This window comes from Zea mays, chromosome 5 (genome assembly GCF_902167145.1).
Source record: "Zea mays cultivar B73 chromosome 5, Zm-B73-REFERENCE-NAM-5.0, whole genome shotgun sequence".
NCBI lineage: Eukaryota > Viridiplantae > Streptophyta > Magnoliopsida > Poales > Poaceae > Zea > Zea mays.
This window is the reverse complement of record NC_050100.1, coordinates 149,969-294,147: the sequence shown is the minus strand read 5'-3', so window position 1 is coordinate 294,147 and position 144,179 is coordinate 149,969. Positions and strand designations below refer to the sequence as shown.

At 48.1% G+C, this 144,179-nt stretch overlaps 1 protein-coding gene across 1 annotated transcript; it reads left to right on the top strand.

The window, feature by feature from the left end:
- The first annotated feature begins 5,493 nt into the window (after positions 1-5,493).
- On the top strand, positions 5,494-7,835 carry LOC100191501 (type II intron maturase family protein). Its single transcript, NM_001136933.1, has one exon. The coding sequence runs from the start codon at positions 5,511-5,513 to the stop codon at positions 7,731-7,733; it is 2,223 nt and encodes a 740-aa protein (NP_001130405.1). The 5' UTR covers positions 5,494-5,510; the 3' UTR covers positions 7,734-7,835.
- Positions 7,836-144,179: the final 136,344 nt, after the last annotated feature.

Sequence of the window (144,179 nt, the reverse complement as noted above, 5' to 3'; positions counted from 1 at the left end):
TGCAAGTTTTTTTAATAAGAGTCAAATTTAGCTTGACAGGCCAGCAAGTTTATGGCCTCCTTTTGAACGGCTCTATCTATACAGGGAACTATCTATCCAGTGAACGTTGTTGTCCAAGATGCATATCAAAGCATACGTATAAAGATTTGTATAAAGCAAATCCTCGTGGTTAAGGGTTAGTTTAGGAGCCCCAAAACTGGAGAGGATTAAAAAGATTAAAATCCCATTCTTATTCAAAATTAATAAGAAAGAGATTTTATCCCTTAATCTCCTCCAATTTTTTTTCTCCCAAACTAATCCTAAGGGCTTGTTTAAGAGCAAAGATGCCGGAAGAGATTTTAGCACTTTCAGTTTCCTCTAGTATCCTTGTTTCCAAACAAGCATTAACGGTATGTTTGGTTGCTCGCTCAACCTTATGTTTGAGATGACGCGGAACGATCATTGAAACTAATGCTTTATATAGTTAGTAGAAGATGTGTTTTGGAAAAAAAAGAAAAAAAAAGCTATTATCACGTGCCTTGGAACTGGAGGATTTTCAGTGGCTAGCAAGTTACATATAAAGCTGACAGTTGATCTATGGAGTAATCCTCCCATTTGGCCATGCCATTAGACTAACGTAACATTAGGCCATGCCATTTTGGGGGCAAAACCATTGGGCCGTCCACTGTCAAAGCCCAACATAACGCTACATTCTCCCCACTGGCCGCGGGCCGCACCCGGGGCTCTGGCGTTCGGCATCCCTCCCCGCCGCAACTCAGCCGCGCCGCCGTTGCCGTGCACGGAGAATTTTGCAACATGGCACGCCCATCGCGGCAATTGTATTCGTGGCATTATAATCCTAGAGTATTTGAACATTTAGCATCAGGCTCTGGTAATGGTCATTAGCTTTTGTCACTTTCTTCCAGTGCCCTCGCGCCGTTTCTTACCTGGGCGCCGTTACTCCCTCTGTGGTCGCCGTTACTCCCCGAGGCGAGCGTTCTCTTATGTGTTCTTCGACTGGCCGTCATCTTCCTCGCTCCTTCCTCCCCCGGATCTGTTCCTCTCGCAGTGCGGTGCCTTCCTCCCATCGCCCTACCCCCTTGACCAGGCTCCGCACCTGCGCTATTGTGGTCCATTGCCGCCCCGACCACGCTGGTGAGATCTATTACTTCGCTAACCCTAGGGTTTGCAGAGTTGGAGGCTGGCATGGAACCTGCCGCGGAGCTATGTTCCCAGAAGCTGTCCGCGGCCGTTGATGCCGCCCGTGACACAATGAAAGCTTCATCTACCGCCTGTATGGTTGCTGGTGATTATTGCGCCACATTTTCCTTAGGTAACGATGTGGTTTCTACTCTTGATGTTCTTGAATCCGCTGTGGCGGCGGAAAAAATTGCTATGAGTTCTTACAGCCAGGCGAGTGCAGCCGTCGATTGTGCTAAGGAGACTATTGCCAAATATTCTGAGGTTTGTATTCTCAAACTAATCTTGTGCCAGGCAATGATTGAGATTGTTTAGTCCTCTCATTGAAATGCGAAGTGACATTGCTGCTATTTACCTGATGCCCGACAATGATTGAGTTGCACACTGCTATTTACCTTATGCCCGGCAATGATTGAGTTGCACAAAAAATTTACCTGATGCTTGTGCTCATGTGAGATGATGTACTAGCCCTGTGATGTTTTCTTTGAAAAAAGTGAACGGTATACTACACTTGTTCTTCTTATGTTAAAAAATAACTGAGGGCTATGGCTGTTTAGAGAGGGCTAAGGATGATTCAGCCTGTTTGATGATGTGCCATGTTTGCAAAATTCTCCAGTTGAGTTGAGACTGAAAGTTGCCCTATGATGATTTCTTTGAAAAGAGTGAACTGTATACTACACTGATAATTTACGGAGGGCTATAGGTTCCCAGGTTGGTTCAGTTCCAGAAGCTGGTAGGTTTCCAGGTTGGTTCAGTTCACTTGTTAGTTCCAGAACTTGGTCATATGAGATTCCCATAGTGTGATGTTAATTTTTTTGGCTGACCATGATCAGCCCTATGATGTTTTCAATCTGAGGGCATAAGAAACTGGATAGTTCCTGAATCAACTAGTTTCCTAGGTTGGTTCAGTTCACTAGTTATTTCCAGAACATGATCATATGACTGGCAATAGTCTGATGTTAATTTTTTTGGCTGACCATGATCAACCCTATGATGTTTTCAAACTGAGGGCATAAGAAACTGGATAGTTCCTGAATCAACTAGTTTCCTAGGTTGGTTCAGTTCACTAGTTATTTCCAGAACATGATCATATGACTGGCAATAGTCTGATGTTAATTTTTTTTAGGTTAACCAAAAACTTGCGCAAGCACTCAGATATTCTCTGTCTCTAATGAGTGATGCAGCTAAGAAACTTCAAGATACTGCCTCTTTGTGCTACACAGATGAAGATGTTGTCGACGGTTTCAAGCTGACTCAAGTGGCTCGTTCCTTGGACGAGTTAGCTGAAACGCTAGAAGTTACTGCAATTGACTGTCAGGTCTCGATGATGGATCCAACAACTATATTAGAAGCTGGCTATGGTAGCGAAGATAGTGTGGTGTGGGAGGACGTATTCCGTGACCGAGAAATAATGAATCAGCCATTGGAAGCGGAGACACTAGCTGAGCACTGTGCTAAGTGGGGGCTGAATTACAATGAGATCAGGGATAGATCTGTGTAACATCTTCTAGTGTAGTGCTTTTTGTAACACTAGGTATTTCTTGAATGCTGCTGAAATAGTGTTCGAAGACTTCTCTCCTATAAGCTCTTGCAGCTGGATACATGTACTCAGACCCACCAAACTGCTTTATGTAGTTTTGTATGAGATGCCTAAAACACTCCCTTTTCTCGGCATAAGGGAAGACATTGTTCATAGCATTTTTCAGACCTTTGCAAGCATCTGAACACAAAGCTAGCAAAGGTAGATCCCCCACAACCTTCTGCAACTGGTTAAAAAACCATGTCCAGTTTTCTGTATTTTCTGCCTCAAAAAATCCATAGGCTACTGGATACATCCAATTGTGGCCATCGACACCTATTGCACAACAAAGGTGACCATTCCACCTACCATTCAGAGCTGTCGAGTCAACACTAAGGTATGGTCGGCACCCACCCTTGAAACCAGAAATGCATGGACCGAGCGCACAAAAAAACCGAGTGAAGAAAGGACGCCCCTCATCCATTTTAACATCAAGCTCGATGACACTATCCGGTGATTTTTCCATTACTGCTGCTCTCCAACGCCATAGAAGCTGAAAGCTCTCCTCCCAACTTCCAAACAATTCCTTCAAAGCTTTCTCTTTCCCATGCCAAACTGTGTCATATGCAATTGTACAACCAAAAGTGTCCTGCAATGTGGTTTGTAGCTCCTTAGCTCCCATATGAGGCTTCTTCATCAATAATGGAAGCGCACGTGCCGCAACCCAAGCTCCTGTCGGTGTAGTGGTCTTACGTCTACCACTAGACGTACAAGTATGTTTGTCATTCAATACAATTACCTGAAAATTAGTTAAAGTGTCATGAGCATGAAACCACGAATGCAAAGGTAGATATAAAGCAAATATACAGTACAATTAGCTATATTCTCAGCTTACTTGAATTGTTGGCGCCCCTTTCCTCTCCGGTCTAGCATGAATGCTCCAAGGGCAATCTGGCCCTTTACAATACCCTCTGAATCTAGTCTTATTGGTAGCCTCTATTCCAAGCTCAAATTCTTTATTAATGGCGTATTGTCTTATTGCAAGTCTGAAGTGGTGCATTGTTGCATATAGGCTACCAGGCTCCATAACTGGATTGTTCATATCATATATTGTCCTATTTTCATCAAGCACTGAATCAGTACAAGGAATTCCTGCTCCCAATTCATCTTCACATGTGTTGGTATTTCCAAAACGGCAACCACTTGAATGATCTTCCCTTCTATCACCTTGATTGTCTAACCCAAGCTGAAAATATAGACCTTGTTCACTAGTCACATCATTTCTGCCTTCTTCATTGTTGGTTTCTTCTACAAGTATTGAATCCCAATCGACATCATGCATTGCATGACCACTCCCCTATTCACCAAACATAGTTTTAATATACAATTTATCTACTAAATTGTCTATAATTCATTAAAACCACTAACCTCTGTATGCTCTGTGGGAACACAAGTCAATGCCCACTCATTTTCTTCGCTCATGCAGGTAGTCGTTTCGTCGTTCATAGGATCATTCATATTACTCTGCACACAAAATAAATGTTAAATGGGTGCTCGGCTCCATGTCACTCAACAAACACTATAATGGCAGCTAGTCGCCTAGTTCACTGCACACAAAAATACGCCTAGCTCGGCTCTAGTTCACTACACACAAAACATACGCTAAACAGGCCACCTACTTTACTGCATATCAACAGTTACCTCAGCTGGGCGCGCAGGGTCCGGTGACTCGCTTGCTGGACGAACGCCGCTCGGGACAGATCCATGGCGCTCGAGCCTCATTTGAAGCTCGCGACGAACGGATTCCAGGGTGGAACACAGGAGCAGAATCCGGCTAATGGAAGGGCGACAGGAGAGAAAATGGAAGACCGAGGGGACGCTGGCAGTGAGCTGCGTGTCTCAGAAATGAGGGAGGAAGACGAAGGCGACGGAACGAAACTGGAAGACGACGGCGCCCAGGTAAGAAAACGGCAGAGGGACGGCGCCCAGGTAAGAAACGGCGCGAGGGCAAAACGGGAAATTGACAAGAGCTAATGACCATTACCAGAGCCCGATGCTAAATGTTCAAATACTCTAGGATTATAATGCCACGAATACAATTGCCGGGTTGGGCGTGCCATGTTTCTGAAGCCCGCCCTTGGCAGTGTCATGGTTGCAAAATTCTCCCGTGCACGCACCAGCGCCACCACTCGGCGCTTACCCATCAAACATTCAAACCTAGGGATGGCAACGGGGAATTCCCCGTCGGGTTTTAGCTCCCCAAACCCGTCCCCGCGACAAAAAAATTTCCCCGCGGGGATCCCCACGAACGCTTGCGGGGGACATTTCTTCCCCATCCCCGTTCCCCGCGGGGATAAATCCCCGTCGGGGATCCCCATCCCCGCTTAAATTATAATTAAATTGTACTTCATTTGTTATTAATGTAAAATATTGTCACTTATACACATTGTTAAATGTAAAATTCATTATGTGCACATTAAAATCAATGTATTTGTACAACGGGTGATCTCTTGACAAGGTAATTCTTTACTTTTATCATTAACTATTACATGAAAACATTGTCACATGTAAGTTTAACGGGTCCCCGCGGGGAACGGGGATGGGGAATGCTTCCCCATCCCCGTCCCCGTTTACCCGTCGGGGGAGAACTTTTCCCCATTTACATCCCCGTGGGGGAAGAAACTTCCCCATCCCCATCCCCTAATAGAGGAATTCCCCGCGGGGAATCGGGGATCGGGTCCCCATTGCCATCTCTATTCAAACCCCACGACGCCGCCGGCCACGGCCACCGCTAGGGTTTTAGCCTCCTCCGATGCAGCCGCCTCGCCGCGCGCTTGTCACATCCCTCCTCCGCCTCCGCTCCTTCTCCTCCATTGCCTATCCTCATCCCTACCCACCCGCGCCCCTGCGACGCCACCAGTTCGTCGCCGACCCCACCACCTCCACAAACCGTGGTATCGTCGGGGGCATCGGCGGCGTCGGTTCCGGGAACGGGAACCTCTTGGACCCGACGCAGCTCCTCCGCGATGACCCGGTGGCAATCACCGCTTCCCTTTGGGTATCCTCCTTCCGCGCCGCCGCCTCCACCTCCAGCTCTTGTACCCCCACACCGCCGCAGCCACTCACCCCCTTCCTCTCTCGCCTGGAGCTGTGGGTGCTCGCCTACCAGAAGGCGTACGCTGACGAGACCGGCTCCTATCTGCCGCGCTCCTCCATCCCGGCCTCCACGCTCGCCTCCCTCCTAACGCTCCGCAACGCCGTACTCGACGGCCGCTTCCGCTTCGGCAACCGCCTCACCCCCATCCTCCAGTCCCCGCGCGCCGCCAACGCGCCGGACCCTGCCACCCTCTCCAAGCGCAAGCTCCGCGCCCTCCTTACAACCCCCGGCCCATCGCCCTTCCAGGACCGCGTCGTGCAGGAGCTGCTCCTACTCCTGCTCGAGCCCGTCTACGAAGCCAGGTTCTCGCCAAAGTCCTTCGCCTTCCGCCCAGGTCGATCCCCGCATGCCGCGATTCGCACCATCCGCCGCAGCTTTGCTCCGTACCTCTGGTATATCAAGGGCGACCTCTCCCCACTCCTGCACTCGCCTGATCCTGCTCTCGTGGTCGGTGCGCTTATCCGTGATGTGCGTGATAAAAAAGTGGTTGATTTGATCCGTTCGGCCCTGCTCACCTCGGTGGTGACCGCAAGCGATGATGCTGCAGTAAAGAAGAAGAAGACCAAGAGGAAATACCAGAAGAAGAAGGTGCTGCCAGAGGGGGAGCCGAAGCCTGACCCTTACTGGCTGCAGACGTTTTTTGGGTTTGCACCAGAGGAAGCACAGACACAGCCTGATTGGGGCCATTGTGGGGTGCTGAGCCCGTTGCTTGCCAATGTGTGCCTGGATGAGTTTGATAAGTGGATGGAAGAGAGGATTAAGGAGTTTTACAAGCCATCCAAGTCCGATGTTGTGGGAGGGGATGATGGTATTGAGCAGGGCAATACATCATGGCCAGAGTTTGTTCCCACGACTGGCCCTGACAAGACAAGGAAGGTGGACTACATTCGATACGGCGGGCATTTCTTGATTGGTGTGAGGGGGCCAAGAGCGGATGTGGCGGTGCTCCGGAAGCAGCTAGTTGAGTTTTGTGATCAGCGATTCAGGATCAAACTTGATAACGAGAGCCTCCCTATTGAGCACATCACAAAAGGAGTCATGTTCCTTGACCATGTGCTGTGCCGTCGAGTTGTGTACCCAACACTGCGTTACACTGCTACAGGAGGCAAGATCATTAGTGAGAAGGGAGTTGGTACACTGCTCTCAGTGACAGCTAGTCTGAAGCAGTGCATCAAACAATTCCGGAAGCTTGAGTTTTTGAAAGGAGACCGCGAACCAGATCCACAACCATGCTTCCGTATGTTCCACGCCACACAATCTCACACAAATTCTCAGATGAATAAGCTTTTGCTGACGATGGCAGAGTGGTATCGCTACGCTGATAACCGCAAGAAGGTTGTCAACTTCTGCTCTTACATTATAAGGGGGTCACTGGCAAAGTTATATGCTGCCAAGTACAAGTTGCGGTCAAGGGCAAAGGTCTATAAGATCGCGTCAAGAAATCTTAGTCGGCCATTGAAGGATAAGAAAGGCCAGTCGCCAGAGTATCACAATTTGCTGAGAATGGGCCTTGTTGATTCAATTGATGGTCTTCAGTATACAAGGATGTCGATGGTTCCTGATCCTGATTACACGCCGTTACCATTTGGATGGCGGCCAGATCATGAGAAGATTTTGCTGGAGTACATAAAGCTCACAGATCAACAGACATTGAAAGAGCAGAGAAACTGCACCAGGGAGGACGGGCTTATAACACCACAGGACAATATTTCGATGCTTGTATGGGGCTACAAGAAAAATGCTGTTTTACTTCCTTCAAAAGTGAGTGATGCCCAAGGATCCACAGAGGACCTTGGTTCAGATACCGATGAATTGAATGAAAAAGAGCTAGGAAATGAGGGTAACCAAAGTTTCCAAAAGCTTGCTGAAATGTCATGAGTTTTGGCAAACTCTGTAGTGTTCCCAAGGGGTATTTGACTTGTTGACTGGATGGTTGGTTTGTGACTTTGAAAACACAAAACCATCTGCTAGTTCTTTGTTGACTGCTTTGTGCTGGGCGGAGGACGGCGTCAGCGAACCGGGATGTGGCAAGGGACGGGGGGAGGGCGGCGGCCGTGGAAGCTGGGCGACCTGCTTGAGAGCCGAGACTGGGAGTGTGTTATATTACCACTGAGTGCTGCCGTATGGAGTAGTACGGAGTATTATATTACCAAAGCTTTACGTAGCGGACGAATCGATGCCATCCACCGCTCTCTCTTTCCAGCCGTCCATAAAGCCAGGAAAGCGCCAAACGCACTCCGCCGTGAGGACGGATGCTTTGAAGTTTTAAGACTGTTTCTAGTAGCGTCTTCTAATAAAAAAATATTCCTCGTTCACATCAAAAATTTCGTCTCCTATATCCTTCCTGTCTTCAAGAATATCCTCTAAAATTCATTCTATATATCTCATCCTCTCTAATATACCAACTTAATTAACAAAATATATTATTTTACTAAACAACAACCACTAACTAAACAGAGGTTTAGCTTCGATATGTCAGCATCAACTATCAGGTACCATAAACGCTAAACTGTAAATAGTGGGTCATCTTTTGTTTAGCGTGTAATCGAGATTGGATTATACCGGATTAAACAACATAAACCGTCTAAACGGTTAGTTACTGAGTAGCATTTAAACGGTGTTTAAACTGTCTAAACAACCGTTTAGGATACCAGTCATGAATTAGCAATTAGTAAAAAAATAAATAAAACACAAACCATGAACCATCGTTTTCAATTGACAGCGATAGCAGGTTCTAGACACCGGCTCAGGACTTCGTCAAACACTAATCGCGCGTCGTGCTCAAAGGCTCCAGCAGGTGGCCCAGATGTAACACCCAAAGTTCTTAATTTGAAGATTAAATAAAAAGATCACCAATAATTTATTTAAATTGGAGTGCTTTCTATGTGGATTACACATTTATATTATTTTTCTAAACTAAATATTTGGGTAAATATAAAATTATGTTTGTGCACCGCATGTTTTGGAGCATTGTTTTTTATTGTTGGAATTCAAATTTGAATTTAAATTATTTGGTTGGAATTTGGATTTGAATCTGAAAATGAAAATGAAAAAGAAGAGGGGCTGCTCGAGAAGTTGGCCGCTGCTTCACCCGCACGCGCCGCTGCGGCAGGATTGCTAGCGCGGATACGGCAGAGTCATGCCGAGCGCGCCGGGCAGCGAGACTCCGGCCGGCGGGCGTTGGTTGGAGATGTGCTGCTGGCGAAGACGGCTGCTGGCGCTGCTCGAGGAAGAAGACCGCGGCGGTCGACCGTGATCTGGTACGAGCAGGAAATCCCTTCGAGGAAGCAGCGACGTTTTCTTCGATTTGGGAAAAAAAAGAAGGAACTAGTCCCACATGTCAGGACCTGAGTCCCATCTGTCAGATATCTAACGGACAGAATGGGTCCGTAGGCTGATTTCTGAGCACAACACAACGGTGGAAGGGGAAATCTAAGGAGAGAATTGAGGTAGGGGTAGAACTAAGCAAAATGTACAGACTAATAGGAGAAGTGTAAAAAACCCTTGAGAAATATGGCACTGTTTTTCTCGGGTGGGGACATGAAGGACCTGAAGCTTCGGGTGACTGAGGGGATCTAGAAAGAGCAGACGAACCCGGATGGAGCCTGCATTCCTAACCTGTGCAGCTGAGCAAGGGAGACGATTGAAAAAAGAAAGAAAGAAAATATTGTGCTATGTGGCTTGCTTTTTTTCAAAATTGTCATGTTATCTTCTGATTATAGTCTCTGCTGTTCAAATGTTGTACCAGTAAAATTGTAGGGTGTGAAATGTTCTTGTAAAGTGATTCAATTACAAGTTGCATGTGTTATGTTCTTGTGCCGTTTGAGTTCTGTTGTGAAGGTATATATTGGGCTCAAGAAGTGCGTAATGCTCATGTTCATTTGATAGACCGAATGTTATAGCGAAGAAATTGGGACTAACCAAACTGGATCCATTTTCTAAAATGGTTATTGGCGACTATGGCAAAATTCTGTTTCCAATCAACTATGCTGTTAAAATAATGGTGGCAATATACAGGGGCGGATATTGGGCCTAGGCCACCTGGGCCGATATTTTGGCCCAAAAGAAAACCTAATGGATCTAACACAAAAGCCTGCTAGGAACAGTTTCGGTATTCTATTCCATGTCAACTGAATGGGTCTTAAGGGGCCGTTAATTTTTTCCAGAACGGAGGTATGGGACAATTTCTAGCCGGTTTGTTTCTCTAATTTATATAAGTTTTGATCAGCTAGAATGATTCCTAGTCCAATCTTGGATAAACGAACAAAGCCTAAGTGAGAATAATTCCGGCCTCCATTCCTGGAGAGAAACAAACGGGGCCTTTTTCATAAGTGGGCACACGATTTTATGGAAACCTAGACCCTAAATCCTATCCCTAAACCCTAAACCTAAACATCGACATTAAAGGATTTTAGTGTCGAAACCATGGTAAAATGAATATTGAGTCTCCCAACCATATCAACTTTGCTGACATAGTAGAATTTTAGTGTCCAAACCATAGTACACATTTTGGTCCCCGAAGGCCGGTAAGGCTATTTTTGGCCTCCCGTGAATAGCAAAGTCTCCCAACCATGTCAGCAAAGTTGATATGATTGGGAGACTCAAATTTCATTTTACCATGGTTTCGACACTAAAATCCTTTAGTGTCGATGTTTAGGTTTAGGGTTTAGGGATAGGATTTAGGGTCTAGGTTTCCATAAAATCGTGTGCTATAGCTCACGGGTGGCAAAAAAATGCCATAACGGCCTCCCCGGTCTAAAACGAAGGTGGCAGGTCGGATACATAAAATTGGCTGTTTGGCCACGGAAATGTGTGATATAGCTCGTGGGAGGCCAAGAACCGCTTTAAGGTGCTCCGGGGACAAAAACACGTGTGGCGGAACACGGACATAAAAATGGTCGCTGGGCCATGAAAACGTGTGCTATAGCTCACGGGAGGCCAAAACATCCTTACCAGTCTCAATGGTCAAATCATGGGTGGCGGATGGGAGGCACGAAATCGCTGTTCAACGACAAAAACATGTGTCACGGGAGGCCAAAATAGCCTTACGGGCCTCAGGGGACTAAAACGTGTACTTTGGTTTGGACACTAAAATTCTACCATGCCTGCAAGCTTACTATGGTTTGGAGACTCAAACTTCATTTTACTATGGCTTGGACACTAAAACCTTTTAGTGTCGGTGTTTAAGGTTAGGGTTTAGAGATTGGATTCGGGGTCTAGGTTACCATAAAAACGTGTGCTATAGCTCACTTGTGGCAAAAAATGTCATAACAGCCTCTCCGGTCTAAAACGTAGGTGGCAGGTCGGATACATGAAATTGGCTCTTTGGCCACGGAAACGTGTGCTACAGCTCGTGGGTGGCCAATAACGACTTTAAGGTGCTCTGGGGACCAAAACGCGGGTGGTGGAACACGTACATAAAAATGGTCGCTCGACCATGAAAACATGTGCTATAGCTTACGGGAGGCCATAAACAACCTTTGCAGTCTCAGTGGCCAAATCATGGGTGGCGGACGGGAGGCTTGAAATCGTTGTTTGACGATGAAAACTTGTGTCACGGGAGGACAAAAATAGCCTTACCGGCCTCCGACGACCAAAATGTGAACTATGGTTTGGACACTAAAATTCTACTATGTCAGCAAAGTTGATATGGTTGGGAGACTCAAATTTCATTTTACCATGGTTTCGACACTAAAATCCTTTAGTGTCGATGTTTAGGTTTAGGGTTTAGGGATAGGATTTAGGGTCTAGGTTTCCATAAAATCGTGTGCTATAGCTCACAGGTGGCAAAAAATGCCATAACGGCCTGCCCGGTCTAAAACGAAGGTGGCAGGTCGGATAAATAAAATTGGCTGTTTGGCCACGGAAATGTGTGATATAGCTCGCGGGAGGCCAAGAACCCCTTTAAGGTGCTCCGGGGACAAAAACACGTGTGGCGGAACGCGGACATAAAAATGGTCGCTGGGCCATGAAAACGTGTGCTATAGCTCACGGGAGGCCAAAACAGCCTTACTAGTCTCAATGGTCAAATCATGGGTGGCGGACGGGAGGCACGAAATCGCTGTTCGACGACAAAAACATGTGTCATGGGAGGCCCTAAAACCTAAATACTAAACCCTAAAGCTCGTGGGAGGCCAAGAACAACTTTAAGGTGCTTTGGGGACCAAAACGCGGGTGGTGGAACACGTACTTAAAAATAGTCGCTCGACCATGAAAACGTGTGCTATAGCTTACGGGAGGCCATAAACAACCTTAGCAGTCTCAGTGGCCAAATCATGGGTGGCGGACGGGAGGCATGAAATCGTGTTTGACGATGAAAACATGTGTCACGGGAGGCCAAAAATAGCCTTACCGGCCTCCGGGGACCAAAATGTGTACTATGGTTTGGACACTAAAATTCTACTATGTCAGCAAAGTTGATATGGTTGGGAGACTCAAATTTCATTTTACCATGGTTTCGACACTAAAATTCTTTAGTTTCGATGTTTAGGTTTAGGGTTTAGGGATAGGATTTAGGGTCTAGGTTTCCATAAAATCGTGTGCTATAGCTCATGGGTGGCAAAAAATGCCATAACGGCCTCCCCGGTCTAAAACGAAGGTGGCTGGTCGGATACATAAAATTGGTTGTTTGGCCACGGAAATGTGTGATATAGCTCGCGGGAGGCCAAGAACCGCTTTAAGGTGCTCCGGAGACAAAAACACGTGTGGCAGAACGCGGACATAAAAATGGTCGCTGGGCCATGAAAACGTGTGATATATCTCACGGGAGGCCAAAACAGCCTTACCAGTCTCAATGGTCAAATCATGGGTGGCGGACGGGAGGCACGAAATCGCTGTTCGGCGACAAAAACATGTGTCACGGGAGGCCCTAAAACCTAAACCCTAAACCCTACAGCTCGTGGGAGGCCAAGAACAACTTTAAGGTGCTCTGGGGACCAAAACGCGGGTGGTGGAACACGTACTTAAAAATGGTCGCTTGACCATGAAAACGTGTGCTATAGCTTATGGGAGGCCATAAACACCCTGTGCAGTCTCAGTGGCCAAATCATGGGTGGCGGACGGGAGGCATGAAATCGTTGTTTGACGATGAAAACATGTGTCACGGGAGGCCAAAAATAGCCTTACCGGCCTCCGGGGACCAAAATGTGAACTATGGTTTGGACACTAAAATTCTACTATGTCAGCAAAGTTGATATGGTTGGGAGACTCAAATTTCATTTTACCATGGTTTCGACACTAAAATCCTTTAGTGTCGATGTTTAGGTTTAGGGATAGGATTTAGGGTCTAGGTTTCCATAAAATCGTGTGCTATAGCTCACGGGTGGCAAAAAAATGCCATAACGGCCTCCCCGGTCTAAAACGAAGGTGGCAGGTCGGATACATAAAATTGGCTGTTTGGCCACGAAAATGTGTGATATAGCTCGCGGGAGGCCAAGAACCGCTTTAAGGTGCTCCGGGGACAAAAACACGTGTGGCGGAACGCGGACATAAAAATGGTCGCTGGGCCATGAAAACGTGTGCTACAGCTCACGGGAGGCCAAAACAGCCTTACCAGTCTCAGTGGTCAAATCATGGGTCGCGGACGGGAGGCACGAAATCGCTGTTCGACGACAAAAACATGTGTCACGGGAGGCCCTAAAACCTAAATCCTAAACCCTAAACCCTACAGCTCGTGGGAGGCCAAGAACAACTTTAAGGTGCTTTGGGGACCAAAACGCGGGTGGTGGAACACGTACTTAAAAATAGTCGCTCGACCATGAAAACGTGTGCTATAGCTTACGGGAGGCCATAATCAACCCTAGCAGTCTCAGTGGCCAAATCATGGGTGGCGGACGGGAGGCATGAAATCGTGTTTGACGATGAAAACATGTGTCACGGGAGGCCAAAAATAGCCTTACCGGAAAATTCTACTATGTCAGCAAAGTAGATATGGTTGGGAGACTCAAATTTCATTTTACCATGGTTTCGACACTAAAATCCTTTAGTGTCGATGTTTAGGTTTAGGGATAGGATTTAGGGTCTAGGTTTCCATAAAATCGTGTGCTATAGCTCACGGGTGGCAAAAAAATGCCATAACGGCCTCCCCGGTCTAAAACGAAGGTGGCAGGTCGGATACATAAAATTGGCTGTTTGGCCACGGAAATGTGTGATATAGCTCGCGGGAGGCCAAGAACAGCTTTAAGGTGCTCCGGGGACAAAAACACGTGTGGCGGAACGCGGACATAAAAATGGTCGCTGGGCCATGAAAACGTGTGCTACAGCTCACGGGAGGCCAAAACAGCCTTACCAGTCTCAGTGGTCAAATCATGGGTGGCGGACGGGAGGCACGAAATCGCTGTTCGACGACAAAAACATGTGTCACGGGAGGCCCTAAAACCTAAATCCTAAACCCTAAACCCTACAGCTCGTGGGAGGCCAAGAACAACTTTAAGGTGCTTTGGGGACCAAAACGCGGGTGGTGGAACACGTACTTAAAAATAGTCGCTCGACCATGAAAACATGTGCTATAGTTTACGGGAGGCCATAATCAACCCTAGCAGTCTCAGTGGCCAAATCATGGGTGGCGGACGGGAGGCATGAAATCGTGTTTGACGATGAAAACATGTGTCACGGGAGGCCAAAAATAGCCTTACCGGCCTCCGGGGACCAAAATGTGAACTATGGTTTGGACACTAAAATTCTACTATGTCAGCAAAGTTGATATGGTTGGGAGACTCAAATTTCATTTTACCATGGTTTCGACACTAAAATCCTTTAGTGTCGATGTTTAGGTTTAGGGATAGGATTTAGGGTCTAGGTTTCCATAAAATCGTGTGCTATAGCTCACGGGTGGCAAAAAAAATGCCATAACGGCCTCCCCGGTCTAAAACGAAGGTGGCAGGTCGGATACATAAAATTGGCTGTTTGGCCACGGAAATGTGTGATATAGCTCGCGGGAGGCCAAGAACCGCTTTAAGGTGCTCCGGGGACAAAAACACGTGTGGCGGAACGCGGACATAAAAATGGTCGCTGGGCCATAAAAACGTGTGCTACAGCTCACGGGAGGCCAAAACAGCCTTACCAGTCTCAGTGGTCAAATCATGGGTGGCGGACGGGAGGCACGAAATCGCTGTTCGACGACAAAAACATGTGTCACGGGAGGCCCTAAAACCTAAATCCTAAACCCTAAACCCTACAGCTCGTGGGAGGCCAAGAACAACTTTAAGGTGCTTTGGGGACCAAAACGCGGGTGGTGGAACACGTACTTAAAAATAGTCGCTCGACCATGAAAACATGTGTTATAGCTTACGGGAGGCCATAATCAACCCTAGCAGTCTCAGTGGCCAAATCATGGGTGGCGGACGGGAGGCATGAAATCGTGTTTGACGATGAAAACATGTGTCACGGGAGGCCAAAAATAGCCTTACCGGCCTCCGGGGACCAAAATGTGAACTATGGTTTGGACACTAAAATTCTACTATGTCAGCAAAGTTGATATGGTTGGGAGACTCAAATTTCATTTTACCATGGTTTCGACACTAAAATCCTTTAGTGTCGATGTTTAGGTTTAGGGATAGGATTTAGGGTCTAGGTTTCCATAAAATCGTGTGCTATAGCTCACGGGTGGCAAAAAAAATGCCATAACGGCCTCCCCGGTCTAAAACGAAGGTGGCAGGTCGGATACATAAAATTGGCTGTTTGGCCACGGAAATGTGTGATATAGCTCGCGGGAGGCCAAGAACCGCTTTAAGGTGCTCCGGGGACAAAAACACGTGTGGCGGAACGCGGACATAAAAATGGTCGCTGGGCCATGAAAACGTGTGCTACAGCTCACGGGAGGCCAAAACAGCCTTACCAGTCTCAGTGGTCAAATCATGGGTGGCGGACGGGAGGCACGAAATCGATGTTCGACGACAAAAACATGTGTCACGGGAGGCCCTAAAACCTAAATCCTAAACCCTAAACCCTACAGCTCGTCGGAGGCCAAGAACAACTTTAAGGTGCTTTGGGGACCAAAACGCGGGTGGTGGAACACGTACTTAAAAATAGTCGCTCGACCATGAAAACGTGTGCTATAGCTTACGGGAGGCCATAATCAACCCAAGCAGTCTCAGTGGCCAAATCATGGGTGGCGGACGGGAGGCATGAAATCGTGTTTGACGATGAAAACATGTGTCACGGGAGGCCAAAAATAGCCTTACCGGCCTCCGGGGACCAAAATGTGTACTATGGTTTGGACACTAAAATTCTACTATGTCAGCAAAGTTGATATGGTTGGGAGACTCAATATTCATTTTACCATGGTTTCGACACTATAATTCTTTAGTTTCGATGTTTAGGTTTAGGGTTTAGGGATAGGATTTAGGGTCTAGGTTTCCATAAAATCGTGTGCTATAGCTCACGGGTGGCAAAAAATGCCATAACGGCCTCCCCGGTCTAAAATGAAGGTGGCTGGTCGGATACATAAAATTGGTTGTTTGGCCACGGAAATGTGTGATATAGCTCGCGGGAGGCCAAGAACCGCTTTAAGGTGCTCCGGAGACAAAAACACGTGTGGCGGAACGCGGACATAAAAATGGTCGCTGGGCCATGAAAACGTGTGATATAGCTCACGGGAGGCCAAAACAGCCATACCAGTCTCAATGGTCAAATCTTGGGTGGCGGACGGGAGGCACGAAATCGCTGTTCGGCGACAAAAACATGTGTCACGGGAGGCCCTAAAACCTAAACCCTAAACCCTACAGCTCGTGGGAGGCCAAGAACAACTTATGGGTGCTCTGGGGACCAAAACGCGAGTGGTGGAACACGTACTTAAAAATGGTCGCTCGACCATGAAAACGTGTGCTATAGCTTATGGGAGGCCATAAACACCCTTTGCAGCCTCAGTGGCCAAATCATGGGTGGCGGACGGGAGGCATGAAATCGTTGTTTGACGATGAAAACATGTGTCACGGGAGGCCAAAAATAGCCTTACCGGCCTCCGGGGACCAAAATGTGAACTATGGTTTGGACACTAAAATTCTACTATGTCAGCAAAGTAGATATGGTTGGGAGACTCAAATTTCATTTTACCATGGTTTCGACACTAAAATCCTTTAGTGTCGATGTTTAGGTTTAGGGATAGGATTTAGGGTCTAGGTTTCCATAAAATCGTGTGCTATAGCTCACGGGTGGCAAAAAATGCCATAACGGCCTCCCCGGTCTAAAACGAAGGTGGCAGGTCGGATACATAAAATTGGCTGTTTGGCCACAGAAATGTGTGATATAGCTCGCGGGAGGCCAAGAACCGCTTTAAGGTGCTCCGGGGACAAAAACACGTGTGGCGGAACGCGAACATAAAAATGGTCGCTGGGCCATGAAAACGTGTGCTACAGCTCACGGGAGGCCAAAACAGCCTTACCAGTCTCAGTGGTCAAATCATGGGTGGCGGACGGGAGGCACGAAATCGCTGTTCGACGACAAAAACATGTGTCACGGGAGGCCCTAAAACCTAAATCCTAAACCCTAAAACCTACAGCTCGTGGGAGGCCAAGAACAACTTTAAGGTGCTTTGGGGACCAAAACGCGGGTGGTGGAACACGTACTTAAAAATAGTCGCTCGACCATGAAAATGTGTGCTATAGCTTACGGGAGGCCATAATCAACCCTAGCAGTCTCAGTGGCCAAATCATGGGTGGCGGACGGGAGGCATGAAATCGTGTTTGACGATGAAAACATGTGTCACGGGAGGCCAAAAATAGCCTTACCGGCCTCCGGGGACCAAAATGTGAACTATGGTTTGGACACTAAAATTCTACTATGTCAGCAAAGTAGATATGGTTGGGAGACTCAAATTTCATTTTACCATGGTTTCGACACTAAAATCCTTTAGTGTCGATGTTTAGGTTTAGGGATAGGATTTAGGGTCTAGGTTTCCATAAAATCGTGTGCTATAGCTCACGGGTGGCAAAAAAATGCCATAACGACCTCCCCGGTCTAAAACGAAGGTGGCAGGTCGGATACATAAAATTGGCTGTTTGGCCACGGAAATGTGTGATATAGCTCGCGGGAGGCCAAGAACCGCTTTAAGGTGCTCCGGGGACAAAAACACGTGTGGCGGAACGTGGACATAAAAATGGTCGCTGGGCCATGAAAACGTGTGCTACAGCTCACGGGAGGCCAAAACAGCCTTACCAGTCTCAGTGGTCAAATCATGGGTGGCGGACGGGAGGCACGAAATCGCTGTTCGACGACAAAAACATGTGTCACGGGAGGCCCTAAAACCTAAATCCTAAACCCTAAACCCTACAGCTCGTGGGAGGCCAAGAACAACTTTAAGGTGCTTTGGGGACCAAAACGCGGGTGGTGGAACACGTACTTAAAAATAGTCGCTCAACCATGAAAATGTGTGCTATAGCTTACGGGAGGCCATAATCAACCCTAGCAGTCTCAGTGGCCAAATCATGGGTGGCGGACGGGAGGCATGAAATCGTGTTTGACGATGAAAACATGTGTCACGGGAGGCCAAAAATAGCCTTACCGGCCTCCGGGGACCAAAATGTGTACTATGGTTTGGACACTAAAATTCTACTATGTCAGCAAAGTTGATATGGTTGGGAGACTCAATATTCATTTTACCATGGTTTCGACACTAAAATTCTTTAGTTTCGATGTTTAGGTTTAGGGTTTAGGGATAGGATTTAGGGTCTAGGTTTCCATAAAATCGTGTGCTATAGCTCACGGGTGGCAAAAAATGCCATAACGGCCTCCCCGGTCTAAAACGAAGGTGGCTGGTCGGATACATAAAATTGGTTGTTTGGCCACGGAAATGTGTGATATAGCTCGCGGGAGGCCAAGAACCGCTTTAAGGTGCTCCGGAGACAAAAACACGTGTGGCGGAACGCGGACATAAAAATGGTCGCTGGGCCATGAAAACGTGTGATATAGCTCACGGGAGGCCAAAACAGCCTTACCAGTCTCAATGGTCAAATCATGGGTGGCGGACGGGAGGCACGAAATCGCTGTTCGGCGACAAAAACATGTGTCACGGGAGGCCCTAAAACCTAAACCCTAAACCCTACAGCTCGTGGGAGGCCAAAGACAACTTTAAGGTGCTCTGGGGACCAAAACGCGAGTGGTGGAACAGGTACTTAAAAATGGTCGCTCGACCATGAAAACGTGTGCTATAGCTTATGGGAGGCCATAAACACCCTTTGCAGTCTCAGTGGCCAAATCATGGGTGGCGGACGGGAGGCATGAAATCGTTGTTTGACGATGAAAACATGTGTCACGGGAGGCCAAAAATAGCCTTACCGGCCTCCGGGGACCAAAATGTGAACTATGGTTTGGACACTAAAATTCTACTATGTCAGCAAAGTAGATATGGTTGGGAGACTCAAATTTCATTTTACCATGGTTTCGACACTAAAATCCTTTAGTGTCGATGTTTAGGTTTAGGGATAGGATTTAGGGTCTAGGTTTCCATAAAATCGTGTGCTATAGCTCACGGGTGGCAAAAAAATGCCATAACGGCCTCCCCGGTCTAAAACGAAGGTGGCAGGTCGGATACATAAAATTGGCTGTTTGGCCACGGAAATGTGTGATATAGCTCGCGGGAGGCCAAGAACCGCTTTAAGGTGCTCCGGGGACAAAAACACGTGTGGCGGAACGTGGACATAAAAATGGTCGCTGGGCCATGAAAACGTGTGCTACAGCTCACGGGAGGCCAAAACAGCCTTACCAGTCTCAGTGGTCAAATCATGGGTGGCGGACGGGAGGCACGAAATCGCTGTTCGACGACAAAAACATGTGTCGCGGGAGGCCCTAAAACCTAAATCCTAAACCCTAAACCCTACAGCTCGTGGGAGGCCAAGAACAACTTTAAGGTGCTTTGGGGACCAAAACGCGGGTGGTGGAACACGTACTTAAAAATAGTCGCTCGACCATGAAAACGTGTGCTATAGCTTACGGGAGGCCATAATCAACCCTAGCAGTCTCAGTGGCCAAATCATGGGTGGCGGACGGGAGGCATGAAATCGTGTTTGACGATGAAAACATGTGTCACGGGAGGCCAAAAATAGCCTTACCGGCCTCCGGGGACCAAAATGTGTACTATGGTTTGGACACTAAAATTCTACTATGTCAGCAAAGTTGATATGGTTGGGAGACTCAATATTCATTTTACCATGGTTACGACACTAAAATTCTTTAGTTTCGATGTTTAGGTTTAGGGTTTAGGGATAGGATTTAGGGTCTAGGTTTCCATAAAATCGTGTGCTATAGCTCACGGGTGGCAAAAAATGCCATAACGGCCTCCCCGGTCTAAAACGAAGGTGGCTGGTCGGATACATAAAATTGGTTGTTTGGCCACGGAAATGTGTGATATAGCTCGCGGGAGGCCAAGAACCGCTTTAAGGTGCTCCGGGGACAAAAACACGTGTGGCGGAACGTGGACATAAAAATGGTCGCTGGGCCATGAAAACGTGTGCTACAGCTCACGGGAGGCCAAAACAGCCTTACCAGTCTCAGTGGTCAAATCATGGGTGGCGGACGGGAGGCACGAAATCGCTGTTCGACGACAAAAACATGTGTCACGGGAGGCCCTAAAACCTAAATCCTAAACCCTAAACCCTACAGCTCGTGGGAGGCCAAGAACAACTTTAAGGTGCTTTGGGGACCAAAACGCGGGTGGTGGAACACGTACTTAAAAATAGTCGCTCAACCATGAAAATGTGTGCTATAGCTTACGGGAGGCCATAATCAACCCTAGCAGTCTCAGTGGCCAAATCATGGGTGGCGGACGGGAGGCATGAAATCGTGTTTGACGATGAAAACATGTGTCACGGGAGGCCAAAAATAGCCTTACCGGCCTCCGGGGACCAAAATGTGTACTATGGTTTGGACACTAAAATTCTACTATGTCAGCAAAGTTGATATGGTTGGGAGACTCAATATTCATTTTACCATGGTTTCGACACTAAAATTCTTTAGTTTCGATGTTTAGGTTTAGGGTTTAGGGATAGGATTTAGGGTCTAGGTTTCCATAAAATCGTGTGCTATAGCTCACGGGTGGCAAAAAATGCCATAACGGCCTCCCCGGTCTAAAACGAAGGTGGCTGGTCGGATACATAAAATTGGTTGTTTGGCCACGGAAATGTGTGATATAGCTCGCGGGAGGCCAAGAACCGCTTTAAGGTGCTCCGGAGACAAAAACACGTGTGGCGGAACGCGGACATAAAAATGGTCGCTGGGCCATGAAAACGTGTGATATAGCTCACGAGAGGCCAAAACAGCCTTACCAGTCTCAATGGTCAAATCATGGGTGGCGGACGGGAGGCACGGAATCGCTGTTCGGCGACAAAAACATGTGTCACGGGAGGCCCTAAAACCTAAACCCTAAACCCTACAGCTCGTGGGAGGCCAAGAACAACTTTAAGGTGCTCTGGGGACTAAAACGCGAGTGGTGGAACAGGTACTTAAAAATGGTCGCTCGACCATGAAAACGTGTGCTATAGCTTATGTGAGGCCATAAACACCCTTTGCAGTCTCAGTGGCCAAATCATGGGTGGCGGACGGGAGGCATGAAATCGTTGTTTGACGATGAAAACATGTGTCACGGGAGGCCAAAAATAGCCTTACCGGCCTCCGGGGACCAAAATGTGAACTATGGTTTGGACACTAAAATTCTACTATGTCAGCAAAGTTGATATGGTTGGGAGACTCAAATTTCATTTTACCATGGTTTCGACACTAAAATCCTTTAGTGTCGATGTTTAGGTTTAGGGATAGGATTTAGGGTCTAGGTTTCCATAAAATCGTGTGCTATAGCTCACGGGTGGCAAAAAAATGCCATAACAGCCTCCCCGGTCTAAAACGAAGGTGGCAGGTCGGATACATAAAATTGGCTGTTTGGCCACGGAAATGTGTGATATAGCTCGCGGGAGGCCAAGAACCGCTTTAAGGTGCTCCGGGGACAAAAACACGTGTGGCGGAACGTGGACATAAAAATGGTCGCTGGGCCATGAAAACGTGTGCTACAGCTCACGGGAGGCCAAAACAGCCTTACCAGTCTCAGTGGTCAAATCATGGGTGGCGGACGGGAGGCACGAAATCGCTGTTCGACGACAAAAACATGTGTCGCGGGAGGCCCTAAAACCTAAATCCTAAACCCTAAACCCTACAGCTCGTGGGAGGCCAAGAACAACTTTAAGGTGCTTTGGGGACCAAAACGCGGGTGGTGGAACACGTACTTAAAAATAGTCGCTCGACCATGAAAACGTGTGCTATAGCTTACGGGAGGCCATAATCAACCCTAGCAGTCTCAGTGGCCAAATCATGGGTGGCGGACGGGAGGCATGAAATCGTGTTTGACGATGAAAACATGTGTCACGGGAGGCCAAAAATAGCCTTACCGGCCTCCGGGGACCAAAATGTGTACTATGGTTTGGACACTAAAATTCTACTATGTCAGCAAAGTTGATATGGTTGGGAGACTCAATATTCATTTTACCATGGTTTCGACACTAAAATTCTTTAGTTTTGATGTTTAGGTTTAGGGTTTAGGGATAGGATTTAGGGTCTAGGTTTCCATAAAATCGTGTGCTATAGCTCACGGGTGGCAAAAAATGCCATAACGGCCTCCCCGGTCTAAAACGAAGGTGGCTGGTCGGATACATAAAATTGGTTGTTTGGCCACGGAAATGTGTGATATAGCTCGCGGGAGGCCAAGAACCGCTTTAAGGTGCTCCGGGGACAAAAACACGTGTGGCGGAACGTGGACATAAAAATGGTCGCTGGGCCATGAAAACGTGTGCTACAGCTCACGGGAGGCCAAAACAGCCTTACCAGTCTCAGTGGTCAAATCATGGGTGGCGGACGGGAGGCACGAAATCGCTGTTCGACGACAAAAACATGTGTCACGGGAGGCCCTAAAACCTAAATCCTAAACCCTAAACCCTACAGCTCGTGGGAGGCCAAGAACAACTTTAAGGTGCTTTGGGGACCAAAACGCGGGTGGTGGAACACGTACTTAAAAATAGTCGCTCAACCATGAAAATGTGTGCTATAGCTTACGGGAGGCCATAATCAACCCTAGCAGTCTCAGTGGCCAAATCATGGGTGGCGGACGGGAGGCATGAAATCGTGTTTGACGATGAAAACATGTGTCACGGGAGGCCAAAAATAGCCTTACCGGCCTCCGGGGACCAAAATGTGTACTATGGTTTGGACACTAAAATTCTACTATGTCAGCAAAGTTGATATGGTTGGGAGACTCAATATTCATTTTACCATGGTTTCGACACTATAATTCTTTAGTTTCGATGTTTAGGTTTAGGGTTTAGGGATAGGATTTAGGGTCTAGGTTTCCATAAAATCGTGTGCTATAGCTCACGGGTGGCAAAAAATGCCATAACGGCCTCCCCGGTCTAAAATGAAGGTGGCTGGTCGGATACATAAAATTGGTTGTTTGGCCACGGAAATGTGTGATATAGCTCGCGGGAGGCCAAGAACCGCTTTAAGGTGCTCCGGAGACAAAAACACGTGTGGCGGAACGCGGACATAAAAATGGTCGCTGGGCCATGAAAACGTGTGATATAGCTCACGGGAGGCCAAAACAGCCATACCAGTCTCAATGGTCAAATCTTGGGTGGCGGACGGGAGGCACGAAATCGCTGTTCGGCGACAAAAACATGTGTCACGGGAGGCCCTAAAACCTAAACCCTAAACCCCACAGCTCGTGGGAGGCCAAGAACAACTTATGGGTGCTCTGGGGACCAAAACGCGAGTGGTGGAACACGTACTTAAAAATGGTCGCTCGACCATGAAAACGTGTGCTATAGCTTATGGGAGGCCATAAACACCCTTTGCAGCCTCAGTGGCCAAATCATGGGTGGCGGACGGGAGGCATGAAATCGTTGTTTGACGATGAAAACATGTGTCACGGGAGGCCAAAAATAGCCTTACCGGCCTCCGGGGACCAAAATGTGAACTATGGTTTGGACACTAAAATTCTACTATGTCAGCAAAGTAGATATGGTTGGGAGACTCAAATTTCATTTTACCATGGTTTCGACACTAAAATCCTTTAGTGTCGATGTTTAGGTTTAGGGATAGGATTTAGGGTCTAGGTTTCCATAAAATCGTGTGCTATAGCTCACGGGTGGCAAAAAATGCCATAACGGCCTCCCCGGTCTAAAACGAAGGTGGCAGGTCGGATACATAAAATTGGCTGTTTGGCCACAGAAATGTGTGATATAGCTCGCGGGAGGCCAAGAACCGCTTTAAGGTGCTCCGGGGACAAAAACACGTGTGGCGGAACGCGAACATAAAAATGGTCGCTGGGCCATGAAAACGTGTGCTACAGCTCACGGGAGGCCAAAACAGCCTTACCAGTCTCAGTGGTCAAATCATGGGTGGCGGACGGGAGGCACGAAATCGCTGTTCGACGACAAAAACATGTGTCACGGGAGGCCCTAAAACCTAAATCCTAAACCCTAAAACCTACAGCTCGTGGGAGGCCAAGAACAACTTTAAGGTGCTTTGGGGACCAAAACGCGGGTGGTGGAACACGTACTTAAAAATAGTCGCTCGACCATGAAAATGTGTGCTATAGCTTACGGGAGGCCATAATCAACCCTAGCAGTCTCAGTGGCCAAATCATGGGTGGCGGACGGGAGGCATGAAATCGTGTTTGACGATGAAAAACATGTGTCACGGGAGGCCAAAAATAGCCTTACCGGCCTCCGGGGACCAAAATGTGAACTATGGTTTGGACACTAAAATTCTACTATGTCAGCAAAGTAGATATGGTTGGGAGACTCAATATTCATTTTACCATGGTTTCGACACTAAAATCCTTTAGTGTCGATGTTTAGGTTTAGGGATAGGATTTAGGGTCTAGGTTTCCATAAAATCGTGTGCTATAGCTCACGGGTGGCAAAAAAATGCCATAACGGACCTCCCCGGTCTAAAACGAAGGTGGCAGGTCGGATACATAAAATTGGCTGTTTGGCCACGGAAATGTGTGATATAGCTCGCGGGAGGCCAAGAACCGCTTTAAGGTGCTCCGGGGACAAAAACACGTGTGGCGGAACGTGGACATAAAAATGGTCGCTAGGCCATGAAAACGTGTGCTACAGCTCACGGGAGGCCAAAACAGCCTTACCAGTCTCAGTGGTCAAATCATGGGTGGCGGACGGGAGGCACGAAATCGCTGTTCGACGACAAAAACATGTGTCACGGGAGGCCCTAAAACCTAAATCCTAAACCCTAAACCCTACAGCTCGTGGGAGGCCAAGAACAACTTTAAGGTGCTTTGGGGACCAAAACGCGGGTGGTGGAACACGTACTTAAAAATAGTCGCTCAACCATGAAAATGTGTGCTATAGCTTACGGGAGGCCATAATCAACCCTAGCAGTCTCAGTGGCCAAATCATGGGTGGCGGACGGGAGGCATGAAATCGTGTTTGACGATGAAAACATGTGTCACGGGAGGCCAAAAATAGCCTTACCGGCCTCCGGGGACCAAAATGTGTACTATGGTTTGGACACTAAAATTCTACTATGTCAGCAAAGTTGATATGGTTGGGAGACTCAATATTCATTTTACCATGGTTTCGACACTAAAATTCTTTAGTTTCGATGTTTAGGTTTAGGGTTTAGGGATAGGATTTAGGGTCTAGGTTTCCATAAAATCGTGTGCTATAGCTCACGGGTGGCAAAAAATGCCATAACGGCCTCCCCGGTCTAAAACGAAGGTGGCTGGTCGGATACATAAAATTGGTTGTTTGGCCACGGAAATGTGTGATATAGCTCGCGGGAGGCCAAGAACCGCTTTAAGGTGCTCCGGAGACAAAAACACGTGTGGCGGAACGCGGACATAAAAATGGTCGCTGGGCCATGAAAACGTGTGATATAGCTCACGGGACGCCAAAACAGCCTTACCAGTCTCAATGGTCAAATCATGGGTGGCGGACGGGAGGCACGAAATCGCTGTTCGGCGACAAAAACATGTGTCACGGGAGGCCCTAAAACCTAAACCCTAAACCCTACAGCTCGTGGGAGGCCAAGAACAACTTTAAGGTGCTCTGGGGACCAAAACGCGAGTGGTGGAACAGGTACTTAAAAATGGTCGCTCGACCATGAAAACGTGTGCTATAGCTTATGGGAGGCCATAAACACCCTTTGCAGTCTCAGTGGCCAAATCATGGGTGGCGGACGGGAGGCATGAAATCGTTGTTTGACGATGAAAACATGTGTCACGGGAGGCCAAAAATAGCCTTACCGGCCTCCGGGGACCAAAATGTGAACTATGGTTTGGACACTAAAATTCTACTATGTCAGCAAAGTTAGATATGGTTGGGAGACTCAAATTTCATTTTACCATGGTTTCGACACTAAAATCCTTTAGTGTCGATGTTTAGGTTTAGGGATAGGATTTAGGGTCTAGGTTTCCATAAAATCGTGTGCTATAGCTCACGGGTGGCAAAAAAATGCCATAACGGCCTCCCCGGTCTAAAACGAAGGTGGCAGGTCGGATACATAAAATTGGCTGTTTGGCCACGGAAATGTGTGATATAGCTCGCGGGAGGCCAAGAACCGCTTTAAGGTGCTCCGGGGACAAAAACACGTGTGGCGGAACGTGGACATAAAAATGGTCGCTGGGCCATGAAAACGTGTGCTACAGCTCACGGGAGGCCAAAACAGCCTTACCAGTCTCAGTGGTCAAATCATGGGTGGCGGACGGGAGGCACGAAATCGCTGTTCGACGACAAAAACATGTGTCGCGGGAGGCCCTAAAACCTAAATCCTAAACCCTAAACCCTACAGCTCGTGGGAGGCCAAGAACAACTTTAAGGTGCTTTGGGGACCAAAACGCGGGTGGTGGAACACGTACTTAAAAATAGTCGCTCGACCATGAAAACTGTGTGCTATAGCTTACGGGAGGCCATAATCAACCCTAGCAGTCTCAGTGGCCAAATCATGGGTGGCGGACGGGAGGCATGAAATCGTGTTTGACGATGAAAACATGTGTCACGGGAGGCCAAAAATAGCCTTACCGGCCTCCGGGGACCAAAATGTGTACTATGGTTTGGACACTAAAATTCTACTATGTCAGCAAAGTTGATATGGTTGGGAGACTCAATATTCATTTTACCATGGTTTCGACACTAAAATTCTTTAGTTTCGATGTTTAGGTTTAGGGTTTAGGGATAGGATTTAGGGTCTAGGTTTCCATAAAATCGTGTGCTATAGCTCACGGGTGGCAAAAAATGCCATAACGGCCTCCCCGGTCTAAAACGAAGGTGGCTGGTCGGATACATAAAATTGGTTGTTTGGCCACGGAAATGTGTGATATAGCTCGCGGGAGGCCAAGAACCGCTTTAAGGTGCTCCGGGAGACAAAAACACGTGTGGCGGAACGCTGGACATAAAAATGGTCGCTGGGCCATGAAAACGTGTGATATAGCTCACGGGAGGCCAAAACAGCCTTACCAGTCTCAGTGGTCAAATCATGGGTGGCGGACGGGAGGCACGAAATCGCTGTTCGGACGACAAAAACATGTGTCACGGGAGGCCCTAAACCTAAATCCTAAACCCTAAACCCTACAGCTCGTGGGAGGCCAAGAACAACTTTAAGGTGCTCTGGGGACCTAAAACGCGAGGTGGTGGAACAGGTACTTAAAAATAGGTCGCTCAGACCATGAAAACTGTGTGCTATAGCTTATGGGAGGCCATAATCAACCCTTAGCAGTCTCAGTGGCCAAATCATGGGTGGCGGACGGGAGGCATGAAATCGTTGTTTGACGATGAAAACATGTGTCACGGGAGGCCAAAAATAGCCTTACCGGCCTCCGGGGACCAAAATGTGTAACTATGGTTTGGACACTAAAATTCTACTATGTCAGCAAAGTTGATATGGTTGGGAGACTCAATATTCATTTTACCATGGTTTCGACACTAAAATTCCTTTAGTGTCGATGTTTAGGTTTAGGGTTTAGGGATAGGATTTAGGGTCTAGGTTTCCATAAAATCGTGTGCTATAGCTCACGGGTGGCAAAAAAATGCCATAACGGCCTCCCCGGTCTAAAACGAAGGTGGCATGGTCGGATACATAAAATTGGCTGTTTGGCCACGGAAATGTGTGATATAGCTCGCGGGAGGCCAAGAACCGCTTTAAGGTGCTCCGGGGACAAAAACACGTGTGGCGGAACGTGGACATAAAAATGGTCGCTGGGCCATGAAAACGTGTGCTACAGCTCACGGGAGGCCAAAACAGCCTTACCAGTCTCAAGTGGTCAAATCATGGGTGGCGGACGGGAGGCACGAAATCGCTGTTCGGACGACAAAAACATGTGTCAGCGGGAGGCCCTAAAACCTAAATCCTAAACCCTAAACCCTACAGCTCGTGGGAGGCCAAGAACAACTTTAAGGTGCTTTGGGGACCAAAACGCGGGTGGTGGAACACGGTACTTAAAAATAGTCGCTCGACCATGAAAACGTGTGCTATAGCTTACGGGAGGCCATAATCAACCCTAGCAGTCTCAGTGGCCAAATCATGGGTGGCGGACGGGAGGCATGAAATCGTGTTTGACGATGAAAACATGTGTCACGGGAGGCCAAAAATAGCCTTACCGGCCTCCGGGGACCAAAATGTGTACTATGGTTTGGACACTAAAATTCTACTATGTCAGCAAAGTTGATATGGTTGGGAGACTCAATATTCATTTTACCATGGTTTCGACACTAAAATTCTTTAGTTTCGATGTTTAGGTTTAGGGTTTAGGGATAGGATTTAGGGTCTAGGTTTCCATAAAATCGTGTGCTATAGCTCACGGGTGGCAAAAAATGCCATAACGGCCTCCCCGGTCTAAAACGAAGGTGGCTGGTCGGATACATAAAATTGGTTGTTTGGCCACGGAAATGTGTGATATAGCTCGCGGGAGGCCAAGAACCGCTTTAAGGATGCTCCGGGGACAAAAACACGTGTGGCGGAACGTGGACATAAAAATGGTCGCTGGGCCATGAAAACGTGTGCTACAGCTCACGGGAGGCCAAAACAGCCTTACCAGTCTCAGTGGTCAAATCATGGGTGGCGGACGGGAGGCACGAAATCGCTGTTCGACGACAAAAACATGTGTCACGGGAGGCCCTAAAACCTAAATCCTAAACCCTAAACCCTACAGCTCGTGGGAGGCCAAGAACAACTTTAAGGTGCTTTGGGGACCAAAACGCGGGTGGTGGAACACGTACTTAAAAATAGTCGCTCAACCATGAAAATGTGTGCTATAGCTTACGGGAGGCCATAATCAACCCTAGCAGTCTCAGTGGCCAAATCATGGGTGGCGGACGGGAGGCATGAAATCGTGTTTGACGATGAAAACATGTGTCACGGGAGGCCAAAAATAGCCTTACCGGCCTCCGGGGACCAAAATGTGTACTATGGTTTGGACACTAAAATTCTACTATGTCAGCAAAGTTGATATGGTTGGGAGACTCAATATTCATTTTACCATGGTTTCGACACTAAAATTCTTTAGTTTCGATGTTTAGGTTTAGGGTTTAGGGATAGGATTTAGGGTCTAGGTTTCCATAAAATCGTGTGCTATAGCTCACGGGTGGCAAAAAATGCCATAACGGCCTCCCCGGTCTAAAACGAAGGTGGCTGGTCGGATACATAAAATTGGTTGTTTGGCCACGGAAATGTGTGATATAGCTCGCGGGAGGCCAAGAACCGCTTTAAGGTGCTCCGGAGACAAAAACACGTGTGGCGGAACGCGGACATAAAAATGGTCGCTGGGCCATGAAAACGTGTGATATAGCTCACGGGAGGCCAAAACAGCCTTACCAGTCTCAATGGTCAAATCATGGGTGGCGGACGGGAGGCACGAAATCGCTGTTCGGACGACAAAAACATGTGTCACGGGAGGCCCTAAAACCTAAACCCTAAACCCTACAGCTCGTGGGAGGCCAAGAACAACTTTAAGGTGCTCTGGGGACTAAAACGCGAGTGGTGGAACAGGTACTTAAAAATGGTCGCTCGACCATGAAAACGTGTGCTATAGCTTATGTGAGGCCATAAACACCCTTTGCAGTCTCAGTGGCCAAATCATGGGTGGCGGACGGGAGGCATGAAATCGTTGTTTGACGATGAAAACATGTGTCACGGGAGGCCAAAAATAGCCTTACCGGCCTCCGGGGACCAAAATGTGAACTATGGTTTGGACACTAAAATTCTACTATGTCAGCAAAGTTGATATGGTTGGGAGACTCAAATTTCATTTTACCATGGTTTCGACACTAAAATCCTTTAGTGTCGATGTTTAGGTTAGGTTTAGGGATAGGATTTAGGGTCTAGGTTTCCATAAAATCGTGTGCTATAGCTCACGGGTGGCAAAAAAATGCCATAACGGCCTCCCCGGTCTAAAACGAAGGTGGCAGGTCGGATACATAAAATTGGCTGTTTGGCCACGGAAATGTGTGATATAGCTCGCGGGAGGCCAAGAACCGCTTTAAGGTGCTCCGGGGACAAAAACACGTGTGGCGGAACGTGGACATAAAAATGGTCGCTGGGCCATGAAAACGTGTGCTACAGCTCACGGGAGGCCAAAACAGCCTTACCAGTCTCAGTGGTCAAATCATGGGTGGCGGACGGGAGGCACGAAATCGCTGTTCGACGACAAAAACATGTGTCGCGGGAGGCCCTAAAACCTAAATCCTAAACCCTAAACCCTACAGCTCGTGGGAGGCCAAGAACAACTTTAAGGTGCTTTGGGGACCAAAACGCGGGTGGTGGAACACGTACTTAAAAATAGTCGCTCGACCATGAAAACGTGTGCTATAGCTTACGGGAGGCCATAATCAACCCTAGCAGTCTCAGTGGCCAAATCATGGGTGGCGGACGGGAGGCATGAAATCGTGTTTGACGATGAAAACATGTGTCACGGGAGGCCAAAAATAGCCTTACCGGCCTCCGGGGACCAAAATGTGTACTATGGTTTGGACACTAAAATTCTACTATGTCAGCAAAGTTGATATGGTTGGGAGACTCAATATTCATTTTACCATGGTTTCGACACTAAAATTCTTTAGTTTCGATGTTTAGGTTTAGGGTTTAGGGATAGGATTTAGGGTCTAGGTTTCCATAAAATCGTGTGCTATAGCTCACGGGTGGCAAAAAATGCCATAACGGCCTCCCCGGTCTAAAACGAAGGTGGCTGGTCGGATACATAAAATTGGTTGTTTGGCCACGGAAATGTGTGATATAGCTCGCGGGAGGCCAAGAACCGCTTTAAGGTGCTCCGGAGACAAAAACACGTGTGGCGGAACGCGGACATAAAAATGGTCGCTGGGCCATGAAAACGTGTGATATAGCTCACGGGAGGCCAAAACAGCCTTACCAGTCTCAATGGTCAAATCATGGGTGGCGGACGGGAGGCACGAAATCGCTGTTCGGCGACAAAAACATGTGTCACGGGAGGCCCTAAAACCTAAACCCTAAACCCTACAGCTCGTGGGAGGCCAAGAACAACTTTAAGGTGCTCTGGGGACTAAAACGCGAGTGGTGGAACAGGTACTTAAAAATGGTCGCTCGACCATGAAAACGTGTGCTATAGCTTATGTGAGGCCATAAACAACCCTTTGCAGTCTCAGTGGCCAAATCATGGGTGGCGGACGGGAGGCATGAAAGTCGTTGTTTGACGATGAAAACATGTGTCACGGGAGGCCAAAAATAGCCTTACCGGCCTCCGGGGACCAAAATGTGAACTATGGTTTGGACACTAAAATTCTACTATGTCAGCAAAGTTGATATGGTTGGGAGACTCAATATTCATTTTACCATGGTTTCGACACTAAAATCCTTTAGTGTCGATGTTAGGTTAGGTTTAGGGATAGGATTTAGGGTCTAGGTTTCCATAAAATCGTGTGCTATAGCTCACGGGTGGCAAAAAAATGCCATAACGGCCTCCCCGGTCTAAAACGAAGGTGGCAGGTCGGATACATAAAATTGGCTGTTTGGCCACGGAAATGTGTGATATAGCTCGCGGGAGGCCAAGAACCGCTTTAAGGTGCTCCGGGGACAAAAACACGTGTGGCGGAACGTGGACATAAAAATGGTCGCTGGGCCATGAAAACGTGTGCTACAGCTCACGGGAGGCCAAAACAGCCTTACCAGTCTCAGTGGTCAAATCATGGGTGGCGGACGGGAGGCACGAAATCGCTGTTCGACGACAAAAACATGTGTCGCGGGAGGCCCTAAAACCTAAATCCTAAACCCTAAACCCTACAGCTCGTGGGAGGCCAAGAACAACTTTAAGGTGCTTTGGGGACCAAAACGCGGGTGGTGGAACACGTACTTAAAAATAGTCGCTCGACCATGAAAACGTGTGCTATAGCTTACGGGAGGCCATAATCAACCCTAGCAGTCTCAGTGGCCAAATCATGGGTGGCGGACGGGAGGCATGAAATCGTGTTTGACGATGAAAACATGTGTCACGGGAGGCCAAAAATAGCCTTACCGGCCTCCGGGGACCAAAATGTGTACTATGGTTTGGACACTAAAATTCTACTATGTCAGCAAAGTTGATATGGTTGGGAGACTCAATATTCATTTTACCATGGTTTCGACACTAAAATTCTTTAGTTTCGATGTTTAGGTTTAGGGTTTAGGGATAGGATTTAGGGTCTAGGTTTCCATAAAATCGTGTGCTATAGCTCACGGGTGGCAAAAAATGCCATAACGGCCTCCCCGGTCTAAAACGAAGGTGGCTGGTCGGATACATAAAATTGGTTGTTTGGCCACGGAAATGTGTGATATAGCTCGCGGGAGGCCAAGAACCGCTTTAAGATGCTCCGGGGACAAAAACACGTGTGGCGGAACGTGGACATAAAAATGGTCGCTGGGCCATGAAAACGTGTGCTACAGCTCACGGGAGGCCAAAACAGCCTTACCAGTCTCAGTGGTCAAATCATGGGTGGCGGACGGGAGGCACGAAATCGCTGTTCGACGACAAAAACATGTGTCACGGGAGGCCCTAAAACCTAAATCCTAAACCCTAAACCCTACAGCTCGTGGGAGGCCAAGAACAACTTTAAGGTGCTTTGGGGACCAAAACGCGGGTGGTGGAACACGTACTTAAAAATAGTCGCTCAACCATGAAAATGTGTGCTATAGCTTACGGGAGGCCATAATCAACCCTAGCAGTCTCAGTGGCCAAATCATGGGTGGCGGACGGGAGGCATGAAATCGTGTTTGACGATGAAAACATGTGTCACGGGAGGCCAAAAATAGCCTTACCGGCCTCCGGGGACCAAAATGTGTACTATGGTTTGGACACTAAAATTCTACTATGTCAGCAAAGTTGATATGGTTGGGAGACTCAATATTCATTTTACCATGGTTTCGACACTAAAATTCTTTAGTTTCGATGTTTAGGTTTAGGGTTTAGGGATAGGATTTAGGGTCTAGGTTTCCATAAAATCGTGTGCTATAGCTCACGGGTGGCAAAAAATGCCATAATGGCCTCCCCGGTCTAAAACGAAGGTGGCTGGTCGGATACATAAAATTGGTTGTTTGGCCACGGAAATGTGTGATATAGCTCGCGGGAGGCCAAGAACCGCTTTAAGGTGCTCCGGAGACAAAAACACGTGTGGCGGAACGCGGACATAAAAATGGTCGCTGGGCCATGAAAACGTGTGATATAGCTCACGGGAGGCCAAAACAGCCTTACCAGTCTCAATGGTCAAATCATGGGTGGCGGACGGGAGGCACGAAATCGCTGTTCGGCGACAAAAACATGTGTCACGGGAGGCCCTAAAACCTAAACCCTAAACCCTACAGCTCGTGGGAGGCCAAGAACAACTTTAAGGTGCTCTGGGGACTAAAACGCGAGTGGTGGAACAGGTACTTAAAAATGGTCGCTCGACCATGAAAACGTGTGCTATAGCTTATGGGAGGCCATAAACACCCTTTGCAGTCTCAGTGGCCAAATCATGGGTGGCGGACGGGAGGCATGAAATCGTTGTTTGACGATGAAAACATGTGTCACGGGAGGCCAAAAATAGCCTTACCGGCCTCCGGGGACCAAAATGTGAACTATGGTTTGGACACTAAAATTCTACTATGTCAGCAAAGTTGATATGGTTGGGAGACTCAAATTTCATTTTACCATGGTTTCGACACTAAAATCCTTTAGTGTCGATGTTTAGGTTTAGGGATAGGATTTAGGGTCTAGGTTTCCATAAAATCGTGTGCTATAGCTCACGGGTGGCAAAAAAATGCCATAACGGCCTCCCCGGTCTAAAACGAAGGTGGCAGGTCGGATACATAAAATTGGCTGTTTGGCCACGGAAATGTGTGATATAGCTCGCGGGAGGCCAAGAACCGCTTTAAGGTGCTCCGGGGACAAAAACACGTGTGGCGGAACGTGGACATAAAAATGGTCGCTGGGCCATGAAAACGTGTGCTACAGCTCACGGGAGGCCAAAACAGCCTTACCAGTCTCAGTGGTCAAATCATGGGTGGCGGACGGGAGGCACGAAATCGCTGTTCGACGACAAAAACATGTGTCGCGGGAGGCCCTAAAACCTAAATCCTAAACCCTAAACCCTACAGCTCGTGGGAGGCCAAGAACAACTTTAAGGTGCTTTGGGGACCAAAACGCGGGTGGTGGAACACGTACTTAAAAATAGTCGCTCGACCATGAAAACGTGTGCTATAGCTTACGGGAGGCCATAATCAACCCTAGCAGTCTCAGTGGCCAAATCATGGGTGGCGGACGGGAGGCATGAAATCGTGTTTGACGATGAAAACATGTGTCACGGGAGGCCAAAAATAGCCTTACCGGCCTCCGGGGACCAAAATGTGTACTATGGTTTGGACACTAAAATTCTACTATGTCAGCAAAGTTGATATGGTTGGGAGACTCAATATTCATTTTACCATGGTTTCGACACTAAAATTCTTTAGTTTCGATGTTTAGGTTTAGGGTTTAGGGATAGGATTTAGGGTCTAGGTTTCCATAAAATCGTGTGCTATAGCTCACGGGTGGCAAAAAATGCCATAACGGCCTCCCCGGTCTAAAACGAAGGTGGCTGGTCGGATACATAAAATTGGTTGTTTGGCCACGGAAATGTGTGATATAGCTCGCGGGAGGCCAAGAACCGCTTTAAGATGCTCCGGGGACAAAAACACGTGTGGCGGAACGTGGACATAAAAATGGTCGCTGGGCCATGAAAACGTGTGCTACAGCTCACGGGAGGCCAAAACAGCCTTACCAGTCTCAGTGGTCAAATCATGGGTGGCGGACGGGAGGCACGAAATCGCTGTTCGACGACAAAAACATGTGTCACGGGAGGCCCTAAAACCTAAATCCTAAACCCTAAACCCAACAGCTCGTGGGAGGCCAAGAACAACTTTAAGGTGCTTTGGGGACCAAAACGCGGGTGGTGGAACACGTACTTAAAAATAGTCGCTCAACCATGAAAATGTGTGCTATAGCTTACGGGAGGCCATAATCAACCCTAGCAGTCTCAGTGGCCAAATCATGGGTGGCGGACGGGAGGCATGAAATCGTGTTTGACGATGAAAACATGTGTCACGGGAGGCCAAAAATAGCCTTACCGGCCTCCGGGGACCAAAATGTGTACTATGGTTTGGACACTAAAATTCTACTATGTCAGCAAAGTTGATATGGTTGGGAGACTCAATATTCATTTTACCATGGTTTCGACACTAAAATTCTTTAGTTTCGATGTTTAGGTTTAGGGTTTAGGGATAGGATTTAGGGTCTAGGTTTCCATAAAATCGTGTGCTATAGCTCACGGGTGGCAAAAAAATGCCATAACGGCCTCCCCGGTCTAAAACGAAGGTGGCTGGTCGGATACATAAAATTGGTTGTTTGGCCACGGAAATGTGTGATATAGCTCGCGGGAGGCCAAGAACCGCTTTAAGGTGCTCCGGAGACAAAAACACGTGTGGCGGAACGCGGACATAAAAATGGTCGCTGGGCCATGAAAACGTGTGATATAGCTCACGGGAGGCCAAAACAGCCTTACCAGTCTCAATGGTCAAATCATGGGTGGCGGACGGGAGGCACGAAATCGCTGTTCGGCGACAAAAACATGTGTCACGGGAGGCCCTAAAACCTAAACCCTAAACCCTACAGCTCGTGGGAGGCCAAGAACAACTTTAAGGTGCTCTGGGGACTAAAACGCGAGTGGTGGAACAGGTACTTAAAAATGGTCGCTCGACCATGAAAACGTGTGCTATAGCTTATGTGAGGCCATAAACACCCTTTGCAGTCTCAGTGGCCAAATCATGGGTGGCGGACGGGAGGCATGAAATCGTTGTTTGACGATGAAAACATGTGTCACGGGAGGCCAAAAATAGCCTTACCGGCCTCCGGGGACCAAAATGTGAACTATGGTTTGGACACTAAAATTCTACTATGTCAGCAAAGTTGATATGGTTGGGAGACTCAAATTTCATTTTACCATGGTTTCGACACTAAAATCCTTTAGTGTCGATGTTTAGGTTTAGGGATAGGATTTAGGGTCTAGGTTTCCATAAAATCGTGTGCTATAGCTCACGGGTGGCAAAAAAATGCCATAACGGCCTCCCCGGTCTAAAACGAAGGTGGCAGGTCGGATACATAAAATTGGCTGTTTGGCCACGGAAATGTGTGATATAGCTCGCGGGAGGCCAAGAACCGCTTTAAGGTGCTCCGGGGACAAAAACACGTGTGGCGGAACGTGGACATAAAAATGGTCGCTGGGCCATGAAAACGTGTGCTACAGCTCACGGGAGGCCAAAACAGCCTTACCAGTCTCAGTGGTCAAATCATGGGTGGCGGACGGGAGGCACGAAATCGCTGTTCGACGACAAAAACATGTGTCGCGGGAGGCCCTAAAACCTAAATCCTAAACCCTAAACCCTACAGCTCGTGGGAGGCCAAGAACAACTTTAAGGTGCTTTGGGGACCAAAACGCGGGTGGTGGAACACGTACTTAAAAATAGTCGCTCGACCATGAAAACGTGTGCTATAGCTTACGGGAGGCCATAATCAACCCTAGCAGTCTCAGTGGCCAAATCATGGGTGGCGGACGGGAGGCATGAAATCGTGTTTGACGATGAAAACATGTGTCACGGGAGGCCAAAAATAGCCTTACCGGCCTCCGGGGACCAAAATGTGTACTATGGTTTGGACACTAAAATTCTACTATGTCAGCAAAGTTGATATGGTTGGGAGACTCAATATTCATTTTACCATGGTTTCGACACTAAAATTCTTTAGTTTCGATGTTTAGGTTTAGGGTTTAGGGATAGGATTTAGGGTCTAGGTTTCCATAAAATCGTGTGCTATAGCTCACGGGTGGCAAAAAATGCCATAACGGCCTCCCCGGTCTAAAACGAAGGTGGCTGGTCGGATACATAAAATTGGTTGTTTGGCCACGGAAATGTGTGATATAGCTCGCGGGAGGCCAAGAACCGCTTTAAGGTGCTCCGGAGACAAAAACACGTGTGGCGGAACGCGGACATAAAAATGGTCGCTGGGCCATGAAAACGTGTGATATAGCTCACGGGAGGCCAAAACAGCCTTACCAGTCTCAATGGTCAAATCATGGGTGGCGGACGGGAGGCACGAAATCGCTGTTCGGCGACAAAAACATGTGTCACGGGAGGCCCTAAAACCTAAACCCTAAACCCTACAGCTCGTGGGAGGCCAAGAACAACTTTAAGGTGCTCTGGGGACTAAAACGCGAGTGGTGGAACAGGTACTTAAAAATGGTCGCTCGACCATGAAAACGTGTGCTATAGCTTATGTGAGGCCATAAACACCCTTTGCAGTCTCAGTGGCCAAATCATGGGTGGCGGACGGGAGGCATGAAATCGTTGTTTGACGATGAAAACATGTGTCACGGGAGGCCAAAAATAGCCTTACCGGCCTCCGGGGACCAAAATGTGAACTATGGTTTGGACACTAAAATTCTACTATGTCAGCAAAGTTGATATGGTTGGGAGACTCAAATTTCATTTTACCATGGTTTCGACACTAAAATCCTTTAGTGTCGATGTTTAGGTTTAGGGATAGGATTTAGGGTCTAGGTTTCCATAAAATCGTGTGCTATAGCTCACGGGTGGCAAAAAAATGCCATAACGGCCTCCCCGGTCTAAAACGAAGGTGGCAGGTCGGATACATAAAATTGGCTGTTTGGCCACGGAAATGTGTGATATAGCTCGCGGGAGGCCAAGAACCGCTTTAAGGTGCTCCGGGGACAAAAACACGTGTGGCGGAACGTGGACATAAAAATGGTCGCTGGGCCATGAAAACGTGTGCTACAGCTCACGGGAGGCCAAAACAGCCTTACCAGTCTCAGTGGTCAAATCATGGGTGGCGGACGGGAGGCACGAAATCGCTGTTCGACGACAAAAACATGTGTCGCGGGAGGCCCTAAAACCTAAATCCTAAACCCTAAACCCTACAGCTCGTGGGAGGCCAAGAACAACTTTAAGGTGCTTTGGGGACCAAAACGCGGGTGGTGGAACACGTACTTAAAAATAGTCGCTCGACCATGAAAACGTGTGCTATAGCTTACGGGAGGCCATAATCAACCCTAGCAGTCTCAGTGGCCAAATCATGGGTGGCGGACGGGAGGCATGAAATCGTGTTTGACGATGAAAACATGTGTCACGGGAGGCCAAAAATAGCCTTACCGGCCTCCGGGGACCAAAATGTGTACTATGGTTTGGACACTAAAATTCTACTATGTCAGCAAAGTTGATATGGTTGGGAGACTCAATATTCATTTTACCATGGTTTCGACACTAAAATTCTTTAGTTTCGATGTTTAGGTTTAGGGTTTAGGGATAGGATTTAGGGTCTAGGTTTCCATAAAATCGTGTGCTATAGCTCACGGGTGGCAAAAAATGCCATAACGGCCTCCCCGGTCTAAAACGAAGGTGGCTGGTCGGATACATAAAATTGGTTGTTTGGCCACGGAAATGTGTGATATAGCTCGCGGGAGGCCAAGAACCGCTTTAAGGTGCTCCGGAGACAAAAACACGTGTGGGGGAACGCGGACATAAAAATGGTCGCTGGGCCATGAAAACGTGTGATATAGCTCACGGGAGGCCAAAACAGCCTTACCAGTCTCAATGGTCAAATCATGGGTGGCGGACGGGAGGCACGAAATCGCTGTTCGGCGACAAAAACATGTGTCACGGGAGGCCCTAAAACCTAAACCCTAAACCCTACAGCTCGTGGGAGGCCAAGAACAACTTTAAGGTGCTCTGGGGACTAAAACGCGAGTGGTGGAACAGGTACTTAAAAATGGTCGCTCGACCATGAAAACGTGTGCTATAGCTTATGTGAGGCCATAAACACCCTTTGCAGTCTCAGTGGCCAAATCATGGGTGGCGGACGGGAGGCATGAAGTCGTTGTTTGACGATGAAAACATGTGTCACGGGAGGCCAAAAATAGCCTTACCGGCCTCCGGGGACCAAAATGTGAACTATGGTTTGGACACTAAAATTCTACTATGTCAGCAAAGTTGATATGGTTGGGAGACTCAAATTTCATTTTACCATGGTTTCGACACTAAAATCCTTTAGTGTCGATGTTTAGGTTTAGGGATAGGATTTAGGGTCTAGGTTTCCATAAAATCGTGTGCTATAGCTCACGGGTGGCAAAAAAATGCCATAACGGCCTCCCCGGTCTAAAACGAAGGTGGCAGGTCGGATACATAAAATTGGCTGTTTGGCCACGGAAATGTGTGATATAGCTCGCGGGAGGCCAAGAACCGCTTTAAGGTGCTCCGGGGACAAAAACACGTGTGGCGGAACGTGGACATAAAAATGGTCGCTGGGCCATGAAAACGTGTGCTACAGCTCACGGGAGGCCAAAACAGCCTTACCAGTCTCAGTGGTCAAATCATGGGTGGCGGACGGGAGGCACGAAATCGCTGTTCGACGACAAAAACATGTGTCGCGGGAGGCCCTAAAACCTAAATCCTAAACCCTAAACCCTACAGCTCGTGGGAGGCCAAGAACAACTTTAAGGTGCTTTGGGGACCAAAACGCGGGTGGTGGAACACGTACTTAAAAATAGTCGCTCGACCATGAAAACGTGTGCTATAGCTTACGGGAGGCCATAATCAACCCTAGCAGTCTCAGTGGCCAAATCATGGGTGGCGGACGGGAGGCATGAAATCGTGTTTGACGATGAAAACATGTGTCACGGGAGGCCAAAAATAGCCTTACCGGCCTCCGGGGACCAAAATGTGTACTATGGTTTGGACACTAAAATTCTACTATGTCAGCAAAGTTGATATGGTTGGGAGACTCAATATTCATTTTACCATAGTTTCGACACTAAAATTCTTTAGTTTCGATGTTTAGGTTTAGGGTTTAGGGATAGGATTTAGGGTCTAGGTTTCCATAAAATCGTGTGCTATAGCTCACGGGTGGCAAAAAATGCCATAACGGCCTCCCCGGTCTAAAACGAAGGTGGCTGGTCGGATACATAAAATTGGTTGTTTGGCCACGGAAATGTGTGATATAGCTCGCGGGAGGCCAAGAACCGCTTTAAGGTGCTCCGGGGACAAAAACACGTGTGGCGGAACGTGGACATAAAAATGGTCGCTGGGCCATGAAAACGTGTGCTACAGCTCACGGGAGGCCAAAACAGCCTTACCAGTCTCAGTGGTCAAATCATGGGTGGCGGACGGGAGGCACGAAATCGCTGTTCGACGACAAAAACATGTGTCACGGGAGGCCCTAAAACCTAAATCCTAAACCCTAAACCCTACAGCTCGTGGGAGGCCAAGAACAACTTTAAGGTGCTTTGGGGACCAAAACGCGGGTGGTGGAACACGTACTTAAAAATAGTCGCTCAACCATGAAAATGTGTGCTATAGCTTACGGGAGGCCATAATCAACCCTAGCAGTCTCAGTGGCCAAATCATGGGTGGCGGACGGGAGGCATGAAATCGTGTTTGACGATGAAAACATGTGTCACGGGAGGCCAAAAATAGCCTTACCGGCCTCCGGGGACCAAAATGTGTACTATGGTTTGGACACTAAAATTCTACTATGTCAGCAAAGTTGATATGGTTGGGAGACTCAATATTCATTTTACCATGGTTTCGACACTAAAATTCTTTAGTTTCGATGTTTAGGTTTAGGGTTTAGGGATAGGATTTAGGGTCTAGGTTTCCATAAAATCGTGTGCTATAGCTCACGGGTGGCAAAAAATGCCATAATGGCCTCCCCGGTCTAAAACGAAGGTGGCTGGTCGGATACATAAAATTGGTTGTTTGGCCACGGAAATGTGTGATATAGCTCGCGGGAGGCCAAGAACCGCTTTAAGGTGCTCCGGAGACAAAAACACGTGTGGCGGAACGCGGACATAAAAATGGTCGCTGGGCCATGAAAACGTGTGATATAGCTCACGGGAGGCCAAAACAGCCTTACCAGTCTCAATGGTCAAATCATGGGTGGCGGACGGGAGGCACGAAATCGCTGTTCGGCGACAAAAACATGTGTCACGGGAGGCCCTAAAACAAACCTAAACCCTACAGCTCGTGGGAGGCCAAGAACAACTTTAAGGTGCTCTGGGGACTAAAACGCGAGTGGTGGAACAGGTACTTAAAAATGGTCGCTCGACCATGAAAACGTGTGCTATAGCTTATGGGAGGCCATAAACACCCTTTGCAGTCTCAGTGGCCAAATCATGGGTGGCGGACGGGAGGCATGAAATCGTTGTTTGACGATGAAAACATGTGTCACGGGAGGCCAAAAATAGCCTTACCGGCCTCCGGGGACCAAAATGTGAACTATGGTTTGGACACTAAAATTCTACTATGTCAGCAAAGTTGATATGGTTGGGAGACTCAAATTTCATTTTACCATGGTTTCGACACTAAAATCCTTTAGTGTCGATGTTTAGGTTTAGGGATAGGATTTAGGGTCTAGGTTTCCATAAAATCGTGTGCTATAGCTCACGGGTGGCAAAAAAATGCCATAACGGCCTCCCCGGTCTAAAACGAAGGTGGCAGGTCGGATACATAAAATTGGCTGTTTGGCCACGGAAATGTGTGATATAGCTCGCGGGAGGCCAAGAACCGCTTTAAGGTGCTCTGGGGACAAAAACACGTGTGGCGGAACGTGGACATAAAAATGGTCGCTGGGCCATGAAAACGTGTGCTACAGCTCACGGGAGGCCAAAACAGCCTTACCAGTCTCAGTGGTCAAATCATGGGTGGCGGACGGGAGGCACGAAATCGCTGTTCGACGACAAAAACATGTGTCACGGGAGGCCCTAAAACCTAAATCCTAAACCCTAAACCCTACAGCTCGTGGGAGGCCAAGAACAACTTTAAGGTGCTTTGGGGACCAAAACGCGGGTGGTGGAACACATACTTAAAAATAGTCGCTCGACCATGAAAACGTGTGCTATAGCTTACGGGAGGCCATAATCAACCCTAGCAGTCTCAGTGGCCAAATCATGGGTGGCGGACGGGAGGCATGAAATCATGTTTGACGATGAAAACATGTGTCACGGGAGGCCAAAAATAGCCTTACCGGCCTCCGGGGACCAAAATGTGTAATATGGTTTGGACACTAAAATTCTACTATGTCAGCAAAGTTGATATGGTTGGGAGATTCAATATTCATTTTACCATGGTTTCGACACTAAAATTCTTTAGTTTCGATGTTTAGGTTTAGGGTTTAGGGATAGGATTTAGGGTCTAGGTTTCCATAAAATCGTGTGCTATAGCTCACGGGTGGCAAAAAATGCCATAACGGCCTCCCCGGTCTAAAACGAAGGTGGCTGGTCGGATACATAAAATTGGTTGTTTGGCCACGGAAATGTGTGATATAGCTCGCGGGAGGGCAAGAACCGCTTTAAGGTGCTCCGGGGACAAAAACACGTGTGGCGGAACGTGGACATAAAAATGGTCGCTGGGCCATGAAAACGTGTGCTACAGCTCACGGGAGGCCAAAACAGCCTTACCAGTCTCAGTGGTCAAATCATGGGTGGCGGACGGGAGGCACGAAATCGCTGTTCGACGACAAAAACATGTGTCACGGGAGGCCCTAAAACCTAAATCCTAAACCCTAAACCCTACAGCTCGTGGGAGGCCAAGAACAACTTTAAGGTGCTTTGGGGACCAAAACGCGGGTGGTGGAACACGTACTTAAAAATAGTCGCTCAACCATGAAAATGTGTGCTATAGCTTACGGGAGGCCATAATCAACCCTAGCAGTCTCAGTGGCCAAATCATGGGTGGCGGACGGGAGGCATGAAATCGTGTTTGACGATGAAAACATGTGTCACGGGAGGCCAAAAATAGCCTTACCGGCCTCCGGGGACCAAAATGTGTACTATGGTTTGGACACTAAAATTCTACTATATCAGCAAAGTTGATATGGTTGGGAGACTCAATATTCATTTTACCATGGTTTCGACACTAAAATTCTTTAGTTTCGATGTTTAGGTTTAGGGTTTAGGGATTGGATTTAGGGTCTAGGTTTCCATAAAATCGTGTGCTATAGCTCACGGGTGGCAAAAAATGCCATAACGGCCTCCCCGGTCTAAAACGAAGGTGGCTGGTCGGATACATAAAATTGGTTGTTTGGCCACGGAAATGTGTGATATAGCTCGCGGGAGGCCAAGAACCGCTTTAAGGTGCTCCGGAGACAAAAACACGTGTGGCGGAACGCGGACATAAAAATGGTCGCTGGGCCATGAAAACGTGTGATATAGCTCACGGGAGGCCAAAACAGCCTTACCAGTCTCAATGGTCAAATCATGGGTGGCGGACGGGAGGCACGAAATCGCTGTTCGGCGACAAAAACATGTGTCACGGGAGGCCCTAAAACCTAAACCCTAAACCCTACAGCTCGTGGGAGGCCAAGAACAACTTTAAGGTGCTCTGGGGACCAAAACGCGAGTGGTGGAACAGGTACTTAAAAATGGTCGCTCGACCATGAAAACGTGTGCTATAGCTTATGGGAGGCCATAAACACCCTTTGCAGTCTCAGTGGCCAAATCATGGGTGGCGGACGGGAGGCATGAAATCGTTGTTTGACGATGAAAACATGTGTCACGGGAGGCCAAAAATAGCCTTACCGGCCTCCGGGGACCAAAATGTGAACTATGGTTTGGACACTAAAATTCTACTATGTCAGCAAAGTAGATATGGTTGGGAGACTCAAATTTCATTTTACCATGGTTTCGACACTAAAATCCTTTAGTGTCGATGTTTAGGTTTAGGGATAGGATTTAGGGTCTAGGTTTCCATAAAATCGTGTGCTATAGCTCACGGGTGGCAAAAAAAATGCCATAACGGCCTCCCCGGTCTAAAACGAAGGTGGCAGGTCGGATACATAAAATTGGCTGTTTGGCCACGGAAATGTGTGATATAGCTCGCGGGAGGCCAAGAACCGCTTTAAGGTGCTCCGGGGACAAAAACACGTGTGGCGGAACGTGGACATAAAAATGGTCGCTGGGCCATGAAAACGTGTGCTACAGCTCACGGGAGGCCAAAACAGCCTTACCAGTCTCAGTGGTCAAATCATGGGTGGCGGACGGGAGGCACGAAATCGCTGTTCGACGACAAAAACATGTGTCACGGGAGGCCCTAAAACCTAAATCCTAAACCCTAAACCCTACAGCTCGTGGGAGGCCAAGAACAACTTTAAGGTGCTTTGGGGACCAAAACGCGGGTGGTGGAACACGTACTTAAAAATAGTCGCTCGACCATGAAAACGTGTGCTATAGCTTACGGGAGGCCATAATCAACCCTAGCAGTCTCAGTGGCCAAATCATGGGTGGCGGACGGGAGGCATGAAATCGTGTTTGACGATGAAAACATGTGTCACGGGAGGCCAAAAATAGCCTTACCGGCCTCCGGGGACCAAAATGTGTACTATGGTTTGGACATTAAAATTCTACTATGTCAGCAAAGTTGATATGGTTGGGAGACTCAATATTCATTTTACCATGGTTTCGACACTAAAATTCTTTAGTTTCAATGTTTAGGTTTAGGGTTTAGGGATAGGATTTAGGGTCTAGGTTTCCATAAAATCGTGTGCTATAGCTCACGGGTGGCAAAAAATGCCATAACGGCCTCCCCGGTCTAAAACGAAGGTGGCTGGTCGGATACATAAAATTGGTTGTTTGGCCACGGAAATGTGTGATATAGCTCGCGGGAGGCCAAGAACCGCTTTAAGGTGCTCCGGGGACAAAAACACGTGTGGCGGAACGTGGACATAAAAATGGTCGCTGGGCCATGAAAACGTGTGCTACAGCTCTCGGGAGGCCAAAACAGCCTTACCAGTCTCAGTGGTCAAATCATGGGTGGCGGACGGGAGGCACGAAATCGCTGTTCGACGACAAAAACATGTGTCACGGAGGCCCTAAAACCTAAATCCTAAACCCTAAACCCTACAGCTCGTGGGAGGCCAAGAACAACTTTAAGGTGCTTTGGGGACCAAAACGCGGGTGGTGGAACACGTACTTAAAAATAGTCGCTCGACCATGAAAACGTGTGCTATAGCTTACGGGAGGCCATAATCAACCCTAGCAGTCTCAGTGGCCAAATCATGGGTGGCGGACGGGAGGCATGAAATCGTGTTTGACGATGAAAACATGTGTCACGGGAGGCCAAAAATAGCCTTACCGGCCTCCGGGGACCAAAATGTGTAATATGGTTTGGACACTAAAATTCTACTATGTCAGCAAAGTTGATATGGTTGGGAGACTCAATATTCATTTTACCATGGTTTCGACACTAAAATTCTTTAGTTTCGATGTTTAGGTTTAGGGTTTAGGGATAGGATTTAGGGTCTAGGTTTCCATAAAATCGTGTGCTATAGCTCACGGGTGGCAAAAAATGCCATAACGGCCTCCCCGGTCTAAAACGAAGGTGGCTGGTCGGATACATAAAATTGGTTGTTTGGCCACGGAAATGTGTGATATAGCTCGCGGGAGGGCAAGAACCGCTTTAAGGTGCTCCGGGGACAAAAACACGTGTGGCGGAACGTGGACATAAAAATGGTCGCTGGGCCATGAAAACGTGTGCTACAGCTCACGGGAGGCCAAAACAGCCTTACCAGTCTCAGTGGTCAAATCATGGGTGGCGGACGGGAGGCACGAAATCGCTGTTCGACGACAAAAACATGTGTCACGGGAGGCCCTAAAACCTAAATCCTAAACCCTAAACCCTACAGCTCGTGGGAGGCCAAGAACAACTTTAAGGTGCTTTGGGGACCAAAACGCGGGTGGTGGAACACGTACTTAAAAATAGTCGCTCAACCATGAAAATGTGTGCTATAGCTTACGGGAGGCCATAATCAACCCTAGCAGTCTCAGTGGCCAAATCATGGGTGGCGGACGGGAGGCATGAAATCGTGTTTGACGATGAAAACATGTGTCACGGGAGGCCAAAAATAGCCTTACCGGCCTCCGGGGACCAAAATGTGTACTATGGTTTGGACACTAAAATTCTACTATATCAGCAAAGTTGATATGGTTGGGAGACTCAATATTCATTTTACCATGGTTTCGACACTAAAATTCTTTAGTTTCGATGTTTAGGTTTAGGGTTTAGGGATTGGATTTAGGGTCTAGGTTTCCATAAAATCGTGTGCTATAGCTCACGGGTGGCAAAAAATGCCATAACGGCCTCCCCGGTCTAAAACGAAGGTGGCTGGTCGGATACATAAAATTGGTTGTTTGGCCACGGAAATGTGTGATATAGCTCGCGGGAGGCCAAGAACCGCTTTAAGGTGCTCCGGAGACAAAAACACGTGTGGCGGAACGCGGACATAAAAATGGTCGCTGGGCCATGAAAACGTGTGATATAGCTCACGGGAGGCCAAAACAGCCTTACCAGTCTCAATGGTCAAATCATGGGTGGCGGACGGGAGGCACGAAATCGCTGTTCGGCGACAAAAACATGTGTCACGGGAGGCCCTAAAACCTAAACCCTAAACCCTACAGCTCGTGGGAGGCCAAGAACAACTTTAAGGTGCTCTGGGGACCAAAACGCGAGTGGTGGAACAGGTACTTAAAAATGGTCGCTCGACCATGAAAACGTGTGCTATAGCTTATGGGAGGCCATAAACACCCTTTGCAGTCTCAGTGGCCAAATCATGGGTGGCGGACGGGAGGCATGAAATCGTTGTTTGACGATGAAAACATGTGTCACGGGAGGCCAAAAATAGCCTTACCGGCCTCCGGGGACCAAAATGTGAACTATGGTTTGGACACTAAAATTCTACTATGTCAGCAAAGTAGATATGGTTGGGAGACTCAAATTTCATTTTACCATGGTTTCGACACTAAAATCCTTTAGTGTCGATGTTTAGGTTTAGGGATAGGATTTAGGGTCTAGGTTTCCATAAAATCGTGTGCTATAGCTCACGGGTGGCAAAAAAAATGCCATAACGGCCTCCCCGGTCTAAAACGAAGGTGGCAGGTCGGATACATAAAATTGGCTGTTTGGCCACGGAAATGTGTGATATAGCTCGCGGGAGGCCAAGAACCGCTTTAAGGTGCTCCGGGGACAAAAACACGTGTGGCGGAACGTGGACATAAAAATGGTCGCTGGGCCATGAAAACGTGTGCTACAGCTCACGGGAGGCCAAAACAGCCTTACCAGTCTCAGTGGTCAAATCATGGGTGGCGGACGGGAGGCACGAAATCGCTGTTCGACGACAAAAACATGTGTCACGGGAGGCCCTAAAACCTAAATCCTAAACCCTAAACCCTACAGCTCGTGGGAGGCCAAGAACAACTTTAAGGTGCTTTGGGGACCAAAACGCGGGTGGTGGAACACGTACTTAAAAATAGTCGCTCGACCATGAAAACGTGTGCTATAGCTTACGGGAGGCCATAATCAACCCTAGCAGTCTCAGTGGCCAAATCATGGGTGGCGGACGGGAGGCATGAAATCGTGTTTGACGATGAAAACATGTGTCACGGGAGGCCAAAAATAGCCTTACCGGCCTCCGGGGACCAAAATGTGTACTATGGTTTGGACATTAAAATTCTACTATGTCAGCAAAGTTGATATGGTTGGGAGACTCAATATTCATTTTACCATGGTTTCGACACTAAAATTCTTTAGTTTCAATGTTTAGGTTTAGGGTTTAGGGATAGGATTTAGGGTCTAGGTTTCCATAAAATCGTGTGCTATAGCTCACGGGTGGCAAAAAATGCCATAACGGCCTCCCCGGTCTAAAACGAAGGTGGCTGGTCGGATACATAAAATTGGTTGTTTGGCCACGGAAATGTGTGATATAGCTCGCGGGAGGCCAAGAACCGCTTTAAGGTGCTCCGGGGACAAAAACACGTGTGGCGGAACGTGGACATAAAAATGGTCGCTGGGCCATGAAAACGTGTGCTACAGCTCTCGGGAGGCCAAAACAGCCTTACCAGTCTCAGTGGTCAAATCATGGGTGGCGGACGGGAGGCACGAAATCGCTGTTCGACGACAAAAACATGTGTCACGGAGGCCCTAAAACCTAAATCCTAAACCCTAAACCCTACAGCTCGTGGGAGGCCAAGAACAACTTTAAGGTGCTTTGGGGACCAAAACGCGGGTGGTGGAACACGTACTTAAAAATAGTCGCTCGACCATGAAAACGTGTGCTATAGCTTACGGGAGGCCATAATCAACCCTAGCAGTCTCAGTGGCCAAATCATGGGTGGCGGACGGGAGGCATGAAATCGTGTTTGACGATGAAAACATGTGTCACGGGAGGCCAAAAATAGCCTTACCGGCCTCCGGGGACCAAAATGTGTAATATGGTTTGGACACTAAAATTCTACTATGTCAGCAAAGTTGATATGGTTGGGAGACTCAATATTCATTTTACCATGGTTTCGACACTAAAATTCTTTAGTTTCGATGTTTAGGTTTAGGGTTTAGGGATAGGATTTAGGGTCTAGGTTTCCATAAAATCGTGTGCTATAGCTCACGGGTGGCAAAAAATGCCATAACGGCCTCCCCGGTCTAAAACGAAGGTGGCTGGTCGGATACATAAAATTGGTTGTTTGGCCACGGAAATGTGTGATATAGCTCGTGGGAGGGCAAGAACCGCTTTAAGGTGCTCCGGGGACAAAAACACGTGTGGCGGAACGTGGACATAAAAATGGTCGCTGGGCCATGAAAACGTGTGCTACAGCTCACGGGAGGCCAAAACAGCCTTACCAGTCTCAGTGGTCAAATCATGGGTGGCGGACGGGAGGCACGAAATCGCTGTTCGACGACAAAAACATGTGTCACGGGAGGCCCTAAAACCTAAATCCTAAACCCTAAACCCTACAGCTCGTGGGAGGCCAAGAACAACTTTAAGGTGCTTTGGGGACCAAAACGCGGGTGGTGGAACACGTACTTAAAAATAGTCGCTCAACCATGAAAATGTGTGCTATAGCTTACGGGAGGCCATAATCAACCCTAGCAGTCTCAGTGGCCAAATCATGGGTGGCGGACGGGAGGCATGAAATCGTGTTTGACGATGAAAACATGTGTCACGGGAGGCCAAAAATAGCCTTACCGGCCTCCGGGGACCAAAATGTGTACTATGGTTTGGACACTAAAATTCTACTATGTCAGCAAAGTTGATATGGTTGGGAGACTCAATATTCATTTTACCATGGTTTCGACACTAAAATTCTTTAGTTTCGATGTTTAGGTTTAGGGTTTAGGGATTGGATTTAGGGTCTAGGTTTCCATAAAATCGTGTGCTATAGCTCACGGGTGGCAAAAAATGCCATAACGGCCTCCCCGGTCTAAAACGAAGGTGGCTGGTCGGATACATAAAATTGGTTGTTTGGCCACGGAAATGTGTGATATAGCTCGCGGGAGGCCAAGAACCGCTTTAAGGTGCTCCGGAGACAAAAACACGTGTGGCGGAACGCGGACATAAAAATGGTCGCTGGGCCATGAAAACTTGTGATATAGCTCACGGGAGGCCAAAACAGCCTTACCAGTCTCAATGGTCAAATCATGGGTGGCGGACGGGAGGCACGAAATCGCTGTTCGGCGACAAAAACATGTGTCACGGGAGGCCCTAAAACCTAAACCCTAAACCCTACAGCTCGTGGGAGGCCAAGAACAACTTTAAGGTGCTCTGGGGACCAAAACGCGAGTGGTGGAACAGGTACTTAAAAATGGTCGCTCGACCATGAAAACGTGTGCTATAGCTTATGGGAGGCCATAAACACCCTTTGCAGTCTCAGTGGCCAAATCATGGGTGGCGGACGGGAGGCATGAAATCGTTGTTTGACGATGAAAACATGTGTCACGGGAGGCCAAAAATAGCCTTACCGGCCTCCGGGGACCAAAATGTGAACTATGGTTTGGACACTAAAATTCTACTATGTCAGCAAAGTAGATATGGTTGGGAGACTCAAATTTCATTTTACCATGGTTTCGACACTAAAATCCTTTAGTGTCGATGTTTAGGTTTAGGGATAGGATTTAGGGTCTAGGTTTCCATAAAATCGTGTGCTATAGCTCACGGGTGGCAAAAAAAATGCCATAACGGCCTCCCCGGTCTAAAACGAAGGTGGCAGGTCGGATACATAAAATTGGCTGTTTGGCCACGGAAATGTGTGATATAGCTCGCGGGAGGCCAAGAACCGCTTTAAGGTGCTCCGGGGACAAAAACACGTGTGGCGGAACGTGGACATAAAAATGGTCGCTGGGCCATGAAAACGTGTGCTACAGCTCACGGGAGGCCAAAACAGCCTTACCAGTCTCAGTGGTCAAATCATGGGTGGCGGACGGGAGGCACGAAATCGCTGTTCGACGACAAAAACATGTGTCACGGGAGGCCCTAAAACCTAAATCCTAAACCCTAAACCCTACAGCTCGTGGGAGGCCAAGAACAACTTTAAGGTGCTTTGGGGACCAAAACGCGGGTGGTGGAACACGTACTTAAAAATAGTCGCTCGACCATGAAAACGTGTGCTATAGCTTACGGGAGGCCATAATCAACCCTAGCAGTCTCAGTGGCCAAATCATGGGTGGCGGACGGGAGGCATGAAATCGTGTTTGACGATGAAAACATGTGTCACGGGAGGCCAAAAATAGCCTTACCGGCCTCCGGGGACCAAAATGTGTACTATGGTTTGGACATTAAAATTCTACTATGTCAGCAAAGTTGATATGGTTGGGAGACTCAATATTCATTTTACCATGGTTTCGACACTAAAATTCTTTAGTTTCGATGTTTAGGTTTAGGGTTTAGGGATAGGATTTAGGGTCTAGGTTTCCATAAAATCGTGTGCTATAGCTCACGGGTGGCAAAAAATGCCATAACGGCCTCCCCGGTCTAAAACGAAGGTGGCTGGTCGGATACATAAAATTGGTTGTTTGGCCACGGAAATGTGTGATATAGCTCGTGGGAGGGCAAGAACCGCTTTAAGGTGCTCCGGGGACAAAAACACGTGTGGCGGAACGTGGACATAAAAATGGTCGCTGGGCCATGAAAACGTGTGCTACAGCTCACGGGAGGCCAAAACAGCCTTACCAGTCTCAGTGGTCAAATCATGGGTGGCGGACGGGAGGCACGAAATCGCTGTTCGACGACAAAAACATGTGTCACGGGAGGCCCTAAAACCTAAATCCTAAACCCTAAACCCTACAGCTCGTGGGAGGCCAAGAACAACTTTAAGGTGCTTTGGGGACCAAAACGCGGGTGGTGGAACACGTACTTAAAAATAGTCGCTCAACCATGAAAATGTGTGCTATAGCTTACGGGAGGCCATAATCAACCCTAGCAGTCTCAGTGGCCAAATCATGGGTGGCGGACGGGAGGCATGAAATCGTGTTTGACGATGAAAACATGTGTCACGGGAGGCCAAAAATAGCCTTACCGGCCTCCGGGGACCAAAATGTGTACTATGGTTTGGACACTAAAATTCTACTATGTCAGCAAAGTTGATATGGTTGGGAGACTCAATATTCATTTTACCATGGTTTCGACACTAAAATTCTTTAGTTTCGATGTTTAGGTTTAGGGTTTAGGGATTGGATTTAGGGTCTAGGTTTCCATAAAATCGTGTGCTATAGCTCACGGGTGGCAAAAAATGCCATAACGGCCTCCCCGGTCTAAAACGAAGGTGGCTGGTCGGATACATAAAATTGGTTGTTTGGCCACGGAAATGTGTGATATAGCTCGCGGGAGGCCAAGAACCGCTTTAAGGTGCTCCGGAGACAAAAACACGTGTGGCGGAACGCGGACATAAAAATGGTCGCTGGGCCATGAAAACTTGTGATATAGCTCACGGGAGGCCAAAACAGCCTTACCAGTCTCAATGGTCAAATCATGGGTGGCGGACGGGAGGCACGAAATCGCTGTTCGGCGACAAAAACATGTGTCACGGGAGGCCCTAAAACCTAAACCCTAAACCCTACAGCTCGTGGGAGGCCAAGAACAACTTTAAGGTGCTCTGGGGACCAAAACGCGAGTGGTGGAACAGGTACTTAAAAATGGTCGCTCGACCATGAAAACGTGTGCTATAGCTTATGGGAGGCCATAAACACCCTTTGCAGTCTCAGTGGCCAAATCATGGGTGGCGGACGGGAGGCATGAAATCGTTGTTTGACGATGAAAACATGTGTCACGGGAGGCCAAAAATAGCCTTACCGGCCTCCGGGGACCAAAATGTGAACTATGGTTTGGACACTAAAATTCTACTATGTCAGCAAAGTAGATATGGTTGGGAGACTCAAATTTCATTTTACCATGGTTTCGACACTAAAATCCTTTAGTGTCGATGTTTAGGTTTAGGGATAGGATTTAGGGTCTAGGTTTCCATAAAATCGTGTGCTATAGCTCACGGGTGGCAAAAAAAATGCCATAACGGCCTCCCCGGTCTAAAACGAAGGTGGCAGGTCGGATACATAAAATTGGCTGTTTGGCCACGGAAATGTGTGATATAGCTCGCGGGAGGCCAAGAACCGCTTTAAGGTGCTCCGGGGACAAAAACACGTGTGGCGGAACGTGGACATAAAAATGGTCGCTGGGCCATGAAAACGTGTGCTACAGCTCACGGGAGGCCAAAACAGCCTTACCAGTCTCAGTGGTCAAATCATGGGTGGCGGACGGGAGGCACGAAATCGCTGTTCGACGACAAAAACATGTGTCACGGGAGGCCCTAAAACCTAAATCCTAAACCCTAAACCCTACAGCTCGTGGGAGGCCAAGAACAACTTTAAGGTGCTTTGGGGACCAAAACGCGGGTGGTGGAACACGTACTTAAAAATAGTCGCTCGACCATGAAAACGTGTGCTATAGCTTACGGGAGGCCATAATCAACCCTAGCAGTCTCAGTGGCCAAATCATGGGTGGCGGACGGGAGGCATGAAATCGTGTTTGACGATGAAAACATGTGTCACGGGAGGCCAAAAATAGCCTTACCGGCCTCCGGGGACCAAAATGTGTACTATGGTTTGGACATTAAAATTCTACTATGTCAGCAAAGTTGATATGGTTGGGAGACTCAATATTCATTTTACCATGGTTTCGACACTAAAATTCTTTAGTTTCGATGTTTAGGTTTAGGGTTTAGGGATAGGATTTAGGGTCTAGGTTTCCATAAAATCGTGTGCTATAGCTCACGGGTGGCAAAAAATGCCATAACGGCCTCCCCGGTCTAAAACGAAGGTGGCTGGTCGGATACATAAAATTGGTTGTTTGGCCACGGAAATGTGTGATATAGCTCGCGGGAGGCCAAGAACCGCTTTAAGGTGCTCCGGGGACAAAAACACGTGTGGCGGAACGTGGACATAAAAATGGTCGCTGGGCCATGAAAACGTGTGCTACAGCTCTCGGGAGGCCAAAACAGCCTTACCAGTCTCAGTGGTCAAATCATGGGTGGCGGACGGGAGGCACGAAATCGCTGTTCGACGACAAAAACATGTGTCACGGAGGCCCTAAAACCTAAATCCTAAACCCTAAACCCTACAGCTCGTGGGAGGCCAAGAACAACTTTAAGGTGCTTTGGGGACCAAAACGCGGGTGGTGGAACACGTACTTAAAAATAGTCGCTCGACCATGAAAACGTGTGCTATATCTTACGGGAGGCCATAATCAACCCTAGCAGTCTCAGTGGCCAAATCATGGGTGGCGGACGGGAGGCATGAAATCGTGTTTGACGATGAAAACATGTGTCACGGGAGGCCAAAAATAGCCTTACCGGCCTCCGGGGACCAAAATGTGTACTATGGTTTGGACACTAAAATTCTACTATGTCAGCAAAGTTGATATGGTTGGGAGACTCAATATTCATTTTACCATGGTTTCGACACTAAAATTCTTTAGTTTCGATGTTTAGGTTTAGGGTTTAGGGATAGGATTTAGGGTCTAGGTTTCCATAAAATCGTGTGCTATAGCTCACGGGTGGCAAAAAATGCCATAACGGCCTCCCCGGTCTAAAACGAAGGTGGCTGGTCGGATACATAAAATTGGTTGTTTGGCCACGGAAATGTGTGATATAGCTCGCGGGAGGCCAAGAACCGCTTTAAGGTGCTCCGGGGACAAAAACACGTGTGGCGGAACGTGGACATAAAAATGGTCGCTGGGCCATGAAAACGTGTGCTACAGCTCACGGGAGGCCAAAACAGCCTTACCAGTCTCAGTGGTCAAATCATGGGTGGCGGACGGGAGGCACGAAATCGCTGTTCGACGACAAAAACATGTGTCACGGGAGGCCCTAAAACCTAAATCCTAAACCCTAAACCCTACAGCTCGTGGGAGGCCAAGAACAACTTTAAGGTGCTTTGGGGACCAAAACGCGGGTGGTGGAACACGTACTTAAAAATAGTCGCTCAACCATGAAAATGTGTGCTATAGCTTACGGGAGGCCATAATCAACCCTAGCAGTCTCAGTGGCCAAATCATGGGTGGCGGACGGGAGGCATGAAATCGTGTTTGACGATGAAAACATGTGTCACGGGAGGCCAAAAATAGCCTTACCGGCCTCCGGGGACCAAAATGTGTACTATGGTTTGGACACTAAAATTCTACTATGTCAGCAAAGTTGATATGGTTGGGAGACTCAATATTCATTTTACCATGGTTTCGACACTAAAATTCTTTAGTTTCGATGTTTAGGTTTAGGGTTTAGGGATTGGATTTAGGGTCTAGGTTTCCATAAAATCGTGTGCTATAGCTCACGGGTGGCAAAAAATGCCATAACGGCCTCCCCGGTCTAAAACGAAGGTGGCTGGTCGGATACATAAAATTGGTTGTTTGGCCACGGAAATGTGTGATATAGCTCGCGGGAGGCCAAGAACCGCTTTAAGGTGCTCCGGAGACAAAAACACGTGTGGCGGAACGCGGACATAAAAATGGTCGCTGGGCCATGAAAACGTGTGATATAGCTCACGGGAGGCCAAAACAGCCTTACCAGTCTCAATGGTCAAATCATGGGTGGCGGACGGGAGGCACGAAATCGCTGTTCGGCGACAAAAACATGTGTCACGGGAGGCCCTAAAACCTAAACCCTAAACCCTACAGCTCGTGGGAGGCCAAGAACAACTTTAAGGTGCTCTGGGGACCAAAACGCGAGTGGTGGAACAGGTACTTAAAAATGGTCGCTCGACCATGAAAACGTGTGCTATAGCTTATGGGAGGCCATAAACACCCTTTGCAGTCTCAGTGGCCAAATCATGGGTGGCGGACGGGAGGCATGAAATCGTTGTTTGACGATGAAAACATGTGTCACGGGAGGCCAAAAATAGCCTTACCGGCCTCCGGGGACCAAAATGTGAACTATGGTTTGGACACTAAAATTCTACTATGTCAGCAAAGTAGATATGGTTGGGAGACTCAAATTTCATTTTACCATGGTTTCGACACTAAAATCCTTTAGTGTCGATGTTTAGGTTTAGGGATAGGATTTAGGGTCTAGGTTTCCATAAAATCGTGTGCTATAGCTCACGGGTGGCAAAAAAAATGCCATAACGGCCTTCCCGGTCTAAAACGAAGGTGGCAGGTCGGATACATAAAATTGGCTGTTTGGCCACGGAAATGTGTGATATAGCTCGCGGGAGGCCAAGAACCGCTTTAAGGTGCTCTGGGGACAAAAACACGTGTGGCGGAACGTGGACATAAAAATGGTCGCTGGGCCATGAAAACGTGTGCTACAGCTCACGGGAGGCCAAAACAGCCTTACCAGTCTCAGTGGTCAAATCATGGGTGGCGGACGGGAGGCACGAAATCGCTGTTCGACGACAAAAACATGTGTCACGGGAGGCCCTAAAACCTAAATCCTAAACCCTAAACCCTACAGCTCGTGGGAGGCCAAGAACAACTTTAAGGTGCTTTGGGGACCAAAACGCGGGTGGTGGAACACGTACTTAAAAATAGTCGCTCGACCATGAAAACGTGTGCTATAGCTTACGGGAGGCCATAATCAACCCTAGCAGTCTCAGTGGCCAAATCATGGGTGGCGGACGGGAGGCATGAAATCGTGTTTGACGATGAAAACATGTGTCACGGGAGGCCAAATATAGCCTTACCGGCCTCCGGGGACCAAAATGTGTACTATGGTTTGGACACTAAAATTCTACTATGTCAGCAAAGTTGATATGGTTGGGAGACTCAATATTCATTTTACCATAGTTTCGACACTAAAATTCTTTAGTTTCGATGTTTAGGTTTAGGGTTTAGGGATAGGATTTAGGGTCTAGGTTTCCATAAAATCGTGTGCTATAGCTCACGGGTGGCAAAAAATGCCATAACGGCCTCCCCGGTCTAAAACGAAGGTGGCTGGTCGGATACATAAAATTGGTTGTTTGGCCACGGAAATGTGTGATATAGCTCGCGGGAGGCCAAGAACCGCTTTAAGGTGCTCTGGAGACAAAAACACGTGTGGCGGAACGCGGACATAAAAATGGTCGCTGGGCCATGAAAACGTGTGATATAGCTCACGGGAGGCCAAAACAGCCTTACCAGTCTCAATGGTCAAATCATGGGTGGCGGACGGGAGGCACGAAATCGCTGTTCGGCGACAAAAACATGTGTCACGGGAGGCCCTAAAACCTAAACCCTAAACCCTACAGCTCGTGGGAGGCCAAGAACAACTTTAAGGTGCTCTGGGGACCAAAACGCGAGTGGTGGAACAGGTACTTAAAAATGGTCGCTCGACCATGAAAACGTGTGCTATAGCTTATGGGAGGCCATAAACACCCTTTGCAGTCTCAGTGGCCAAATCATGGGTGGCGGACGGGAGGCATGAAATCGTTGTTTGACGATGAAAACATGTGTCACGGGAGGCCAAAAATAGCCTTACCGGCCTCCGGGGACCAAAATGTGAACTATGGTTTGGACACTAAAATTCTACTATGTCAGCAAAGTAGATATGGTTGGGAGACTCAAATTTCATTTTACCATGGTTTCGACACTAAAATCCTTTAGTGTCGATGTTTAGGTTTAGGGATAGGATTTAGGGTCTAGGTTTCCATAAAATCGTGTGCTATAGCTCACGGGTGGCAAAAAAAATGCCATAATGGCCTCCCCGGTCTAAAACGAAGGTGGCAGGTCGGATACATAAAATTGGCTGTTTGGCCACGGAAATGTGTGATATAGCTCGCGGGAGGCCAAGAACCGCTTTAAGGTGCTCCGGGGACAAAAACACGAGTGGCGGAACGTGGACATAAAAATGGTCGCTGGGCCATGAAAACGTGTGCTACAGCTCACGGGAGGCCAAAACAGCCTTACCAGTCTCAGTGGTCAAATCATGGGTGGCGGACGGGAGGCACGAAATCGCTGTTCGACGACAAAAACATGTGTCACGGGAGGCCCTAAAACCTAAATCCTAAACCCTAAACCCTACAGCTCGTGGGAGGCCAAGAACAACTTTAAGGTGCTTTGGGGACCAAAACGCGGGTGGTGGAACACGTACTTAAAAATAGTCGCTCGACCATGAAAACGTGTGCTATAGCTTACGGGAGGCCATAATCAACCCTAGCAGTCTCAGTGGCCAAATCATGGGTGGCGGACGGGAGGCATGAAATCGTGTTTGACGATGAAAACATGTGTCACGGGAGGCCAAAAATAGCCTTACCGGCCTCCGGGGACCAAAATGTGTACTATGGTTTGGACACTAAAATTCTACTATGTCAGCAAAGTTGATATGGTTGGGAGACTCAATATTCATTTTACCATAGTTTCGACACTAAAATTCTTTAGTTTCGATGTTTAGGTTTAGGGTTTAGGGATAGGATTTAGGGTCTAGGTTTCCATAAAATCGTGTGCTATAGCTCACGGGTGGCAAAAAATGCCATAACGGCCTCCCCGGTCTAAAACGAAGGTGGCTGGTCGGATACATAAAATTGGTTGTTTGGCCACGGAAATGTGTGATATAGCTCGCGGGAGGCCAAGAACCGCTTTAAGGTGCTCCGGAGACAAAAACACGTGTGGCGGAACGCGGACATAAAAATGGTCGCTGGGCCATGAAAACGTGTGATATAGCTCACGGGAGGCCAAAACAGCCTTACCAGTCTCAATGGTCAAATCATGGGTGGCGGACGGGAGGCACGAAATCGCTGTTCGGCGACAAAAACATGTGTCACGGGAGGCCCTAAAACCTAAACCCTAAACCCTACAGCTCGTGGGAGGCCAAGAACAACTTTAAGGTGCTCTGGGGACCAAAACGCGAGTGGTGGAACAGGTACTTAAAAATGGTCCCTCGACCATGAAAACGTGTGCTATAGCTTATGGGAGGCCATAAACACCCTTTGCAGTCTCAGTGGCCAAATCATGGGTGGCGGACGGGAGGCATGAAATCGTTGTTTGACGATGAAAACATGTGTCACGGGAGGCCAAAAATAGCCTTACCGGCCTCCGGGGACCAAAATGTGAATTATGGTTTGGACATTAAAATTCTACTATGTCAGCAAAGTAGATATGGTTGGGAGACTCAAATTTCATTTTACCATGGTTTCGACACTAAAATCCTTTAGTGTCGATGTTTAGGTTTAGGGATAGGATTTAGGGTCTAGGTTTCCATAAAATCGTGTGCTATAGCTCACGGGTGGCAAAAAAAATGCCATAACGGCCTCCCCGGTCTAAAACGAAGGTGGCAGGTCGGATACATAAAATTGGCTGTTTGGCCACGGAAATGTGTGATATAGCTCGCGGGAGGCCAAGAACCGCTTTAAGGTGCTCCGGGGACAAAAACACGTGTGGCGGAACGTGGACATAAAAATGGTCGCTGGGCCATGAAAACGTGTGCTACAGCTCACGGGAGGCCAAAACAGCCTTACCAGTCTCAGTGGTCAAATCATGGGTGGCGGACGGGAGGCACGAAATCGCTGTTCGACGACAAAAACATGTGTCACGGGAGGCCCTAAAACCTAAATCCTAAACCCTAAACCCTACAGCTCGTGGGAGGCCAAGAACAACTTTAAGGTGCTTTGGGGACCAAAACGCGGGTGGTGGAACACGTACTTAAAAATAGTCGCTCGACCATGAAAACGTGTGCTATAGCTTACGGGAGGCCATAATCAACCCTAGCAGTCTCAGTGGCCAAATCATGGGTGGAGGACGGGAGGCATGAAATCGTGTTTGACGATGAAAACATGTGTCACGGGAGGCCAAAAATAGCCTTACCGGCCTCCGGGGACCAAAATGTGTACTATGGTTTGGACACTAAAATTCTACTATGTCAGCAAAGTTGATATGGTTGGGAGACTCAATATTCATTTTACCATAGTTTCGACACTAAAATTCTTTAGTTTCGATGTTTAGGTTTAGGGTTTAGGGATAGGATTTAGGGTCTAGGTTTCCATAAAATCGTGTGCTATAGCTCACGGGTGGCAAAAAATTCCATAACGGCCTCCCCGGTCTAAAACGAAGGTGGCTGGTCGGATACATAAAATTGGTTGTTTGGCCACGGAAATGTGTGATATAGCTCGCGGGAGGCCAAGAACCGCTTTAAGGTGCTCCGGAGACAAAAACACGTGTGGCGGAACGCGGACATAAAAATGGTCGCTGGGCCATGAAAACGTGTGATATAGCTCACGGGAGGCCAAAACAGCCTTACCAGTCTCAATGGTCAAATCATGGGTGGCGGACAGGAGGCACGAAATCGCTGTTCGGCGACAAAAACATGTGTCACGGGAGGCCCTAAAACCTAAACCCTACAGCTCGTGGGAGGCCAAGAACAACTTTAAGGTGCTCTGGGGACCAAAACGCGGGTGGTGGAACACGTACTTAAAAATGGTCGCTCGACCATGAAAACGTGTGCTATAACTTACGGGAGGCCATAAACACCCTTTGCAGTCTCAGTGGCCAAATCATGGGTGGTGGACGGGAGGCATGAACGCGGACATAAAAATGGTCGCTGGGCCATGAAAACGTGTGCTATAGCTCACGGGAGACCAAAACAGCCTTACCAGTCTCAATGGTCAAATCATGGGTGGCGGACGGGAGGCACGAAATCGCTGTTCGACGACATAAACATGTGTCACGGGAGGCCCTAAAACCTAAATCCTAAACCCTAAACCCTACAGCTCGTGAGAGGCCAAGAACAACTTTAAGGTGCTTTGGGGACCAAAACGCGGGTGGTGGAACACGTACTTAAAAATAGTCGCTCGACCATGAAAACGTGTGCTATAGCTTACGGGAGGCCATAATCAACCCTAGCAGTCTCAGTGGCCAAATCATGGGTGGCAGACGGGAGGCATGAAATCGTGTTTGACGATGAAAACATGTGTCACGGGAGGCCAAAAATAGCCTTACCGGCCTCCGGGGACCAAAATGTGTACTATGGTTTGGACACTAAAATTCTACTATGTCAGCAAAGTTGATATGGTTGGGAGACTCAATATTCATTTTTCCATGGTTTCGACACTAAAATTCTTTAGTTTCGATGTTTAGGTTTAGGGTTTAGGGATAGGATTTAGGGTCTAGGTTTCCATAAAATCGTGTGCTATAGCTCACGGGTGGCAAAAAATGCCATAACGGCCTCCCCGGTCTAAAACGAAGGTGGCTGGTCGGATACATAAAATTGGTTGTTTGGCCACGGAAATGTGTGATATAGCTCGCGGGAGGCCAAGAACCGCTTTAAGGTGCTCCGGAGACAAAAACACGTGTGGCGGAACGCGGACATAAAAATGGTCGCTGGGCCATGAAAACGTGTGATATAGCTCACGGGAGGCCAAAACAGCCTTACCAGTCTCAATGGTCAAATCATGGGTGGCGGACGGGAGGCACGAAATCGCTGTTCGGCGACAAAAACATGTGTCACGGGAGGCCCTAAAACCTAAACCCTAAACCCTACAGCTCGTGGGAGGCCAAGAACAACTTTAAGGTGCTCTGGGGACCAAAACGCGGGTGGTGGAACACGTACTTAAAAATGGTCGCTCGACCATGAAAACGTGTGCTATAGCTTACGGGAGGCCATAAACACCCTGTGCAGTCTCAGTGGCCAAATCATGGGTGGCGGATGGGAGGCATGAAATCGTTGTTTGACGATGAAAACATGTGTCACGGGAGGCCAAAAATAGCCTTACCGGCCTCCGGGGACCAAAATGTGAACTATGGTTTGGACACTAAAATTCTACTATGTCAGCAAAGTTGATATGGTTGAGAGACTCAAATTTCATTTTACCATGGTTTCGACACTAAAATCCTTTAGTGTCGATGTTTAGGTTTAGGGTTTAGGGATAGGATTTAGGGTCTAGGTTTCCATAAAATCGTGTGCTATAGCTCACGGGTGGCAAAAAAATGCCATAACGGCCTCCCCGGTCTAAAACGAAGGTGGCAGGTCGGATACATAAAATTGGCTGTTTGGCCACAAAAATGTGTGATATAGCTCGCGGGAGGCCAAGAACCGCTTTAAGGTGCTCCGGGGACAAAAACACGTGTGGCGGAACACAGACATAAAAATGGTCGCTGGGCCATGAAAACGTGTGCTATAGCTCACGGGAGGCCAAAACAGCCTTACCAGTCTCAATGGTCAAATCATGGGTGGCGGACGGGAGGCACAAAATCGCTGTTCGACGACAAAAACATGTGTCACGGGAGGCCCTAAAACCTAAATCCTAAACCCTAAACCCTACAGCTCGTGGGAGGCCAAGAACAACTTTAAGGTGCTTTGGGGACCAAAACGCGGGTGGTGGAACATGTATTTAAAAATAGTCGCTCGACCATGAAAACATGTGCTATAGCTTACGGGAGGCCATAAACAACCTTAGCAGTCTCAGTGGCCAAATCATGGGTGGCGGACGGGAGGCATGAAATCGTGTTTGACGATGAAAACATGTGTCACGGGAGGCCAAAAATAGCCTTACCAGCCTCCGTGGACCAAAATGTGTACTATGGTTTGGACACTAAAATTCTACTATGTCAGCAAAGTTGATATGGTTGGGAGACTCAATATTCATTTTACCATGGTTTCGACACTAAAATTCTTTAGTTTCGATGTTTAGGTTTAGGGTTTAGGGATAGGATTTAGGGTCTAGGTTTCCATAAAATCGTGTGCTATAGCTCACGGGTGGCAAAAAATGCCATAACGGCCTCCCCGGTCTAAAACGAAGGTGGCTGGTCGGATACATAAAATTGGTTGTTTGGCCACGGAAATGTGTGATATAGCTCGCGGGAGGCCAAGAACCGCTTTAAGGTGCTCCGGAGACAAAAACACGTGTGGTGGAACGCGGACATAAAAATGGTCACTGGGCCATGAAAACGTGTGATATAGCTCACGGGAGGCCAAAACAGCCTTACCAGTCTCAATGGTCAAATCATGGGTGGCGGACGGGAGGCACGAAATCGCTGTTCGGCGACAAAAACATGTGTCACGGGAGGCCCTAAAACCTAAACCCTAAACCCTACAGCTCGTGGGAGGCCAAGAAGAACTTTAAGGTGCTCTGGGGACCAAAACGCGGGTGGTGGAACACGTACTTAAAAATGGTCGCTCGACCATGAAAACGTGTGCTATAGCTTACGGGAGGCCATAAACACCCTGTGCAGTCTCAGTGGCCAAATCATGGGTGGCGGATGGGAGGCATGAAATCGTTGTTTGACGATGAAAACATGTGTCACGGGAGGCCAAAAATAGCCTTACCGGCCTCCGGGGACCAAAATGTGAACTATGGTTTGGACACTAAAATTCTACTATGTCAGCAAAGTTGATATGGTTGAGAGACTCAAATTTCATTTTACCATGGTTTCGACACTAAAATCCTTTAGTGTCGATGTTTAGGTTTAGGGTTTAGGGATAGGATTTAGGGTCTAGGTTTCCATAAAATCGTGTGCTATAGCTCACGGGTGGCAAAAAAATGCCATAACGGCCTCCCCGGTCTAAAACGAAGGTGGCAGGTCGGATACATAAAATTGGCTGTTTGGCCACAAAAATGTGTGATATAGCTCGCGGGAGGCCAAGAACCGCTTTAAGGTGCTCCGGGGACAAAAACACGTGTGGCGGAACGCGGACATAAAAATGGTCGCTGGGCCATGAAAACGTGTGCTATAGCTCACGGGAGGCCAAAACAGCCTTACCAGTCTCAATGGTCAAATCATGGGTGGCGGACGGGAGGCACGAAATCGCTGTTCGACGACAAAAACATGTGTCACGGGAGGCCCTAAAACCTAAATCCTAAACCCTAAACCCTACAGCTCGTGGGAGGCCAAGAACAACTTTAAGGTGCTTTGGGGACCAAAACGCGGGTGGTGGAACACGTATTTAAAAATAGTCGCTCGACCATGAAAACATGTGCTATAGCTTACGGGAGGCCATAAACAACCTTAGCAGTCTAAGTGGCCAAATCATGGGTGGCGGACGGGAGGCATGAAATCGTGTTTGACGATGAAAACATGTGTCACGGGAGGCCAAAAATAGCCTTACCGGCCTCCGTGGACCAAAATGTGTACTATGGTTTGGACACTAAAATTCTACTATGTCAGCAAAGTTGATATGGTTGGGAGACTCAATATTCATTTTACCATGGTTTCGACACTAAAATTCTTTAGTTTCGATGTTTAGGTTTAGGGTTTAGGGATAGGATTTAGGGTCTAGGTTTCCATAAAATCGTGTGCTATAGCTCACGGGTGGCAAAAAATGCCATAACGGCCTCCCCGGTCTAAAACGAAGGTGACTGGTCGGATACATAAAATTGGTTGTTTGGCCACGGAAATGTGTGATATAGCTCGCGGGAGGCCAAGAACCGCTTTAAGGTGCTCCGGAGACAAAAACACGTGTGGCGGAACGCGGACATAAAAATGGTCGCTGGGCCATGAAAACGTGTGATATAGCTCACGGGAGGCCAAAACAGCCTTACCAGTCTCAATGGTCAAATCATGGGTGGCGGACGGGACGCACGAAATCGCTGTTCGACGACAAAAACATGTGTCACGGGAGGCCCTAAAACCTAAACCCTAAACCCTACAGCTCGTGGGAGGCCAAGAACAACTTTAAGGTGCTTTGGGGACCAAAACGCGGGTGGTGGAACACGTACTTAAAAATAGTCGCTCGACCATGAAAACGTGTGCTATAGCTTACGGGAGGCCATAAACAACCTTAGCAGTCTCAGTGGCCAAATCATGGGTGGAGGACGGGAGGCATGAAATCGTGTTTGACGATGAAAACATGTGTCACGGGAGGCCAAAAATAGCCTTACCGGCCTACGGGGACCAAAATGTGTACTATGGTTTGGACACTAAAATTCTACTATGTCAACAAAGTTGATATGGTTGGGAGACTCAATATTCATTTTACCATGGTTTCGACACTAAAATCCTTTAGTGTCGATGTTTAGGTTTAGGGTTTAGGGATAGGATTTAGGGTCTATGTTTCCATAAAATCGTGTGCTATAGCTCACAGGTGGCAAAAAATGCCATAACGGCCTGCCCGGTCTAAAACGAAGGTGGCAGGTCGGATACATAAAATTGGTTGTTTGGCCACGGAAATGTGTGATATAGCTCGCGGGAGGCCAAGAACCGCTTTAAGGTGCTCCGGGGACAAAAACACGTGTGGCGGAACGCGGACATAAAAATGGTCGCTGGGCCATGAAAACGTGTGATATAGCTCACGGGAGGCCAAAACAGCCTTACCAGTCTCAATTGTCAAATCATGGGGTGGCGGACGGGAGGCACGAAATCGCTGTTCGGCGACAAAAACATGTGTCACGGGAGGCCCTAAACCCTAAACCCTACAGCTCGTGGGAGGCCAAGAACAACTTTAAGGTGCTCTGGGGACCAAAACGCGGGTGGTGGAACAAGTACTTAAAAATGGTCGCTCGACCATGAAAACGTGTGCTATAACTTACAGGAGGCCATAAACACCCTTTGCAGTCTCAGTGGCCAAATCATGGGTGGCGGACGGGAGGCATGAACGCGGACATAAAAATGGTCGCTGGGCCATGAAAACGTGTGCTATAGCTCACGGGAGGCCAAAACAGCCTTACCAGTCTCAATGGTCAAATCATGGGTGGCGGACGGGAGGCACGAAATCGCTGTTCGACGACAAAAACATGTGTCACGGGAGGCCCTAAAACCTAAATCCTAAACCCTAAACCCTACAGCTCGTGAGAGGCCAAGAACAACTTTAAGGTGCTTTGGGGACCAAAACGCGGGTGGTGGAACACATACTTAAAAATAGTCGCTCGACCATGAAAACGTGTGCTATAGCTTACAGGAGGCCATAATCAACCCTAGCAGTCTCAGTGGCCAAATCATGGGTGGCAGACGGGAGGCATGAAATCGTGTTTGACGATGAAAACATGTGCCACGGGAGGCCAAAAATAGCCTTACCGGCCTCCGGGGACCAAAATGTGTACTATGGTTTGGACACTAAAATTCTACTATGTCAGCAAAGTTGATATGGTTGGGAGACTCAATATTCATTTTACCATGGTTTCGACACTAAAATTCTTTAGTTTCGATGTTTAGGTTTAGGGTTTAGGGATAGGATTTAGGGTCTAGGTTTCCATAAAATCGTGTGCTATAGCTCACGGGTGGCAAAAAATGCCATAACGGCCTCCCCGGTCTAAAACGAAGGTGGCTGGTCGGATACATAAAATTGGTTGTTTGGCCACGGAAATGTGTGATATAGCTCGCGGGAGGCCAAGAACCGCTTTAAGGTGCTCCGGAGACAAAAACACGTGTGGCGGAACGCGGACATAAAAATGGTCGCTGGGCCATGAAAACGTGTGATATAGCTCACGGGAGGCCAAAACAGCCTTACCAGTCTCAATGGTCAAATCATGGGTGGCGGACGGGAGGCACGAAATCGCTGTTCGGCGACAAAAACATGTGTCACGGGAGGCCCTAAAACCTAAACCCTAAACCCTACAGCTCGTGGGAGGCCAAGAACAACTTTAAGGTGCTCTGGGGACCAAAACGCGGGTGGTGGAACACGTACTTAAAAATGGTCGCTCGACCATGAAAACGTGTGCTATAGCTTACGGGAGGCCATAAACACCCTGTGCAGTCTCAGTGGCCAAATCATGGGTGGCGGATGGGAGGCATGAAATCGTTGTTTGACGATGAAAACATGTGTCACGGGAGGCCAAAAATAGCCTTACCGGCCTCCGGGGACCAAAATGTGAACTATGGTTTGGACACTAAAATTCTACTATGTCAGCAAAGTTGATATGGTTGAGAGACTCAAATTTCATTTTACCATGGTTTCGACACTAAAATCCTTTAGTGTCGATGTTTAGGTTTAGGGTTTAGGGATAGGATTTAGGGTCTAGGTTTCCATAAAATCGTGTGCTATAGCTCACGGGTGGCAAAAAAATGCCATAACGGCCTCCCCGGTCTAAAACGAAGGTGGCAGGTCGGATACATAAAATTGGCTGTTTGGCCACAAAAATGTGTGATATAGCTCGCGGGAGGCCAAGAACCGCTTTAAGGTGCTCCGGGGACAAAAACACGTGTGGCGGAACGCAGACATAAAAATGGTCGCTGGGCCATGAAAACGTGTGCTATAGCTCACGGGAGGCCAAAACAGCCTTACCAGTCTCAATGGTCAAATCATGGGTGGCGGACGGGAGGCACGAAATCGCTGTTCGACGACAAAAACATGTGTCACGGGAGGCCCTAAAACCTAAATCCTAAACCCTAAACCCTACAGCTCGTGGGAGGCCAAGAACAACTTTAAGGTGCTTTGGGGACCAAAACGCGGGTGGTGGAACACGTATTTAAAAATAGTCGCTCGACCATGAAAACATGTGCTATAGCTTACGGGAGGCCATAAACAACCTTAGCAGTCTCAGTGGCCAAATCATGGGTGGCGGACGGGAGGCATGAAATCGTGTTTGACGATGAAAACATGTGTCACGGGAGGCCAAAAATAGCCTTACCGGCCTCCGTGGACCAAAATGTGTACTATGGTTTGGACACTAAAATTCTACTATGTCAGCAAAGTTGATATGGTTGGGAGACTCAATATTCATTTTACCATGGTTTCGACACTAAAATTCTTTAGTTTCGATGTTTAGGTTTAGGGTTTAGGGATAGGATTTAGGGTCTAGGTTTCCATAAAATCGTGTGCTATAGCTCACGGGTGGCAAAAAATGCCATAACGGCCTCCCCGGTCTAAAACGAAGGTGGCTGGTCGGATACATAAAATTGGTTGTTTGGCCACGGAAATGTGTGATATAGCTCGCGGGAGGCCAAGAACCGCTTTAAGGTGCTCCGGAGACAAAAACACGTGTGGCGGAACGCGGACATAAAAATGGTCGCTGGGCCATGAAAACGTGTGATATAGCTCACGGGAGGCCAAAACAGCCTTACCAGTCTCAATGGTCAAATCATGGGTGGCGGACGGGAGGCACGAAATCGCTGTTCGGCGACAAAAACATGTGTCACGGGAGGCCCTAAAACCTAAACCCTAAACCCTACAGCTCGTGGGAGGCCAAGAACAACTTTAAGGTGCTCTGGGGACCAAAACGCGGGTGGTGGAACACGTACTTAAAAATGGTCGCTCGACCATGAAAACATGTGCTATAGCTTACGGGAGGCCATAAACACCCTGTGCAGTCTCAGTGGCCAAATCATGGGTGGCGGATGGGAGGCATGAAATCGTTGTTTGACGATGAAAACATGTGTCACGGGAGGCCAAAAATAGCCTTACCGGCCTCCGGGGACCAAAATGTGAACTATGGTTTGGACACTAAAATTCTACTATGTCAGCAAAGTTGATATGGTTGAGAGACTCAAATTTCATTTTACCATGGTTTCGACACTAAAATCCTTTAGTGTCGATGTTTAGGTTTAGGGTTTAGGGATAGGATTTAGGGTCTAGGTTTCCATAAAATCGTGTGCTATAGCTCACGGGTGGCAAAAAAATGCCATAACGGCCTCCCCGGTCTAAAACGAAGGTGGCAGGTTGGATACATAAAATTGGCTGTTTGGCCACAAAAATGTGTGATATAGCTCGCAGGAGGCCAAGAACCGCTTTAAGGTGCTCCGGGGACAAAAACACGTGTGGCGGAACACAGACATAAAAATAGTCGCTGGGCCATGAAAACGTGTGCTATAGCTCACGGGAGGCCAAAACAGCCTTACCAGTCTCAATGGTCAAATCATGGGTGGCGGACGGGAGGCACGAAATCGCTGTTCGACGACAAAAACATGTGTCACGGGAGGCCCTAAAACCTAAATCCTAAACCCTAAACCCTACAGCTCGTGGGAGGCCAAGAACAACTTTAAGGTGCTTTGGGGACCAAAACGCGGGTGGTGGAACACGTATTTAAAAATAGTCGCTCGACCATGAAAACATGTGCTATAGCTTACGGGAGGCCATAAACAACCTTAGCAGTCTCAGTGGCCAAATCATGGGTGGCGGACGGGAGGCATGAAATCGTGTTTGACGATGAAAACATGTGTCACGGGAGGTCAAAAATAGCCTTACCAGCCTCCGTGGACCAAAATGTGTACTATGGTTTGGACACTAAAATTCTACTATGTCAGCAAAGTTGATATGGTTGGGAGACTCAATATTCATTTTACCATGGTTTCGACACTAAAATTCTTTAGTTTCGATGTTTAGGTTTAGGGTTTAGGGATAGGATTTAGGGTCTAGGTTTCCATAAAATCGTGTGCTATAGCTCACGGGTGGCAAAAAATGCCATAACGGCCTCCCCGGTCTAAAACGAAGGTGGCTGGTCGGATACATAAAATTGGTTGTTTGGCCACGGAAATGTGTGATATAGCTCGCGGGAGGCCAAGAACCGCTTTAAGGTGCTCCGGAGACAAAAACACGTGTGGCGGAACGCGGACATAAAAATGGTCACTGGGCCATGAAAACGTGTGATATAGCTCACGGGAGGCCAAAACAGCCTTACCAGTCTCAATGGTCAAATCATGGGTGGCGGACGGGAGGCACGAAATCGCTGTTCGGCGACAAAAACATGTGTCACGGGAGGCCCTAAAACCTAAACCCTAAACCCTACAGCTCGTGGGAGGCCAAGAAGAACTTTAAGGTGCTCTGGGGATCAAAACGCGGGTGGTGGAACACGTACTTAAAAATGGTCGCTCGACCATGAAAACGTGTGCTATAGCTTACGGGAGGCCATAAACACCCTGTGCAGTCTCAGTGGCCAAATCATGGGTGGCGGATGGGAGGCATGAAATCGTTGTTTGACGATGAAAACATGTGTCACGGGAGGCCAAAAATAGCCTTACCGGCCTCCGGGGACCAAAATGTGAACTATGGTTTGGACACTAAAATTCTACTATGTCAGCAAAGTTGATATGGTTGAGAGACTCAAATTTCATTTTACCATGGTTTCGACACTAAAATCCTTTAGTGTCGATGTTTAGGTTTAGGGTTTAGGGATAGGATTTAGGGTCTAGGTTTCCATAAAATCGTGTGCTATAGCTCACGGGTGGCAAAAAAATGCCATAACGGCCTCCCCGGTCTAAAACGAAGGTGGCAGGTCGGATACATAAAATTGGCTGTTTGGCCACAAAAATGTGTGATATAGCTCGCGGGAGGCCAAGAACCGCTTTAAGGTGCTCCGGGGACAAAAACACGTGTGGCGGAACGCGGACATAAAAATGGTCGCTGGGCCATGAAAACGTGTGCTATAGCTCACAGGAGGCCAAAACAGCCTTACCAGTCTCAATGGTCAAATCATGGGTGGCGGACGGGAGGCACGAAATCGCTGTTCGACGACAAAAACATGTGTCACGGGAGGCCCTAAAACCTAAATCCTAAACCCTAAACCCTACAGCTCGTGGGAGGCCAAGAACAACTTTAAGGTGCTTTGGGGACCAAAACGCGGGTGGTGGAACACGTATTTAAAAATAGTCGCTCGACCATGAAAACATGTGCTATAGCTTACGAGAGGCCATAAACAACCTTAGCAGTCTAAGTGGCCAAATCATGGGTGGCGGACGGGAGGCATGAAATCGTGTTTGACGATGAAAACATGTGTCACGGGAGGCCAAAAATAGCCTTACCGGCCTCCGTGGACCAAAATGTGTACTATGGTTTGGACACTAAAATTCTACTATGTCAGCAAAGTTGATATGGTTGGGAGACTCAATATTCATTTTACCATGGTTTCGACACTAAAATTCTTTAGTTTCGATGTTTAGGTTTAGGGTTTAGGGATAGGATTTAGGGTCTAGGTTTCCATAAAATCGTGTGCTATAGCTCACGGGTGGCAAAAAATGCCATAACGGCCTCCCCGGTCTAAAACGAAGGTGGCTGGTCGGATACATAAAATTGGTTGTTTGGCCACGGAAATGTGTGATATAGCTCGCGGGAGGCCAAGAACCGCTTTAAGGTGCTCCGGAGACAAAAACACGTGTGGCGGAACGCGGACATAAAAATGGTCGCTGGGCCATGAAAACGTGTGATATAGCTCACGGGAGGCCAAAACAGCCTTACCAGTCTCAATGGTCAAATCATGGGTGGCGGACGGGAGGCACGAAATCGCTGTTCGGCGACAAAAACATGTGTCACGGGAGGCCCTAAAACCTAAACCCTAAACCCTACAGCTCGTGGGAGGCCAAGAACAACTTTAAGGTGCTCTGGGGACCAAAACGCGAGTGGTGGAACACGTACTTAAAAATGGTCGCTCGACCATGAAAACGTGTGCTATAGCTTATGGGAGGCCATAAACACCCTTTGCAGTCTCAGTGGCCAAATCATGGGTGGCGGGCGGGAGGCATGAAATCGTTGTTTGACGATGAAAACATGTGTCACGGGAGGCCAAAAATAGCCTTACCGGCCTCCGGGGACCAAAATGTGAACTATGGTTTGGACACTAAAATTCTACTATGTCAGCAAAGTAGATATGGTTGGGAGACTCAAATTTCATTTTACCATGGTTTCGACACTAAAATCCTTTAGTGTCGATGTTTAGGTTTAGGGTTTAGGGATAGGATTTAGGGTCTAGGTTTCCATAAAATCGTGTGCTATAGCTCACGGGTGGCAAAAAAATGCCATAACGGCCTCCCCGGTCTAAAACGAAGGTGGCAGGTCGGATACATAAAATTGGCTGTTTGGCCACGGAAAATGTGTGATATAGCTCGCGGGAGGCCAAGAACCTGCTTTAAGGTGCTCCGGGGACAAAAACACGTATGGCGGAACGCGGACATAAAAATGGTCGCTGGGCCATGAAAACGTGTGCTACTAGCTCACGGGAGGCCAAAACAGCCTTACCAGTCTCAAGTGGTCAAATCATGGGTGGCGGACGGGAGGCACGAAATCGCTGTTCGACGACAAAAACATGTGTCACGGGAGGCCCTAAAACCTAAATCCTAAACCCTAAACCCTACAGCTCGTGGGAGGCCAAGAACAACTTTAAGGTGCTTTGGGGACCAAAACGCGGGTGGTGGAACACATACTTAAAAATAGTCGCTCGACCATGAAAACAGTGTGCTATAGCTTACGGGAGGCCATAATCAACCCTAGCAGTCTCAGTGGCCAAATCATGGGTGGCGGACGGGAGGCATGAAATCGTGTTTGACGATGAAAACATGTGTCACGGGAGGCCAAAAATAGCCTTACCGGCCTCCGGGGACCAAAATGTGTACTATGGTTTGGACACTAAAATTCTACTATGTCAGCAAAGTTGATATGGTTGGGAGACTCAATATTCATTTTACCATGGTTTCGACACTAAAATTCTTTAGTTTCGATGTTTAGGTTTAGGGTTTAGGGATAGGATTTAGGGTCTAGGTTTCCATAAAATCGTGTGCTATAGCTCACGGGTGGCAAAAAATGCCATAACGGCCTCCCCGGTCTAAAACGAAGGTGGCTGGTCGGATACATAAAATTGGTTGTTTGGCCACGGAAATGTGTGATATAGCTCGTGGGAGGCCAAGAACCGCTTTAAGGTGCTCCGGAGACAAAAACACGTGTGGCGGAACGCGGACATAAAAATGGTCACTGGGCCATGAAAACGTGTGATATAGCTCACGGGAGGCCAAAACAGCCTTACCAGTCTCAATGGTCAAATCATGGGTGGCGGACGGGAGGCACGAAATCGCTGTTCGGCGACAAAAACATGTGTCACGGGAGGCCCTAAAACCTAAACCCGTAAACCCTACAGCTCGTGGGAGGCCAAGAAGAACTTTAAGGTGCTCTGGGGACCAAAACGCGGGTGGTGGAACACGTACTTAAAAATGGTCGCTCGACCATGAAAACGTGTGCTATAGCTTACGGGAGGCCATAAACACCCTGTGCAGTCTCAGTGGCCAAATCATGGGTGGTGGACGGGAGGCATGAAATCGTTGTTTGACGATGAAAACATGTGTCACGGGAGGCCAAAAATAGCCTTACCGGCCTCCGGGGACCAAAATGTGAACTATGGTTTGGACACTAAAATTCTACTATGTCAGCAAAGTTGATATGGTTGAGAGACTCAAATTTCATTTTACCATGGTTTCGACACTAAAATCCTTTAGTGTCGATGTTTAGGTTTAGGGTTTAGGGATAGGATTTAGGGTCTAGGTTTCCATAAAATCGTGTGCTATAGCTCACGGGTGGCAAAAAAATGCCATAACGGCCTCCCCGGTCTAAAACGAAGGTGGCAGGTCGGATACATAAAATTGGCTGTTTGGCCACAAAAATGTGTGATATAGCTCGCGGGAGGCCAAGAACCGCTTTAAGGTGCTCCAGGGACAAAAACACGTGTGGCGGAACGCGGACATAAAAATGGTCGCTGGGCCATGAAAACGTGTGCTATAGCTCACGGGAGGCCAAAACAGCCTTACCAGTCTCAATGGTCAAATCATGGGTGGCGGACGGGAGGCACAAAATCGCTGTTCGACGACAAAAACATGTGTCACGGGAGGCCCTAAAACCTAAATCCTAAACCCTAAACCCTACAGCTCGTGGGAGGCCAAGAACAACTTTAAGGTGCTTTGGGGACCAAAACGCGGGTGGTGGAACACGTACTTAAAAATAGTCGCTCGACCATGAAAACGTGTGCTATAGCTTACGGGAGGCCATAAACAACCTTAGCAGTCTCAGTGGCCAAATCATGGGTGGAGGACGGGAGGCATGAAATCGTGTTTGACGATGAAAACATGTGTCACGGGAGGCCAAAAATAGCCTTACCGGCCTACGGGGACCAAAATGTGTACTATGGTTTGGACACTAAAATTCTACTATGTCAACAAAGTTGATATGGTTGGGAGACTCAATATTCATTTTACCATGGTTTCGACACTAAAATCCTTTAGTGTCGATGTTTAGGTTTAGGGTTTAGGGATAGGATTTAGGGTCTATGTTTCCATAAAATCGTGTGCTATAGCTCACAGGTGGCAAAAAATGCCATAACGGCCTGCCCGGTCTAAAACGAAGGTGGCTGGTCGGATACATAAAATTGGTTGTTTGGCCACGGAAATGTGTGATATAGCTCGCGGGAGGCCAAGAACCGCTTTAAGGTGCTCCGGGGACAAAAACACGTGTGGCGGAACGCGGACATAAAAATGGTCGCTGGGCCATGAAAACGTGTGATATAGCTCACGGGAGGCCAAAACAGCCTTACCAGTCTCAATGGTCAAATCATCGGTGGCGGACGGGAGGCACGAAATCGCTGTTCGGCGACAAAAACATGTGTCACGGAGGCCCTAAACCCTAAACCCTACAGCTCGTGGGAGGCCAAGAACAACTTTAAGGTGCTCTGGGGACCAAAACGCGGGTGGTGGAACACGTACTTAAAAATGGTCGCTCGACCATGAAAACGTGTGCTATAACTTACGGGAGGCCATAAACACCCTTTGCAGTCTCAGTGGCCAAATCATGGGTGGTGGACGGGAGGCATGAACGCGGACATAAAAATGGTCGCTGGGCCATGAAAACGTGTGCTATAGCTCACGGGAGGCCAAAACAGCCTTACCAGTCTCAATGGTCAAATCATGGGTGGCGGACGGGAGGCACGAAATCGCTGTTCGACGACAAAAACATGTGTCACGGGAGGCCCTAAAACCTAAATCCTAAACCCTAAACCCTACAGCTCGTGAGAGGCCAAGAACAACTTTAAGGTGCTTTGGGGACCAAAACGCGGGTGGTGGAACACATACTTAAAAATAGTCGCTCGACCATGAAAACGTGTGCTATAGCTTACGGGAGGCCATAATCAACCCTAGCAGTCTCAGTGGCCAAATCATGGGTGGCAGACGGGAGGCATGAAATCGTGTTTGACGATGAAAACATGTGTCACGGGAGGCCAAAAATAGCCTTACCGGCCTCCGGGGACCAAAATGTGTACTATGGTTTGGACACTAAAATTCTACTATGTCAGCAAAGTTGATATGGTTGGGAGACTCAATATTCATTTTACCATGGTTTCGACACTAAAATTCTTTAGTTTCGATGTTTAGGTTTAGGGTTTAGGGATAGGATTTAGGGTCTAGGTTTCCATAAAATCGTGTGCTATAGCTCACGGGTGGCAAAAAATGCCATAACGGCCTCCCCGGTCTAAAACGAAGGTGGCTGGTCGGATACATAAAATTGGTTGTTTGGCCACGGAAATGTGTGATATAGCTCGCGGGAGGCCAAGAACCGCTTTAAGGTGCTCCGGAGACAAAAACACGTGTGGCGGAACGCGGACATAAAAATGGTCGCTGGGCCATGAAAACGTGTGATATAGCTCACGGGAGGCCAAAACAGCCTTACCAGTCTCAATGGTCAAATCATGGGTGGCGGACGGGAGGCACGAAATCGCTGTTCGGCGACAAAAACATGTGTCACGGGAGGCCCTAAAACCTAAACCCTAAACCCTACAGCTCGTGGGAGGCCAAGAACAACTTTAAGGTGCTCTGGGACCAAAACGCGGGTGGTGGAACACGTACTTAAAAATGGTCGCTCGACCTATGAAAACGTGTGCTATAGCTTACGGGAGGCCATAAACACCCTGTGCAGTCTCAGTGGCCAAATCATGGGTGGCGGATGGGAGGCATGAAATCGTTGTTTTACGATGAAAACATGTGTCACGGGAGGCCAAAAATAGCCTTACCGGCCTCCGGGGACCAAAATGTGAACTATGGTTTGGACACTAAAATTCTACTATGTCAGCAAAGTTGATATGGTTGAGAGACTCAAATTTCATTTTACCATGGTTTCGACACTAAAATCCTTTAGTGTCGATGTTTAGGTTTAGGGTTTAGGGATAGGATTTAGGGTCTAGGTTTCCATAAAATCGTGTGCTATAGCTCACGGGTGGCAAAAAAATGCCATAACGGCCTCCCCGGTCTAAAACGAAGGTGGCAGGTCGGATACATAAAATTGGCTGTTTGGCCACAAAAATGTGTGATATAGCTCGCGGGAGGCCAAGAACCGCTTTAAGGTGCTCCGGGGAAAAAAACACGTGTGGCGGAACGCGGACATAAAAATGGTCGCTGGGCCATGAAAACGTGTGCTATAGCTCACGGGAGGCCAAAACAGCCTTACCAGTCTCAATGGTCAAATCATGGGTGGCGGACGGGAGGCACGAAATCGCTGTTCGACGACAAAAACATGTGTCACGGGAGGCCCTAAAACCTAAATCCTAAACCCTAAACCCTACAGCTCGTGGGAGGCCAAGAACAACTTTAAGGTGCTTTGGGGACCAAAACGCGGGTGGTGGAACACGTACTTAAAAATAGTCGCTCGACCATGAAAACATGTGCTATAGCTTACGGGAGGCCATAAACAACCTTAGCAGTCTCAGTGGCCAAATCATGGGTGGCGGACGGGAGGCATGAAATCGTGTTTGACGATGAAAACATGTGTCACGGGAGGCCAAAAATAGCCTTACCGGCCTCCGGGGACCAAAATGTGTACTATGGTTTGGACACTAAAATTCTACTATGTCAGCAAAGTTGATATGGTTGGGAGACTCAATATTCATTTTACCATGGTTTCGACACTAAAATTCTTTAGTTTCGATGTTTAGGTTTAGGGTTTAGGGATAGGATTTAGGGTCTAGGTTTCCATAAAATCGTGTGCTATAGCTCACGGGTGGCAAAAAATGCCATAACGGCCTCCCCGGTCTAAAACGAAGGTGGCTGGTCGGATACATAAAATTGGTTGTTTGGCCACGGAAATGTGTGATATAGCTCGCGGGAGGCCAAGAACCGCTTTAAGGTGCTCCGGAGACAAAAACACGTGTGGCGGAACGCGGACATAAAAATGGTCGCTGGGCCATGAAAACGTGTGATATAGCTCACGGGAGGCCAAAACAGCCTTACCAGTCTCAATGGTCAAATCATGGGTGGCGGACGGGAGGCACGAAATCGCTGTTCGGCGACATAAACATGTGTCACGGGAGGCCCTAAAACCTAAACCCTAAACCCTACAGCTCGTGGGAGGCCAAGAACAACTTTAAGGTGCTCTGGGGACCAAAACGCGGGTGGTGGAACACGTACTTAAAAAGGGTCGCTCGACCATGAAAACGTGTGCTATAGCTTACGGGAGGCCATAAACACCCTTTGCAGTCTCAGTGGCCAAATCATGGGTGGCGGACGGGAGGCATGAAATCGTTGTTTGACGATGAAAACATGTGTCACGGGAGGCCAAAAATAGCCTTACCGGCCTCCGGGGACCAAAATGTGAACTATGGTTTGGACACTAAAATTCTACTATGTCAGCAAAGTAGATATGGTTGGGAGACTCAAATTTCATTTTACCATGGTTTCGACACTAAAATCCTTTAGTGTCGATGTTTAGGTTAGGTTAGGGATAGGATTTAGGGTCTAGGTTTCCATAAAATCGTGTGCTATAGTTCACGGGTGGCAAAAAAATGCCATAACGGCCTCCCCGGTCTAAAACGAAGGTGGCAGGTCGGATACATAAAATTGGCTGTTTGGCCACGGAAAATGTGTGATATAGCTCGCGGGAGGCCAAGAACCGCTTTAAGGTGCTCCGGGGACAAAAACACGTGTGGTGGAACGCGGACATAAAAATGGTCGCTGGGCCATGAAAACGTGTGCTACAGCTCACGGGAGGCGAAAACAGCCTTACCAGTCTCAGTGGTCAAATCATGGGTGGCGGACGGGAGGCACGAAATCGCTGTTCGACGACAAAAACATGTGTCACGGGAGGCCCTAAAACCTAAATCCTAAACCCTAAACCCTACAGCTCGTGGGAGGCCAAGAACAACTTTAAGGTGCTTTGGGGACCAAAACGCGGGTGGTGGAACACGTACTTAAAAATAGTCGCTCGACCATGAAAACGTGTGCTATAGCTTACGGGAGGCCATAATCAACCCTAGCAGTCTCAGTGGCCAAATCATGGGTGGCGGACGGGAGGCATGAAATCGTGTTTGACGATGAAAACATGTGTCACGGGAGGCCAAAAATAGCCTTACCGGCCTCCGGGGACCAAAATGTGTACTATGGTTTGGACACTAAAATTCTACTATGTCAGCAAAGTTGATATGGTTGGGAGACTCAATATTCATTTTACCATAGTTTCGACACTAAAATTCTTTAGTTTCGATGTTTAGGTTTAGGGTTTAGGGATAGGATTTAGGGTCTAGGTTTCCATAAAATCGTGTGCTATAGCTCACGGGTGGCAAAAAATGCCATAACGGCCTCCCCGGTCTAAAACGAAGGTGGCTGGTCGGATACATAAAATTGGTTGTTTGGCCACGGAAATGTGTGATATAGCTCGCGGGAGGCCAAGAACCGCTTTAAGGTGCTCCGGAGACAAAAACACGTGTGGCGGAACGCGGACATAAAAATGGTCGCTGGGCCATGAAAACGTGTGATATAGCTCACGGGAGGCCAAAACAGCCTTACCAGTCTCAATGGTCAAATCATGGGTGGCGGACGGGAGGCACGAAATCGCTGTTCGGCGACAAAAACATGTGTCACGGGAGGCCCTAAAACCTAAACCCTACAGCTCGTGGGAGGCCAAGAACAACTTTAAGGTGCTCTGGGGACCAAAACGCGGGTGGTGGAACACGTACTTAAAAATGGTCGCTCGACCATGAAAACGTGTGCTATAGCTTACGGGAGGCCATAAACACCCTTTGCAGTCTCAGTGGCCAAATCATGGGTGGCGGACGGGAGGCATGAAATCGTTGTTTGACGATGAAAACATGTGTCACGGGAGGCCAAAAATAGCCTTACCGGCCTCCGGGGACCAAAATGTGAACTATGGTTTGGACACTAAAATTCTACTATGTCAGCAAAGTAGATATGGTTGGGAGACTCAAATTTCATTTTACCATGGTTTCGACACTAAAATCCTTTAGTGTCGATGTTTAGGTTTAGGGATAGGATTTAGGGTCTAGGTTTCCATAAAATCGTGTGCTATAGCTCACGGGTGGCAAAAAAATGCCATAACGGCCTCCCCGGTCTAAAACGAAGGTGGCAGGTCGGATACATAAAATTGGCTGTTTGGCCACGGAAATGTGTGATATAGCTCGCGGGAGGCCAAGAACCGCTTTAAGGTGCTCCGGGGACAAAAACACGTGTGGTGGAACGCGGACATAAAAATGGTCGCTGGGCCATGAAAACGTGTGCTACAGCTCACGGGAGGCCAAAACAGCCTTACCAGTCTCAGTGGTCAAATCATGGGTGGCGGACGGGAGGCACGAAATCGCTGTTCGACGACAAAAACATGTGTCACGGGAGGCCCTAAAACCTAAATCCTAAACCCTAAACCCTACAGCTCGTGGGAGGCCAAGAACAACTTTAAGGTGCTTTGGGGACCAAAACGCGGGTGGTGGAACACGTACTTAAAAATAGTCGCTCGACCATGAAAACGTGTGCTATAGCTTACGGGAGGCCATAATCAACCCTAGCAGTCTCAGTGGCCAAATCATGGGTGGCGGACGGGAGGCATGAAATCGTGTTTGACGATGAAAACATGTGTCACGGGAGGCCAAAAATAGCCTTACCGGCCTCCGGGGACCAAAATGTGTACTATGGTTTGGACACTAAAATTCTACTATGTCAGCAAAGTTGATATGGTTGGGAGACTCAATATTCATTTTACCATAGTTTCGACACTAAAATTCTTTAGTTTCGATGTTTAGGTTTAGGGTTTAGGGATAGGATTTAGGGTCTAGGTTTCCATAAAATCGTGTGCTATAGCTCACGGGTGGCAAAAAATGCCATAACGGCCTCCCCGGTCTAAAACGAAGGTGGCTGGTCGGATACATAAAATTGGTTGTTTGGCCACGGAAATGTGTGATATAGCTCGCGGGAGGCCAAGAACCGCTTTAAGGTGCTCCGGAGACAAAAACACGTGTGGCGGAACGCGGACATAAAAATGGTCGCTGGGCCATGAAAACGTGTGATATAGCTCACGGGAGGCCAAAACAGCCTTACCAGTCTCAATGGTCAAATCATGGGTGGTGGACGGGAGGCACGAAATCGCTGTTCGGCGACAAAAACATGTGTCACGGGAGGCCCTAAAACCTAAACCCTTCAGCTCGTGGGAGGCCAAGAACAACTTTAAGGTGCTCTGGGGACCAAAACGCGGGTGGTGGAACACGTACTTAAAAATGGTCGCTCGACCATGAAAACGTGTGCTATAGCTTACGGGAGGCCATAAACACCCTGTGCAGTCTCAGTGGCCAAATCATGGGTGGCGGACGGGAGGCTTGAAATCGTTGTTTGACGATGAAAACATGTGTCACGGGAGGCCAAAAATAGCCTTACCGGCCTCCGGGGACCAAAATGTGAACTATGGTTTGGACACTAAAATTCTACTATGTCACCAAAGTTGATATGGTTGAGAGACTCAAATTTCATTTTACCATGGTTTCGACACTAAAATCCTTTAGTGTCGATGTTTAGGTTTAGGGTTTCGGGATAGGATTTAGGGTCTAGGTTTCCATAAAATCGTGTGCTATAGCTCACGGGTGGCAAAAAAATGCCATAACGGTCTCCCCGGTCTAAAACGAAGGTGGCAGGTCGGATACATAAAATTGGCTGTTTGGCCACAAAAATGTGTGATATAGCTCGCGGGAGGCCAAGAACCGCTTTAAGGTGCTCCGGGGACAAAAACACGTGTGGCGGAACGCGGACATAAAAATGGTCGCTGGGCCATGAAAACGTGTGCTATAGCTCACGGGGGACCAAAACAGCCTTACCAGTCTCAATGATCAAATCATGGGTGGCGGACGGGAGGCACGAAATCGCTGTTCGACGACAAAAACATGTGTCACGGGAGGCCCTAAAACCTAAATCCTAAACCCTAAACCCTACAGCTCGTGGGAGGCCAAGAACAACTTTAAGGTGCTTTGGGGACCAAAACGCGGGTGGTGGAACACGTACTTAAAAATAGTCGCTCGACCATGAAAACGTGTGCTATAGCTTACGGGAGGCCATAAACAACCTTAGCAGTCTCAGTGGCCAAATCATGGGTGGAGGACGGGAGGCATGAAATCGTGTTTGACGATGAAAACATGTGTCACGGGAGGCCAAAAATAGCCTTACCGGCCTCCGGGGACCAAAATGTGTACTATGGTTTGGACACTAAAATTCTACTATGTCAGCAAAGTTGATATGGTTGGGAGACTCAATATTCATTTTACCATAGTTTCGACACTAAAATTCTTTTGTTTCGATGTTTAGGTTTAGGGTTTAGGGATAGGATTTAGGGTCTAGGTTTCCATAAAATCGTGTGCTATAGCTCACGGGTGGCAAAAAATGCCATAACGGCCTCCCCGGTCTAAAACGAAGGTGGCTGGTCGGATACATAAAATTGGTTGTTTGGCCACGGAAATGTGTGATATAGCTCGCGGGAGGCCAAGAACCGCTTTAAGGTGCTCCGGAGACAAAAACACGTGTGGCAGAACGCGGACATAAAAATGGTCGCTGGGCCATGAAAACGTGTGATATAGCTCACGGGAGGCCAAAACAGCCTTACCAGTCTCAATGGTCAAATCATGGGTGGCGGACGGGAGGCACGAAATCGCTGTTCGGCGACAAAAACATGTGTCACGGGAGGCCCTAAAACCTAAACCCTACAGCTCGTGGGAGGCCAAGAACAACTTTAAGGTGCTCTGGGGACCAAAACGCGGGTGGTGGAACACGTACTTAAAAATGGTCGCTCGACCATGAAAACGTGTGCTATAGCTTATGGGAGGCCATAAACACCCTGTGCAGTCTCAGTGGCCAAATCATGGGTGGCGGACGGGAGGCATGAAATCGTTGTTTGACGATGAAAACATGTGCCACGGGAGGCCAAAAATAGCCTTACCGGCCTCCGGGGACCAAAATGTGAACTATCGTTTGGACACTAAAATTCTACTATGTCACCAAAGTTGATATGGTTGAGAGACTCAAATTTCATTTTACCATGGTTTCGACACTAAAATCCTTTACTGTCGATGTTTAGGTTTAGGGTTTAGGGATAGGATTTAGGGTCTAGGTTTCCATAAAATCGTGTGCTATAGCTCACGGGTGGCAAAAAAATGCCATAACGGCCTCCCCGGTCTAAAACGAAGGTGGCAGGTCGGATACATAAAATTGGCTGTTTGGCCACAAAAATGTGTGATATAGCTCGCGGGAGGCCAAGAACCGCTTTAAGGTGCTCCGGGGACAAAAACACGTGTGGCGGAACGCGGACATAAAAATGGTCGCTGGGCCATGAAAACGTGTGCTATAGCTCACGGGAGGCCAAAACAGCCTTACCAGTCTCAATGGTCAAATCATGGGTGGCGGACGGGAGGCACGAAATCGCTGTTCGACGACAAAAACATGTGTCACGGGAGGCCCTAAAACCTAAATCCTAAACCCTAAACCCTACAGCTCGTGGGAGGCCAAGAACAACTTTAAGGTGCTTTGGGGACCAAAACGCGGGTGGTGGAACACGTACTTAAAAATAGTCGCTCGACCATGAAAACGTGTGCTATAGCTTACGGGAGGCCATAAACAACCTTAGCAGTCTCAGTGGCCAAATCATGGGTGGAGGACGGGAGGCATGAAATCGTGTTTGACGATGAAAACATGTGTCACGGGAGGCCAAAAATAGCCTTACCGGCCTACGGGGACCAAAATGTGTACTATGGTTTGGACACTAAAATTCTACTATGTCAACAAAGTTGATATGGTTGGGAGACTCAATATTCATTTTACCATGGTTTCGACACTAAAATCCTTTAGTGTCGATGTTTAGGTTTAGGGTTTAGGGATAGGATTTAGGGTCTAGGTTTCCATAAAATCGTGTGCTATAGCTCACGGGTGGCAAAAAAATGCCATAACGGCCTCCCCGGTCTAAAACGAAGGTGGCAGGTCGGATACATAAAATTGGTTGTTTGGCCACAAAAATGTGTGATATAGCTCGCGGGAGGCCAAGAACCGCTTTAAGGTGCTCCGGGGACAAAAACACGTGTGGCGGAACGCGGACATAAAAATGGTCGCTGGGCCATGAAAACGTGTGCTATAGCTCACGGGAGACCAAAACAGCCTTACCAGTCTCAATGATCAAATCATGGGTGGCGGACGGGAGGCACGAAATCGCTGTTCGACGACAAAAACATGTGTCACGGGAGGCCCTAAAACCTAAATCCTAAACCCTAAACCCTACAGCTCGTGGGAGGCCAAGAACAACTTTAAGGTGCTTTGGGGACCAAAACGCGGGTGGTGGAACACGTACTTAAAAATAGTCGCTCGACCATGAAAACGTGTGCTATAGCTTACGGGAGGCCATAAACAACCTTAGCAGTCTCAGTGGCCAAATCATGGGTGGAGGACGGGAGGCATGAAATCGTGTTTGACGATGAAAACATGTGTCACGGGAGGCCAAAAATAGCCTTACCGGCCTCCGGGGACCAAAATGTGTACTATGGTTTGGACACTAAAATTCTACTATGTCAGCAAAGTTGATATGGTTGGGAGACTCAATATTCATTTTACCATAGTTTCGACACTAAAATTCTTTAGTTTCGATGTTTAGGTTTAGGGTTTAGGGATAGGATTTAGGGTCTAGGTTTCCATAAAATCGTGTGCTATAGCTCACGGGTGGCAAAAAATGCCATAACGGCCTCCCCGGTCTAAAACGAAGGTGGCTGGTCGGATACATAAAATTGGTTGTTTGGCCACAGAAATGTGTGATATAGCTCGCGGGAGGCCAAGAACCGCTTTAAGGTGCTCCGGAGACAAAAACACGTGTGGCAGAACGCGGACATAAAAATGGTCGCTGGGCCATGAAAACGTGTGATATAGCTCACGGGAGGCCAAAACAGCCTTACCAGTCTCAATGGTCAAATCATGTGTGGCGGACGGGAGGCACGAAATCGCTGTTCGGCGACAAAAACATGTGTCACGGGAGGCCCTAAAACCTAAACCCTACAGCTCGTGGGAGGCCAAGAAAAACTTTAAGGTGCTCTGGGGACCAAAACGCGGGTGGTGGAACACGTACTTAAAAATGGTCGCTCGACCATGAAAACGTGTGCTATAGCTTACGGGAGGCCATAAACACCCTGTGCAGTCTCAGTGGCCAAATCATGGGTGGCGGACGGGAGGCATGAAATCGTTGTTTGACGATGAAAACATGTGTCACGGGAGGCCAAAAATAGCCTTACCGGCCTCCGGGGACCAAAATGTGAACTATCGTTTGGACACTAAAATTCTACTATGTCACCAAAGTTGATATGGTTGAGAGACTCAAATTTCATTTTACCATGGTTTCGACACTAAAATCCTTTACTGTCGATGTTTAGGTTTAGGGTTTAGGAATAGGATTTAGGGTCTAGGTTTCCATAAAATCGTGTGCTATAGCTCACGGGTGGCAAAAAAATGCCATAACGGCCTCCCCGGTCTAAAACGAAGGTGGCAGGTCGGATACATAAAATTGGCTGTTTGGCCACAAAAATGTGTGATATAGCTCGCGGGAGGCCAAGAACCGCTTTAAGGTGCTCCGGGGACAAAAACACGTGTGGCGGAACGCGGACATAAAAATGGTCGCTGGGCCATGAAAACGTGTGCTATAGCTCACGGGAGGCCAAAACAGCCTTACCAGTCTCAATGGTCAAATCATGGGTGGCGGACGGGAGACACGAAATCGCTGTTCGACGACAAAAACATGTGTCACGGGAGGCCCTAAAACCTAAATCCTAAACCCTAAACCCTACAGCTCGTGGGAGGCCAAGAACAACTTTAAGGTGCTTTGGGGACCAAAACGCGGGTGGTGGAACACGTACTTAAAAATAGTCGCTCGACCATGAAAACGTGTGCTATAGCTTACGGGAGGCCATAAACAACCTTAGCAGTCTCAGTGGCCAAATCATGGGTGGAGGACGGGAGGCATGAAATCGTGTTTGACGATGAAAACATGTGTCACGGGAGGCCAAAAATAGCCTTACCGGCCTACGGGGACCAAAATGTGTACTATGGTTTGGACACTAAAATTCTACTATGTCAACAAAGTTGATATGGTTGGGAGACTCAATATTCATTTTACCATGGTTTCGACACTAAAATCCTTTAGTGTCGATGTTTAGGTTTAGGGTTTAGGGATAGGATTTAGGGTCTATGTTTCCATAAAATCGTGTGCTATAGCTCACAGGTGGCAAAAAATGCCATAACGGCCTGCCCGGTCTAAAACGAAGGTGGCTGGTCGGATACATAAAATTGGTTGTTTGGCCACGGAAATGTGTAATATAGCTCGCGGGAGGCCAAGAACCGCTTTAAGGTGCTCCGGGGACAAAAACACGTGTGGCGGAACGCGGACATAAAAATGGTCGCTGGGCCATGAAAACGTGTGATATAGCTCACGGGAGGCCAAAACAGCCTTACCAGTCTCAATGGTCAAATCATGGGTGGCGGACGGGAGGAACGAAATCGCTGTTCGGCGACAAAAACATGTGTCACGGGAGGCCCTAAACCCTAAACCCTACAGCTCGTGGGAGGCCAAGAACAACTTTAAGGTGCTCTGGGGACCAAAACGCGGGTGGTGGAACACGTACTTAAAAATGGTCGCTCGACCATGAAAACGTGTGCTATAACTTACGGGAGGCCATAAACACCCTTTGCAGTCTCAGTGGCCAAATCATGGGTGGTGGACGGGAGGCATGAACGCGGACATAAAAATGGTCGCTGGGCCATGAAAACGTGTGCTATAGCTCACGGGAGGCCAAAACAGCCTTACCAGTCTCAATGGTCAAATCATGGGTGGCGGACGGGAGGCACGAAATCGCTGTTCGATGACAAAAACATGTGTCACGGGAGGCCCTAAAACCTAAACCCTAAACCCTAAACCCTACAGCTCGTGAGAGGCCAAGAACAACTTTAAGGTGCTTTGGGGACCAAAACGCGTGTGGTGGAACACGTACTTAAAAATAGTCGCTCGACCATGAAAACGTGTGCTATAGCTTACGGGAGGCCATAATCAACCCTAGCAGTCTCAGTGGCCAAATCATGGGTGGCAGACGGGAGGCATGAAATCGTGTTTGACGATGAAAACATGTGTCACGGGAGGCCAAAAATAGCCTTACCGGCCTCCGGGGACCAAAATGTGTACTATGGTTTGGACACTAAAATTCTACTATGTCAGCAAAGTTGATATGGTTGGGAGACTCAATATTCATTTTACCATAGTTTCGACACTAAAATTCTTTAGTTTCGATGTTTAGGTTTAGGGTTTAGGGATAGGATTTAGGGTCTAGGTTTCCATAAAATCGTGTGCTATAGCTCACGGGTGGCAAAAAATGCCATAACGGCCTCCCCGGTCTAAAACGAAGGTGGCTGGTCGGATACATAAAATTGGTTGTTTGGCCACGGAAATGTGTGATATAGCTCGCGGGAGGCCAAGAACCGCTTTAAGTTGCTCCGGAGACAAAAACACGTGTGGCGGAACGCGGACATAAAAATGGTCGCTGGGCCATGAAAACGTGTGATATAGCTCACGGGAGGCCAAAACAGCCTTACCAGTCTCAATGGTCAAATCATGGGTGGCGGACGGGAGGCACGAAATCGCTGTTCGGCGACAAAAACATGTGTCACGGGAGGCCCTAAAACCTAAACCCTACAGCTCGTGGGAGGCCAAGAACAACTTTAAGGTGCTCTGGGGACCAAAACGCAGGTGGTGGAACAATTACTTAAAAATGGTCGCTCGACCATGAAAACGTGTGCTATAGCTTACGGGAGGCCATAAACACCCTTTGCAGTCTTAGTGGCCAAATCATGGGTGGCGGACGGGAGGCATGAAATCGTTGTTTGACGATGAAAACATGTGTCACGGGAGGCAAAAATAGCCTTACCGGCCTCCGGGGACCAAAATGTGAACTATGGTTTGGACACTAAAATTCTACTATGTCAGCAAAGTAGATATGGTTGGGAGACTCAAATTTCATTTTACCATGGTTTCGACACTAAAATCCTTTAGTGTCGATGTTTAGGTTTAGGGATAGGATTTAGGGTCTAGGTTTCCATAAAATCGTGTGCTATAGCTCACGGGTGGCAAAAAAATGCCATAATGGCCTCCCCGGTCTAAAACGAAGGTGGCAGGTCGGATACATAAAATTGGCTGTTTGGCCACGGAAATGTGTGATATAGCTCGCGGGAGGCCAAGAACCGCTTTAAGGTGCTCCGGGGACAAAAACACGTGTGGTGGAACGCGGACATAAAAATGGTCGCTGGGCCATGAAAACGTGTGCTACAGCTCACGGGAGGCCAAAACAGCCTTACCAGTCTCAGTGGTCAAATCATGGGTGGCGGACGGGAGGCACGAAATCGCTGTTCGACGACAAAAACATGTGTCACGGGAGGCCCTAAAACCTAAATCCTAAACCCTAAACCCTACAGCTCGTGGGAGGCCAAGAACAACTTTAAGGTGCTTTGGGGACCAAAACGCGGGTGGTGGAACACGTACTTAAAAATAGTCGCTCGACCATGAAAACGTGTGCTATAGCTTACGGGAGGCCATAATCAACCCTAGCAGTCTCAGTGGCCAAATCATGGGTGGCGGACGGGAGGCATGAAATCGTGTTTGACGATGAAAACATGTGTCACGGGAGGCCAAAAATAGCCTTACCGGCCTCCGGGGACCAAAATGTGTACTATGGTTTGGACACTAAAATTCTACTATGTCAACAAAGTTGATATGGTTGGGAGACTCAATATTCATTTTACCATGGTTTCGACACTAAAATCCTTTAGTGTCGATGTTTAGGTTTAGGGTTTAGGGATAGGATTTAGGGTCTATGTTTCCATAAAATCGTGTGCTATAGCTCACAGGTGGCAAAAAATGCCATAACGGCCTGCCCGGTCTAAAACGAAGGTGGCTGGTCGGATACATAAAATTGGTTGTTTGGCCACGGAAATGTGTGATATAGCTCGCGGGAGGCCAAGAACCGCTTTAAGGTGCTCCAGGGACAAAAACACGTGTGGCGGAACGCGGACATAAAAATGGTCGCTGGGCCATGAAAACGTGTGATATAGCTCACGGGAGGCCAAAACAGCCTTACCAGTCTCAATGGTCAAATCATCGGTGGCGGACGGGAGGCACGAAATCGCTGTTCGGCGACAAAAACATGTGTCACGGAGGCCCTAAACCCTAAACCCTACAGCTCGTGGGAGGCCAAGAACAACTTTAAGGTGCTCTGGGGACCAAAACGCGGGTGGTGGAACACGTACTTAAAAATGGTCGCTCGACCATGAAAACGTGTGCTATAACTTACGGGAGGCCATAAACACCCTTTGCAGTCTCAGTGGCCAAATCATGGGTGGTGGACGGGAGGCATGAACGCGGACATAAAAATGGTCACTGGGCCATGAAAACGTGTGCTATAGCTCACGGGAGGCCAAAACAGCCTTACCAGTCTCAATGGTCAAATCATGGGTGGCGGACGGGAGGCACGAAATCGCTGTTCGACGACAAAAACATGTGTCACGGGAGGCCCTAAAACCTAAATCCTAAACCCTAAACCCTACAGCTCGTGAGAGGCCAAGAACAACTTTAAGGTGCTTTGGGGACCAAAACGTGGGTGGTGGAACACATACTTAAAAATAGTCGCTCGACCATGAAAACGTGTGCTATAGCTTACGGGAGGCCATAATCAACCCTAGCAGTCTCAGTGGCCAAATCATGGGTGGCAGACGGGAGGCATGAAATCGTGTTTGACGATGAAAACATGTGTCACGGGAGGCCAAAAATAGCCTTACCGGCCTCCGGGGACCAAAATGTGTACTATGGTTTGGACACTAAAATTCTACTATGTCAGCAAAGTTGATATGGTTGGGAGACTCAATATTCATTTTACCATGGTTTCGACACTAAAATTCTTTAGTTTCGATGTTTAGGTTTAGGGTTTAGGGATAGGATTTAGGGTCTAGGTTTCCATAAAATCGTGTGCTATAGCTCACGGGTGGCAAAAAATGCCATAACGGCCTCCCCGGTCTAAAACGAAGGTGGCTGGTCGGATACATAAAATTGGTTGTTTGGCCACGGAAATGTGTGATATAGCTCGCGGGAGGCCAAGAACCGCTTTAAGGTGCTCCGGAGACAAAAACACGTGTGGCGGAACGCGGACATAAAAATGGTCGCTGGGCCATGAAAACGTGTGATATAGCTCACGGGAGGCCAAAACAGCCTTACCAGTCTCAATGGTCAAATCATGGGTGGCGGACGGGAGGCACGAAATCGCTGTTCGGCGACAAAAACATGTGTCACGGGAGGCCCTAAAACCTAAACCCTACAGCTCGTGGGAGGCCAAGAACAACTTTAAGGTGCTCTGGGGACCAAAACGCGGGTGGTGGAACACGTACTTAAAAATGGTCGCTCGACCATGAAAACGTGTGCTATAGCTTATGGGAGGCCATAAACACCCTGTGCAGTCTCAGTGGCCAAATCATGGGTGGCGGACGGGAGGCATGAAATCGTTGTTTGACGATGAAAACATGTGCCACGGGAGGCCAAAAATAGCCTTACCGGCCTCCGGGGACCAAAATGTGAACTATCGTTTGGACACTAAAATTCTACTATGTCACCAAAGTTGATATGGTTGAGAGACTCAAATTTCATTTTACCATGGTTTCGACACTAAAATCCTTTACTGTCGATGTTTAGGTTTAGGGTTTAGGGATAGGATTTAGGGTCTAGGTTTCCATAAAATCGTGTGCTATAGCTCACGGGTGGCAAAAAAATGCCATAACGGCCTCCCCGGTCTAAAACGAAGGTGGCAGGTCGGATACATAAAATTGGCTGTTTGGCCACAAAAATGTGTGATATAGCTCGCGGGAGGCCAAGAACCGCTTTAAGGTGCTCCGGGGACAAAAACACGTGTGGCGGAACGCGGACATAAAAATGGTCGCTGGGCCATGAAAACGTGTGCTATAGCTCACGGGAGGCCAAAACAGCCTTACCAGTCTCAATGGTCAAATCATGGGTGGCGGACGGGAGGCACGAAATCGCTGTTCGACGACAAAAACATGTGTCACGGGAGGCCCTAAAACCTAAATCCTAAACCCTAAACCCTACAGCTCGTGGGAGGCCAAGAACAACTTTAAGGTGCTTTGGGGACCAAAACGCGGGTGGTGGAACACGTACTTAAAAATAGTCGCTCGACCATGAAAACGTGTGCTATAGCTTACGGGAGGCCATAAACAACCTTAGCAGTCTCAGTGGCCAAATCATGGGTGGAGGACGGGAGGCATGAAATCGTGTTTGACGATGAAAACATGTGTCACGGGAGGCCAAAAATAGCCTTACCGGCCTACGGGGACCAAAATGTGTACTATGGTTTGGACACTAAAATTCTACTATGTCAACAAAGTTGATATGGTTGGGAGACTCAATATTCATTTTACCATGGTTTCGACACTAAAATCCTTTAGTGTCGATGTTTAGGTTTAGGGTTTAGGGATAGGATTTAGGGTCTAGGTTTCCATAAAATCGTGTGCTATAGCTCACGGGTGGCAAAAAAATGCCATAACGGCCTCCCCGGTCTAAAACGAAGGTGGCAGGTCGGATACATAAAATTGGTTGTTTGGCCACAAAAATGTGTGATATAGCTCGCGGGAGGCCAAGAACCGCTTTAAGGTGCTCCGGGGACAAAAACACGTGTGGCGGAACGCGGACATAAAAATGGTCGCTGGGCCATGAAAACGTGTGCTATAGCTCACGGGAGACCAAAACAGCCTTACCAGTCTCAATGATCAAATCATGGGTGGCGGACGGGAGGCACGAAATCGCTGTTCGACGACAAAAACATGTGTCACGGGAGGCCCTAAAACCTAAATCCTAAACCCTAAACCCTACAGCTCGTGGGAGGCCAAGAACAACTTTAAGGTGCTTTGGGGACCAAAACGCGGGTGGTGGAACACGTACTTAAAAATAGTCGCTCGACCATGAAAACGTGTGCTATAGCTTACGGGAGGCCATAAACAACCTTAGCAGTCTCAGTGGCCAAATCATGGGTGGAGGACGGGAGGCATGAAATCGTGTTTGACGATGAAAACATGTGTCACGGGAGGCCAAAAATAGCCTTACCGGCCTCCGGGGACCAAAATGTGTACTATGGTTTGGACACTAAAATTCTACTATGTCAGCAAAGTTGATATGGTTGGGAGACTCAATATTCATTTTACCATAGTTTCGACACTAAAATTCTTTAGTTTCGATGTTTAGGTTTAGGGTTTAGGGATAGGATTTAGGGTCTAGGTTTCCATAAAATCGTGTGCTATAGCTCACGGGTGGCAAAAAATGCCATAACGGCCTCCCCGGTCTAAAACGAAGGTGGCTGGTCGGATACATAAAATTGGTTGTTTGGCCACAGAAATGTGTGATATAGCTCGCGGGAGGCCAAGAACCGCTTTAAGGTGCTCCGGAGACAAAAACACGTGTGGCAGAACGCGGACATAAAAATGGTCGCTGGGCCATGAAAACGTGTGATATAGCTCACGGGAGGCCAAAACAGCCTTACCAGTCTCAATGGTCAAATCATGTGTGGCGGACGGGAGGCACGAAATCGCTGTTCGGCGACAAAAACATGTGTCACGGGAGGCCCTAAAACCTAAACCCTACAGCTCGTGGGAGGCCAAGAAAAACTTTAAGGTGCTCTGGGGACCAAAACGCGGGTGGTGGAACACGTACTTAAAAATGGTCGCTCGACCATGAAAACGTGTGCTATAGCTTACGGGAGGCCATAAACACCCTGTGCAGTCTCAGTGGCCAAATCATGGGTGGCGGACGGGAGGCATGAAATCGTTGTTTGACGATGAAAACATGTGTCACGGGAGGCCAAAAATAGCCTTACCGGCCTCCGGGGACCAAAATGTGAACTATCGTTTGGACACTAAAATTCTACTATGTCACCAAAGTTGATATGGTTGAGAGACTCAAATTTCATTTTACCATGGTTTCGACACTAAAATCCTTTACTGTCGATGTTTAGGTTTAGGGTTTAGGAATAGGATTTAGGGTCTAGGTTTCCATAAAATCGTGTGCTATAGCTCACGGGTGGCAAAAAAATGCCATAACGGCCTCCCCGGTCTAAAACGAAGGTGGCAGGTCGGATACATAAAATTGGCTGTTTGGCCACAAAAATGTGTGATATAGCTCGCGGGAGGCCAAGAACCGCTTTAAGGTGCTCCGGGGACAAAAACACGTGTGGCGGAACGCGGACATAAAAATGGTCGCTGGGCCATGAAAACGTGTGCTATAGCTCACGGGAGGCCAAAACAGCCTTACCAGTCTCAATGGTCAAATCATGGGTGGCGGACGGGAGACACGAAATCGCTGTTCGACGACAAAAACATGTGTCACGGGAGGCCCTAAAACCTAAATCCTAAACCCTAAACCCTACAGCTCGTGGGAGGCCAAGAACAACTTTAAGGTGCTTTGGGGACCAAAACGCGGGTGGTGGAACACGTACTTAAAAATAGTCGCTCGACCATGAAAACGTGTGCTATAGCTTACGGGAGGCCATAAACAACCTTAGCAGTCTCAGTGGCCAAATCATGGGTGGAGGACGGGAGGCATGAAATCGTGTTTGACGATGAAAACATGTGTCACGGGAGGCCAAAAATAGCCTTACCGGCCTACGGGGACCAAAATGTGTACTATGGTTTGGACACTAAAATTCTACTATGTCAACAAAGTTGATATGGTTGGGAGACTCAATATTCATTTTACCATGGTTTCGACACTAAAATCCTTTAGTGTCGATGTTTAGGTTTAGGGTTTAGGGATAGGATTTAGGGTCTATGTTTCCATAAAATCGTGTGCTATAGCTCACAGGTGGCAAAAAATGCCATAACGGCCTGCCCGGTCTAAAACGAAGGTGGCTGGTCGGATACATAAAATTGGTTGTTTGGCCACGGAAATGTGTAATATAGCTCGCGGGAGGCCAAGAACCGCTTTAAGGTGCTCCGGGGACAAAAACACGTGTGGCGGAACGCGGACATAAAAATGGTCGCTGGGCCATGAAAACGTGTGATATAGCTCACGGGAGGCCAAAACAGCCTTACCAGTCTCAATGGTCAAATCATGGGTGGCGGACGGGAGGAACGAAATCGCTGTTCGGCGACAAAAACATGTGTCACGGGAGGCCCTAAACCCTAAACCCTACAGCTCGTGGGAGGCCAAGAACAACTTTAAGGTGCTCTGGGGACCAAAACGCGGGTGGTGGAACACGTACTTAAAAATGGTCGCTCGACCATGAAAACGTGTGCTATAACTTACGGGAGGCCATAAACACCCTTTGCAGTCTCAGTGGCCAAATCATGGGTGGTGGACGGGAGGCATGAACGCGGACATAAAAATGGTCGCTGGGCCATGAAAACGTGTGCTATAGCTCACGGGAGGCCAAAACAGCCTTACCAGTCTCAATGGTCAAATCATGGGTGGCGGACGGGAGGCACGAAATCGCTGTTCGATGACAAAAACATGTGTCACGGGAGGCCCTAAAACCTAAACCCTAAACCCTAAACCCTACAGCTCGTGAGAGGCCAAGAACAACTTTAAGGTGCTTTGGGGACCAAAACGCGTGTGGTGGAACACGTACTTAAAAATAGTCGCTCGACCATGAAAACGTGTGCTATAGCTTACGGGAGGCCATAATCAACCCTAGCAGTCTCAGTGGCCAAATCATGGGTGGCAGACGGGAGGCATGAAATCGTGTTTGACGATGAAAACATGTGTCACGGGAGGCCAAAAATAGCCTTACCGGCCTCCGGGGACCAAAATGTGTACTATGGTTTGGACACTAAAATTCTACTATGTCAGCAAAGTTGATATGGTTGGGAGACTCAATATTCATTTTACCATAGTTTCGACACTAAAATTCTTTAGTTTCGATGTTTAGGTTTAGGGTTTAGGGATAGGATTTAGGGTCTAGGTTTCCATAAAATCGTGTGCTATAGCTCACGGGTGGCAAAAAATGCCATAACGGCCTCCCCGGTCTAAAACGAAGGTGGCTGGTCGGATACATAAAATTGGTTGTTTGGCCACGGAAATGTGTGATATAGCTCGCGGGAGGCCAAGAACCGCTTTAAGTTGCTCCGGAGACAAAAACACGTGTGGCGGAACGCGGACATAAAAATGGTCGCTGGGCCATGAAAACGTGTGATATAGCTCACGGGAGGCCAAAACAGCCTTACCAGTCTCAATGGTCAAATCATGGGTGGCGGACGGGAGGCACGAAATCGCTGTTCGGCGACAAAAACATGTGTCACGGGAGGCCCTAAAACCTAAACCCTACAGCTCGTGGGAGGCCAAGAACAACTTTAAGGTGCTCTGGGGACCAAAACGCAGGTGGTGGAACAATTACTTAAAAATGGTCGCTCGACCATGAAAACGTGTGCTATAGCTTACGGGAGGCCATAAACACCCTTTGCAGTCTTAGTGGCCAAATCATGGGTGGCGGACAGGAGGCATGAAATCGTTGTTTGACGATGAAAACATGTGTCACGGGAGGCAAAAATAGCCTTACCGGCCTCCGGGGACCAAAATGTGAACTATGGTTTGGACACTAAAATTCTACTATGTCAGCAAAGTAGATATGGTTGGGAGACTCAAATTTCATTTTACCATGGTTTCGACACTAAAATCCTTTAGTGTCGATGTTTAGGTTTAGGGATAGGATTTAGGGTCTAGGTTTCCATAAAATCGTGTGCTATAGCTCACGGGTGGCAAAAAAATGCCATAATGGCCTCCCCGGTCTAAAACGAAGGTGGCAGGTCGGATACATAAAATTGGCTGTTTGGCCACGGAAATGTGTGATATAGCTCGCGGGAGGCCAAGAACCGCTTTAAGGTGCTCCGGGGACAAAAACACGTGTGGTGGAACGCGGACATAAAAATGGTCGCTGGGCCATGAAAACGTGTGCTACAGCTCACGGGAGGCCAAAACAGCCTTACCAGTCTCAGTGGTCAAATCATGGGTGGCGGACGGGAGGCACGAAATCGCTGTTCGACGACAAAAACATGTGTCACGGGAGGCCCTAAAACCTAAATCCTAAACCCTAAACCCTACAGCTCGTGGGAGGCCAAGAACAACTTTAAGGTGCTTTGGGGACCAAAACGCGGGTGGTGGAACACGTACTTAAAAATAGTCGCTCGACCATGAAAACGTGTGCTATAGCTTACGGGAGGCCATAATCAACCCTAGCAGTCTCAGTGGCCAAATCATGGGTGGCGGACGGGAGGCATGAAATCGTGTTTGACGATGAAAACATGTGTCACGGGAGGCCAAAAATAGCCTTACCGGCCTCCGGGGACCAAAATGTGTACTATGGTTTGGACACTAAAATTCTACTATGTCAACAAAGTTGATATGGTTGGGAGACTCAATATTCATTTTACCATGGTTTCGACACTAAAATCCTTTAGTGTCGATGTTTAGGTTTAGGGTTTAGGGATAGGATTTAGGGTCTATGTTTCCATAAAATCGTGTGCTATAGCTCACAGGTGGCAAAAAATGCCATAACGGCCTGCCCGGTCTAAAACGAAGGTGGCTGGTCGGATACATAAAATTGGTTGTTTGGCCACGGAAATGTGTGATATAGCTCGCGGGAGGCCAAGAACCGCTTTAAGGTGCTCCGGGGACAAAAACACGTGTGGCGGAACGCGGACATAAAAATGGTCGCTGGGCCATGAAAACGTGTGATATAGCTCACGGGAGGCCAAAACAGCCTTACCAGTCTCAATGGTCAAATCATCGGTGGCGGACGGGAGGCACGAAATCGCTGTTCGGCGACAAAAACATGTGTCACGGAGGCCCTAAACCCTAAACCCTACAGCTCGTGGGAGGCCAAGAACAACTTTAAGGTGCTCTGGGGACCAAAACGCGGGTGGTGGAACACGTACTTAAAAATGGTCGCTCGACCATGAAAACGTGTGCTATAACTTACGGGAGGCCATAAACACCCTTTGCAGTCTCAGTGGCCAAATCATGGGTGGTGGACGGGAGGCATGAACGCGGACATAAAAATGGTCGCTGGGCCATGAAAACGTGTGCTATAGCTCACGGGAGGCCAAAACAGCCTTACCAGTCTCAATGGTCAAATCATGGGTGGCGGACGGGAGGCACGAAATCGCTGTTCGACGACAAAAACATGTGTCACGGGAGGCCCTAAAACCTAAATCCTAAACCCTAAACCCTACAGCTCGTGAGAGGCCAAGAACAACTTTAAGGTGCTTTGGGGACCAAAACGCGGGTGGTGGAACACATACTTAAAAATAGTCGCTCGACCATGAAAACGTGTGCTATAGCTTACGGGAGGCCATAATCAACCCTAGCAGTCTCAGTGGCCAAATCATGGGTGGCAGACGGGAGGCATGAAATCGTGTTTGACGATGAAAACATGTGTCACGGGAGGCCAAAAATAGCCTTACCGGCCTCCGGGGACCAAAATGTGTACTATGGTTTGGACACTAAAATTCTACTATGTCAGCAAAGTTGATATGGTTGGGAGACTCAATATTCATTTTACCATGGTTTCGACACTAAAATTCTTTAGTTTCGATGTTTAGGTTTAGGGTTTAGGGATAGGATTTAGGGTCTAGGTTTCCATAAAATCGTGTGCTATAGCTCACGGGTGGCAAAAAATGCCATAACGGCCTCCCCGGTCTAAAACGAAGGTGGCTGGTCGGATACATAAAATTGGTTGTTTGGCCACGGAAATGTGTGATATAGCTCGCGGGAGGCCAAGAACCGCTTTAAGGTGCTCCGGAGACAAAAACACGTGTGGCGGAACGCGGACATAAAAATGGTCGCTGGGCCATGAAAACGTGTTATATAGCTCACGGGAGGCCAAAACAGCCTTACCAGTCTCAATGGTCAAATCATGGGTGGCGGACGGGAGGCACGAAATCGCTGTTCGGCGACAAAAACATGTGTCACGGGAGGCCCTAAAACCTAAACCCTAAACCCTACAGCTCGTGGGAGGCCAAGAACAACTTTAAGGTGCTCTGGGACCAAAACGCGGGTGGTGGAACACGTACTTAAAAATGGTCGCTCGACCATGAAAACGTGTGCTATAGCTTACGGGAGGCCATAAACACCCTGTGCAGTCTCAGTGGCCAAATCATGGGTGGCGGATGGGAGGCATGAAATCGTTGTTTTACGATGAAAACATGTGTCACGGGAGGCCAAAAATAGCCTTACCGGCCTCCGGGGACCAAAATGTGAACTATGGTTTGGACACTAAAATTCTACTATGTCAGCAAAGTTGATATGGTTGAGACTCAAATTTCATTTTACCATGGTTTCGACACTAAAATCCTTTAGTGTCGATGTTTAGGTTTAGGGTTTAGGGATAGGATTTAGGGTCTAGGTTTCCATAAAATCGTGTGCTATAGCTCACGGGTGGCAAAAAAATGCCATAACGGCCTCCCCGGTCTAAAACGAAGGTGGCAGGTCGGATACATAAAATTGGCTGTTTGGCCACAAAAATGTGTGATATAGCTCGCGGGAGGCCAAGAACCGCTTTAAGGTGCTCCGGGGAAAAAAACACGTGTGGCGGAACGCGGACATAAAAATGGTCGCTGGGCCATGAAAACGTGTGCTATAGCTCACGGGAGGCCAAAACAGCCTTACCAGTCTCAATGGTCAAATCATGGGTGGCGGACGGGAGGCACGAAATCGCTGTTCGACGACAAAAACATGTGTCACGGGAGGCCCTAAAACCTAAATCCTAAACCCTAAACCCTACAGCTCGTGGGAGGCCAAGAACAACTTTAAGGTGCTTTGGGGACCAAAACGCGGGTGGTGGAACACGTACTTAAAAATAGTCGCTCGACCATGAAAACATGTGCTATAGCTTACGGGAGGCCATAAACAACCTTAGCAGTCTCAGTGGCCAAATCATGGGTGGCGGACGGGAGGCATGAAATCGTGTTTGACGATGAAAACATGTGTCACGGGAGGCCAAAAATAGCCTTACCGGCCTCCGGGGACCAAAATGTGTACTATGGTTTGGACACTAAAATTCTACTATGTCAGCAAAGTTGATATGGTTGGGAGACTCAATATTCATTTTACCATGGTTTCGACACTAAAATTCTTTAGTTTCGATGTTTAGGTTTAGGGTTTAGGGATAGGATTTAGGGTCTAGGTTTCCATAAAATCGTGTGCTATAGCTCACGGGTGGCAAAAAATGCCATAACGGCCTCCCCGGTCTAAAACGAAGGTGGCTGGTCGGATACATAAAATTGGTTGTTTGGCCACGGAAATGTGTGATATAGCTCGCGGGAGGCCAAGAACCGCTTTAAGGTGCTCCGGAGACAAAAACACGTGTGGCGGAACGCGGACATAAAAATGGTCGCTGGGCCATGAAAACGTGTGATATAGCTCACGGGAGGCCAAAACAGCCTTACCAGTCTCAATGGTCAAATCATGGGTGGCGGACGGGAGGCACGAAATCGCTGTTCGGCGACATAAACATGTGTCACGGGAGGCCCTAAAACCTAAACCCTAAACCCTACAGCTCGTGGGAGGCCAAGAACAACTTTAAGGTGCTCTGGGGACCAAAACGCGGGTGGTGGAACACGTACTTAAAAAGGGTCGCTCGACCATGAAAACGTGTGCTATAGCTTACGGGAGGCCATAAACACCCTTTGCAGTCTCAGTGGCCAAATCATGGGTGGCGGACGGGAGGCATGAAATCGTTGTTTGACGATGAAAACATGTGTCACGGGAGGCCAAAAATAGCCTTACCGGCCTCCGGGGACCAAAATGTGAACTATGGTTTGGACACTAAAATTCTACTATGTCAGCAAAGTAGATATGGTTGGGAGACTCAAATTTCATTTTACCATGGTTTCGACACTAAAATCCTTTAGTGTCGATGTTTAGGTTTAGGGATAGGATTTAGGGTCTAGGTTTCCATAAAATCGTGTGCTATAGTTCACGGGTGGCAAAAAAATGCCATAACGGCCTCCCCGGTCTAAAACGAAGGTGGCAGGTCGGATACATAAAATTGGCTGTTTGGCCACGGAAATGTGTGATATAGCTCGCGGGAGGCCAAGAACCGCTTTAAGGTGCTCCGGGGACAAAAACACGTGTGGTGGAACGCGGACATAAAAATGGTCGCTGGGCCATGAAAACGTGTGCTACAGCTCACGGGAGGCGAAAACAGCCTTACCAGTCTCAGTGGTCAAATCATGGGTGGCGGACGGGAGGCACGAAATCGCTGTTCGACGACAAAAACATGTGTCACGGGAGGCCCTAAAACCTAAATCCTAAACCCTAAACCCTACAGCTCGTGGGAGGCCAAGAACAACTTTAAGGTGCTTTGGGGACCAAAACGCGGGTGGTGGAACACGTACTTAAAAATAGTCGCTCGACCATGAAAACGTGTGCTATAGCTTACGGGAGGCCATAATCAACCCTAGCAGTCTCAGTGGCCAAATCATGGGTGGCGGACGGGAGGCATGAAATCGTGTTTGACGATGAAAACATGTGTCACGGGAGGCCAAAAATAGCCTTACCGGCCTCCGGGGACCAAAATGTGTACTATGGTTTGGACACTAAAATTCTACTATGTCAGCAAAGTTGATATGGTTGGGAGACTCAATATTCATTTTACCATAGTTTCGACACTAAAATTCTTTAGTTTCGATGTTTAGGTTTAGGGTTTAGGGATAGGATTTAGGGTCTAGGTTTCCATAAAATCGTGTGCTATAGCTCACGGGTGGCAAAAAATGCCATAACGGCCTCCCCGGTCTAAAACGAAGGTGGCTGGTCGGATACATAAAATTGGTTGTTTGGCCACGGAAATGTGTGATATAGCTCGCGGGAGGCCAAGAACCGCTTTAAGGTGCTCCGGAGACAAAAACACGTGTGGCGGAACGCGGACATAAAAATGGTCGCTGGGCCATGAAAACGTGTGATATAGCTCACGGGAGGCCAAAACAGCCTTACCAGTCTCAATGGTCAAATCATGGGTGGCGGACGGGAGGCACGAAATCGCTGTTCGGCGACAAAAACATGTGTCACGGGAGGCCCTAAAACCTAAACCCTACAGCTCGTGGGAGGCCAAGAACAACTTTAAGGTGCTCTGGGGACCAAAACGCGGGTGGTGGAACACGTACTTAAAAATGGTCGCTCGACCATGAAAACGTGTGCTATAGCTTACGGGAGGCCATAAACACCCTTTGCAGTCTCAGTGGCCAAATCATGGGTGGCGGACGGGAGGCATGAAATCGTTGTTTGACGATGAAAACATGTGTCACGGGAGGCCAAAAATAGCCTTACCGGCCTCCGGGGACCAAAATGTGAACTATGGTTTGGACACTAAAATTCTACTATGTCAGCAAAGTAGATATGGTTGGGAGACTCAAATTTCATTTTACCATGGTTTCGACACTAAAATCCTTTAGTGTCGATGTTTAGGTTTAGGGATAGGATTTAGGGTCTAGGTTTCCATAAAATCGTGTGCTATAGCTCACGGGTGGCAAAAAAATGCCATAACGGCCTCCCCGGTCTAAAACGAAGGTGGCAGGTCGGATACATAAAATTGGCTGTTTGGCCACGGAAATGTGTGATATAGCTCGCGGGAGGCCAAGAACCGCTTTAAGGTGCTCCGGGGACAAAAACACGTGTGGTGGAACGCGGACATAAAAATGGTCGCTGGGCCATGAAAACGTGTGCTACAGCTCACGGGAGGCCAAAACAGCCTTACCAGTCTCAGTGGTCAAATCATGGGTGGCGGACGGGAGGCACGAAATCGCTGTTCGACGACAAAAACATGTGTCACGGGAGGCCCTAAAACCTAAATCCTAAACCCTAAACCCTACAGCTCGTGGGAGGCCAAGAACAACTTTAAGGTGCTTTGGGGACCAAAACGCGGGTGGTGGAACACGTACTTAAAAATAGTCGCTCGACCATGAAAACGTGTGCTATAGCTTACGGGAGGCCATAATCAACCCTAGCAGTCTCAGTGGCCAAATCATGGGTGGCGGACGGGAGGCATGAAATCGTGTTTGACGATGAAAACATGTGTCACGGGAGGCCAAAAATAGCCTTACCGGCCTCCGGGGACCAAAATGTGTACTATGGTTTGGACACTAAAATTCTACTATGTCAGCAAAGTTGATATGGTTGGGAGACTCAATATTCATTTTACCATAGTTTCGACACTAAAATTCTTTAGTTTCGATGTTTAGGTTTAGGGTTTAGGGATAGGATTTAGGGTCTAGGTTTCCATAAAATCGTGTGCTATAGCTCACGGGTGGCAAAAAATGCCATAACGGCCTCCCCGGTCTAAAACGAAGGTGGCTGGTCGGATACATAAAATTGGTTGTTTGGCCACGGAAATGTGTGATATAGCTCGCGGGAGGCCAAGAACCGCTTTAAGGTGCTCCGGAGACAAAAACACGTGTGGCGGAACGCGGACATAAAAATGGTCGCTGGGCCATGAAAACGTGTGATATAGCTCACGGGAGGCCAAAACAGCCTTACCAGTCTCAATGGTCAAATCATGGGTGGTGGACGGGAGGCACGAAATCGCTGTTCGGCGACAAAAACATGTGTCACGGGAGGCCCTAAAACCTAAACCCTTCAGCTCGTGGGAGGCCAAGAACAACTTTAAGGTGCTCTGGGGACCAAAACGCGGGTGGTGGAACACGTACTTAAAAATGGTCGCTCGACCATGAAAACGTGTGCTATAGCTTACGGGAGGCCATAAACACCCTGTGCAGTCTCAGTGGCCAAATCATGGGTGGCGGACGGGAGGCTTGAAATCGTTGTTTGACGATGAAAACATGTGTCACGGGAGGCCAAAAATAGCCTTACCGGCCTCCGGGGACCAAAATGTGAACTATGGTTTGGACACTAAAATTCTACTATGTCACCAAAGTTGATATGGTTGAGAGACTCAAATTTCATTTTACCATGGTTTCGACACTAAAATCCTTTAGTGTCGATGTTTAGGTTTAGGGTTTCGGGATAGGATTTAGGGTCTAGGTTTCCATAAAATCGTGTGCTATAGCTCACGGGTGGCAAAAAAATGCCATAACGGCCTCCCCGGTCTAAAACGAAGGTGGCAGGTCGGATACATAAAATTGGCTGTTTGGCCACAAAAATGTGTGATATAGCTCGCGGGAGGCCAAGAACCGCTTTAAGGTGCTCCGGGGACAAAAACACGTGTGGCGGAACGCGGACATAAAAATGGTCGCTGGGCCATGAAAACGTGTGCTATAGCTCACGGGGGACCAAAACAGCCTTACCAGTCTCAATGATCAAATCATGGGTGGCGGACGGGAGGCACGAAATCGCTGTTCGACGACAAAAACATGTGTCACGGGAGGCCCTAAAACCTAAATCCTAAACCCTAAACCCTACAGCTCGTGGGAGGCCAAGAACAACTTTAAGGTGCTTTGGGGACCAAAACGCGGGTGGTGGAACACGTACTTAAAAATAGTCGCTCGACCATGAAAACGTGTGCTATAGCTTACGGGAGGCCATAAACAACCTTAGCAGTCTCAGTGGCCAAATCATGGGTGGAGGACGGGAGGCATGAAATCGTGTTTGACGATGAAAACATGTGTCACGGGAGGCCAAAAATAGCCTTACCGGCCTCCGGGGACCAAAATGTGTACTATGGTTTGGACACTAAAATTCTACTATGTCAGCAAAGTTGATATGGTTGGGAGACTCAATATTCATTTTACCATAGTTTCGACACTAAAATTCTTTAGTTTCGATGTTTAGGTTTAGGGTTTAGGGATAGGATTTAGGGTCTAGGTTTCCATAAAATCGTGTGCTATAGCTCACGGGTGGCAAAAAATGCCATAACGGCCTCCCCGGTCTAAAACGAAGGTGGCTGGTCGGATACATAAAATTGGTTGTTTGGCCACGGAAATGTGTGATATAGCTCGCGGGAGGCCAAGAACCGCTTTAAGGTGCTCTGGAGACAAAAACACGTGTGGCAGAACGCGGACATAAAAATGGTCGCTGGGCCATGAAAACGTGTGATATAGCTCACGGGAGGCCAAAACAGCCTTACCAGTCTCAATGGTCAAATCATGGGTGGCGGACGGGAGGCACGAAATCGCTGTTCGGCGACAAAAACATGTGTCACGGGAGGCCCTAAAACCTAAACCCTACAGCTCGTGGGAGGCCAAGAACAACTTTAAGGTGCTCTGGGGACCAAAACGCGGGTGGTGGAACACGTACTTAAAAATGGTCGCTCGACCATGAAAACGTGTGCTATAGCTTATGGGAGGCCATAAACACCCTGTGCAGTCTCAGTGGCCAAATCATGGGTGGCGGACGGGAGGCATGAAATCGTTGTTTGACGATGAAAACATGTGCCACGGGAGGCCAAAAATAGCCTTACCGGCCTCCGGGGACCAAAATGTGAACTATCGTTTGGACACTAAAATTCTACTATGTCACCAAAGTTGATATGGTTGAGAGACTCAAATTTCATTTTACCATGGTTTCGACACTAAAATCCTTTACTGTCGATGTTTAGGTTTAGGGTTTAGGGATAGGATTTAGGGTCTAGGTTTCCATAAAATCGTGTGCTATAGCTCACGGGTGGCAAAAAAATGCCATAACGGCCTCCCCGGTCTAAAACGAAGGTGGCAGGTCGGATACATAAAATTGGCTGTTTGGCCACAAAAATGTGTGATATAGCTCGCGGGAGGCCAAGAACCGCTTTAAGGTGCTCCGGGGACAAAAACACGTGTGGCGGAACGCGGACATAAAAATGGTCGCTGGGCCATGAAAACGTGTGCTATAGCTCACGGGAGGCCAAAACAGCCTTACCAGTCTCAATGGTCAAATCATGGGTGGCGGACGGGAGGCACGAAATCGCTGTTCGACGACAAAAACATGTGTCACGGGAGGCCCTAAAACCTAAATCCTAAACCCTAAACCCTACAGCTCGTGGGAGGCCAAGAACAACTTTAAGGTGCTTTGGGGACCAAAACGCGGGTGGTGGAACACGTACTTAAAAATAGTCGCTCGACCATGAAAACGTGTGCTATAGCTTACGGGAGGCCATAAACAACCTTAGCAGTCTCAGTGGCCAAATCATGGGTGGAGGACGGGAGGCATGAAATCGTGTTTGACGATGAAAACATGTGTCACGGGAGGCCAAAAATAGCCTTACCGGCCTACGGGGACCAAAATGTGTACTATGGTTTGGACACTAAAATTCTACTATGTCAACAAAGTTGATATGGTTGGGAGACTCAATATTCATTTTACCATGGTTTCGACACTAAAATCCTTTAGTGTCGATGTTTAGGTTTAGGGTTTAGGGATAGGATTTAGGGTCTAGGTTTCCATAAAATCGTGTGCTATAGCTCACGGGTGGCAAAAAAATGCCATAACGGCCTCCCCGGTCTAAAACGAAGGTGGCAGGTCGGATACATAAAATTGGTTGTTTGGCCACAAAAATGTGTGATATAGCTCGCGGGAGGCCAAGAACCGCTTTAAGGTGCTCCGGGGACAAAAACACGTGTGGCGGAACGCGGACATAAAAATGGTCGCTGGGCCATGAAAACGTGTGCTATAGCTCACGGGAGACCAAAACAGCCTTACCAGTCTCAATGATCAAATCATGGGTGGCGGACGGGAGGCACGAAATCGCTGTTCGACGACAAAAACATGTGTCACGGGAGGCCCTAAAACCTAAATCCTAAACCCTAAACCCTACAGCTCGTGGGAGGCCAAGAACAACTTTAAGGTGCTTTGGGGACCAAAACGCGGGTGGTGGAACACGTACTTAAAAATAGTCGCTCGACCATGAAAACGTGTGCTATAGCTTACGGGAGGCCATAAACAACCTTAGCAGTCTCAGTGGCCAAATCATGGGTGGAGGACGGGAGGCATGAAATCGTGTTTGACGATGAAAACATGTGTCACGGGAGGCCAAAAATAGCCTTACCGGCCTCCGGGGACCAAAATGTGTACTATGGTTTGGACACTAAAATTCTACTATGTCAGCAAAGTTGATATGGTTGGGAGACTCAATATTCATTTTACCATAGTTTCGACACTAAAATTCTTTAGTTTCGATGTTTAGGTTTAGGGTTTAGGGATAGGATTTAGGGTCTAGGTTTCCATAAAATCGTGTGCTATAGCTCACGGGTGGCAAAAAATGCCATAACGGCCTCCCCGGTCTAAAACGAAGGTGGCTGGTCGGATACATAAAATTGGTTGTTTGGCCACAGAAATGTGTGATATAGCTCGCGGGAGGCCAAGAACCGCTTTAAGGTGCTCCGGAGACAAAAACACGTGTGGCAGAACGCGGACATAAAAATGGTCGCTGGGCCATGAAAACGTGTGATATAGCTCACGGGAGGCCAAAACAGCCTTACCAGTCTCAATGGTCAAATCATGTGTGGCGGACGGGAGGCACGAAATCGCTGTTCGGCGACAAAAACATGTGTCACGGGAGGCCCTAAAACCTAAACCCTACAGCTCGTGGGAGGCCAAGAAAAACTTTAAGGTGCTCTGGGGACCAAAACGCGGGTGGTGGAACACGTACTTAAAAATGGTCGCTCGACCATGAAAACGTGTGCTATAGCTTACGGGAGGCCATAAACACCCTGTGCAGTCTCAGTGGCCAAATCATGGGTGGCGGACGGGAGGCATGAAATCGTTGTTTGACGATGAAAACATGTGTCACGGGAGGCCAAAAATAGCCTTACCGGCCTCCGGGGACCAAAATGTGAACTATCGTTTGGACACTAAAATTCTACTATGTCACCAAAGTTGATATGGTTGAGAGACTCAAATTTCATTTTACCATGGTTTCGACACTAAAATCCTTTACTGTCGATGTTTAGGTTTAGGGTTTAGGAATAGGATTTAGGGTCTAGGTTTCCATAAAATCGTGTGCTATAGCTCACGGGTGGCAAAAAAATGCCATAACGGCCTCCCCGGTCTAAAACGAAGGTGGCAGGTCGGATACATAAAATTGGCTGTTTGGCCACAAAAATGTGTGATATAGCTCGCGGGAGGCCAAGAACCGCTTTAAGGTGCTCCGGGGACAAAAACACGTGTGGCGGAACGCGGACATAAAAATGGTCGCTGGGCCATGAAAACGTGTGCTATAGCTCACGGGAGGCCAAAACAGCCTTACCAGTCTCAATGGTCAAATCATGGGTGGCGGACGGGAGACACGAAATCGCTGTTCGACGACAAAAACATGTGTCACGGGAGGCCCTAAAACCTAAATCCTAAACCCTAAACCCTACAGCTCGTGGGAGGCCAAGAACAACTTTAAGGTGCTTTGGGGACCAAAACGCGGGTGGTGGAACACGTACTTAAAAATAGTCGCTCGACCATGAAAACGTGTGCTATAGCTTACGGGAGGCCATAAACAACCTTAGCAGTCTCAGTGGCCAAATCATGGGTGGAGGACGGGAGGCATGAAATCGTGTTTGACGATGAAAACATGTGTCACGGGAGGCCAAAAATAGCCTTACCGGCCTACGGGGACCAAAATGTGTACTATGGTTTGGACACTAAAATTCTACTATGTCAACAAAGTTGATATGGTTGGGAGACTCAATATTCATTTTACCATGGTTTCGACACTAAAATCCTTTAGTGTCGATGTTTAGGTTTAGGGTTTAGGGATAGGATTTAGGGTCTATGTTTCCATAAAATCGTGTGCTATAGCTCACAGGTGGCAAAAAATGCCATAACGGCCTGCCCGGTCTAAAACGAAGGTGGCTGGTCGGATACATAAAATTGGTTGTTTGGCCACGGAAATGTGTAATATAGCTCGCGGGAGGCCAAGAACCGCTTTAAGGTGCTCCGGGGACAAAAACACGTGTGGCGGAACGCGGACATAAAAATGGTCGCTGGGCCATGAAAACGTGTGATATAGCTCACGGGAGGCCAAAACAGCCTTACCAGTCTCAATGGTCAAATCATGGGTGGCGGACGGGAGGAACGAAATCGCTGTTCGGCGACAAAAACATGTGTCACGGGAGGCCCTAAACCCTAAACCCTACAGCTCGTGGGAGGCCAAGAACAACTTTAAGGTGCTCTGGGGACCAAAACGCGGGTGGTGGAACACGTACTTAAAAATGGTCGCTCGACCATGAAAACGTGTGCTATAACTTACGGGAGGCCATAAACACCCTTTGCAGTCTCAGTGGCCAAATCATGGGTGGTGGACGGGAGGCATGAACGCGGACATAAAAATGGTCGCTGGGCCATGAAAACGTGTGCTATAGCTCACGGGAGGCCAAAACAGCCTTACCAGTCTCAATGGTCAAATCATGGGTGGCGGACGGGAGGCACGAAATCGCTGTTCGATGACAAAAACATGTGTCACGGGAGGCCCTAAAACCTAAACCCTAAACCCTAAACCCTACAGCTCGTGAGAGGCCAAGAACAACTTTAAGGTGCTTTGGGGACCAAAACGCGTGTGGTGGAACACGTACTTAAAAATAGTCGCTCGACCATGAAAACGTGTGCTATAGCTTACGGGAGGCCATAATCAACCCTAGCAGTCTCAGTGGCCAAATCATGGGTGGCAGACGGGAGGCATGAAATCGTGTTTGACGATGAAAACATGTGTCACGGGAGGCCAAAAATAGCCTTACCGGCCTCCGGGGACCAAAATGTGTACTATGGTTTGGACACTAAAATTCTACTATGTCAGCAAAGTTGATATGGTTGGGAGACTCAATATTCATTTTACCATAGTTTCGACACTAAAATTCTTTAGTTTCGATGTTTAGGTTTAGGGTTTAGGGATAGGATTTAGGGTCTAGGTTTCCATAAAATCGTGTGCTATAGCTCACGGGTGGCAAAAAATGCCATAACGGCCTCCCCGGTCTAAAACGAAGGTGGCTGGTCGGATACATAAAATTGGTTGTTTGGCCACGGAAATGTGTGATATAGCTCGCGGGAGGCCAAGAACCGCTTTAAGGTGCTCCGGAGACAAAAACACGTGTGGCGGAACGCGGACATAAAAATGGTCGCTGGGCCATGAAAACGTGTGATATAGCTCACGGGAGGCCAAAACAGCCTTACCAGTCTCAATGGTCAAATCATGGGTGGCGGACGGGAGGCACGAAATCGCTGTTCGGCGACAAAAACATGTGTCACGGGAGGCCCTAAAACCTAAACCCTACAGCTCGTGGGAGGCCAAGAACAACTTTAAGGTGCTCTGGGGACCAAAACGCAGGTGGTGGAACAATTACTTAAAAATGGTCGCTCGACCATGAAAACGTGTGCTATAGCTTACGGGAGGCCATAAACACCCTTTGCAGTCTTAGTGGCCAAATCATGGGTGGCGGACGGGAGGCATGAAATCGTTGTTTGACGATGAAAACATGTGTCACGGGAGGCAAAAATAGCCTTACCGGCCTCCGGGGACCAAAATGTGAACTATGGTTTGGACACTAAAATTCTACTATGTCAGCAAAGTAGATATGGTTGGGAGACTCAAATTTCATTTTACCATGGTTTCGACACTAAAATCCTTTAGTGTCGATGTTTAGGTTTAGGGATAGGATTTAGGGTCTAGGTTTCCATAAAATCGTGTGCTATAGCTCACGGGTGGCAAAAAAATGCCATAATGGCCTCCCCGGTCTAAAACGAAGGTGGCAGGTCGGATACATAAAATTGGCTGTTTGGCCACGGAAATGTGTGATATAGCTCGCGGGAGGCCAAGAACCGCTTTAAGGTGCTCCGGGGACAAAAACACGTGTGGTGGAACGCGGACATAAAAATGGTCGCTGGGCCATGAAAACGTGTGCTACAGCTCACGGGAGGCCAAAACAGCCTTACCAGTCTCAGTGGTCAAATCATGGGTGGCGGACGGGAGGCACGAAATCGCTGTTCGACGACAAAAACATGTGTCACGGGAGGCCCTAAAACCTAAATCCTAAACCCTAAACCCTACAGCTCGTGGGAGGCCAAGAACAACTTTAAGGTGCTTTGGGGACCAAAACGCGGGTGGTGGAACACGTACTTAAAAATAGTCGCTCGACCATGAAAACGTGTGCTATAGCTTACGGGAGGCCATAATCAACCCTAGCAGTCTCAGTGGCCAAATCATGGGTGGCGGACGGGAGGCATGAAATCGTGTTTGACGATGAAAACATGTGTCACGGGAGGCCAAAAATAGCCTTACCGGCCTCCGGGGACCAAAATGTGTACTATGGTTTGGACACTAAAATTCTACTATGTCAGCAAAGTTGATATGGTTGGGAGACTCAATATTCATTTTACCATAGTTTCGACACTAAAATTCTTTAGTTTCGATGTTTAGGTTTAGGGTTTAGGGATAGGATTTAGGGTCTAGGTTTCCATAAAATCGTGTGCTATAGCTCACGGGTGGCAAAAAATGCCATAACGGCCTCCCCGGTCTAAAACGAAGGTGGCTGGTCGGATACATAAAATTGGTTGTTTGGCCACGGAAATGTGTGATATAGCTCGCGGGAGGCCAAGAACCGCTTTAAGGTGCTCCGGAGACAAAAACACGTGTGGCGGAACGCGGACATAAAAATGGTCGCTGGGCCATGAAAACGTGTGATATAGCTCACGGGAGGCCAAAACAGCCTTACCAGTCTCAATGGTCAAATCATGGGTGGCGGACGGGAGGCACGAAATCGCTGTTCGGCGACAAAAACATGTGTCACGGGAGGCCCTAAAACCTAAACCCTACAGCTCGTGGGAGGCCAAGAACAACTTTAAGGTGCTCTGGGGACCAAAACGCGGGTGGTGGAACACGTACTTAAAAATGGTCGCTCGACCATGAAAACGTGTGCTATAGCTTACGGGAGGCCATAAACACCCTGTGCAGTCTCAGTGGCCAAATCATGGGTGGCGGACGGGAGGCTTGAAATCGTTGTTTGACGATGAAAACATGTGTCACGGGAGGCCAAAAATAGCCTTACCGGCCTCCGGGGACCAAAATGTGAACTATGGTTTGGACACTAAAATTCTACTATGTCACCAAAGTTGATATGGTTGAGAGACTCAAATTTCATTTTACCATGGTTTCGACACTAAAATCCTTTAGTGTCGATGTTTAGGTTTAGGGTTTCGGGATAGGATTTAGGGTCTAGGTTTCCATAAAATCGTGTGCTATAGCTCACGGGTGGCAAAAAAATGCCATAACGGCCTCCCCGGTCTAAAACGAAGGTGGCAGGTCGGATACATAAAATTGGCTGTTTGGCCACAAAAATGTGTGATATAGCTCGCGGGAGGCCAAGAACCGCTTTAAGGTGCTCCGGGGACAAAAACACGTGTGGCAGAACGCGGACATAAAAATGGTCACTGGGCCATGAAAACGTGTGCTATAGCTCACGGGAGACCAAAACAGCCTTACCAGTCTCAATGATCAAATCATGGGTGGCGGACGGGAGGCACGAAATCGCTGTTCGACGACAAAAACATGTGTCACGGGAGGCCCTAAAACCTAAATCCTAAACCCTAAACCCTACAGCTCGTGGGAGGCCAAGAACAACTTTAAGGTGCTTTGGGGACCAAAACGCGGGTGGTGGAACACGTACTTAAAAATAGTCGCTCGACCATGAAAACGTGTGCTATAGCTTACGGGAGGCCATAAACAACCTTAGCAGTCTCAGTGGCCAAATCATGGGTGGAGGACGGGAGGCATGAAATCGTGTTTGACGATGAAAACATGTGTCACGGGAGGCCAAAAATAGCCTTACCGGCCTCCGGGGACCAAAATGTGTACTATGGTTTGGACACTAAAATTCTACTATGTCAGCAAAGTTGATATGGTTGGGAGACTCAATATTCATTTTACCATAGTTTCGACACTAAAATTCTTTTGTTTCGATGTTTAGGTTTAGGGTTTAGGGATAGGATTTAGGGTCTAGGTTTCCATAAAATCGTGTGCTATAGCTCACGGGTGGCAAAAAATGCCATAACGGCCTCCCCGGTCTAAAACGAAGGTGGCTGGTCGGATACATAAAATTGGTTGTTTGGCCACGGAAATGTGTGATATAGCTCGCGGGAGGCCAAGAACCGCTTTAAGGTGCTCCGGAGACAAAAACACGTGTGGCAGAACGCGGACATAAAAATGGTCGCTGGGCCATGAAAACGTGTGATATAGCTCACGGGAGGCCAAAACAGCCTTACCAGTCTCAATGGTCAAATCATGGGTGGCGGACGGGAGGCACGAAATCGCTGTTCGGCGACAAAAACATGTGTCACGGGAGGCCCTAAAACCTAAACCCTACAGCTCGTGGGAGGCCAAGAACAACTTTAAGGTGCTCTGGGGACCAAAACGCGGGTGGTGGAACACGTACTTAAAAATGGTCGCTCGACCATGAAAACGTGTGCTATAGCTTACGGGAGGCCATAAACACCCTGTGCAGTCTCAGTGGCCAAATCATGGGTGGCGGACGGGAGGCATGAAATCGTTGTTTGACGATGAAAACATGTGTCACGGGAGGCCAAAAATAGCCTTACCGGCCTCCGGGGACCAAAATGTGAACTATCGTTTGGACACTAAAATTCTACTATGTCACCAAAGTTGATATGGTTGGGAGACTCAATATTCATTTTACCATGGTTTCGACACTAAAATCCTTTAGTGTCGATGTTTAGGTTTAGGGTTTAGGGATAGGATTTAGGGTCTAGGTTTCCATAAAATCGTGTGCTATAGCTCACGGGTGGCAAAAAAATGCCATAACGGCCTCCCCGGTCTAAAACGAAGGTGGCAGGTCGGATACATAAAATTGGTTGTTTGGCCACAAAAATGTGTGATATAGCTCGCGGGAGGCCAAGAACCGCTTTAAGGTGCTCAGGGGACAAAAACACGTGTGGCGGAACGCGGACATAAAAATGGTCGCTGGGCCATGAAAACGTGTGCTATAGCTCACGGGAGACCAAAACAGCCTTACCAGTCTCAATGATCAAATCATGGGTGGCGGACGGGAGGCACGAAATCGCTGTTCGACGACAAAAACATGTGTCACGGGAGGCCCTAAAACCTAAATCCTAAACCCTAAACCCTACAGCTCGTGGGAGGCCAAGAACAACTTTAAGGTGCTTTGGGGACCAAAACGCGGGTGGTGGAACACGTACTTAAAAATAGTCGCTCGACCATGAAAACGTGTGCTATAGCTTACGGGAGGCCATAAACAACCTTAGCAGTCTCAGTGGCCAAATCATGGGTGGAGGACGGGAGGCATGAAATCGTGTTTGACGATGAAAACATGTGTCACAGGAGGCCAAAAATAGCCTTACCGGCCTCCGGGGACCAAAATGTGTACTATGGTTTGGACACTAAAATTCTACTATGTCAGCAAAGTTGATATGGTTGGGAGACTCAATATTCATTTTACCATAGTTTCGACACTAAAATTCTTTAGTTTCGATGTTTAGGTTTAGGGTTTAGGGATAGGATTTAGGGTCTAGGTTTCCATAAAATCGTGTGCTATAGCTCACGGGTGGCAAAAAATGCCATAACGGCCTCCCCGGTCTAAAACGAAGGTGGCTGGTCGGATACATAAAATTGGTTGTTTGGCCACGGAAATGTGTGATATAGCTCGCGGGAGGCCAAGAACCGCTTTAAGGTGCTCCGGAGACAAAAACACGTGTGGCAGAACGCGGACATAAAAATGGTCGCTGGGCCATGAAAACGTGTGATATAGCTCACGGGAGGCCAAAACAGCCTTACCAGTCTCAATGGTCAAATCATGGGTGGCGGACGGGAGGCACGAAATCGCTGTTCGGCGACAAAAACATGTGTCACGGGAGGCCCTAAAACCTAAACCCTACAGCTCGTGGGAGGCCAAGAACAACTTTAAGGTGCTCTGGGGACCAAAACGCGGGTGGTGGAACACGTACTTAAAAATGGTCGCTCGACCATGAAAATGTGTGCTATAGCTTACGGGAGGCCATAAACACCCTGTGCAGTCTCAGTGGCCAAATCATGGGTGGCGGACGGGAGGCATGAAATCGTTGTTTGACGATGAAAACATGTGTCACGGGAGGCCAAAAATAGCCTTACCGGCCTCCGGGGACCAAAATGTGAACTATCGTTTGGACACTAAAATTCTACTATGTCACCAAAGTTGATATGGTTGAGAGACTCAAATTTCATTTTACCATGGTTTCGACACTAAAATCCTTTACTGTCGATGTTTAGGTTTAGGGTTTAGGGATAGGATTTAGGGTCTAGGTTTCCATAAAATCGTGTGCTATAGCTCACGGGTGGCAAAAAAATGCCATAACGGCCTCCCCGGTCTAAAACGAAGGTGGCAGGTTGGATACATAAAATTGGCTGTTTGGCCACAAAAATGTGTGATATAGCTCGCTGGAGGCCAAGAACCGCTTTAAGGTGCTCCGGGGACAAAAACACGTGTGGCGGAACGCGGACATAAAAATGGTCGCTGGGCCATGAAAACGTGTGCTATAGCTCACGGGAGGCCAAAACAGCCTTACCAGTCTCAATGGTCAAATCATGGGTGGCGGACAGGAGGCACGAAATCGCTGTTCGACGACAAAAACATGTGTCACGAGAGGCCCTAAAACCTAAATCCTAAACCCTAAACCCTACAGCTCGTGGGAGGCCAAGAACAACTTTAAGGTGCTTTGGGGACCAAAACGCGGGTGGTGGAACACGTACTTAAAAATAGTCGCTCGACCATGAAAACGTGTGCTATAGCTTACGGGAGGCCATAAACAACCTTAGCAGTCTCAGTGGCCAAATCATGGGTGGAGGACAGGAGGCATGAAATCGTGTTTGACGATGAAAACATGTGTCACGGGAGGCCAAAAATAGCCTTACCGGCCTACGGGGACCAAAATGTGTACTATGGTTTGGACACTAAAATTCTACTATGTCAACAAAGTTGATATGGTTGGGAGACTCAATATTCATTTTACCATGGTTTCGACACTAAAATCCTTTAGTGTCGATGTTTAGGTTTAGGGTTTAGGGATAGGATTTAGGGTCTATGTTTCCATAAAATCGTGTGCTATAGCTCACAGGTGGCAAAAAATGCCATAACGGCCTGCCCGGTCTAAAACGAAGGTGGCTGGTCGGATACATAAAATTGGTTGTTTGGCCACGGAAATGTGTAATATAGCTCGCGGGAGGCCAAGAACCGCTTTAAGGTGCTCCGGGGACAAAAACACGTGTGGCGGAACGCGGACATAAAAATGGTCGCTGGGCCATGAAAACGTGTGATATAGCTCACGGGAGGCCAAAACAGCCTTACCAGTCTCAATGGTCAAATCATGGGTGGCGGACGGGAGGAACGAAATCGCTGTTCGGCGACAAAAACATGTGTCACGGGAGGCCCTAAACCCTAAACCCTACAGCTCGTGGGAGGCCAAGAACAACTTTAAGGTGCTCTGGGGACCAAAACGCGGGTGGTGGAACACGTACTTAAAAATGGTCGCTCGACCATGAAAACGTGTGCTATAACTTACGGGAGGCCATAAACACCCTTTGCAGTCTCAGTGGCCAAATCATGGGTGGTGGACGGGAGGCATGAACGCGGACATAAAAATGGTCGCTGGGCCATGAAAACGTGTGCTATAGCTCACGGGAGGCCAAAACAGCCTTACCAGTCTCAATGGTCAAATCATGGGTGGCGGACGGGAGGCACGAAATCGCTGTTCGATGACAAAAACATGTGTCACGGGAGGCCCTAAAACCTAAACCCTAAACCCTAAACCCTACAGCTCGTGAGAGGCCAAGAACAACTTTAAGGTGCTTTGGGGACCAAAACGCGTGTGGTGGAACACGTACTTAAAAATAGTCGCTCGACCATGAAAACGTGTGCTATAGCTTACGGGAGGCCATAATCAACCCTAGCAGTCTCAGTGGCCAAATCATGGGTGGCAGACGGGAGGCATGAAATCGTGTTTGACGATGAAAACATGTGTCACGGGAGGCCAAAAATAGCCTTACCGGCCTCCGGGGACCAAAATGTGTACTATGGTTTGGACACTAAAATTCTACTATGTCAGCAAAGTTGATATGGTTGGGAGACTCAATATTCATTTTACCATAGTTTCGACACTAAAATTCTTTAGTTTCGATGTTTAGGTTTAGGGTTTAGGGATAGGATTTAGGGTCTAGGTTTCCATAAAATCGTGTGCTATAGCTCACGGGTGGCAAAAAATGCCATAACGGCCTCCCCGGTCTAAAACGAAGGTGGCTGGTCGGATACATAAAATTGGTTGTTTGGCCACGGAAATGTGTGATATAGCTCGCGGGAGGCCAAGAACCGCTTTAAGGTGCTCCGGAGACAAAAACACGTGTGGCGGAACGCGGACATAAAAATGGTCGCTGGGCCATGAAAACGTGTGATATAGCTCACGGGAGGCCAAAACAGCCTTACCAGTCTCAATGGTCAAATCATGGGTGGCGGACGGGAGGCACGAAATCGCTGTTCGGCGACAAAAACATGTGTCACGGGAGGCCCTAAAACCTAAACCCTACAGCTCGTGGGAGGCCAAGAACAACTTTAAGGTGCTCTGGGGACCAAAACGCAGGTGGTGGAACAATTACTTAAAAATGGTCGCTCGACCATGAAAACGTGTGCTATAGCTTACGGGAGGCCATAAACACCCTTTGCAGTCTTAGTGGCCAAATCATGGGTGGCGGACGGGAGGCATGAAATCGTTGTTTGACGATGAAAACATGTGTCACGGGAGGCAAAAATAGCCTTACCGGCCTCCGGGGACCAAAATGTGAACTATGGTTTGGACACTAAAATTCTACTATGTCAGCAAAGTAGATATGGTTGGGAGACTCAAATTTCATTTTACCATGGTTTCGACACTAAAATCCTTTAGTGTCGATGTTTAGGTTTAGGGATAGGATTTAGGGTCTAGGTTTCCATAAAATCGTGTGCTATAGCTCACGGGTGGCAAAAAAATGCCATAATGGCCTCCCCTGTCTAAAACGAAGGTGGCAGGTCGGATACATAAAATTGGCTGTTTGGCCACGGAAATGTGTGATATAGCTCGCGGGAGGCCAAGAACCGCTTTAAGGTGCTCCGGGGACAAAAACACGTGTGGTGGAACGCGGACATAAAAATGGTCGCTGGGCCATGAAAACGTGTGCTACAGCTCACGGGAGGCCAAAACAGCCTTACCAGTCTCAGTGGTCAAATCATGGGTGGCGGACGGGAGGCACGAAATCGCTGTTCGACGACAAAAACATGTGTCACGGGAGGCCCTAAAACCTAAATCCTAAACCCTAAACCCTACAGCTCGTGGGAGGCCAAGAACAACTTTAAGGTGCTTTGGGGACCAAAACGCGGGTGGTGGAACACGTACTTAAAAATAGTCGCTCGACCATGAAAACGTGTGCTATAGCTTACGGGAGGCCATAATCAACCCTAGCAGTCTCAGTGGCCAAATCATGGGTGGCGGACGGGAGGCATGAAATCGTGTTTGACGATGAAAACATGTGTCACGGGAGGCCAAAAATAGCCTTACCGGCCTCCGGGGACCAAAATGTGTACTATGGTTTGGACACTAAAATTCTACTATGTCAGCAAAGTTGATATGGTTGGGAGACTCAATATTCATTTTACCATAGTTTCGACACTAAAATTCTTTAGTTTCGATGTTTAGGTTTAGGGTTTAGGGATAGGATTTAGGGTCTAGGTTTCCATAAAATCGTGTGCTATAGCTCACGGGTGGCAAAAAATGCCATAACGGCCTCCCCGGTCTAAAACGAAGGTGGCTGGTCGGATACATAAAATTGGTTGTTTGGCCACGGAAATGTGTGATATAGCTCGCGGGAGGCCAAGAACCGCTTTAAGGTGCTCCGGAGACAAAAACACGTGTGGCGGAACGCGGACATAAAAATGGTCGCTGGGCCATGAAAACGTGTGATATAGCTCACGGGAGGCCAAAACAGCCTTACCAGTCTCAATGGTCAAATCATGGGTGGCGGACGGGAGGCACGAAATCGCTGTTCGGCGACAAAAACATGTGTCACGGGAGGCCCTAAAACCTAAACCCTACAGCTCGTGGGAGGCCAAGAACAACTTTAAGGTGCTCTGGGGACCAAAACGCGGGTGGTGGAACACGTACTTAAAAATGGTCGCTCGACCATGAAAACGTGTGCTATAGCTTACGGGAGGCCATAAACACCCTGTGCAGTCTCAGTGGCCAAATCATGGGTGGCGGACGGGAGGCTTGAAATCGTTGTTTGACGATGAAAACATGTGTCACGGGAGGCCAAAAATAGCCTTACCGGCCTCCGGGGACCAAAATGTGAACTATGGTTTGGACACTAAAATTCTACTATGTCACCAAAGTTGATATGGTTGAGAGACTCAAATTTCATTTTACCATGGTTTCGACACTAAAATCCTTTAGTGTCGATGTTTAGGTTTAGGGTTTCGGGATAGGATTTAGGGTCTAGGTTTCCATAAAATCGTGTGCTATAGCTCACGGGTGGCAAAAAAATGCCATAACGGCCTCCCCGGTCTAAAACGAAGGTGGCAGGTCGGATACATAAAATTGGCTGTTTGGCCACAAAAATGTGTGATATAGCTCGCGGGAGGCCAAGAACCGCTTTAAGGTGCTCCGGGGACAAAAACACGTGTGGCGGAACGCGGACATAAAAATGGTCACTGGGCCATGAAAACGTGTGCTATAGCTCACGGGAGACCAAAACAGCCTTACCAGTCTCAATGATCAAATCATGGGTGGCGGACGGGAGGCACGAAATCGCTGTTCGACGACAAAAACATGTGTCACGGGAGGCCCTAAAACCTAAATCCTAAACCCTAAACCCTACAGCTCGTGGGAGGCCAAGAACAACTTTAAGGTGCTTTGGGGACCAAAACGCGGGTGGTGGAACACGTACTTAAAAATAGTCGCTCGACCATGAAAACGTGTGCTATAGCTTACGGGAGGCCATAAACAACCTTAGCAGTCTCAGTGGCCAAATCATGGGTGGAGGACGGGAGGCATGAAATCGTGTTTGACGATGAAAACATGTGTCACGGGAGGCCAAAAATAGCCTTACCGGCCTCCGGGGACCAAAATGTGTACTATGGTTTGGACACTAAAATTCTACTATGTCAGCAAAGTTGATATGGTTGGGAGACTCAATATTCATTTTACCATAGTTTCGACACTAAAATTCTTTTGTTTCGATGTTTAGGTTTAGGGTTTAGGGATAGGATTTAGGGTCTAGGTTTCCATAAAATCGTGTGCTATAGCTCACGGGTGGCAAAAAATGCCATAACGGCCTCCCCGGTCTAAAACGAAGGTGGCTGGTCGGATACATAAAATTGGTTGTTTGGCCACAGAAATGTGTGATATAGCTCGCGGGAGGCCAAGAACCGCTTTAAGGTGCTCCGGAGACAAAAACACGTGTGGCAGAACGCGGACATAAAAATGGTCGCTGGGCCATGAAAACGTGTGATATAGCTCACGGGAGGCCAAAACATCCTTACCAGTCTCAATGGTCAAATCATGGGTGGCGGACGGGAGGCACGAAATCGCTGTTCGGCGACAAAAACATGTGTCACGGGAGGCCCTAAAACCTAAACCCTACAGCTCGTGGGAGGCCAAGAACAACTTTAAGGTGCTCTGGGGACCAAAACGCGGGTGGTGGAACACGTACTTAAAAATGGTCGCTCGACCATGAAAACGTGTGCTATAGCTTACGGGAGGCCATAAACACCCTGTGCAGTCTCAGTGGCCAAATCATGGGTGGCGGACGGGAGGCATGAAATCGTTGTTTGACGATGAAAACATGTGTCACGGGAGGCCAAAAATAGCCTTACCGGCCTCCGGGGACCAAAATGTGAACTATCGTTTGGACACTAAAATTCTACTATGTCACCAAAGTTGATATGGTTGGGAGACTCAATATTCATTTTACCATGGTTTCGACACTAAAATCCTTTAGTGTCGATGTTTAGGTTTAGGGTTTAGGGATAGGATTTAGGGTCTAGGTTTCCATAAAATCGTGTGCTATAGCTCACGGGTGGCAAAAAAATGCCATAACGGCCTCCCCGGTCTAAAACGAAGGTGGCAGGTCGGATACATAAAATTGGTTGTTTGGCCACAAAAATGTGTGATATAGCTCGCGGGAGGCCAAGAACCGCTTTAAGGTGCTCAGGGGACAAAAACACGTGTGGCGGAACGCGGACATAAAAATGGTCGCTGGGCCATGAAAACGTGTGCTATAGCTCACGGGAGACCAAAACAGCCTTACCAGTCTCAATGATCAAATCATGGGTGGCGGACGGGAGGCACGAAATCGCTGTTCGACGACAAAAACATGTGTCACGGGAGGCCCTAAAACCTAAATCCTAAACCCTAAACCCTACAGCTCGTGGGAGGCCAAGAACAACTTTAAGGTGCTTTGGGGACCAAAACGCGGGTGGTGGAACACGTACTTAAAAATAGTCGCTCGACCATGAAAACGTGTGCTATAGCTTACGGGAGGCCATAAACAACCTTAGCAGTCTCAGTGGCCAAATCATGGGTGGAGGACGGGAGGCATGAAATCGTGTTTGACGATGAAAACATGTGTCACAGGAGGCCAAAAATAGCCTTACCGGCCTCCGGGGACCAAAATGTGTACTATGGTTTGGACACTAAAATTCTACTATGTCAGCAAAGTTGATATGGTTGGGAGACTCAATATTCATTTTACCATAGTTTCGACACTAAAATTCTTTAGTTTCGATGTTTAGGTTTAGGGTTTAGGGATAGGATTTAGGGTCTAGGTTTCCATAAAATCGTGTGCTATAGCTCACGGGTGGCAAAAAATGCCATAACGGCCTCCCCGGTCTAAAACGAAGGTGGCTGGTCGGATACATAAAATTGGTTGTTTGGCCACGGAAATGTGTGATATAGCTCGCGGGAGGCCAAGAACCGCTTTAAGGTGCTCCGGAGACAAAAACACGTGTGGCAGAACGCGGACATAAAAATGGTCGCTGGGCCATGAAAACGTGTGATATAGCTCACGGGAGGCCAAAACAGCCTTACCAGTCTCAATGGTCAAATCATGGGTGGCGGACGGGAGGCACGAAATCGCTGTTCGGCGACAAAAACATGTGTCACGGGAGGCCCTAAAACCTAAACCCTACAGCTCGTGGGAGGCCAAGAACAACTTTAAGGTGCTCTGGGGACCAAAACGCGGGTGGTGGAACACGTACTTAAAAATGGTCGCTCGACCATGAAAATGTGTGCTATAGCTTACGGGAGGCCATAAACACCCTGTGCAGTCTCAGTGGCCAAATCATGGGTGGCGGACGGGAGGCATGAAATCGTTGTTTGACGATGAAAACATGTGTCACGGGAGGCCAAAAATAGCCTTACCGGCCTCCGGGGACCAAAATGTGAACTATCGTTTGGACACTAAAATTCTACTATGTCACCAAAGTTGATATGGTTGAGAGACTCAAATTTCATTTTACCATGGTTTCGACACTAAAATCCTTTACTGTCGATGTTTAGGTTTAGGGTTTAGGGATAGGATTTAGGGTCTAGGTTTCCATAAAATCGTGTGCTATAGCTCACGGGTGGCAAAAAAATGCCATAACGGCCTCCCCGGTCTAAAACGAAGGTGGCAGGTTGGATACATAAAATTGGCTGTTTGGCCACAAAAATGTGTGATATAGCTCGCTGGAGGCCAAGAACCGCTTTAAGGTGCTCCGGGGACAAAAACACGTGTGGCGGAACGCGGACATAAAAATGGTCGCTGGGCCATGAAAACGTGTGCTATAGCTCACGGGAGGCCAAAACAGCCTTACCAGTCTCAATGGTCAAATCATGGGTGGCGGACAGGAGGCACGAAATCGCTGTTCGACGACAAAAACATGTGTCACGGGAGGCCCTAAAACCTAAATCCTAAACCCTAAACCCTACAGCTCGTGGGAGGCCAAGAACAACTTTAAGGTGCTTTGGGGACCAAAACGCGGGTGGTGGAACACGTACTTAAAAATAGTCGCTCGACCATGAAAACGTGTGCTATAGCTTACGGGAGGCCATAAACAACCTTAGCAGTCTCAGTGGCCAAATCATGGGTGGAGGACGGGAGGCATGAAATCGTGTTTGACGATGAAAACATGTGTCACGGGAGGCCAAAAATAGCCTTACCGGCCTACGGGGACCAAAATGTGTACTATGGTTTGGACACTAAAATTCTACTATGTCAACAAAGTTGATATGGTTGGGAGACTCAATATTCATTTTACCATGGTTTCGACACTAAAATCCTTTAGTGTCGATATTTAGGTTTAGGGTTTAGGGATAGGATTTAGGGTCTAGGTTTCCATAAAATCGTGTGCTATAGCTCACGGGTGGCAAAAAATGCCATAACGGCCTCCCCGGTCTAAAACGAAGGTGGCAGGTCGGATACATAAAATTGGTTGTTTGGCCACAAAAATGTGTGATATAGCTCGCGGGAGGCCAAGAACCGCTTTAAGGTGCTCCGGGGACAAAAACACGTGTGGCGGAACGCGGACATAAAAATGGTCGCTGGGCCATGAAAACGTGTGCTATAGCTCACGGGAGACCAAAACAGCCTTACCAGTCTCAATGATCAAATCATGGGTGGCGGACGGGAGGCACGAAATCGCTGTTCGACGACAAAAACATGTGTCACGGGAGGCCCTAAAACCTAAATCCTAAACCCTAAACCCTACAGCTCGTGGGAGGCCAAGAACAACTTTAAGGTGCTTTGGGGACCAAAACGCGGGTGGTGGAACACGTACTTAAAAATAGTCGCTCGACCATGAAAACGTGTGCTATAGCTTACGGGAGGCCATAAACAACCTTAGCAGTCTCAGTGGCCAAATCATGGGTGGAGGACGGGAGGCATGAAATCGTGTTTGACGATGAAAACATGTGTCACGGGAGGCCAAAAATAGCCTTACCGGCCTCCGGGGACCAAAATGTGTACTATGGTTTGGACACTAAAATTCTACTATGTCAGCAAAGTTGATATGGTTGGGAGACTCAATATTCATTTTACCATAGTTTCGACACTAAAATTCTTTAGTTTCGATGTTTAGGTTTAGGGTTTAGGGATAGGATTTAGGGTCTAGGTTTCCATAAAATCGTGTGCTATAGCTCACGGGTGGCAAAAAATGCCATAACGGCCTCCCCGGTCTAAAACGAAGGTGGCTGGTCGGATACATAAAATTGGTTGTTTGGCCACGGAAATGTGTGATATAGCTCGCGGGAGGCCAAGAACCGCTTTAAGGTGCTCCGGCGACAAAAACACGTGTGGCAGAACGCGGACATAAAAATGGTCGCTGGGCCATGAAAACGTGTGATATAGCTCACGGGAGGCCAAAACAGCCTTACCAGTCTCAATGGTCAAATCATGGGTGGCGGACGGGAGGCACGAAATCGCTGTTCGGCGACAAAAACATGTGTCACGGGAGGCCCTAAAACCTAAACCCTACAGCTCGTGGGAGGCCAAGAACAACTTTAAGGTGCTCTGGGGACCAAAACGCGGGTGGTGGAACACGTACTTAAAAATGGTCGCTCGACCATGAAAACGTGTGCTATAGCTTACGGGAGGCCATAAACACCCTGTGCAGTCTCAGTGGCCAAATCATGGGTGGCGGACGGGAGGCATGAAATCGTTGTTTGACGATGAAAACATGTGTCACGGGAGGCCAAAAATAGCCTTACCGGCCTCCGGGGACCAAAATGTGAACTATCGTTTGGACACTAAAATTCTACTATGTCACCAAAGTTGATATGGTTGAGAGACTCAAATTTCATTTTACCATGGTTTCGACACTAAAATCCTTTACTGTCGATGTTTAGGTTTAGGGTTTAGGGATAGGATTTAGGGTCTAGGTTTCCATAAAATCGTGTGCTATAGCTCACGGGTGGCAAAAAAATGCCATAACGGCCTCCCCGGTCTAAAACGAAGGTGGCAGGTCGGATACATAAAATTGGCTGTTTGGCCACAAAAATGTGTGATATAGCTCGCGGGAGGCCAAGAACCGCTTTAAGGTGCTCCGGGGACAAAAACACGTGTGGCGGAACGCGGACATAAAAATGGTCGCTGGGCCATGAAAACGTGTGCTATAGCTCACGGGAGGCCAAAACAGCCTTACCAGTCTCAATGGTCAAATCATGGGTGGCGGACGGGAGGACACGAAATCGCTGTTCGACGACAAAAACATGTGTCACGGGAGGCCCTAAAACCTAAATCCTAAACCCTAAACCCTACAGCTCGTGGGAGGCCAAGAACAACTTTAAGGTGCTTTGGGGACCAAAACGCGGGTGGTGGAACACGTACTTAAAAATAGTCGCTCGACCATGAAAACGTGTGCTATAGCTTACGGGAGGCCATAAACAACCTTAGCAGTCTCAGTGGCCAAATCATGGGTGGAGGACGGGAGGCATGAAATCGTGTTTGACGATGAGAACATGTGTCACGGGAGGCCAAAAATAGCCTTACCGGCCTACGGGGACCAAAATGTGTACTATGGTTTGGACACTAAAATTCTACTATGTCAACAAAGTTGATATGGTTGGGAGACTCAATATTCATTTTACCATGGTTTCGACACTAAAATCCTTTAGTGTCGATGTTTAGGTTTAGGGTTTAGGGATAGGATTTAGGGTCTATGTTTCCATAAAATCGTGTGCTATAGCTCACAGGTGGCAAAAAATGCCATAACGGCCTGCCCGGTCTAAAACGAAGGTGGCTGGTCGGATACATAAAATTGGTTGTTTGGCCACGGAAATGTGTGATATAGCTCGCGGGAGGCCAAGAACCGCTTTAAGGTGCTCCGGGGACAAAAACACGTGTGGCGGAACGCGGACATAAAAATGGTCGCTGGGCCATGAAAACGTGTGATATAGCTCACGGGAGGCCAAAACAGCCTTACCAGTCTCAATGGTCAAATCATGGGTGGCGGACGGGAGGCACGAAATCGCTGTTCGGCGACAAAAACATGTGTCACGGGAGGCCCTAAACCCTAAACCCTACAGCTCGTGGGAGGCCAAGAACAACTTTAAGGTGCTCTGGGGACCAAAACGCGGGTGGTGGAACACGTACTTAAAAATGGTCGCTCGACCATGAAAACGTGTGCTATAACTTACGGGAGGCCATAAACACCCTTTGCAGTCTCAGTGGCCAAATCATGGGTGGTGGACGGGAGGCATGAACGCGGACATAAAAATGGTCGCTGGGCCATGAAAACGTGTGCTATAGCTCACGGGAGGCCAAAACAGCCTTACCAGTCTCAATGGTCAAATCATGGGTGGCGGACGGGAGGCACGAAATCGCTGTTCGACGACAAAAACATGTGTCACGGGAGGCCCTAAAACCTAAACCCTAAACCCTAAACCCTACAGCTCGTGAGAGGCCAAGAACAACTTTAAGGTGCTTTGGGGACCAAAACGCGGGTGGTGGAACACGTACTTAAAAATAGTCGCTCGACCATGAAAACGTGTGCTATAGCTTACGGGAGGCCATAAATCAACCCTTAGCAGTCTCAGTGGCCAAATCATGGGTGGCAGGACGGGAGGCATGAAATCGTGTTTGACGATGAGAAACATGTGTCACGGGAGGCCAAAAATAGCCTTACCGGCCTACGGGGACCAAAATGTGTACTATGGTTTGGACACTAAAATTCTACTATGTCAAGCAAAGTTGATATGGTTGGGAGACTCAATATTCATTTTACCATGGTTTCGACACTAAAATCCTTTAGTGTCGATGTTTAGGTTTAGGGTTTAGGGATAGGATTTAGGGTCTATGTTTCCATAAAATCGTGTGCTATAGCTCACAGGTGGCAAAAAATGCCATAACGGCCTGCCCGGTCTAAAACGAAGGTGGCTGGTCGGATACATAAAATTGGTTGTTTGGCCACGGAAATGTGTGATATAGCTCGCGGGAGGCCAAGAACCGCTTTAAGGTGCTCCGGGGACAAAAACACGTGTGGCGGAACGCGGACATAAAAATGGTCGCTGGGCCATGAAAACGTGTGATATAGCTCACGGGAGGCCAAAACAGCCTTACCAGTCTCAATGGTCAAATCATGGGTGGCGGACGGGAGGCACGAAATCGCTGTTCGGCGACAAAAACATGTGTCACGGGAGGCCCTAAACCCTAAACCCTACAGCTCGTGGGAGGCCAAGAACAACTTTAAGGTGCTCTGGGGACCAAAACGCGGGTGGTGGAACACGTACTTAAAAATGGTCGCTCGACCATGAAAACGTGTGCTATAACTTACGGGAGGCCATAAACACCCTTTGCAGTCTCAGTGGCCAAATCATGGGTGGTGGACGGGAGGCAGAACGCGGACATAAAAATGGTCGCTGGGCCATGAAAACGTGTGCTATAGCTCACGGGAGGCCAAAACAGCCTTACCAGTCTCAATGGTCAAATCATGGGTGGCGGACGGGAGGCACGAAATCGCTGTTCGACGACAAAAACATGTGTCACGGGAGGCCCTAAAACCTAAACCCTAAACCCTAAACCCTACAGCTCGTGAGAGGCCAAGAACAACTTTAAGGTGCTTTGGGGACCAAAACGCGTGTGGTGGAACACGTACTTAAAAATAGTCGCTCGACCATGAAAACGTGTGCAATAGCTTACGGGAGGCCATAATCAACCCTAGCAGTCTCAGTGGCCAAATCATGGGTGGCAGACGGGAGGCATGAAATCGTGTTTGACGATGAAAACATGTGTCACGGGAGGCCAAAAATAGCCTTACCGGCCTCCGGGGACCAAAATGTGTACTATGGTTTGGACACTAAAATTCTACTATGTCAGCAAAGTTGATATGGTTGGGAGACTCAATATTCATTTTACCATGGTTTCGACACTAAAATTCTTTAGTTTCGATGTTTAGGTTTAGGGTTTAGGGATAGGATTTAGGGTCTAGGTTTCCATAAAATCGTGTGCTATAGCTCACGGGTGGCAAAAAATGCCATAACGGCCTCCCCGGTCTAAAACGAAGGTGGCTGGTCGGATACATAAAATTGGTTGTTTGGCCACGGAAATGTGTGATATAGCTCGCGGGAGGCCAAGAACCGCTTTAAGGTGCTCCGGAGACAAAAACACGTGTGGCAGAACGCGGACATAAAAATGGTCGCTGGGCCATGAAAACGTGTGATATAGCTCACGGGAGGCCAAAACAGCCTTACCAGTCTCAATGGTCAAATCATGGGTGGCGGACGGGAGGCACGAAATCGCTGTTCGGCGACAAAAACATGTGTCACGGGAGGCCCTAAAACGTAAACCCTACAGCTCGTGGGAGGCCAAGAACAACTTTAAGGTGCTCTGGGGACCAAAACGCGGGTGGTGGAACACGTACTTAAAAATGGTCGCTCGACCATGAAAACGTGTGCTATAGCTTACGGGAGGCCATAAACACCCTGTGCAGTCTCAGTGGCCAAATCATGGGTGGCGGACGGGAGGCATGAAATCGTTGTTTGACGATGAAAACATGTGTCACGGGAGGCCAAAAATAGCCTTACCGGCCTCCGGGGACCAAAATGTGAACTATCGTTTGGACACTAAAATTCTACTATGTCACCAAAGTTGATATGGTTGAGAGACTCAAATTTCATTTTACCATGGTTTCGACACTAAAATCCTTTACTGTCGATGTTTAGGTTTAGGGTTTAGGGATAGGATTTAGGGTCTAGGTTTCCATAAAATCGTGTGCTATAGCTCACGGGTGGCAAAAAAATGCCATAACGGCCTCCCCGGTCTAAAACGAAGGTGGCAGGTCGGATACATAAAATTGGCTGTTTGGCCACAAAAATGTGTGATATAGCTCGCGGGAGGCCAAGAACCGCTTTAAGGTGCTCCGGGGACAAAAACACGTGTGGCGGAACGCGGACATAAAAATGGTCGCTGGGCCATGAAAATGTGTGCTATAGCTCACGGGAGGCCAAAACAGCCTTACCAGTCTCAATGGTCAAATCATGGGTGGCGGACGGGAGGCACGAAATCGCTGTTCGACGACAAAAACATGTGTCACGGGAGGCCCTAAAACCTAAATCCTAAACCCTAAACCCTACAGCTCGTGGGAGGTCAAGAACAACTTTAAGGTGCTTTGGGGACCAAAACGCGGGTGGTGGAACACGTACTTAAAAATAGTCGCTCGACCATGAAAACGTGTGCTATAGCTTACGGGAGGCCATAAACAACCTTAGCAGTCTCAGTGGCCAAATCATGGGTGGAGGACGGGAGGCATGAAATCGTGTTTGACGATGAAAACATGTGTCACGGGAGGCCAAAAATAGCCTTACCGGCCTACGGGGACCAAAATGTGTACTATGGTTTGGACACTAAAATTCTACTATGTCAACAAAGTTGATATGGTTGGGAGACTCAATATTCATTTTACCATGGTTTCGACACTAAAATCCTTTAGTGTCGATGTTTAGGTTTAGGGTTTAGGGATAGGATTTAGGGTCTATGTTTCCATAAAATCGTGTGCTATAGCTCACAGGTGGCAAAAAATGCCATAACGGCCTGCCCGGTCTAAAACGAAGGTGGCTGGTCGGATACACAAAATTGGTTGTTTGGCCACGGAAATGTGTGATATAGCTTGCGGGAGGCCAAGAACCGCTTTAAGGTGCTCCGGGGACAAAAACACGTGTGGCGGAACGAGGACATAAAAATGGTCGCTGGGCCATGAAAACGTGTGATATAGCTCACGGGAGGCCAAAACAGCCTTACCAGTCTCAATGGTCAAATCATGGGTGGCGGACGGGAGGCACGAAATCGCTGTTCGGCGACAAAAACATGTGTCACGGGAGGCCCTAAACCCTAAACCCTACAGCTCATGGGAGGCCAAGAACAACTTTAAGGTGCTCTGGGGACCAAAACGCGGGTGGTGGAACACGTACTTAAAAATGGTCGCTCGACCATGAAAACGTGTGCTATAACTTACGGGAGGCCATAAACACCCTTTGCAGTCTCAGTGGCCAAATCATGGGTGGCGGACGGGAGGCATGAACGCGGACATAAAAATGGTCGCTGGGCCATGAAAACGTGTGCTATAGCTCACGGGAGGCCAAAACAGCCTTACCAGTCTCAATGGTCAAATCATGGGTGGCGGACGGGAGGCACGAAATCGCTGTTCGACGACAAAAACATGTGTCACGGGAGGCCCTAAAACCTAAACCCTAAACCCTAAACCCTACAGCTCGTGAGAGGCCAAGAACAACTTTAAGGTGCTTTGGGGACCAAAACGCGTGTGGTGGAACACGTACTTAAAAATAGTCGCTCGACCATGAAAACGTGTGCTATAGCTTACGGGAGGCCATAATCAACCCTAGCAGTCTCAGTGGCCAAATCATGGGTGGCAGACGGGAGGCATGAAATCGTGTTTGACGATGAAAACATGTGTCACGGGAGGCCAAAAATAGCCTTACCGGCCTCCGGGGACCAAAATGTGTACTATGGTTTGGACACTAAAATTCTACTATGTCAGCAAAGTTGATATGGTTGGGAGACTCAATATTCATTTTACCATGGTTTCGACACTAAAATTCTTTAGTTTCGATGTTTAGGTTTAGGGTTTAGTGATAGGATTTAGGGTCTAGGTTTCCATAAAATCGTGTGCTATAGCTCACGGGTGGCAAAAAATGCCATAACGGCCTCCCCGGTCTAAAACGAAGGTGGCTGGTCGGATACATAAAATTGGTTGTTTGGCCACGGAAATGTGTGATATAGCTCGCGGGAGGCCAAGAACCGCTTTAAGGTGCTCCGGAGACATAAACACGTGTGGCAGAACGCGGACATAAAAATGGTCGCTGGGCCATGAAAACGTGTGATATAGCTCACGGGAGGCCAAAACAGCCTTACCAGTCTCAATGGTCAAATCATGGGTGGCGGACGGGAGGCACGGAATCGCTGTTCGGCGACAAAAACATGTGTCACGGGAGGCCCTAAAACCTAAACCCTACAGCTCGTGGGAGGCCAAGAACAACTTTAAGGTGCTCTGGGGACCAAAACGCGGGTGGTAGAACACGTACTTAAAAATGGTCGCTCGACCATGAAAACGTGTGCTATAGCTTACGGGAGGCCATAAACACCCTGTGCAGTCTCAGTGGCCAAATCATGGGTGGCGGACGGGAGGCATGAAATCGTTGTTTGACGATGAAAACATGTGTCACGGGAGGCCAAAAATAGCCTTACCGGCCTCCGGGGACCAAAATGTGAACTATGGTTTGGACACTAAAATTCTACTATGTCACCAAAGTTGATATGGTTGAGAGACTCAAATTTCATTTTACCATGGTTTCGACACTAAAATTTTTTAGTGTCGATGTTTAGGTTTAGGGTTTAGGGATAGGATTTAGGGTCTAGGTTTCCATAAAATCGTGTGCTATAGCTCACGGGTGGCAAAAAAATGCCATAACGGCCTCCCCGGTCTAAAACGAAGGTGGCAGGTCGGATACATAAAATTGGCTGTTTGGCCACAAAAATGTGTGATATAGCTCGCGGGAGGCCAAGAACCGCTTTAAGATGCTCCGGGGACAAAAACACGTGTGGCGGAACGCGGACATAAAAATGGTCGCTGGGCCATGAAAACGTGTGCTATAGCTCACGGGAGGCCAAAACAGCCTTACCAGTCTCAATGGTCAAATCATGGGTGGCGGACGGGAGGCACGAAATCGCTGTTCGACGACAAAAACATGTGTCACGGGAGGCCCTAAAACCTAAATCCTAAACCCTAAACCCTACAGCTCGTGGGAGGCCAAGAACAACTTTAAGGTGCTTTGGGGACCAAAACGCGGGTGGTGGAACACGTACTTAAAAATAGTCGCTCGACCATGAAAACGTGTGCTATAGCTTACGGGAGGCCATAAACAACCTTAGCAGTCTCAGTGGCCAAATCATGGGTGGAGGACGGGAGGCATGAAATCGTGTTTGACGATGAAAACATGTGTCACGGGAGGCCAAAAATAGCCTTACCGGCCTACGGGGACCAAAATGTGTACTATGGTTTGGACACTAAAATTCTACTATGTCAACAAAGTTGATATGGTTGGGAGACTCAATATTCATTTTACCATGGTTTCGACACTAAAATCCTTTAGTGTCGATGTTTAGGTTTAGGGTTTAGGGATAGGATTTAGGGTCTATGTTTCCATAAAATCGTGTGCTATAGCTCACAGGTGGCAAAAAATGCCATAACGGCCTGCCCGGTCTAAAACGAAGGTGGCTGGTCGGATACATAAAATTGGTTGTTTGGCCACGGAAATGTGTGATATAGCTCGCGGGAGGCCAAGAACCGCTTTAAGGTGCTCCCGGGACAAAAACACGTGTGGCGGAACGCGGACATAAAAATGGTCGCTGGGCCATGAAAACGTGTGATATAGCTCACGGGAGGCCAAAACAGCCTTACCAGTCTCAATGGTCAAATCATGGGTGGCGGACGGGAGGCACGAAATCGCTGTTCGGCGACAAAAACATGTGTCACGGGAGGCCCTAAACCCTAAACCCTACAGCTCGTGGGAGGCCAAGAACAACTTTAAGGTGCTCTGGGGACCAAAACGCGGGTGGTGGAACACGTACTTAAAAATGGTCGCTCGACCATGAAAACGTGTGCTATAACTTACGGGAGGCCATAAACACCCTTTGCAGTCTCAGTGGCCAAATCATGGGTGGCGGACGGGAGGCATGAACGCGGACATAAAAATGGTCGCTGGGCCATGAAAACGTGTGCTATAGCTCACGGGAGGCCAAAACAGCCTTACCAGTCTCAATGGTCAAATCATGGGTGGCGGACGGGAGGCACGAAATCGCTGTTCGACGACAAAAACATGTGTCACGGGAGGCCCTAAAACCTAAATCCTAAACCCTAAACCCTACAGCTCGTGGGAGGCCAAGAACAACTTTAAGGTGCTTTGGGGACCAAAACGCGGGTGGTGGAACACGTACTTAAAAATAGTCGCTCGACCATGAAAACGTGTGATATAGCTTACGGGAGGCCATAAACAACCTTAGCAGTCTCAGTGGCCAAATCATGGGTGGAGGACGGGAGGCATGAAATCGTGTTTGACGATGAAAACATGTGTCACGGGAGGCCAAAAATAGCCTTACCGGCCTACGGGGACCAAAATGTGTACTATGGTTTGGACACTAAAATTCTACTATGTCAACAAAGTTGATATGGTTGGGAGACTCAATATTCATTTTACCATGGTTTCGACACTAAAATCCTTTAGTGTCGATGTTTAGGTTTAGGGTTTAGGGATAGGATTTAGGGTCTATGTTTCCATAAAATCGTGTGCTATAGCTCACAGGTGGCAAAAAATGCCATAACGGCCTGCCCGGTCTAAAACGAAGGTGGCTGGTCGGATACATAAAATTGGTTGTTTGGCCACGGAAATGTGTGATATAGCTCGTGGGAGGCCAAGAACCGCTTTAAGGTGCTCCGGGGACAAAAACACGTGTGGCGGAACGCGGACATAAAAATGGTCGCTGGGCCATGAAAACGTGTGATATAGCTCACGGGAGGCCAAAACAGCCTTACCAGTCTCAATGGTCAAATCATGGGTGGCGGACGGGAGGCACGAAATCGCTGTTCGGCGACAAAAACATGTGTCACGGGAGGCCCTAAACCCTAAACCCTACAACTCGTGGGAGGCCAAGAACAACTTTAAGGTGCTCTGGGGACCAAAACGCGGGTGGTGGAACACGTACTTAAAAATGGTCGCTCGACCATGAAAACGTGTGCTATAACTTACGGGAGGCCATAAACACCCTTTGCAGTCTCAGTGGCCAAATCATGGGTGGCGGACGGGAGGCATGAACGCGGACATAAAAATGGTCGCTGGGCCATGAAAACGTGTGCTATAGCTCACGGGAGGCCAAAACAGCCTTACCAGTCTCAATGGTCAAATCATGGGTGGCGGACGGGAGGCACGAAATCGCTGTTCGACGACAAAAACATGTGTCACGGGAGGCCCTAAAACCTAAACCCTAAACCCTAAACCCTACAGCTCATGAGAGGCCAAGAACAACTTTAAGGTGCTTTGGGGACCAAAACGCGTGTGGTGGAACACGTACTTAAAAATAGTCGCTCGACCATGAAAACGTGTGCTATAGCTTACGGGAGGCCATAATCAACCCTAGCAGTCTCAGTGGCCAAATCATGGGTGGCAGACGGGAGGCATGAAATCGTGTTTGACGATGAAAACATGTGTCACGGGAGGCCAAAAATAGCCTTACCGGCCTCCGGGGACCAAAATGTGTACTATGGTTTGGACACTAAAATTCTACTATGTCAGCAAAGTTGATATGGTTGGGAGACTCAATATTCATTTTACCATGGTTTCGACACTAAAATTCTTTAGTTTCGATGTTTAGGTTTAGGGTTTAGTGATAGGATTTAGGGTCTAGGTTTCCATAAAATCGTGTGCTATAGCTCACGGGTGGCAAAAAATGCCATAACGGCCTCCCCGGTCTAAAACGAAGGTGGCTGGTCGGATACATAAAATTGGTTGTTTGGCCACGGAAATGTGTGATATAGCTCGCGGGAGGCCAAGAACCGCTTTAAGGTGCTCCGGAGACATAAACACGTGTGGCAGAACGCGGACATAAAAATGGTCGCTGGGCCATGAAAACGTGTGATATAGCTCACGGGAGGCCAAAACAGCCTTACCAGTCTCAATGGTCAAATCATGGGTGGCGGACGGGAGGCACGAAATCGCTGTTCGGCGACAAAAACATGTGTCACGGGAGGCCCTAAAACCTAAACCCTACAGCTCGTGGGAGGCCAAGAACAACTTTAAGGTGCTCTGGGGACCAAAACGCGGGTGGTAGAACACGTACTTAAAAATGGTCGCTCGACCATGAAAACGTGTGCTATAGCTTACGGGCGGCCATAAACACCCTGTGCAGTCTCAGTGGCCAAATCATGGGTGGCGGACGGGAGGCATGAAATCGTTGTTTGACGATGAAAACATGTGTCACGGGAGGCCAAAAATAGCCTTACCGGCCTCCGGGGACCAAAATGTGACTATGGTTTGGACACTAAAATTCTACTATGTCACCAAAGTTGATATGGTTGAGAGACTCAAATTTCATTTTACCATGGTTTCGACACTAAAATTTTTTAGTGTCGATGTTTAGGTTTAGGGTTTAGGGATAGGATTTAGGGTCTAGGTTTCCATAAAATCGTGTGCTATAGCTCACGGGTGGCAAAAAAATGCCATAACGGCCTCCCCGGTCTAAAACGAAGGTGGCAGGTCGGATACATAAAATTGGCTGTTTGGCCACAAAAATGTGTGATATAGCTCGCGGGAGGCCAAGAACCGCTTTAAGGTGCTCCGGGGACAAAAACACGTGTGGCGGAACGCGGACATAAAAATGGTCGCTGGGCCATGAAAACGTGTGCTATAGCTCACGGGAGGCCAAAACAGCCTTACCAGTCTCAATGGTCAAATCATGGGTGGCGGACGGGAGGCACGAAATCGCTGTTCGACGACAAAAACATGTGTCACGGGAGGCCCTAAAACCTAAATCCTAAACCCTAAACCCTACAGCTCGTGGGAGGCCAAGAACAACTTTAAGGTGCTTTGGGGACCAAAACGCGGGTGGTGGAACACGTACTTAAAAATAGTCGCTCGACCATGAAAACGTGTGCTATAGCTTACGGGAGGCCATAAACAACCTTAGCAGTCTCAGTGGCCAAATCATGGGTGGAGGACGGGAGGCATGAAATCGTGTTTGACGATGAAAACATGTGTCACGGGAGGCCAAAAATAGCCTTACCGGCCTACGGGGACCAAAATGTGTACTATGGTTTGGACACTAAAATTCTACTATGTCAACAAAGTTGATATGGTTGGGAGACTCAATATTCATTTTACCATGGTTTCGACACTAAAATCCTTTAGTGTCGATGTTTAGGTTTAGGGTTTAGGGATAGGATTTAGGGTCTATGTTTCCATAAAATCGTGTGCTATAGCTCACAGGTGGCAAAAAATGCCATAACGGCCTGCCCGGTCTAAAACGAAGGTGGCTGGTCGGATACATAAAATTGGTTGTTTGGCCACGGAAATGTGTGATATAGCTCGCGGGAGGCCAAGAACCGCTTTAAGGTGCTCCGGGGACAAAAACACGTGTGGCGGAACGCGGACATAAAAATGGTCGCTGGGCCATGAAAACGTGTGATATAGCTCACGGGAGGCCAAAACAGCCTTACCAGTCTCAATGGTCAAATCATGGGTGGCGGACGGGAGGCACGAAATCGCTGTTCGGCGACAAAAACATGTGTCACGGGAGGCCCTAAACCCTAAACCCTACAGCTCGTGGGAGGCCAAGAACAACTTTAAGGTGCTCTGGGGACCAAAACGCGGGTGGTGGAACACGTACTTAAAAATGGTCGCTCGACCATGAAAACGTGTGCTATAACTTACGGGAGGCCATAAACACCCTTTGCAGTCTCAGTGGCCAAATCATGGGTGGCGGACGGGAGGCATGAACGCGGACATAAAAATGGTCGCTGGGCCATGAAAACGTGTGCTATAGCTCACGGGAGGCCAAAACAGCCTTACCAGTCTCAATGGTCAAATCATGGGTGGCGGACGGGAGGCACGAAATCGCTGTTCGACGACAAAAACATGTGTCACGGGAGGCCCTAAAACCTAAACCCTAAACCCTAAACCCTACAGCTCGTGAGAGGCCAAGAACAACTTTAAGGTGCTTTGGGGACCAAAACGCGTGTGGTGGAACACGTACTTAAAAATAGTCGCTCGACCATGAAAACGTGTGCTATAGCTTACGGGAGGCCATAAACAACCTTAGCAGTCTCAGTGGCCAAATCATGGGTGGAGGACGGGAGGCATGAAATCGTGTTTGACGATGAAAACATGTGTCACGGGAGGCCAAAAATAGCCTTACCGGCCTCCAGGGACGAAAATGTGTACTATGGTTTGGACACTAAAATTCTACTATGTCAGCAAAGTTGATATGGTTGGGAGACTCAATATTCATTTTACCATGGTTTCGACACTAAAATTCTTTAGTTTCGATGTTTAGGTTTAGGGTTTAGGGATAGGATTTAGGGTCTATGTTTCCATAAAATCGTGTGCTATAGCTCACAGGTGGCAAAAAATGCCATAACGGCCTGCCCGGTCTAAAACGAAGGTGGCTGGTCGGATACATAAAATTGGTTGTTTGGCCACGGAAATGTGTGATATAGCTCGCGGGAGGCCAAGAACCGCTTTAAGGTGCTCCGGGGACAAAAACACGTGTGGCGGAACGCGGACATAAAAATGGTCGCTGGGCCATGAAAACGTGTGATATAGCTCACGGGCGGCCAAAACAGCCTTACCAGTCTCAATGGTCAAATCATGGGTGGCGGACGGGAGGCACGAAATCGCTGTTCGGCGACAAAAACATGTGTCACGGGAGGCCCTAAACCCTAAACCCTACAGCTCGTGGGAGGCCAAGAACAACTTTAAGGTGCTCTGGGGACCAAAACGCAGGTGGTGGAACACGTACTTAAAAATGGTCGCTCGACCATGAAAACATGTGCTATAACTTACGGGAGGCCATAAACACCCTTTGCAGTCTCAGTGGCCAAATCATGGGTGGCGGACGGGAGGCATGAACGCGGACATAAAAATGGTCGCTGGGCCATGAAAACGTGTGCTATAGCTCACGGGAGGCCAAAACAGCCTTACCAGTCTCAATGGTCAAATCATGGGTGGCGGACGGGAGGCACGAAATCGCTGTTCGACGACAAAAACATGTGTCACGGGAGGCCCTAAAACCTAAACCCTAAACCCTAAACCCTACAGCTTGTGAGAGGCCAAGAACAACTTTAAGGTGCTTTGGGGACCAAAACGCGTGTGGTGGAACACGTACTTAAAAATAGTCGCTCGACCATGAAAACGTGTGCTATAGCTTACGGGAGGCCATAATCAACCCTAGCAGTCTCAGTGGCCAAATCATGGGTGGCAGACGGGAGGCATGAAATCGTGTTTGACGATGAAAACATGTGTCACGGGAGGCCAAAAATAGCCTTACCGGCCTCCGGGGACCAAAATGTGTACTATGGTTTGGACACTAAAATTCTACTATGTCAGCAAAGTTGATATGGTTGGGAGACTCAATATTCATTTTACCATGGTTTCGACACTAAAATTCTTTAGTTTCGATGTTTAGGTTTAGGGTTTAGGGATAGGATTTAGGGTCTAGGTTTCCATAAAATCGTGTGCTATAGCTCACGGGTGGCAAAAAATGCCATAACGGCCTCCCCGGTCTAAAACGAAGGTGGCTGGTCGGATACATAAAATTGGTTGTTTGGCCACGGAAATGTGTGATATAGCTCGCGGGAGGCCAAGAACCGCTTTAAGGTGCTCCGGAGACAAAAACACGTGTGGCAGAACGCGGACATAAAAATGGTCGCTGGGCCATGAAAACGTGTGATATAGCTCACGGGAGGCCAAAACAGCCTTACCAGTCTCAATGGTCAAATCATGGGTGGCGGACGGGAGGCACGAAATCGCTGTTCGGCGACAAAAACATGTGTCACGGGAGGCCCTAAAACCTAAACCCTACAGCTCGTGGGAGGCCAAGAACAACTTTAAGGTGCTCTGGGGACCAAAACGCGGGTGGTAGAACACGTACTTAAAAATGGTCGCTCGACCATGAAAACGTGTGCTATAGCTTACGGGAGGCCATAAACACCCTGTGCAGTCTCAGTGGCCAAATCATGGGTGGCGGACGGGAGGCATGAAATCGTTGTTTGACGATGAAAACATGTGTCACGGGAGGCCAAAAATAGCCTTACCGGCCTCCGGGGACCAAAATGTGAACTATGGTTTGGACACTAAAATTCTACTATGTCACCAAAGTTGATATGGTTGAGAGACTCAAATTTCATTTTAGCATGGTTTTGACATTAAAATCCTTTAGTGTCGATGTTTAGGTTTAGGGATAGGATTTAGGGTCTAGGTTTCCATAAAATCGTGTGCTATAGCTCACGGGTGGCAAAAAAATGCCATAACGGCCTCCCCGGTCTAAAACGAAGGTGGCAGGTCGGATACATAAAATTGGCTGTTTGGCCACAAAAATGTGTGATATAGCTCGCGGGAGGCCAAGAACCGCTTTAAGGTGCTCCGGGGACAAAAACACGTGTGGCGGAACGCGGACATAAAAATGGTCGCTGGGCCATGAAAACGTGTGCTATAGCTCACGGGAGGCCAAAACAGCCTTACCAGTCTCAATGGTCAAATCATGGGTGGCGGACGGGAGGCACGAAATCGCTGTTCGACGACAAAAACATGTGTCACGGGAGGCCCTAAAACCTAAATCCTAAACCCTAAACCCTACAGCTCGTGGGAGGCCAAGAACAACTTTAAGGTGCTTTGGGGACCAAAACGCGGGTGGTGGAACACGTACTTAAAAATAGTCGCTCGACCATGAAAACGTGTGCTATAGCTTACGGGAGGCCATAAACAACCTTAGCAGTCTCAGTGGCCAAATCATGGGTGGAGGACGGGAGGCATGAAATCGTGTTTGACGATGAAAACATGTGTCACGTGAGGCCAAAAATAGCCTTACCGGCCTACGGGGACCAAAATGTGTACTATGGTTTGGACACTAAAATTCTACTATGTCAACAAAGTTGATATGGTTGGGAGACTCAATATTCATTTTACCATGGTTTCGACACTAAAATCCTTTAGTGTCGATGTAAAGGTTTAGGGTTTAGGGATAGGATTTAGGGTCTATGTTTCCATAAAATCGTGTGCTATAGCTCACAGGTGGCAAAAAATGCCATAACGGCCTGCCCGGTCTAAAACGAAGGTGGCTGGTCGGATACATAAAATTGGTTGTTTGGCCACGGAAATGTGTGATATAGCTCGCGGGAGGCCAAGAACCGCTTTAAGGTGCTCCGGGGACAAAAACACGTGTGGCGGAACGCGGACATAAAAATGGTCGCTGGGCCATGAAAACGTGTGATATAGCTCACGGGAGGCCAAAACAGCCTTACCAGTCTCAATGGTCAAATCATGGGTGGCGGACGGGAGGCGCGAAATCGCTGTTCGGTGACAAAAACATGTGTCACGGGAGGCCCTAAACCCTACAGCTCGTGGGAGGCCAAGAACAACTTTAAGGTGCTCTGGGGACCAAAACGCGGGTGGTGGAACACGTACTTAAAAATGGTCGCTCGACCATGAAAACGTGTGCTATAACTTACGGGAGGCCATAAACACCCTTTGCAGTCTCAGTGGCCAAATCATGGGTGGCGGACGGGAGGCATGAATGCGGACATAAAAATGGTCGCTGGGCCATGAAAACGTGTGCTATAGCTCACGGGAGGCCAAAACAGCCTTACCAGTCTCAATGGTCAAATCATGGGTGGCGGACGGGAGGCACGAAATCGCTGTTCGACGACAAAAACATGTGTCACGGGAGGCCCTAAAACCTAAACCCTAAACCCTTAACCCTACAGCTCGTGAGAGGCCAAGAACAACTTTAAGGTGCTTTGGGGACCAAAACGCGTGTGGTGGAACACGTACTTAAAAATAGTCGCTCGACCATGAAAACGTGTGCTATAGCTTACGGGAGGCCATAATCAACCCTAGCAGTCTCAGTGGCCAAATCATGGGTGGCAGACGGGAGGCATGAAATCGTGTTTGACGATGAAAACATGTGTCACGGGAGGCCAAAAATAGCCTTACCGGCCTCCGGGGACCAAAATGTGTACTATGGTTTGGACACTAAAATTCTACTATGTCAGCAAAGTTGATATGGTTGGGAGACTCAATATTCATTTTACCATGGTTTCGACACTAAAATTCTTTAGTTTCGATGTTTAGGTTTAGGGTTTAGTGATGGGATTTAGGGTCTAGGTTTCCATAAAATCGTGTGCTATAGCTCACGGGTGGCAAAAAATGCCATAACGGCCTCCCCGGTCTAAAACGAAGGTGGCTGGTCGGATACATAAAATTGGTTGTTTGGCCACGGAAATGTGTGATATAGCTCGCGGGAGGCCAAGAACCGCTTTAAGGTGCTCCGGAGACATAAACACGTGTGGCAGAACGCGGACATAAAAATGGTCGCTGGGCCATGAAAACGTGTGATATAGCTCACGGGAGGCCAAAACAGCCTTACCAGTCTCAATGGTCAAATCATGGGTGGCGGACGGGAGGCACGAAATCGCTGTTCGGCGACAAAAACATGTGTCACGGGAGGCCCTAAAACCTAAACCCTACAGCTCGTGGGAGGCCAAGAACAACTTTAAGGTGCTCTGGGGACCAAAACGCGGGTGGTGGAACACGTACTTAAAAATGGTCGCTCGACCATGAAAACGTGTGCTATAGCTTACGGGAGGCCATAAACACCCTGTGCAGTCTCAGTGGCCAAATCATGGGTGGCGGACGGGAGGCATGAAATCGTTGTTTGACGATGAAAACATGTGTCACGGGAGGCCAAAAATAGCCTTACCGGCCTCCGGGGACCAAAATGTGAACTATGGTTTGGACACTAAAATTCTACTATGTCACCAAAGTTGATATGGTTGAGAGACTCAAATTTCATTTTACCATGGTTTCGACACTAAAATCCTTTAGTGTCGATGTTTAGGTTTAGGGTTTAGGGATAGGATTTAGGGTCTAGGTTTCCATAAAATCGTGTGCTATAGCTCACGGGTGGCAAAAAAATGCCATAACGGCCTCCCCGGTCTAAAACGAAGGTGGCAGGTCGGATACATAAAATTGGCTGTTTGGCCACAAAAATGTGTGATATAGCTCGCGGGAGGCCAAGAACCGCTTTAAGGTGCTCCGGGGACAAAAACACGTGTGGCGGAACGCGGACATAAAAATGGTCGCTGGGCCATGAAAACGTGTGCTATAGCTCACGGGAGGCCAAAACAGCCTTACCAGTCTCAATGGTCAAATCATGGGTGGCGGACGGGAGGCACGAAATCGCTGTTCGACGACAAAAACATGTGTCACGGGAGGCCCTAAAACCTAAATCCTAAACCCTAAACCCTACAGCTCGTGGGAGGCCAAGAACAACTTTAAGGTGCTTTGGGGACCAAAACGCGGGTGGTGGAACACGTACTTAAAAATAGTCGCTCGACCATGAAAACGTGTGCTATAGCTTACGGGAGGCCATAAACAACCTTAGCAGTCTCAGTGGCCAAATCATGGGTGGAGGACGGGAGGCATGAAATCGTGTTTGACGATGAAAACATGTGTCACGTGAGGCCAAAAATAGCCTTACCGGCCTACGGGGACCAAAATGTGTACTATGGTTTGGACACTAAAATTCTACTATGTCAACAAAGTTGATATGGTTGGGAGACTCAATATTCATTTTACCATGGTTTCGACACTACAATCCTTTAGTGTCGATGTTTAGGTTTAGGGTTTAGGGATAGGATTTAGGGTCTATGTTTCCATAAAATCGTGTGCTATAGCTCACAGGTGGCAAAAAATGCCATAACGGCCTGCCCGGTCTAAAACGAAGGTGGCTGGTCGGATACATAAAATTGGTTGTTTGGCCACGGAAATGTGTGATATAGCTCGCGGGAGGCCAAGAACCGCTTTAAGGTGCTCCGGGGACAAAAACACGTGTGGCGGAACGCGGACATAAAAATGGTCGCTGGGCCATGAAAACGTGTGATATAGCTCACGGGAGGCCAAAACAGCCTTACCAGTCTCAATGGTCAAATCATGGGTGGCGGACGGGAGGCACGAAATCGCTGTTCGGCGACAAAAACATGTGTCACGGGAGGCCCTAAACCCTAAACCCTACAGCTCGTGGGAGGCCAAGAACAACTTTAAGGTGCTCTGGGGACCAAAACGCGGGTGGTGGAACACGTACTTAAAAATGGTCGCTCGACCATGAAAACGTGTGCTATAACTTACGGGAGGCCATAAACACCCTTTGCAGTCTCAGTGGCCAAATCATGGGTGGCGGACGGGAGGCATGAACGCGGACATAAAAATGGTCGCTGGGCCAAGAAAACGTGTGCTATAGCTCACGGGAGGCCAAAACAGCCTTACCAGTCTCAATGGTCAAATCATGGGTGGCGGACGGGAGGCACGAAATCGCTGTTCGACGACAAAAACATGTGTCACGGGAGGCCCTAAAACCTAAACCCTAAACCCTTAACCCTACAGCTCGTGAGAGGCCAAGAACAACTTTAAGGTGCTTTGGGGACCAAAACGCGTGTGGTGGAACACGTACTTAAAAATAGTCGCTCGACCATGAAAACGTGTGCTATAGCTTACGGGAGGCCATAATCAACCCTAGCAGTCTCAGTGGCCAAATCATGGGTGGCAGACGGGAGGCATGAAATCGTGTTTGACGATGAAAACATGTGTCACGGGAGGCCAAAAATAGCCTTACCGGCCTCCGGGGACCAAAATGTGTACTATGGTTTGGACACTAAAATTCTACTATGTCAGCAAAGTTGATATGGTTGGGAGACTCAATATTCATTTTATCATGGTTTCGACACTAAAATTCTTTAGTTTCGATGTTTAGGTTTAGGGTTTAGGGATAGGATTTAGAGTCTAGGTTTCCATAAAATCGTGTGCTATAGCTCACGGGTGGCAAAAAATGCCATAACGGCCTCCCCGGTCTAAAACGAAGGTGGCAGGTCGGATACATAAAATTGGCTGTTTGGCCACAAAAATGTGTGATATAGCTCGCGGGAGGCCAAGAACCGCTTTAGGGTGCTCCGGGGACAAAAACACGTGTGGCGGAACGCGGACATAAAAATGGTCGCTGGGCCATGAAAACGTGTGCTATAGCTCACGGGAGGCCAAAACAGCCTTACCAGTCTCAATGGTCAAATCATGGCCAAAACATGTGTCACGGGAGGCCCTAAAACCTAAACCCTAAACCCTAAACCCTACAGCTCGTGAGAGGCCAAGAACAACTTTAAGGTGCTTTGGGGACCAAAACGCGTGTGGTGGAACACGTACTTAAAAATAGTCGCTCGACCATGAAAACGTGTGCTATAGCTTACGGGAGGCCATAATCAACCCTAGCAGTCTCAGTGGCCAAATCATGGGTGGCAGACGGGAGGCATGAAATCGTGTTTGACGATGAAAACATGTGCCACGGGAGGTCAAAAATAGCCTTACCGGCCTCCGGGGACCAAAATGTGTACTATGGTTTGGACACTAAAATTCTACTATGTCAGCAAAGTTGATATGGTTGGGAGACTCAATATTCATTTTACCATGGTTTCGACACTAAAATTCTTTAGTTTCGATGTTTAGGTTTAGGGTTTAGGGATAGGATTTAGGGTCTAGGTTTCCATAAAATCGTGTGCTATAGCTCACGGGTGGCAAAAAATGCCATAACGGCCTCCCTGGTCTAAAACGAAGGTGGCTGGTCGGATACATAAAATTGGTTGTTTGGCCACGGAAATGTGTGATATAGCTCGCGGGAGGCCAAGAACCGCTTTAAGGTGCTCCGGAGACAAAAACACGTGTGGCGGAACGCGGACATAAAAATGGTCGCTGGGCCATGAAAACGTGTGATATAGCTCACGGGAGGCCAAAACAGCCTTACCAGTCTCAATGGTCAAATCATGGGTGGCGGACGGGAGGCACGAAATCGCTGTTCGGCGACAAAAACATGTGTCACGGGAGGCCCTAAAACCTAAACCCTAAACCCTACAGCTCGTGGGAGGCCAAGAACAACTTTAAGGTGCTCTGGGGACCAAAACGCGGGTGGTGGAACACGTACTTAAAAAGGAACAATTGGATCTATACCATTAAAAGATCCAAACTTTAGATATATACCATGGACCCCACATGTCATTGACTCATGTGGACCCACATGTAAGTGAGATAGTAAGGGTATGGATCTAAAGTGGTGATCTTTTAATGGTATGGATCCAAATTTCCCTACTTAAAAATGGTCGCTCGACCATGAAAACGTGTGCTATAGCTTACGGGAGGCCATAAACACCCTGTGCAGTCTCAGTGGCCAAATCATGGGTGGCGGATGGGAGGCATGAAATCGTTGTTTGATGATGAAAACATGTGTCACGGGAGGCCAAAAATAGCCTTACCGGCCTCCGGGGACCAAAATGTGAACTTTGGTTTGGACACTAAAATTCTACTATGTCAGCAAAGTTGATATGGTTGAGAGACTCAAATTTCATTTTACCATGGTTTCGACACTAAAATCCTTTAGTGTCGATGTTTAGGTTTAGGGTTTAGGGATAGGATTTAGGGTCTAGGTTTCCAAAAAATCGTGTGCTATAGCTCACGGGTGGCAAAAAAATGCCATAACGGCCTCCCCGGTCTAAAACGAAGGTGGCAGGTCAGATACATAAAATTGGCTGTTTGGCCACAAAAATGTGTGATATAGCTCGCGGGAGGCCAAGAACCGCTTTAAGGTGCTCCGGGGACAAAAACACGTGTGGCGGAACGCGGACATAAAAATGGTCGCTGGGCCATGAAAACGTGTGCTATAGCTCACGGGAGGCCAAAACAGCCTTACCAGTCTCAATGGTCAAATCATGGGTGGCGGACGGGAGGCACGAAATCGCTGTTCGACGACAAAAACATGTGTCACGGGAGGCCCTAAAACCTAAATCCTAAACCCTAAACCCTACAGCTCGTGGGAGGCCAAGAACAACTTTAAGGTGCTTTGGGGACCAAAACGCGGGTGGTGGAACACGTACTTAAAAATAGTCGCTCGACCATGAAAACATGTGCTATAGCTTACGGGAGGCCATAAACAACCTTAGCAGTCTCAGTGGCCAAATCATGGGTGGCGGATGGGAGGCATGAAATCGTGTTTGACGATGAAAACATGTGTCACGGGAGGCCAAAAATAACCTTACCGGCCTCCGGGGACCAAAATGTGTACTATGGTTTGGACACTAAAATTCTACTATGTCAGCAAAGTTGATATGGTTGGGAGACTCAATATTCATTTTACCATGGTTTCGACACTAAAATTCTTTAGTTTCGATGTTTAGGTTTAGGGTTTAGGGATAGGATTTAGGGTCTAGGTTTCCATAAAATCGTGTGCTATAGCTCACGGGTGGCAAAAAATGCCATAACGGCCTCCCCGGTCTAAAACGAAGGTGGCTGGTCGGATACATAAAATTGGTTGTTTGGCCACGGAAATGTGTGATATAGCTCGCGGGAGGCCAAGAACCGCTTTAAGGTGCTCCGGAGACAAAAACACGTGTGGCGGAACGCGGACATAAAAATGGTTGCTGGGCCATGAAAACGTGTGATATAGCTCACGGGAGGCCAAAACAGCCTTACCAGTCTCAATGGTCCAATCATGGGTGGCAGACGGGAGGCACGAAATCGCTGTTCGGCGACAAAAACATGAGTCACGGGAGGCCCTAAAACCTAAACCCTAAACCCTACAGCTCGTGGGAGGCCAAGAACAACTTTAAGGTGCTCTGGGGACCAAAACGCGAGTGGTGGAACACGTACTTAAAAATGGTCGCTCGACCATGAAAACGTGTGCTATAGCTTATGGGAGGCCATAAACACCCTGTGCAGTCTCAGTGGCCAAATCATGGGTGGCGGACGGGAGGCATGAAATCGTTGTTTGACGATGAAAACATGTGTCACGGGAGGCCAAAAATAGCCTTACCGGCCTCCGGGGACCAAAATGTGAACT

Bases quoted from the DNA above. Each gene is read 5' to 3' on its own strand.
- LOC100191501 (NM_001136933.1), top strand. From the start codon at position 5,511: ATGCAGCCGCCTCGCCGCGCGCTTGTCACATCCCTCCTCCGCCTCCGC.